At 41.6% G+C, this 113,933-nt stretch overlaps 4 protein-coding genes across 6 annotated transcripts; 2 read left to right on the top strand and 2 right to left on the bottom strand.

The window, feature by feature from the left end:
- Nucleotides 1-2,935: 2,935 nt before the first annotated feature.
- LOC104933366 (type-4 ice-structuring protein LS-12) lies at nucleotides 2,936-4,784 on the top strand. Its single transcript, XM_010748791.3, has 4 exons — nucleotides 2,936-3,039; nucleotides 3,238-3,312; nucleotides 3,718-3,856; nucleotides 4,277-4,784. Exons 2-4 carry the CDS (start codon nucleotides 3,261-3,263, stop codon nucleotides 4,635-4,637), a joined length of 552 nt encoding a protein of 183 aa, XP_010747093.1. The 5' UTR covers nucleotides 2,936-3,039; nucleotides 3,238-3,260; the 3' UTR covers nucleotides 4,638-4,784.
- A 32,950-nt stretch (nucleotides 4,785-37,734) lies between these two features.
- On the top strand, nucleotides 37,735-70,530 carry ntrk1 (neurotrophic tyrosine kinase, receptor, type 1). The gene is made up of 17 exons (XM_019279086.2): nucleotides 37,735-38,109; nucleotides 43,517-43,591; nucleotides 44,879-44,950; nucleotides 47,788-47,856; nucleotides 49,363-49,517; nucleotides 50,238-50,380; nucleotides 51,374-51,512; nucleotides 53,882-54,214; nucleotides 55,538-55,555; nucleotides 55,641-55,699; nucleotides 55,796-55,898; nucleotides 58,145-58,300; nucleotides 58,506-58,636; nucleotides 59,671-59,843; nucleotides 63,727-63,967; nucleotides 65,186-65,344; nucleotides 68,729-70,530. The coding sequence occupies exons 1-17, from the start codon at nucleotides 37,913-37,915 to the stop codon at nucleotides 68,912-68,914; spliced, it is 2,409 nt and encodes an 802-aa protein (XP_019134631.2). The 5' UTR covers nucleotides 37,735-37,912; the 3' UTR covers nucleotides 68,915-70,530.
- Nucleotides 70,531-74,502: 3,972 nt separating this feature from the next.
- On the bottom strand, nucleotides 74,503-95,206 carry paqr6 (progestin and adipoQ receptor family member VI). 3 transcript variants are annotated; one of them, XM_019279124.2, is made up of 8 exons: nucleotides 95,053-95,206; nucleotides 82,713-82,984; nucleotides 80,709-80,836; nucleotides 80,034-80,239; nucleotides 78,300-78,426; nucleotides 77,252-77,348; nucleotides 76,726-76,870; nucleotides 74,503-75,628 (listed from the first exon to the last, which is right to left on the bottom strand). In XM_019279124.2, exons 1-8 carry the CDS (start codon nucleotides 95,111-95,113, stop codon nucleotides 75,363-75,365), a joined length of 1,302 nt encoding a protein of 433 aa, XP_019134669.1. In that variant the 5' UTR covers nucleotides 95,114-95,206; the 3' UTR covers nucleotides 74,503-75,362. The 3 variants fall into 3 exon arrangements, with proteins under 3 accessions (XP_019134669.1, XP_019134671.1, XP_019134670.1); XM_019279126.2 differs by lacking the exon at nucleotides 95,053-95,206 and adding an exon at nucleotides 94,582-94,984; XM_019279125.2 differs by lacking the exon at nucleotides 95,053-95,206 and adding an exon at nucleotides 90,575-90,720.
- An 829-nt stretch (nucleotides 95,207-96,035) lies between these two features.
- Nucleotides 96,036-113,043, bottom strand: smg5 (SMG5 nonsense mediated mRNA decay factor). Its single transcript, XM_019279132.2, has 22 exons — nucleotides 112,567-113,043; nucleotides 112,123-112,221; nucleotides 109,983-110,106; nucleotides 108,645-108,801; nucleotides 107,720-107,809; nucleotides 107,265-107,354; nucleotides 106,195-106,273; nucleotides 105,980-106,105; nucleotides 105,244-105,312; nucleotides 104,908-105,140; nucleotides 104,090-104,227; nucleotides 103,004-103,927; nucleotides 102,733-102,902; nucleotides 102,563-102,638; nucleotides 101,191-101,366; nucleotides 99,902-100,060; nucleotides 99,606-99,665; nucleotides 99,115-99,274; nucleotides 98,844-98,934; nucleotides 98,680-98,754; nucleotides 98,456-98,594; nucleotides 96,036-97,534 (listed from the first exon to the last, which is right to left on the bottom strand). Exons 1-22 carry the CDS (start codon nucleotides 112,629-112,631, stop codon nucleotides 97,451-97,453), a joined length of 3,384 nt encoding a protein of 1,127 aa, XP_019134677.1. The 5' UTR covers nucleotides 112,632-113,043; the 3' UTR covers nucleotides 96,036-97,450.
- Between the last annotated feature and the right edge of the window lie 890 nt (nucleotides 113,044-113,933).

Raw genomic sequence — 113,933 nt, forward strand, 5'->3', positions numbered from 1 at the left:
ACTGTAGCAGGCTTCATTTCTCAGTGACTATAACACAGGAAAGCAGAATAATGCTTTCTAGGCTAAAATTTGGTGATGTAAAAGTTGGCAGGGCCATTTAACCTCTCACTTTAACGTCTGAATGAAAATGGATTCTCTCCTTTACATATATGCTGACTTTATGTTAATCCCATGCAAAAAACAAGCAGTTATTTGCATGCAGTAGAAATGTTTGTCTGGTATATTTAAATATTTCTGCATACTGGCGTGTCTAAACAGCATTTGAATTGCAGAAATTGGGATTCAGTGAGCCCATTTGTATTCATTTATGTGATGATATAAGTCCCTAAAGTAGCCATTTCCATGTAGTGAGACGATTTTTTTTTTTTTTTGTGCATAAAATGATGTGTTGTGACCTCTAACATAATCACAGCCTCATGAAACTTCAGAACCATAAACTAGAGACCTGGAGTATTCAGAGGTTTTGTGGCTTTTCAGGGTATTTTGATAACAAGTGAGCAATTTTTAGAAGAGAAGTACTCAAAGAATTTAGTTTTTGCAGAAATGTCCAGTTTTTTAATACAAATCACAACAGGAATTTTTATTTCTAAGGTCTTGGTGTCTTCATGTGGTATTTTGGAGGGACAATCTTTTATCAATTTTCAAGTTGTCAAATATGATTTCATATTGCACAAAATCTGTATAACAAATGGCATCAACCGAGAAACTGCAACAACAACTTATGAGACACAATAGAGCACAGGAACGGCAATCATATACTTTAATCATAGCGCACTAAGCCCTAATACACTCTTTCTATATTTGAACCAAAAGTATTCTTTATTCCATATTCATGACTAGAAAAACACACAAGAGTGCTGCGCTGCATCTCAATTAAATCTAAAGCTTTAAGTTTTCAAGTGTACCACTTCTGTGGAGTGGAAGAGGTTAGGCAGAACAAACACAGATAGGCACTTTCAGACTGCTCTTACAATCCCTGACAATGTTTCCACCTTGTGGCCAATGTCAGAGACTGACTGCATCTCAAAGAAGGAGATCCACAGAGCTTATGGAGGGGAAAAAAAGGACCAGCTTTGACCTGTTGCCATTGCAGTCTAAAAGCACAATATAATGGACTGATAGATGAATAAAATGAATGTGTGTCTGTGGTCAGAGAGAGAGAGAGAGACAGTGGTTTATGTTTATGATAATTTATTACTGTGTCAAACTTACAGTAGACTCAGGAGAGGTCGGTAAGACATGCTGCGTGATGAGTTCAATTAAGTTCAACTGAAGAGAAGCGTGTGCAGATAACCACAAGTTAAAGATAATCCGACATTGACGATAGCCATAAAGAAAGAAGAGAGCTGCGATTTGATAGAACATGTAAATATCTCGAGTAATTTGTTTGCATATGTACATATGTGTTGCCTACAATAATATCTGTCTGTCATGCCAAGGACAAACCAGAGCTTTTTTTAAATCATGTGGATGTTGAACTAGTGTGTAAGCATAAAAATGTAGTGTTCAGTTGTGTTTATCCAGTTTAAAATCACAATCATCTATCATTCAGTTATTTTGACCTCAGTGCTCCTGTGAAAACAGAGCGCTGCTTCGAAGCAGTTTCATTTCTCCTGTTCGAATTGCTCTGAAAGACAGACTCCAAGATGGCACACAAAGCATCCGTGAGCACTAAAAAAGTGACGAGCACAGCGGGCGCGTAAACGCCGCAAAGTTAACGCAAGCAATGCATTTTCTAAAAAGGCAGACAAGGCTTCACAAAGCTCGAGACCGCTCTCACGTGCACAGACAGACTTTCTTTATAATCGCTTTATTATGCCCATTGTTCCCCAAAGAAGGAGTGCGGTACAATATCAAGAGGCACAAAAACAGATGGATAAGTAGGTTGCCATAGTGACACTGCAGACACACAATGTCCAACCTTATACAGCTGTAAAAAATGTAAAAAAGAGAGACGAGCACAATATGTTTAAACACAAAGAATATACAAAGAACGTTTTAATCATTTATAGGAACATCCAATCAGTAACATACTGTAAGTGTTTCAAGGACGTGAAGTAACAGACAGAAGGCCCTAGTATGACGACACACATGGGAACTGTAGTATCTTCTATCCGTGATGAGTTTATCAGCCTGCTCTAGATTTCACATACAGTATGGGGTAACTGCTGATAGGGCAACTGACAACTCATCAACTGACCCTCTGTTAAGTAGACCACCACTATACGAATCAAAAAATAAAGCTCATCATTTACATACTGTGCAATGTGTATTATCAAAAAGGAAAGAATATGCACACAACCCTGAATTATTAGTTATTGTTATTTATGAAGCTGCTTGTCCAGTTTGTGCCGCATGGTTCATTTTCACCTCAGCACGACACCTTTTTGTGTTTCTCTTTCTTCCAGTTGATATAAATTTTAGTCGGTCACTCAAAGTGTTAACTGTACAGTGGTGGAAGATCTTTTAACTTAAGTAAAAAATGGCAATATGTCAAAGCACTGGACTGCTACTGCTGGTGCATTGATAATATATGTAGCATTTTTGTTGTAGCTGGTTGAAGTAAGGCAAATTTTTGCTATTTTCCTGTAAATATTGTGCAGTATACATTATGTTTTAAAAGACGATCATCTCTTTTGCATGTAAAACTTTGATCCAGTAACCTTTGTCAGATAAATGCAGTGGAGTAAAAAGTACTGTGTTTCCCTCTGAAATGTAGTGAAATAGACCTATTAATTTTTTTTTATTAAAACACAGTAGTACACGTATTTTAAAAATATACTTAGCTCTTGAGTAAATGTACTTAACCAGTAGTCCTGTTACCAATGCCAATAGTTCACTGAGTGGACTTTGAGTCTTTCTCAGAACGCTATCAAGGTTCAGCCAACACACAGTCTGTACTTATCTTGTCGCGTCACTTCTTCACGTTGGAGGTGATTAAATTCTGATTAGCCATGATCCACTCATCCTCTGGAGCTATAAAAGCCTCCGACACCCTGACAGAAGGCACCGTTAGGTCCAAGAACCCCAGGAGTTAAGGTAAGTCTCTGGCTTCTTTTGCTTTCTTATTCTTTGTGAGGCTCAAGACAAAAATGTATTGTTCATATATTTGTGGAAAGCAGATTTATTATTACTTGAATTTCTTACAGAGTCGGAAATGTCTGAGCTTGGCTGTAATTTTTATTGTAATTTCCGCAACTTTCAGTGTCGTCTGACTAATGCTTTAACTTTCTCCAGGTTGGTCTTGCTCATCTGCAGCCATGAAATTCTCCCTTGTCGCCGCTCTTGTTGTCGTGCTGGCTGTTTCCCATGGTAAGACATATTTCCACTGATTGAAAAAGAACGTATTTAATATATGTAATGTATTTTTAAGATTACATATAGACTATAAAACATGTAAAAGCAATTTCTGACCATCTGTATATTATTTTCTGGCATCAAAACAGCTTCATCAGCTGAACACTGCCTTCATTTTAGCAGTCATAATGCACTGAATGGCATTTTAGACTAAGTGTAATACATTTTTAAAATTCAAAGGCTTTTAATGCGACAGCTGACAACTAGTTCTTATCAAATAGTCGTATTGTGTGTGCATGTCTACTGTCAGTCTGATGAATTGAAGGGATTACTGTACAAACTGTCTTCGAGTCCTGCCGTGTGCAAGTTTGAATGAAATGTAGTGGATTTAGATAAAGGACAGTAAATGTGTGTCCGCAGGCACTGAGGCCGTGTCACTGGTGAAACGTGACGTCCAGTCTGAGGTGGACAGAATCGCCAAGATTCTCAACGACATGTCCGCCGCAACTCAGGAGATGGTGGAGAAGGTGAAGGCTCTTGAGGTGACCAACACTGCCCAGTAAGTAACAGAAAATCTACAGCTCTATGGTGCAAGGAAGCTCCAGTCCTGACTTGGTTTTATACACCGATACATTTCAGTACAAGTTCATTTATTTGGATTTTAACGTGTAGAAAAGTGTAAAAAAATGACTTTTCAGCCAATTATCATGATGAAATGTCATATTTATAATGGCACGTTACATAGAAAATACAAGGCTGAAGGCAAATCACCTCTTTGGATAGTGAATGGGTTGTTTCCTAGATGAATCTCACATTATTGTGACCTATAACCTGGACTGAATACGTGCATTAATACACTGTAGTAAGGAGATTTTCCTTGAGAGTCACACTAATAAATTATCAGGCAGTTTTACTTCATTCTTCTTTATTAAAATACAGTCAGGAGCAGTGATTAACTTCCTCTACCTTCCACTTACAGGACTTACTTGGAGGACAGCAAGGCCAAGATCCTGCCTCTGGTTGAGAAGGTCCAGGCCGAGGCCACCAAGCTGCAGGAACAGGTCAAGCCCTTCATTGCCAACATTGAGGGTCAGATCAGGCCTCTTACCGACAACTTCAACGCTCAGGTCAAGCCTCTGACTGACAAAATCCACGCCCAGGTCAAGCCTCTGGCCGACAACTTCCAGGCACAGGTCCAGCCTCTGGCTGAAAACTTCCAGGCACAGGTCCAGCCTCTGGCTGAAAACCTCCAGGCCCAGGTCAAGCCTCTGACTGACATGATGGAGAAGTTCTTCCAGCAGGTGATGGACCAGACCAAGGCCCTGCTGCCCCCCCAGTAAAGCTGCTTACTGCTGGTTCCTTCCAGCTGCAGTAACATCCAAGCCCGGCTAGTGTTCATGTTTAAATCTGCCCAGAATGCTTCACTGGTGTTTGCCATCTGAGATGTGATGCATGTGAACTGTCATCATTAAAGGGGTTGAAAGTCATCATTTTGATCTGACTCATTCTTTATTTCGGCTTATATGAGTAAAGCTGTGTGTGATTAATTAGATTCATTTATAAAAAGCTAAAGGCAAAGTAATAAAGTGAAGCGGGATCTGATGAAACTTACTGGAAGTCGATAACAACATTACCTCTGACCCTTTAGGTCATCTGTGTTTTCCATAAATTATGGTTCAATATTCTGAAGTAGGCTGTCAAATAGGTTGGAGTCCAGCTTAGTGCGTGAATAACATCAGGCTGATGAAATCAACCCAAATCCATGGATGTACTGAGTCTGGGCCAATAATTAACATAATACACATTCACAGTGATAACCAGAACTAATCTGACTGTTGCTTTATCTACTCTAGTCACCACAACCTTTAAGCTTTAAGGGAAAGAAAAGAAAATCACCTCCACACGTGTGTAAAAAACAAACAAACAACATATGCATTTGTGTGTTTAATTTAACATTCGGGCACAGCTTAGTCAGTATGAATACCTGAAATACAGAACAACAGTGTTCCTAACAAACTTCGACATGATCATTATTATTTCTGAAACACAGTTTAAATGTTAAATGTGTTAAAATCATAATAAGGTAACTGTGAGATTGAATTTTGACAAATTACCTCACAGCAAATGAGTGTTTCTTACCACCTCTTACTGCATGCTGCCATCTCATCCAGACAAGAAAGAAAAATTTAAAATAAAACATCACTTACCACAAATCTGCAGAGCCAGTTTAATTTAAAACAATATGATTAGATGACAATTTAATAAGACGTTAAAGCTCTGTAATGATTTTTAAACACACAGTTTTAAAAAAAAGCCTTATCAGGTAATAACTCCAGCCAGAATTTAGTAACAATATGGATTGGTAAAAGTATTTTCTATCAGTTCTATCTGACCCTGTGAAATATAGTCAAAAGGATTAATATTCTTCAAAAGATCACCATTTAAAACCTATTCCTTTAAACATGCCATGTAGGTTTTTCAACCCAAATTCTGCAGCCTCTCCACAGTGATAAAAAAAAATCTTGATTTGACCCAGTTTAGTCTGTTGTGCACAATAGTGAGACATCAGGCTGTAATTACGGCTCATCTTTCTTGGAAAGCAACTGGAGCACTTGGTGGGTTTTTTTTTTTTTAGGGCTCTTTTATTACCCGAAGGGAATTAGTGCTCAGTGTCAGATTTTTTTTTTTGCAAGACATTTTACAGACTTGGCTTAAATTCAAGCTTGTGTCTCAAAGCAGTGAGGGAGACAGTGACTTGTTGTCAGTTTAACCACAAAACAACAAAATCACTAGTCTTCCATGCTGCTATGGACTCCTTCATGCAGACACAGCGAAGGCCTCGAGAAATTTTTTTGTTTTGTCACATAACTGAGCAGCATATTTCTAAAAATGATTCAAATCTTGTAAAGCATTTTTTCATGCCAGCTACAGATGAATCAATTAATTAGAACAATGCCTACAAGTATAGCTCTCTCAATAAAACACATAGTAATTAAACAGCATTATTCTCCTTCCACTTCTGTTGCCAAGCTACGAGCCGTACTCAAGGTGGCCTCCTTGAGCTAATGTATGATCCAAATCCTCCTGTGGAGAACGAGGGATGGCTGGAAGGAGACTTCACGGCCCTCCCTCAAATCAAACTTTTCTTCAGGACTCTCAGGTTGAAGGCCGGAGCCTGTTTGTCACACAGCAGAACTGGCAGTCCTGTGCGGCCTTCTCCTTGTGCTTGCAGAAGATTAAATGAAATGGTTGGCAGCCTGTCAAGAAACCATCGGTAAAAGTGCTCGAACTCACGCTCCAAAGAAACGCACTTAAAGAATAGATGCACACATTCCCCTGCGCGGGGCTATTATTTCAATTATTGCAATTATCTCTGTGTGACTACTGCATTATCTACCATTTTTCATATTTGAAAACAAGAATCATTAAGTCATCATCTTGCTTCTGTATTTACTGGCCCCGAATATTTTCTTCCCTTTTCCCTTTTGTATTCATAATCATCAGGTATATATATATATATATACTTTTAACAATGTACCGCGGCACCAAAAACTCACAGTTTCTCTACCTTGGAACAGTTTTGGATGAACCTGTGGAACGCTCAGTGTTTGAGATCCCGATGTTCTGGAGGAAGGACGAGGCCGAGGGAATGGATGAAGGTAGAGAGGCTTGGAGCGGGTCCAGAGTGGTTGGTGGTGTCAGGGTTATCTGTTAGGACAAACTGTTCGATCCAGCTGGTGACAACCCTGCACGCTGGAACAGAAAGAGAAAACACCAGCTGACAAGCTGTCGTTCAGTCACCGTGGTGTGTTTTTATGTACTGACGTCGAGTGTTGATCAGTTTGATTCAGCTGTCAGTCGGAGTAGGTGAATGCTGAAACAATATGAATGTGCTCTTTGAGCTTTGCAAAGCCAGCTGTTTGTCTCATTAATAAGGTTTACACTGATCAAAGCTTTTAGTCTGACAAAGTGTAATTCTGTTTCACAACAGAACGACGTGAAACGTTGCAGTTAAGTAGAGCTGAAATGATTAATTTAGCAAAATAAAATTAATCTTAACTATTTTGATATTTCTTGTTTCAGTCTTTTTTTCTTTTCAAGCCAAACTGACAAATCCCAAATTTTCATATCTGAGAATTTGCTACATGATAGTAAAATCTAATATTTTGTGGTTTTGCACTGTTGGTTTGACGAATAAAACATCTGGAGATGTCACCTTGTGCTTGTGATAAGCAGTTCTCACTATTGTAGACGATGATTAATGATAAATTAATGATCAGATGAATCGATAATGGAAGTAAATGTTAGTTGCTGCAGTATATAAGAGACTGGTAGGAATATACATCAACATATTCAAGCTGTGAAACGATGAATGGCCTTTTTCTTTGCATTTCCCACCAGATTCAATTGATCACCTATAGAGAGAAGCTGTAGGAGACTGACTACTTTACATGTGAAAGAAAAACATTTTGCATTTCCTTCCAATGAATCCCATAAACCAGCTCTCCGAACCCTCCCAGCTGAAAAGTACTGCATTAATTTAAGGTAAAGGTCTTTTGCATCGTCAATAATGATCAATAATTTAACATTAATAATAGTGTTTTGGACGTCTGAAGTCAGCTTCTGAGGAGGATGTACAGTCAGTTGTTTTTTTTTTTGACTGGCACTTTGCCATTTTGTTAATGCTTCAGCCGGACACAGAGAATAAATTATACTGACGTTAGATGCTTGGTTTATATCGGAAAAGACGCTTTAGTTGTAGGTGTTTGAATTTTCACATACTTATGTCATAAAATCATATTCTACAGGTTCAAAGGAGGAAAAGGCAGCTTCCAGTATGATTTTCTTGTCGTCTTCATATATGAGAGTTACCTGCACATGCTCCTCTTTTTCAGTCCTTGCAGATAAAAGCTACTCTTCACTATTTTCTCCCGCTGCCTAAAGAAAAAGTGACAAATCACCGCTGCGTTCTCAGCTCCGCACTTAGGATTTTTTTTTACGCAAAACACCATTGTGTGAAAGTGATTCCTGCTGATTGTAAATCCTAGCCAGGGATGCAGAGGATGATGTGAGTATTTACTGAAACTTGATAGCCTGTCGGCCAACAGTGCTGCCATCTCACCGGACCCTCTACACAGACAACCCTGTGTGTGTGTGTGTGTGTGGATTGCACAGGCACAATGAAACCTGATCTGCATGTGTGTGTGTGTGTGTGTGCTTTTGCTTGTATTTGTGTGTGCCTACATCTACAGTATGTCAGTGTAGTGTGTGTGTGTGCCAATTTGAGGTGTTATTTTTTTTTAATGGCAACGTTTGTATTTTAAATGATTTTCATGAAAAAGATTTTTCAGGATGTCACATCTATGTGCAGTTTAATGTTAAATGCACAGATGCAGAGACAGAATGGACCAGTGGCATTGACACACAATGACAAGACAATCATGAAATATACATTTTTTTTTACGTTTCTTTGGGTTAGCAGAGCAAAATTGTTGCAGTAATCAGTGAATATTCAAAATGCGATATCCTCAGCCAGTCAAAACAATACGGTTAGGGTTAGATATACAACATAATGAGAGACACGCCGATTTATCTGATGGTAAAATTGTTGGCACTTACCATTTCTGAATTAGGCACCTGGGGTCATCCACAAGGGCGTTGATTGCAGGCGCACACACACACAAAAAAAGAGCAATTTTCACTGCACAAAGAGAAAGCGGAGTCTTTGTCGGAAAAAAAAAATTGAACTCACTTGAATTCACAAAAAGGATGTTTTAAAAAAAAAAGGAAAAAGAAATATACTCACAGCAAAGATGCTAAAACGATTTGGGGTTGAGGGGATCTAACACCTAGCGTTAAAGACAACAGTCGATGTTGGCCTCTGAGGAAAAAGAAAAGGACACAGTCTGTCTCCTTTGGGCAGTGGAGAACACTGATAGATATGTTTTTGCTGGCATGGGTTATGTTTTTACTCAGAACTGACAGACAGACAGCCCCCATGCACACAGGTGCTATTCAAGGAAACTGTGTAAAAGTGACGTCACTGAGAAAAATCTAGCCCACAAACCTTTTCAACGCTCAAGTCCCGCCCACTACATGTTGCTCTTTTTATATTTTTTCCCATTTTCTCCTTTTTCTCTCTCTCTCTCTCTCTGTATATCTTCACTTCTCCCTCTCTCTTTCTCTCTTCACTCTGTCCACCTGTCTTTGTGGATTTCTATCTCTCTTTATCAGTTTCCCAGTCCATAAAGTACATTTCAACAAACTACAAAGTCCTAAACACACATCTGCTGCAAACTCAAAACCTCCGCAGGCATCTCTCTCCAGCTCTTTATCTCTGTTTCAGTTCCTGTCTTCATCTCTCTCTGTTTCTCTCACACACACACACACACACACACACACACACACACACACACACACACACGGTATAGGACTGAACCGGCTACACTATATGAATCGTTCAGTGTTTGTTTTCATTTCGCTGTCGCCGGCTGAACGCAAAATATGCTCTGAACGTCTTCGCTTCTCCACTGTTTGTGTGTGGCTTTTGTAAATGTGCACATCTCCTGATGTGAAACCACCAAATGAAGCTTCCCCCAATTTTCATAGCCCTCCAATTTGGAGCACGGCCGTCTCCCTCTCTCTCCCTCTCTCTCTCTCTAATGCTGAAACACCACTTTGTGAAATTACAGTACAATTTTGAAAAGTAGAAACAGGCAGCAGGCAATTCAGGTGCTCAGCCTCCGCAACAATGGAGTGCTGGCCTTGGTGATGGTTGCTAGGCGATGGAGGAAATACAATGGCCTCCTCTGAAACCAAAGGCCCTTAAGTGGACTGACAGGAGTGAAAGCACACACACACATACACACACACACACACACACACACACACACACACACACACACACTCACAAAATAGAGCGATGCAAGAAAAAGGAGAGTGTAAGTGAAGCTGTGCACCTCTGTGTGTAGACGCTCGACCGAAATATTGCAGTTGCTGTTTGGAACACGAGGAGGGATTGGACTGAATAGGACTGAACCAGGTTTTTTTTTTTTTCTTCTTTGGACACACACAAGCAAGTAGCAAAAAATAGACAGGCTAGTCCTGGATACATGAAAAGCTACATGCAGCACATGTATCGACTATAGACGTTGTTGGTACGGGCGTGTATTGGATAAATAAGTTGTGGGGCCTTTTTTGTTTTTGTAGACGGCTCGGGACAACCTGATAGTGGTAGATAATGTTTCAGACGGAGCAATGTATTGACCAATCACATGGTCAATAGAACAACAATCAGTGGCTGCTCACGTCTGGCAGCCTGTCTGCCTCTCCATCTGTCTATTAATTTCTCCATCCATCCCTCCATCCTTTACAACCGTCTATCTGCTGCCGTGTGTCCCCCAAAAATCCAGCCCTCCCTCCCCCTCCCTCACCGCTCCATGTCCATGTCTGTGGCTTTAACTAAGACATGTGCTCAGACAATTAAGAGTGGATATGCAGCAAACATAACAAGATTCGGAATAGGAATCGATATTCTGCACTCAACTGAACCTCCAATCCTTGTCATAATGCTAAAAAAATATATTAAGCTGGCTTCACAATCCAACTGAAATCACATCTAGTCATCCTTTTTTCACTTAATATTCTTTTTTATATAGGTATTATATATCCCATATATCAGAAATGCCCACTCGAGGGGGCGTGTCTGTATTTAATTGACAGCAGCTTGCAGGCTGAGCCCCAGCAGGGGAGTCAGAGAAAATAGACAAACTTGGCTCTAGCTTAGAAGTCATGTTTTTTTTTTTTTTCTTGAACAGTAAGGACCACGCCACCATCTAAACTGACCAAAGTGACATTTACAGTTGTGTTTTCATGCTGTTTAAATGTCCCGCAGCTGAGCAGCTTAATTAGCAATCTAGTCTGACGTTAGCAGTACGCTTTTAGCCGGAGAGAGTTTGTTTGGTCGCTCGTTGAACAAGCTATGACGCGAGACAAGACGTGTATTCATGTTCATGAGTTAGACGAGAAGCTCTGACACTGCCACCATTTTTATTAAATATGCATGTCTAAACTAAAATTTACTATGGTGAACGACGTGGCTCGTCAACATCACTGCTTTGACTAAGTATAGTTTAAAATGAAGCCATTTTATTGGCTGCATGGAAACTACGTGACCATGACTTGTGACAAAAATAAGTGGCCCCATCACGACCTTCAAACCGAAGAAAATAAACTAAACACATCTCAGTTTTCGGCGCCTGATTTAACACGTGATTTACAGATCACATACGTCTGATTTTCCTCAGCGACATTTCAGCAGCACAATGAAGCCAAATTTAAAAAAAACGGTCTTGAAAACAGACCTCCGGGGTTGACAATTGCCTCTTTACTGTACTTTTGTGCTGCTCTATTGTAGCAGCTAAATCAGATGTGCACTCTATCAGGAGGTGTTGACTGACTGAGAATAATCATGTAACACACATAATGTAAAGAATTCATTTTGGTATATGTTTTTTTTTTTTTCCCTCTTGACAGTCTGAGGCATTATTCTGTAGGATAAACTTGAGTGCGTCAAATAACCTCATTAAATATCTATAGTGTCGGGGTCCAGCAAATATATTTCAGTGAAATTAGCTTTATTACTGCAACAAAGGGTGTATTCAAAGACGCAACAGGACAAATGGTAATGTCTTTATTTCTTTAACAATAGCCATCATAATTTAGAGGTGCAGCTTGGATAATTACAGCGTAGCGCTTTAGGCTTCCTGGCCACGCCATAAACACTGTGCAATAAAATGAGTAGCCAGGCACATGCTGACCTTTTGAGACATTTCTAACAACCCTGATAATACTAAGAAGGCCAGTATCTCTCTGAAGTACTACCCTTCCCCTTCAATCTCATTTCCCCCCTACACATCTCCCTCGTCTGCTGGAGAGAAACTGAAGCACCACTTCAGACCAGCGCTATTATTTGCTCCTTTTGGGGCCCGGCCCCTGAAGTACTGCACTCAGTTAGGACCTGTAATGTAGATTCCATTTCAGCTGCTATTAGGCCTCGTCCGTTACAGCAGAGCAGCCTGTTCGTTATTCCTCCACTGCTCTCTCTCTCTCTCTCCATCCTCCATACTTCACCTCCACACGTGGCCATGCAGCCCCCCTCCTCCCCACCCCTTCTGTTTTTGTTTCTGCCATCCCTCCACTCATCCTCTCATTCCTCCTCGCTCATCCACCCATCTGTCCCCCTATCCCATCCTGCTATCTCTCCACTCCAGCACTCATCCGACCGCCCCGGTTTCTTCCTCCCTCCCTCCATCCACTTCACTCCACTCCACTCCCATCCCCAGCCTTGCCCCCAGGGGAGCCCTGCAAACTGCTTATTCAACAATCGGCCGCCATAAAGATATGTAATGACATTTTCGAAGGCAAAGAGGCCTGTGTGGTTTTTAATTCATATTTAATGGCTGTCAGGCTAAATAGCCCACTATCCTAAATGGGAGACAGGCTGCTGCTCTTCCACTTAAGACTGAGAGCCGTCTGCGTGTGGATATCTGCTGGCTGTCCAGAGCTGCTGCTGCCGCCTCTTTCTGTTTGTTCTGCTTTTGGAAAATTATTCACAATTCAAGACACAAGCTGTAGAGTGAAGCTTAGATTATCTCACAGCAGTGGTGGGAGAAGTATGCAGATCTTTTACTTAAGTAAAAGTATCAATACCTTATTTCAAGTAAAAGTACAAACTATAGTAATACCAGCAAAATGTACTAAAGTATTAAAAGTACTTGTCTATTACTGGATTATTATCACAGTTGCAGCATTTGAATCATGTAGCTGCTGCAGGTGAAGCTCATTTTAACTGCTACATGTTGGGTGGTGATTAAAAAATATATAATAACATATTTTATAAACTGATAAATGTAATGAAGTGTACTTCACCCTGGAATGTAGTGTGGATGTATAAAGTAGCATCAAATAGAAATACTCAAGTAAAGTACCTCAAAATTGTACTTAAGTACTTGAGTAAATGTTCTACTCCGATGTATCAGGAGGTAATAAATCTACTTTCACTTCCACTCTGTCATTGTTTGTTTGCACTTATCAAAAATTGAATGCGATTACCATGTGGCATAAAATGAACTCCTAATAATCAAAGTCATTATGCTGGCTTTAGTTGATACTTTTACTGACAAAGAGTAAATAAGCATGAGGTTGTTTGGTATCAAAAGTCAGCAGGATGTCCGGCTGTCTCGACTTGTGCCTCTTATTTCCTGTCGTGCTCCACCTTCATGTACCTTTTCTCTAACGTTTAAGTGCACATTTCTCTGATTAGGTTGCGTACAGCGATCTAATGTTCATTTTTAAACCTGTTGCAAAATTACAGTTAAAAAAAATGAAAACAGTTTCATTCATGAGGTATTTTTCAGCCACAGGTCTGTCGGTTGGTCCACCACTGTGGTCTAGACCACGGGCTGACATCCTGCGGCTCTTTAGCCTCTCTCCTGTGGCTCCCTGTGGCCTTGACAAAAGATCATATGGAAATTCATTTTCATTTATCATTGTTGAAGACCTGGAGTGATTCTTACATTATCCAAACAGTGCAAAAAATAAGAAATCTAACATTTAATTAACTAAAATATTTGCATCATACGTTGAATCTAGACTCTCTGCCTTTTCCTCTAGATTTTGCCGAGCCTCAACAGCAGGAGGTTGCCTGCGAGTCTTGAGTCTCCCTCGTTGTACTAGATTCCAAATCTAACAGAAGAAATGTCTCAGAGGAAAATAGAAAATTTAGTAGTAGGACAGATTTGTTTGCTTTTACTATCAGCTCTGCTGTCTAACCCGTATGCTCGATCTGAAGCAACAAATATAGCATCTAAGGCTTTTTTTTTCTTTTGGTAGAAAGGGTTTCTAACCAGAGCTCTATATTAAAATTACTCAACAACTATTGAATGTATTGGCATGAAATTGACAGACAATCATGGTTCCCAGTCAGTTTATCCCACTGATTTCTTGAAGTCCCACCATGAGGTTTTGTCTATTGGATTGATTTGTAACTTTGTGTTTGTGCTCAAGACACTGAGACTCTGAGGGCAGCTTCACAGAGCTGCTATCATGGTGACTCGTCGAATTCTTTGAAACAAGAGGCAAATGCTAATGTGTATTTTCCTTTTGCTGCGAGCTCAGTCGATGCCCGCCGCTAACCTGACCAGAGGTTTTAGAGGTTGGACTGTGTGTGGAGTGTTTCCCCTGACCGGCTGGAAAATGTGAGTGAGTAAGTGCGAATTGATCTTTTGCCACTTAAGAGTTACTGTAGGTGCTCTTAAAGGTCCTGTGTGTAACATTTAAGGTGTCCTGTTTACAGATTTAGCAGAAATTAAATTGAATATTCAGAGTTATGTTTTATAACCACCTAAAAATAAGAATTGTTGTGTTATGTAATCTGAGATATCAAGCCGTGGGTTGTCTTTCACAGAGTCCAACATGTTGAACCCAAGCGAGAACCTCCGTGTATGTGAAATTAATTAAACTGCAGTTCCTCAAACGGCCACTTGAGGCTGGCTACGAAATTGCTCCAATCTCCATAAGCCCCCATGTTCAAATGTCCAACTTCACAGCAGAAATAAACATGTTTACAGCCTGGTACAAAAAACAGTTTTGGTCTCTGTAGAGAATTTCCCCGTTCATGACAACTGTACTGAGGGTGAATTTATATACAACTCACCTATTCAGGTTATATTAAGGCTTAAAGTTATGAAGAATTAACAGCACAGCCAATTTGATTGGCAACTAGGTACCATCACAGGTGTCTCGTCTGAGCAACCAGGCTTCATTCAGCCCACCTCAGCTCCACCAATGCATCTTTACCCTTTTCTGGATTGGTGAGGCTCACTTACTGAGCTTATGTCTCTGTTTTATACAGTCTATGGTAGCCCAGCAGTGACAAACACTGGCTCTAGATGGGAGCCTTTCTGGGGTTTTTTTTTCATGGCCACCACAGTTTCAGTTTCATGTTTTCAGAAGAAGAGGGTGAGGTAAAGGGATTGCAATGTAGCAACTACACCACTAGACGACACTATATCTTACATTGATCCAGAGGATACTTAAAACGTGTTTTATCATTAAACCTCAGGATGAACAAATAAAAGAAGCGTTAACACTATACAGAGATGCAGTCTGAAGGCTGAGGCTGAGAGAAAATGTGGCATTCACCGGCTGATTTGTAGTAATTACATAGTAGGCAGAAATTAAAACCTTGAGGGCCATTTATAATTTTAGATTGCACATTTGGTCTAATATTTGGCACGACGGGGGTTTCTGCACAACTGTCTTCAAGCTTTTCAAAATGAAGTGACAGCCTGGCCATTTGGAATGACTTGTAAAGTAATCATAGTGGTACAACAACTGAGAAGTGCTGTATTGTGCTCAATCAGATGTGATAATGCAATCATGTTCATGAAATAGCCATTGATTAAGTGTTACTTAAAGTTAATTACAGACAAAAAGACTCTTAGACTCCCGGTGAAATTTGCTCAGCCATAAAAAAAAAACCCATCTCCAGAGGCATTGTTCTATATCAGGTATCTAAATGTAGATTATGGATATAATGGCCACTTGTGTCCATTCTAGCCAATGAGTGACCAATAAGCGTAACACGCAGCATCATGAGCAGTATTAAGTCATCATCGTGAAACAAAAGAGCCGGGGGCTGGGCAAAGCGGGATCATCACTACTACAAAATATTGATGCACCGGCTGCCTCGTATCATTTTTTTCTGAGTAGGGCCCAGGCGCTGAAATGTAAATAAATCTATCAGGGCAAGGAGCTGGGGGCTCCAGTTACCACTCCTAACAATCAAGAGGCTTTTCATGCTGCCCTGGAGGGCCATTCCTGTAACGCTAGCACACTGGAGAGAGCCACAAATCATCCTCTCTCCTCCGCTCTCCCCCTCCTTCTCTTGGACTCTTGGGTTTTTCTTTCTTTTTCTGCTCCCTCCTCTTCTTCTTCTTCTTCTTCTTCATCTGTTTTGTCTTATTCACTCACACAAACCACTGTCCTCCATTCCTCCGTTCCTTCTTCAGCCTTCCCTTCCATCAAGCACCTTCTGTTTTTTAAAAAAAATATATTTCTAATGGTCTTCATCACAATCCCTTCATGCTTTCTGCTCTCCCACAGCTTCTGTCTTTATATTCTCACTCCTACTCCTGGTTCTTCACAGCTCCCTAATGCTCTTTAGTGAATAAAATGAAAGACTTTTACTACCACATTCATCCAGATCTCAAACATCACGTCATTTTAAGAATATTTCTGTGTCGGAGCGGGAAAAAACCCCCCACCTATCAACATGTCAGAGAACAGAAGGTGAGGAAGAGCTCAAAATGTGTTGCCTTCGCCTTTTTGTATTGTATCCACTTGCATTCATTGCTTGCTCTCAGCATTTGGTGATTTCTGCACATCCAGAACTGATTTGAACTACTGATGCCGAGAATATCCAAACACATTTTCTGATATGATGTCCACGTCAGCAGGACAAAGTCATGTGTGTGTGTGTGGCTTTCAAAACAGTTACAAATCATCTCTGCCACCGTTTTATGATCTCTCTTTGTTCCCACCTTCTTAATCATGGTTAAAGTCTGTCCGTGTTTCTTTCAGAATACATTAAATATGTTGGAAAATAGTTAATGTGAAAAGACTTTTTGTGGGCGGTCCTTAAAGGGTGGCTCGATGACACGCTGAGGCCACCCTGAGCAAACTCCCGCACCCCTAGCAGAGATTAAATGATCTCGCTCGAGTGTTTCAAAGTTAGCCATGTCGTGTTTCAGTTCATTTTTACCCCGATTTTGACACCTAATGTCGACATGTATAAACATGTCGATGTTTTTAATCATTCAGATTTGGCTGGGTGGTTAACAACACTCTCTTCTTTGATCTGACAAACCCAGAACACATATTTATTCTTACTTTACACAGAAAAGAAACCAACATTAACGAGGAGGAAACAGCAGTCAAAGTCTAATATATTATTGACCATCATACTATTTCCTTCTTTTTCTCCTGACGGACAAGAGTAATAATTACTCCAGCCCGAAAGGCGGCTTTGACTTGAATGCAGTTTTTTTCTCAGCGACAGATGCTGTTGTTTTTTCTTGGGAGGACAGCCTCAAAATATCAGCTGTTAATAACACGTTGCACCAAACAAACATTACATTATTATCGTGTGGTTTTATTACAGGAGAAGTTAAAAAGGACATCAGTTTAACTGTGAATATTTCAGTATGACTGTCCTTTTTTATACCAGCGGTTTGGCATATTTTAGTCTTACATCAAAACTAAACTAGTTTACATTCATTCACATCACTTTTACATAACTGAACACAGACTTGATGTCCAGTATGTTACAACAAATCGCAGCTAACTGATTGTCATGCTGTTCTGAAGGCGACAGGTGCACGCCGGTGTGCTGAAAACAACGGGGGGAGTTGTTGATTGTAGTTTGACCCACTGATTGGTCCCGCTTGTCTATGTGGTCAGCAGTCGGAATAAGCAGCAGTGACTGTGACACACAGCTCATGCAGGCAATTAAGGTACTTGAAATAGAAAAATGAAACAGATTTTCGATACACTGAGCATCGCAGCCCCCCGAAACAGGAGCCGAACCAAAATGGAGGAAATATGATGAAGAGTTTATTGTGACTCACCGCAGCCCTCTGCGTGTGTGTTTTGTAAAGAAAGGCTGGCTAATGACAGCACGCTTATGTTGAGTTATCATATAAACCCTCCTGATTTTTTCAAAGGGATGCCGGAGGCTCTTATGGTGAGATATAGAAAGATGGTGACAGTATAGTAGTTTTGGAAAGGAGGTTGCATCGTTTCCCGTGCTGCAGAGCATTCATATGAAAATGTAACGATATGCAATGGTGCTTTTGAAGCATTTTCTGTATTTATTTAATGCATTAATCACTTTTTGTTGTAAATATGTTGGAAAATTAGACCTTCCACGACTTTCTTGGCCGCCTGTGGACTGACTTCTGTGTAGAGAGATCCCTTTTTTCCAGGACTGACATGCAACAGATGCACAGACTAAACTAGAAATAGTGAAATTAGAATATGTAAAGTCAAAGAAGTCAGACAAGTTGACAGCATGAACCAGGAGGAACAACTTCCAACTGCTACCAAAGATGACGTCCAAACGTGAGGTTTCAAAATAAAGCTAATAAAGAGATCAAATGTAAGAGTTCATCAATAAAGCCATGCTTTTCAGTCTGTAGATATGAGGACAAAAAAAAAAAAAGATTATTTGTCAACAGCAGATGTTTGTTAGTTTAAATAAGAAATATAGAAAACTTCTAATCGAGTTGCTAATAATAATAACTAAAGGGCAGGTTCAGTTCATCATCCATCAGCTCAGCCATCACACCACGATACTTTAGTGTCAGCTGTTTGTGCTGTGCTGTTTACCCCACACTACTCTTTTGTGGTGGAGAAATGGATTTGCTTTTAAAGACAGCGTGCTCTTTTGAGAAGAATTCAGGGGACCGGGCTGAAATAGTACATGTACGTGACGGTGAGGAGGATTTTGTTCAGAGGACAGAAAGGAGGTTTTCGCAGCCACTGAGTCACTGGTATTGATCGACAACCTTACAAACGTCCCTCCACACATCTTGTCATCAATTAGCGCATTCAAAGTCTTACTTGCTGCACATTTAAGCATCGTGAAGACATACAGGTGTTGGATGTGGATGCCATCTTATTTCCAGCCTTCCCACAAATCATGTAGGAGCTCCTCCGCTGAGCGATGATGCTATCTTCTTCCACTGATCAATGGCGGCTTGAGCTTGTCATTGATCTGTCTGGCTGAGGCTCTGGGACTCTACCCTGAATGCGTTCTGACCCGTGGAGGCCCGACCGGGTCACACAGGTCGCGACCACAGTTTGGACTGATACCGCCAGAGGTTAATACGCAGCGGGTAAACATGAAAACGTGACACCGGGAGAGATAAGGCATGCTGCCTGCTTGATGGTTTTACCGGGTTAGATGATATTTGTTCTGCCGCTTGAATGAACAGTGAATCAAGTGCAACGTATGATTTTTATTACAATTTCAATGTCAGTGATTTTGTCTTCTTGATCAATAAGTCGGGGGATATGTTTTCAGTAGTGAGCCCGTGCCCTGGGTAATTATTTCATCCTCGTGCTGATCGTAATTCCTCCTTCATCCACTTCCTGCACGAGTAATTAAATCCCCTTTAAGACATGCATTACCTTTACGTTCATATGAAGGCAATGCAACATGTCAGTCTCATGTTTTGATGAGCACTTTGGTCATCTTCACATGAAAAATCACAGTTCGTTCATACCATGTCAGACTGAATAAGATTCACTTCGACTACAAAGGTCTGAACTGAATACCGGTGGATTCACGTAACAGCTGCAGCAACACAAGGTAAAGCATGCAGAGAGAGAGAGAAAGAGAGAGAGAGAGAGGAATCCACATCTTGTAATTAATGCATCATCGCAATCAATCCTCATCTTTTATGCCCAAAATCCTGTTAATGAACAAGGAAACGCTGTGAAAAAAACCCTCTTTAGTGGTGTTGAGGTGATTGATCTTCTCATATGAGGTTTGTCTACCACCACAACAAGTTAAAAGACCCTCATATAATAATAATGTATGTAATAATGTAATGTATTTTCAATTTTCATTCACGCCAAATGGGTGAGTATGTGAATATTTAGCACAATGCTTTACATACACGGCATGTGAGCAAATAGGAGTTAAATTTAATGCCTGTCATTTAGTGCTTGTGCTGTGCCGGATATGAAACAGGCAGCAGATTTCCCGATTAAATAACGGGAGAACATTCCTTATTAAAGCTTCAATAGCAAAACAGGTTTAAATCCAACAGCGATGCAGCATTTGACAGCGTCGCTATCGTAAGTTTTTCATCCCTGCTCCCTCTCATGGACCGGATACCAAATGTTGTACGAGCACACAACTCGTTAAAGTAAAAGATACCGATGTTTGAATGATCATAACTTTAACAGCAGTGTTATGTATTCTGTGTTTGTAATTTACGTAACCAGTTCTGAATATTTATCTAATGATCCAATCCAGTTATTTTCTAGGATGTTCCAACATTTTATACATCACACAAAATGCGTTAAAGGAAGCTGGACGGGTTGACTCCTCAGGGTGATCTCTGGTAAATGGACTGTACTTATATAGCACCTTTCTAGTCTTCCGAACACTCAAAGCACTTTACAGGACATATCTCATTCACCCCATTCATACACCGATGGCACAGCCTTCGGGAGCAATTTGGGGTTCAGTATCTTGCCCAAGGACACTTCAACATGCAGACTGGAGGGGATCGAACCACCGATCTTCTGATTAGTGGATGACCCGCTCTGCCTCTGAGCCACAGCCGCCCTCTAGTGAGCTCATATCTCTTATAATTCTTGTCTCGTGACACAACTTGACGTCCCCCGAGCCTTTACGTGTGTGTTTGTGTTTAAATATGTTTTTTCCTGTGCCCATGTTTCAAGGCCAAGGTGGAACTTTGACACAGAAACCATTCGCCATCAATTTACTGTAATTACTGGCAGGCCTCTGGTGGGTCACCTCTCCCAGCCTGGTGCCCGATCCACATCCATCCTGCCAAAATGGCAGCTTTATAGCCTCCATGCGAGACCGTCCCCCGGTCTGCCAATGGGATGGGGGGTAAGTCTGTGCCTGAACAGGGGGGCCCAAACAAAAGGATACATCTGGTTGATAAATTAAGATGTTGCCCAAGGGTTGTTGGTTGTGTTCTTGCTCAGTACACTCGCTAATTAAATCATTATCCAGCAGTCATTCATGCTGCTCAGGGTCTGTCTCTCTCCACTTACCCTAGTCAGGATATTGCTAATTATCGTGCTGATAAGGGCGTTCAAAAGCTGGTTTTGTGAGTTTTAAATAGATTTGTTCATGCTTAATAATTACAGAATTACAAAATAATACACTCACTCGCGGCAGAGTGCAGTATTTCTCTGATTTCAGTCACTTTTAGCAATGCTGGATGGCTGTCTGGTCAGTCAGTCCAATGTTTAGGCTCAGACTGAAATATCTCAACTATTAGCAACTATTGGATGGATTGTTTTGTACAGGCTTTCAGGGTCTGTGTACTTCTTGCACTAATTTCGGCAGAGTAGTGTTGTCTCAGTCCAAGTACTCCCAGTGTGCACTTACCAGAAATTACGACTGCAACATTTTTCTTCTTGCAACCCGGGTGGAGTATTAGCGGCGACATTTGATTGCCAAAAAGTAAATGCAACTCGCATTTGTATCTTGCAGAATTCACCGCAACTGTTTCAGCTGCAGATATGTATGAGTGCACCATCCAGGTATTCACAGTGCTTTTGATTGGATTCCTGTCACGAGATCAAGCATGTTTAAAATAATCATAATTGGCCCAAGTCAACTTTAATTGGTCCAAATCCATTCAGCCACTTACCGTGAACAGAAAAATCCACCCTGCTTGGTGCATTCTGAGTCTTGAAATTCTCAGCTATGATGTTAGCTGTCTTGTCTTTATGTGGATCCGTGAACACTTCTAATGGCTTGGGAGGAACAATGCCTTCCTCCCAGACAGAAAATGTTTTGATGGTGCTCTGATTGAGATTACTGCCTCAGGAAAAGCAACTGTCTGGTCTTGTTGATGCTCAGACTTTCCTTCCTGATAATCATGTCTTTTTTCAAAGTCTGTTAGTTTCCACTGTGAGTCCGTACTCCATGATCCTTTCACATGCAAAGCAAATGCTGACTTTCTGTTGCCTTGCGCATGTTAATGGCCCCACTTCTTCTGCGAGGGTCAGAATGACTGACACAAATGCTATAAAATTGCAGGTGGATTTTATTCACTGAATAAAATGCGGTTGTGACACTCATTCTCTTCTTCATTATCGCATCACAACATCCTCTTCTCCCTCCATCATACGCACGCACTCACATGCACTCTATCGCTGGTGAGAGTGCAAGTGGAGCTGCACGCACAGGTTGCCGGTCCCTGGTGCTTTGCTCTGCGGGGTTCTGCGTGATTTGAAAAGAGCTGCACTGACTCCTTCTGGTGCTGCTAACAGCTGATCTGACATTCTGATCACAGAGTGGCGGCCGGTCCTGCCAAGCCGACACTCAGGCGGTCTCCCAACAGCTTCTTGTTCAGATGACAGCTCGAACAACAAGCGACAGAATGAAATACAGGGAATCTGCCCAGACACATTTGTTGTTTTAATACAGTACAAATGGAGAAGTTGTGTACTGCTTTATACAAACTCTTGATGTTGTTAAAATGATGAATCGCACAAAAACAAACTTGAATGAATGATTCGTTTAACGGGAATTTGAAGCACACAAACAAAACTGTATATTTATGTCCCCATATTTTAGAGCTATTAAATTATGGCAACATAATTCCCCCTTCAACTCTGAGTGATTTACAGAGTGTGCAAACTGACATTAAAGTAAACTGCTACAAACTGTAGCTGCTGTTAGCTTATGTTAGTTACCTCGGTTAGCCGTTACGCTATCAAGTTCTTCTTCTACAGACAACGAGCTAATGGCAGAGGTGAAGACGCCCAAGGGGTCAATGGAGGAAGCTAGGAAGAGAAAACGATTCATTTATTTATTATTTCTTGTGGTAATACATATCAGTCCCTCCAATTTTTCGCGTTTTTGCGATTGCGCGGATTACCGCGTAATCAGTAAATATGCCGCATATTTTCACGAGGCCGCATATTTCCTACTATGTCGCACAATTATTGCAAAATAACCAAACATGCCGCCCCTTCCCCACGACACATATGTTTTCCACCATAGATCAAATAAACGGCTCTGCCATAGATGTGTCTTCCACACCACCTGTTTGACACACACACACACCACACACGCGCAGCCAAAAGTAAAGAAAACAACAAAAAAAGGGGCGCAAAGTTCTTCTTCAAAAAATTTGAAAATCATTTTGATCGCAAAAATCACGTGAAATCCTGGTGGGACTGACATATGTAGTGCCTAAATCAGTTGTTTGAAACACACAAGACCCAAATTTATGAATGTTTTATACCATTTTTTTTGTCTCTTTGTTGTCATTTTTCAATTTTAATTTCAAAACCACCGTTGGTGCCAAGTGATCACTGTTGCTTATCCTAATATCAAGTATCTCCTGATGTCCTGATGTCTTCTCTGGCACATGGAGTTTGGTCACGTCTCCAGAAAAAAAATTGCATTTTTCTTTTATTGATAAACTTTTTCCACCGCCTCCAAACTTAAACACTTTTTTTTTTTTGCAATACCTCTATTCTTCCTTCTTTCTGTTATTTCAAGTCTTTCTTTGAGAGTTTCTCCATGCTCCAACAACACGCTAACCTAGAACTTCACGTACGTGACTAAAAACCAAAATGAAAGAATCATTTATGGTCAAAGATTTACAAATGTTGTGTTTTTATTTGAATATAATGTCTCATAAAACAAGCCATTAAAATAATGCAATAATCTGCATTTCTTCAGCATGAACGAAAAACTTAATTTTCAATGCAGTTTCTCAACTAACAGGAAGCAAAACGCACTAAACAAATGTTGTTAAAATAGATGCAAAAAAGACTGTATTTCTTCTTTTATAACCAAACGCAGCTCTTGTTGCTTTCACGACGACGCACGCTGGCATACCATTACCTGAAACTAACAGACAAAAGACTGGAAAAGGACTCCATGCGGGATGTCATGTAAAAGAGAGAGATTGCAGCGAGGAGCTCTGCGGGTTGAAAGCTATATAATTCCCTGAATACATATGGAAACTGGAGGCACGACAGGATGCCATTCAGTGTGAACCGAACCTCAAACATAATGGCGCCAAACGCTAGGACTGAAAAACTCAAAAGGCGGAAAGCTGAACAATATGCGGAGTATGCAAATGTCTGTTTTCAACATTGTGTTTTCGCAGGGTGAAGTTTGACTGGAGCTCATTTAATTATATCATCTTGTTGGCTCTTTGTTCTGTACTAGTTTCATGGCAGAATTATTAATTTTAAGAGTATGAAAAGTCATTCCTAATCTTTACACCTCGAATGTGCTTTTTGTACCACACCCTGCTGTGATGTAGTGTTACTCTGAGTTTATAAGCTTTTCTTGTGTCTGCAGCCACTACCGAAGAATATATGTACTGAACACAGACACAAATCCTCATAACACTGCACAACTGACATATCTATAGTCCGACCTTGAAATGACATGATCAGCTTTTCAGCTGCAGGAGTTTCTTTCAGTTACTTTTCATGATTAAAAAAAGACAGTTTACAGTCCAGCCGCGTGTGGCAAACATGATGTAGACTCCATCCCTGAATCACAGTACAGAGCGGAGTGCACAGGATTAATGTTACAGCTCCACGTCCAAGGACAAACACTACAAGTGTAAACCTCCTGTGACGTCGCCCCCTTTGTTTTGCAGACATTTTGAAGCCTCAGATTTAGTATTTTGAACGTTGCCATCTTGGTTTTGTATTTGGATGAGAGAGCGTCCAATTTGTTAGTAATGTACTGTGAGTTGGGCTGAAGCAGGAGAAAATGGACATCCATACTTGTCTTACAGCTCAACAATGACTAAAATATGTTGCAGTAACGATTTGACAGTTTGATCTGAATTTCATGAGCTTCGTGTATTGACCTGGACAGACTCACTGAGAATGACTTGTTGCCACGCCCTAAAGCATACCCTGCTTTATCATCTATTTTACCCTTTAACGGTACCGTAATTTACACTGTATGGAAGAAATCTTGAAACTAGCGATTGAGACCATAAATCCATTAGGAAACTGTTTACTATAAGTAATAAAACAAGCGAGAAGTAGGGTCAGCCGGTGTCCTCCTGCTCTCTGTGGGCACCTATACTGTGTTTTAAAGGATCGGTGTGTAGGACACACTGGAATCTAGCGGTATAGTTACAGATTGCAACCCCCTCCAATCGACCCATTACACATGCAAAAGATAAACTACGGTAGCTACACATGAAAAAGGCTGAAATGAAAGTGTTTGATTTGTTCTTCCTCGGCTACTGTAGAAACATGGTAGTTAAACAATGGTGGAAGACAACCTGTGACGTCTATAGACACAAAAGGCTCATTATATATATTTATATATATAGATATATAATATATATATATATATTCACGTGATTATACACTAACAAACATAGTTATTTATATTATATAACACTTCTTCCATATCCTGTAACTGTAAAATAGAGCCCCATAAATCTGACACACTGGACCTTTAATATAACCAAAGTAACAATATATAAAATCCTCATTCACATACTTATTATTTAATCGTACCCCATAAATATCGCCCTGTAATGCTGCCGTGCTGCAGTGATAAAAGAAATACTTTGTGACATTGTCTGTCAGAATCAAAATAAATCCAGGTTAAGGACAGCGGCTCTGTCGTGTTTTCAGCTACTTTTAAAGTGTAAACCATCACAAGGAAAGTTACAAATCGAACTAAAGATTGTCTGGCACGCAGCCCCACAGCTGGTCTGGCTAATGTCGTCCTTTTGGAAAAGCTCAAGTCAGCTTACAAACTAGTATTAAGATGAAAATGTTACAGGTTCTCAGAAAAACAGTAACATCACATGTTATAATGTGAATGTTTCGAGAATAAATCCTGTTTTTCTGCATCGGTTGGATCCTCTGTGTGCTCGATGTTATGCTGTATTTCCACTAATAACTCGTGGCATCACAGAATGAGAACGGTACACGATTATAATGTTCCCACTGTGCGTCTCACTGGATTATTGACTTTTCGCAGAGCTGCACAGAGCGTATTCCATAAAGCTCTTTATCATGAGTGGACAGAGATTGTAGAATGAGTCACAAAAATGCCTCCAATGTTAATAGTACAAACAATTCTGGCAGTTCTGAGAAGTTTGTGTTTGTGTGTGTGTGTCGAGAGGGAGGTCATAAAGCTGATTATAACCAGATGAATCATCTGGACATCACTTTGTGCATGTGTGTGTGTTTGTTTTTGCAGTTCTGAATATGTAAGATAGACACAAACCTAGGAGGTAAACAGTCCTCCTCAGTTTACTTTGTCATCTCTTCGCAGTAATACTGAAGCGTTGTCTTTGCTCCGTCAGGGTGGACTGCAGTGTATGCAATGAATGGACGGGGTTCTGGCCATGTTTTGTGAATAAAGTGGCACTTTACTCTCATTTCAATTAGGATAATGGAGAGCGGCTCTTTATAAACATGGATATGAGCTGGAGATGTGGCTGCCGGGAGGGAGGAGGGGACACGAAGGGAGAAGAAAAAGAAATAGTACAGTTTGTTATCCTTTGTTACTGAATTCTTCGTTTTTATTCATGTATTTAACCCTTGTGAAATCAGCCTGATCTTCTTAAATGGCAAGGTCGCGTAGCAACAAGAAAAAATGCCCCATCTGTACTACTTTGAAAAAAAATAGCTGTCTGGGTTGTCTGATCTGATCACTAATGGTAAACTTTATTTGACAGATAGGCTGACAAAGAGAAAGAACGTCGGACTGAGAGACTTCGTCCAAGGCAAGCTTTCAACAAGTTAAACAACAAAAGAAGTCGGTGCACGACGCACCTATCAGCATCTAAGTCTGATCTATTGAGAAATCACGGTGGCTCTTGTAAGAAAGGGAAAGCAAACAAGTGGCCTCTCATGGTAAAGTTCACTGTTTTGTTGAACTCTTCCCTCTGCAGACTTTTGTGCTTTTATAATATTTCCTCACAACTTTGGCTGCCGTGAGGAAAAGGGAAACAAACGAGCGGTCATCCGTGTCAAAGTCTGACGTTTCGTTGACCTGTCCTGACTTCGTCCCTCTGTGTATTTATTTAGTATTTCCTTCCGACGGACAACAGTATCGGGCATTTGTTAACATGACTGATGCTTTTGTTTTTCTTGGGAGGAAGAGTCTCTTAACATTTCTTAATACCAAATCGCAATAAATTCTGTTGCAATATACAAACGTGTGCAGCTTTTAAATGTTGTGTGAGGTGCTTTTCAACAAGGCAAAACAACCATTTCGATCTTTTTATTTTTTCACCACTGTCATCAAGCGGCAACCTCCGGTGTTGGGAAATACGGAAATGCTAAAAACTGTAAATTCCCCGAGCGGCTCTTAGGGACCGGCTGCAGAAGCGACTCAATCTCCATAAGTGCCTTTATTAAAATGCCCAATTTCGCAGTTTGAGTTAAACATGTTTGCAGCCTGGTTCCGGCAACAGTTTTGGTCTCTATAGCTAATTTCCCCCGTCTATGACAACTGATAGTAACCGCTTGATTGACAGGTACGTTCGGTTACAGATGACTTATCAGAGCACGGGCATCATTCATTATTTCTGGCTTAGAAAAAGCGCTCCGGAAACCTACGGCGACGTCACTCAGGCTCTGTCCATTCTTTATACTCAGAGTCATTGGTTGTTTTTTTTAAAGCCAACAGAAATTCCAAAAACAGCTAGAAATTGGAAGGCACTGCAATGAATTAGTTATCTTCCACAGCTCTGATTCTGGCATAACACCCGCCCGCACCCCGAGGGTGAAAACCTCCTGCGTACGGGACGCAGAGTAGGAATGAAAGAGACACTATTCACCTGATATTGGGCAGCAGTACCTCAGTCCATAGGGACTTGGCTTGGGAACCGGAGGGGTGTTGGTTCAAGTCCAACATGGACCAAAAATATGGAAGGTGGACTGGTAGCTGGAGAGGTGCCAGTTCACCTCCTGGGCACTGCTGAGGTGCCCTTGAGCAAGGCCCCCACAACCGCTCGCTGGGCGCTTCTCAGGGGGGCTGCCCATCACTCCACCATCTCTCTCCATTTGCATGTCTATGAGCCCTTGTACCTTGTACTGCATGTGTGTGTCTGGGTTAAAATGCATGTCAAAATAAAATATAGAGTGAAAAAAGAATTTCCCCATTGAGGGATTAATAAAGTATATCTTCTTCTTCTTCTTCTTCTTACAAGTCAGTGTAGGATCAAGATTATTTCAAATCTGCGTATGTAGAAACTGGGGACACATTGAAGAGGGCGAGGCTTTTCGAAAGGCTCGACAGAGTTTGTCCTGCGGTAGAGCAAAAAAAGGGAAGAAAGCAGGAGGAAGACAAAGAAAAGATGAACAGCATCAACACGGCACAGACAAAAAAAAATAAATAAATAAAGAGAGAGAGAGGAGATGTTGTTGTCGTTCATTAGCTCCTGAGCTAACTGCTGCTGTCTCGCCTCCCCACCCCCAGCTCCCACCACAGCTCCTCGGGTTTCTGCTCATCTGCATGAGCCTCTCGGAGGCCTCTGGTGTCCACAGCTCGGCTATAAGGGGCTGAGACGCGCCTATCTGGTTACACACACACACACATAAAACTTCTACCCTAGCCTACTCCAGCCCATTGATTCTGGGTTTACCCCTGTGATCTGCACACGCACACACACACACACTCACATACACATTTACACGCAAAGACTGACATGGCATGCACACATATACACCTGACTATAAGGGCAGGAAATAAGCTCCATAGATGAAAACAGTGCATGCACATAAACATTCATTGACAAACACACACACACATCTAGCGACCACACACACTGGTCCAGGCCTTACTGGCTGGGTGTTGATGATCCGGCCACAGATGCAAATGGAAAATAAGACGGGGAAGGGTTGGGTGATGTAAAAAAGACGAGGGGAGAAGTGATGAAGAATTTGAGACGGCTACACCCAACACTGTTGTTTTGCTTGGTGGTGTATCGATCAGGGAGGAGAGGATTTTGTCTGACGAGGGGGTTTGGGGGCCTGCGATGTCCAGATCTGTAGATAAAGACACTGTAGCATGTTCGGGCTTACACAGAGTCCCCTCTCTGTATCTTGTTCCATCAGCTTGTACTGAACGGCACCTCATCTGATATGAGACAAGAGGACATGTTCTCACGTTGATCTCCTTGTATTACCTATGGCCTTAATATGACCAGGACTAAGTCTCTGATTTCAGTTTTCCTCAGATCTGGTCTGATTTTTTTAAGAGACGCAACTCAAGACTAAATAAACGAGCTATTTTATAGAAGATAATGATGTATTTTTTCACTGCTTTGGTACGTCTAAGATTTGAAGTTAACGTCACGGTTGCTAGAGAACGACTAATAAACAATACACAGGTTTGTTGATGCTCATCCGTGTGGTGGAAAATCTGGATATTTGTGATCAACTTGAATGTGAAAACATTAACGAAACGACTTGAAATGACTTTGAAAAACTTTCTCCGCCGCCAACTTTGCTTGGCTCTTGAACTTGTCGAGTGTCCACACATCATTGGCAGTTTTCTCCTGGTTGCTAAGCTCTTGAGGAGATAAGTGGCTTGTTTATTGCACGAAGATGCTCGTGTACCATTACTCACCTCCATACTTTTCCTGTATTTGTGGAACATTTAGAATAAAAGAAAGAAAGCCCTTGTGGGTTTTTAAAGAGCGTGGATGCTAAAAAATCTTAACAGGAAATGTTTGTTCTTTGGCAGCCACTGGTCGGGTCGCTGTGCGGCTGCTGCTGACAGTAACAACCTTATACATGACTAATCTACAAGTGAGTCACTTATTTACCAGAATTGTCTTTTTAGTAACATAATTAGGAAATGTCATTAATCCATCATGTTAAATGTATCTGCCAAACATTCACTAACAACATATTTAATCAGTTTTCCTACATTATCTTCTCATAATATAATTTCCACAAGTAAAGAGTATTTTTTATGGTTTTCATGGCAACTCTAAGCACTTTATGAATTTATATTTAGTGCTACTCACCAACACATTCTTGAACATTTTCGAAACCTTTACATGTTAACTTGATAGCAGACTTCTTCTCAGCTGTTGCATTTCTGCAGTCCTTGTTTGGTTGCCGCCACCACCTGTAGGTCAAACATCCATGTTTTAAATCCATCCATATTCTGTAACCGCTTACCCTCATCATGGTCACGGTAGGGCCTGGAGCCTATCCCAGCTGAGGCCATTCACCAGTTCATCACAGGGCACATAGAGACAAACAACCGTTCACACTCACACCTACGGGGAAATTTAGAGTCACCAATTAACCTGCACGTCTTTGGACTGTGGGAGGAAGCCGGAGTACCCACACAGACACATGCAAACTCCACACAGAAAGTTGAGGTCCAAATCATGAACTTTCTTGCTGTGAAGGGACAGTGCAAACCACTGCAAACCACCGCACCACTGACTAGAATTCGTTGCCTTGCCTGTTTCATGGACGGCATGGACTGGCCTGCTGATTTATAGATATGTTTACTTGTTTGGACTGCCTTCCTCGACCTTTGTACGTTCACTTTGCGATCATAAACTATTGAGCTTCATTAGTTCAGCCTTTGATTCTACATTTGGATCCTATTCCTGGTTACCCTACTTGAATCGTGGCAATATCAGCATATGAATAAATGTAGAATCTGTAGGCAAGGGTTTGTAGTATTGATCAATTATGCTCTGGTTGTAACTGATAGGCCGATGGGTTCTGCATATGCAGATATCTGGATTGGCATAAACTTAACCACATTCAAGACTCATGATGAGCAGCCCAGTCCTTCTTCCAGCCCAAATAGCTACCTTCAGTTTTTGTACAATAACGTAGGACTTGTTTTGTTTCCACTTATTATAGCCTAAAATTATTTTTTGTGTTGTGTTTAAGAGATTGGGATGCCACTATTGACCTCATCAGGTGCAACAAAAATTGAAATGAACCTCCGGTTTAAAGCATTTTAACCTTTAAAGGCCAGAATCTTGTCACGGATGGTATTAACATGCAGGACATACATCTACTTCTATTCTGCGAAAAAGTAATCACAAAAAGAGGAGGAGTATATTTTATGTGAAACAGGTTCGAGTTTCACAAAGAACTTCATTTTGTTACATTTGCTTTTATTCAGAAAAAGTATTCAGTTGCTGAAAGCACGAAAAAAAAAGTGGAAGGCCTCGTGGTGTCATGGAAATGTATGAAATGCTTATGTCTCTATATAAAAGTAAAAAGGAAAACATACATTTTAAGCAAACAAAAGACTGGAAGCAGAAAATACAGGATTTAATCTTTATTCCCGTTTTCATCAGATGAAGTTTGAAGATTTTCGTATCTCGCTGAAGTAAATGACATTCATTTGCAATGAGACAGACCTTATCGCTGGTGCAATTACTGAGCTGAGTGGGTCATAGACCTACAGTATGATAGCGGAATTCAAAATCAAATTTAAGTACGCTGAGTGATGATACAATTTTGCAACATAGAGGACAAATGATCATATTCAAGAAATAAAGAAACAGTATTTAGCAGGGTCAATGGCCTTTTCAACAAACTGCAATTAAAAAAAAACAAAACTCAAGACCAACTAACAGGGTCATTACTTTCATTTTACTTTTTTTGAGATATAAAATTTAATATCCTGTTGATCCGATCAATGCCAGGACAGAGGCAGCAGAGGTAAAGATTGAAGAAAAGAGAATTATAAAAATTCTGAAAGAGTAGCAGAGGTTGAAATTTTCCGACTTTCAGTCACAAGTTTGTGTTCAGCTCCAAAAACCTTGGCGGCCTTTATAGGGTCGTTTCCGGAGCCACAGAAGATATTACGCAACTGTCTGAGTTGCAAATGTGCAAAATCTTCACACTTAAGGTGCTTGAACTCCTTGTGAGGCATTTACTGTCTCGCTGGCTAAAAGATCCGTGGCCTCATCTATATTTTTAGTGTCAGGACCGACTTGAAAGAACTGCACTTTTTGTTTCCATGTGGTCAGGATGTAGGTATTGACCGGTATTTTCATAGGATTTGTAGACAATAAGAAAAGTCTAGAATTAAACAGAACAAGGCATTATTACACATAATAACAAAAAGTAAAATAGAAAAGCATCATCATGACCTGAATAAATGACGTAAATCCCTTTTAAATATTTTTTTTTTAAATAAAAAATGAACAATAAATAATAATACTCCTACAAGAATAAAAAGGGGAAGGTTCAAAATGTATTCTTGATCTTAAAAACAGCGGAAAAAAGTCTTACCCCTTTAATAAGATCCCTTTATTAGGTTTTTCTGGAGATTTTGATCTTATTAAATAACCTTCATCAGCAGATTAAATGTGCCTAATTGTCACAGAATTGTAGATATTCAGGTTTGTGTGCTTTATTCACAAGAGTATACATTTAAACACCTACGATTCTCCATCTGTGAAGATCGTGTGCTGTAATCGAAAGCTGCTAAATGGACCTGGAGATGAGATGAGGAAATGTGTATGAAAGTTTACGCTGTGAACAGAATGTCATCGTCTACGTAAAATGAAACATTTATTATGCAATCTCTTTTATTTTTCTTATTTTATGGTTGACGCTTGGATAAATCCACGCTGTTGAATGATTAATTGAATTTCCCACGAAGCTGAAAAATAACAAAACATCATATCAGTGTTCTTGAGTCAATGTAAAGCAAGTGAATGGCAGTCAGAAGCAACACAGTCGACATACAAACATGGCAGCTACGTGCATTTACCACTTAAAGTGTAAGAGCCTTTCCTTGTACTTGGTCCAAAAGAGCTTTTACTCACCCACTCATTCTCCTGCTACGCTCCCTCTCTCTCTATCTCTTCTCTGTCCCCCACTCCTTCTCTCTCTCTTCCCGATGCTGAGCTTAAATATGAAATTGATTGATTATTGTTTAAGGGTCTGATAGAAGTGCAGCCTCTCTCAGACTCTTCTCTTTCTCTGCATGTGTTTAAACCCCCCCACGCGGCTCTGATGTGCTGTACGTAATATTCAATACAAACCAACAGAAATGCAGCGCACAGTGTTTTTATCATGACATGGTGAAAGGGAATTTGCTGGTAACTTTCTCCAGATTTCCTGGAGGCGTTCCCAACAATAAGATATAATCGATCTTTTCTGTTATAGCTAAGGTATTTTTTATAGTTTGTTATAAATTTCATTTGAATACCTTGTACAAAACTTTCTCACCTTCAACACGTTACACAGTATATTTTCCTTTAGACTAAGGAAAATAGAAGAAAGCAAAAGCTCAAGGTTAACTTCTGCTGTTTGTTGAAAATTGGTTTAATACAGAGTCCAGCTACTCTAGTGACTCTGTGAGGCTGTACTTGTAGACACAGTGGTGCACTGAGCTAAAATGCTACCATGCTTGTGTTTAACTGTTTAAATGTACCGTCTTGTTTTGTCATAAACCAACGGAAAAAGTTCACACAATTCATTTATCAGATTTCACTCGTCAGTCAGTCCAATAGTGGTAGGACTACAGGGAAAAAACTCAAGCAGAAGGACTCTCAAAAACTTGAAAGATCACACGAGAATACGTCTTCTCACAGTTCAAGTTTTGCATTTGAGCACAGTATATACTGACCAACCACCAACTACTGGCTGCTACAGCATGCTGTTGGCAAAGAGCAAAGAACAACACTAAAGGCTTTGGTAAGAGTTTGACTTTGCCACGTTATTTGTTTAATCTGATTGGTTGCATGTCAACTGTGATAGACAGTGATAGACTGGATGGTTCAGCTAATTAACTGGCCTGTACAAGCGATGACTTCCCAGATGGTCGCACACAAGTTAGGGGAAATCAGGGGAATCCATCAAAGTCATTGGGATACATCATCTGGGGATCATGATTGTCCGTGCAAACTGTTTTCCTAATCCATGAAGTGGATGTTGAGATATTTCACGTAAGAAGTGAAAACCTTTATCTGCTGGTGGTGCTTGAGAAAAAGTCAGGGGATCAGCAAGGTCAGTGGGATTTATCCTCTGTGTATCAGGAATATTTCATTAGAGCCACACATCTAGCATGGGTAATTAGAAAAAAACATTTTCTATAATCAATATTTTTCTCAAACAGATGGGCTCTGTTGTTTTTTTTTTTTTAGCTAAATCAGCCAGACAGCATGTTTTCGGGGGACTATTTTCAGCGGAGGATTAATACACGTTTGGTGTCTTGTGAGTATTTACAGCAGGCTTTGTGGCCTTATCCTTTCATCTCATTAGGCTGATTTCATAAGGATATGCATTGTGCGCTTGCACGTATGTATGCGTGTGTGTGAGGGAGATACAGAGAGGAAGTTAGGTAACACATGGTGGAGATACGGCTGCTAACATGGTCAAGTCCGTAACACAGGATGCAACAGTGACCGCGTCTGTTCCCTGCGAGCGGGGCACTAACCAGCGTATTTGTCTTTGGCGTGACAAGGAGAGATTGATTCAAAAGCCAAGTGTCGCAATTAACCCCTTCTGCGAGCATCAATCACCATAACGCATAAAAACAGTAATCTAATTAAATACCCAGAGAGAAATTAGTCCATTATTATCTGCCAAATGTCCACTACTGCCAAATGATGTGAGGTTGAAATTATCATGTGGCTCATAGGAAATTAGGTTGTGTGTAAATTAATTGCGTGTATTGTAATCAGGAGAAGGACGGAGAGAAATTAGTAAGCTGGCACGTTTGAATAGGATCAGGAGACAAAGGACAGAACGCAGTCCATGCAGTAGTATTCACAGAAATACACGTGTATAACAAAAAACTGATATATATATTTATTTATCTATATATATATATATTTTAAATTTAGTGTTATTTATCAATCTTAGAGAATAGGTGACCGTTGGATATCTCATTGAATAAAACTCTTCATATCACGTCTCATATTCGTCTATTGTTTAGAACGGGCGCGTTTCAATGGATGTTTAATTCTAGTTGTCAACTTTATAGAGTTAACGTGGACCTCTGGAGGAAGCTGATGATGTGTGTGGGCGGCGCGTGTAAATTACTTGATTGGTCATTGTTTTATCAGGACTTATTTTGTGTTCCACCTAACCGCTGATTTACGACGCAGACTCCTTATAGCAAATGATTAACTGCAGTTTTCAAAGTTTTCCCAGAATGTGAATATAAATTAATTAGAGGGGAGCTACATTCTTTCTTCCTGTGCTTTATCTCGGATTCGATGTAAGGAAGGCGAGAAAAACTGGAGGAAAATATGTAATATATAGATGTTTACATTTTTTGTGGCACTAGAATATTACCAAACTAAATTTGCATTTTACCAGATATAGCACTGTATTTGCCGACTGCCAGCACACGCTGAGCTTCAAAGTGGTTCTTCAGATACCATTGGGTGAGGTCACGGACACAGTGTCTATTCTTTCTACTGTCAAAGGTGTAGCCATGACCGTAGAAAGGCATACACAATATCATCATATGTGCTATTATTACAGTACTTCATTTCTTTTTTCAACACCTCCAGTGCAGACTTTGAAATGAAACCTCTTCACATGTAAGAATATAGAGCAGACTTTGAAATGAAACCTCTTCACATGTAAGAATATAGAGCTGGACAATTACAGGACGTGGTTATGAGAACATAAATACGGTGTGCTCAGATAATAACCTGCTTACATGATCTCATTTGCATATGTTTGTTTTACATGTTGCTGTATGATAATTAAGTTAATTAGACCTCCCAGCTTCCCGTTGAGTTTTTCATCCTTGAACTGGTCTGCTTGAGCTCTGAAACAACTTTTTCCTTCCGATCCAGCTCCTTGTCCCTTCGCTCTATCTGCTGAGCTAAGGCCCGAGGAAGAAAGGGGCGTAAAAAAAAGGAAGAGTAATTAAGCCACCAGATAATCCTGACGACAGCAGCAAAAAATGGCTATTCAGCTCATGGCCAGTAATTGTGGTCGGGACACTATGACCTTACTCGTGTGCAAAGTGACTAAGAGGAATGGGGGTGGGGCACAGTATTTGTCCCAGGGGGGTAGAAACGGGCTCGGTTCATGTAAAGAACATATGTGCGGTGGACAGCCCCGGGTCTCTGCAGCAAGTTAATGTTAGTTAGAGGATTAGAGACACTGTCAGTGATGCTATGTGGAGTTTCACCTGCTGGCATGGTTTCACTAAAGCTCACATAGAAAGGTGGTCAGGATATATTGGGTCCAATCAATTGCCCTGTCAATTGCTTTTGCAAACGATCGATTATTTAAGGTCAAACTAAGTAATATATCAGGCAAAAATACTAAATATGTACTATTTTTAGCTTCTTAAATTTGCGTATTTGATGTTGTTCTCTTTGCCAGTTGAGTATGTGTTTAGTACTTTCTGTATCCTCAGATAAAACTCATTTTAAAGGCCCATTAGCGACTAAAAACCAGCCTACAGCCGACACCCTGGGCAGTCTGACCTTTGCCTTGCAGGTCCTCGCGGTCCCTCAAGGGTCAACATCCATGACATCTCCACCTCTTTCAACTTGAACCGAATCAACAACTTTTAAACCAAGTTGAACCATGAACTCCGTCTCATTAGACCCTCTAACTTTGTGCACAGTGCACCTCTTTAACGTCTCTGGACACTTTATGGACAGTTTTAAGTCTAAAAAAAACGGATGCAGCAGAACCAGGGATGGTGCCTTTTTGATTCTCCTTCATTACAAAAACCAGCCACCCACAGGATGACTCGACCACTTACAGTTCAGCCAGAAATATCGAACTAGTGCTGGCTAATGTAGCCTTGAGCTGCTAGCCTCAAACGAAATTGAGGAGTGGGTTACAGAGGTCTCGGATTCACTCAGAAAGAGTTTTCAGTTGAACATTCAGGCCTGATTTCATCCTTTTTTTGAAAGTCTGAGTTTTGACACCAGCACACATGTAACTTGAAAACGAGTGAAAGCGTATTGCCTATTGAGCTTTTCAAGATCGCACTGAGGGGAATGAAAAGGCCTTGCAAAGCTAAACAATAAGGTATGTTTGAAGGATGTAAAACAACAACCTCAGGGACAGATAGTCCTCTGCTTTCATTTCCTATTATCAAATCCTGCTGGGAGTTCACACTGTTGGAAAAACATCTTATTGCAAAAAGCATGTCTCACCAGCCCTCCCCACTCTTCCACTGCCATTATATTCATCACTGACCTCCTGAGTCTCAACAAGAATCAATTCCCCCAGAACAGAGAGCTCCATCCATCCACCCATACAGCAGCATGTTGCTACAGCGAGTGTTACTGCATGCGTCCATGCACCCAAGAGCCCTGACTTCTTGGCTCTGTTTGCGCCTCGAGCTGCTGGCGGGACAGCAGACCTTTTCACCCGAGGAGGGGGGGTGACAGATGAGATCTCCATCACCATATCCCATCTCCTCCTCTCATCATCATCACACACCCTTCACCCCAACCCCTCCTCCCTCTTTTCCCCTCTCGCTTTCCGAGGTGTCTGGTGACTCTGGCCCCTGTTATCTCGCCCCTCCCTTCGTCGTGGAGGAGAGGAAGAGAGAGGGAGAAAGAGAGAGGCTGCAGCCCACTACCACCATGTCCCCAGAGGCCCCTTGCCTGCTTGCCCCTCCTGCTGCTCAGTACAGCTGTGGCTCAGTACCAGACCCTGACCAGCTGGGATCTCAACCCTGCCAGAGAGCCACGAGAAGAGCAACTGTGTGTGAAAGCTCCTCGCCTCTCTCACTGACTCTTCATTAGGTGAACCACACCGACACTCACTCCAAATACAGCTGCCAAACCTCTCCGCGGAGTGCTGAGAAGATCCTCTTTTTTGGAGCATGGCTGTGGCACCCCGTGCCCTGGCACTTCCCGTGCCCCTGGTGCTCACCCTGCTCTGCCTGGCACCAGCGCCCATCTTGGGAGGCTGCCCGTCGGCTTGCAGGTGCTCTTTCGCCATGCTGCAGTGCCTGGAGCCCAATGGTATCGCCAGGATCCCGGCACTGGCACCGCAAGAGAGCGAGAACATGACGGAGATGTGAGTATGATGTGTCACCTGCTCCGCACGTGCCTCTAAATAAGCATGAGTGTATCAGATGCATGGACATGCTTTGATTTTGGCAAGCTTGATTCTGCCTGTTTGTGTTCGGATTATCTCTCTGGATTGGCGTTGAATAGGTGCTAGTGGCAAAGTTTTGGTTTTAATGGCTAAGAGAATATCTGTGTTGATCGTTTTTGAGACTTAATCTAATCCAGATGTTAAAATGTAATCATAGAAATGACTCTGCAATCGTTGGTAAAGTTATAGAGGTGTCAGTGTGGCGTGTTTTATGTGGCGGTATCGTTCAAGATTGGGTGAGAAAGTTTCTTTGACCAACAAATGCTTCTCTGCATGCATCTATTTTATGAGTTCTAGTGCAGATATTTCTTTGTTTATCTCTCCTTATTTGTTTATTTGCGACTCTGTTTGTCATTTGGCCTCTTCTCATACTATGAAGAGAGTTTGTTCTCAGCGGAGGTCTGATGCTAACGCATGTAAGCGTAAGAGATAATGATGACGTCTCACCGAAGTACTAAAACAAACTATTGGAAAGTATCTGCCTCAAGATCCCAATGGGCGAAATGCAAGTTGTCCGCTCTGGTCCTTATCTGGCTTGATGTAAAGTGAATCTACTGCTATTCGAGATGCATTAGCATGGCAGTAATTTAGTCATTTTGGTCACTGGAAATCAATTATTGATTTCTGCTGACAGTAACTGGCATAGAGCGACACATCCCAGGAACGGTCATCCAGTGTATCTCAAATTGTGGCCTCTGGGTCTTCGAAAAATCGCAGCACTCTATGACTATGATTAAAAAACTGTGGAAACTCTCACCAAGAAAACCTCACACTGTTCACATGTTGCTGATTCTTTGTTTAAAACTTGTTTAAAATACAGTTCATAATAAGTGTTGGTGTGAAAATGTATCCTTGAAACTGTGACTTTGGTTTGAAACTGCTGTCTGCTGTTTGTCTCAACGAAATGTACTTTAAAAGCAGTTTATCACCACCTGTGAAAAACTTAATTGACGATAGTTTTTGTTTAAAGCACTTGAGAACTTGGTGTCAGAACATTAATTCAGGTAAAAGCATCTCAATGTTTTAAGTTTTTGTGGGCGAAAAAAACGTTCAGCTTCATCAGGATTGTGTGGTTTGATGAGGTTCCACTCCTGAAAGTTACTCTGTGACTTCAAACTCACCTACAAACGGCTGTTGCAGCAAAGATGAACCCTTTTAGAGGCAGAGTCTGCATGTGTAAGATATCTGCTACAGGTAGAAGACCAAGATATGTGTGCACTATGTTCTTAAGCTTAACAAATCATTACTCCAGGTCCATGTAGTACCATGGACACACATGCTGTAATCTGAGATACACGCGTCTGGTGAAAGCATTCTTCAATTTTCGAGGCTCAAATGTAAATTCCATTTGTGATTAACGAACCGTTGATCTGCGTGTACCTCTGAGGTTGTTCTGACCTAATTCATGTTCCTCTGCTGTGGTTCAAGTGGTGCTCAGTAGAAGGAATAGAAAAGATGGCTGATGGTGTTCGCTTGATGCTTAATGGTTTTGAGGCTGGTTTGACGTAGGTAGTCCTTTACATCATGTCATCTCCCGGGGGAACCTTTTTATATAAATCCATGTACATTATCGCTCAGATGAACAGACTGAGCTACGGCACATCTGCAGCTCATGACTGTTATTTAACACTGGCTTTTTTGAAACTTTGGATGGAAAAAGAAGTAGAAACTGACCACCTGTGATTTAAAAAAGGGCTGCTGTATTATTATGCAACCCACCATCAGCTCCAACATGGAAAAGTAAATGTCACTCTCTGCACCACCACGCTGTTCTCTCTTTGTTCCTGTCCCCGGATCTGAGCAATTAGCACTTGTTAAGGAGGAACTACATTTGTGAAACGCTATTTCAGCGGAGCAAGTCAATTTACTGTCGCTTTCTGCCTCTATTCACCTATAGACCCCCTCTCTGTCTCTTTTCTCTTTCCCCCCCTCTGTCTCTCTCTCTCCCTCTCTCTCTCTTACCTCAGAGGTATTTCCTTGTACCTGCAGCTAAACATGTTTCACAGAGCTCAGGGTGAGGCTTGACATTCTCTCTCAACTGTTCAATCAATAAGTAAGCAGGCCTTTCTCTGCTTCTGTTTACCGCGGTGCTCTACATGCCAGCAAACAACAACACTTCGCTGTATTGGCAGTGTGTGCGAGGAAATACAGCCGATACGCGGAACAAACAAGGAGCCATTAACTGTGGAACAGGGGCCGAAATTCATCATACGCCGAGTTATAAATTCAATTTTGTGAATTGCCAGTCAATGCCCCCACCCGGGAACAATAGATGATATACAACCCACTTGGCTCAATCCAATAAGTAAAGGCGATGGGTGATCCTGGGCCCACCTGCCCTGTAATCACATTATTGCTGTGTGGGTCAATCAGACATGAATAAAAAGGTTTGTGTGCGCCAGCTGACAAACAGAGAACTGGAAGGCTGAAACAATGCCACATGCTGAGAGTGACTGTCATCAACTCGAAATTACTGCAGGTATTTTTGGTATATACTGTATGACACGCAGCGTACAGTATCTATTAAAACCTCTAATGAAAAGTAACAATCATTACCAGAAATAGCAGCATATCAGGACCTGCGGAAACCATTAAAAATGCTGCATCCTTAATGTGACGCACTGGAAACTAGAAGCTGATGTCTTTTCCTTGATTCTCAGTAGTTTAATTTTGCCTTATCTGTCCTCGATATGAGGTCTGTTTGTTATTATATATATATATATATATCTGGAAATGCACACACAAAAGTAATTCATCCATATTTCAGTGGTTAGCAGCAATCGGCTGCACCCACAAAGGTCAGCACAACTCGGGTTAAAGTCCACCACCAACACGCCACTTAGACAATCATGGAGGAGGGCTGTTTTTTTCTAGCGATGATGTGTATTTGCATCAGATTATGGTTCAAACGTCGGTGAATTACGATGGCACTTTCATTTGTGTGATGACTAGCATCTGCGTGGCTAGGTGCAACAGTTTGAGAACCAGCCTCTCTCTCCGTTAATGGAGTCAGTCATGATCTGCCGCGAGATGGAACAATGTGGCACGGTACGTGACATCACCTCTTCCACCTGAGCACACTTTAAACCACTGAGAAGAGCTCAGAGAAAAACACAAATACGGGAAATCTGTCATGTGAAATCGTAAATGGCGATGATTTAAAATGTGCATTAACAGCTTTGGTATCATGAATAACGTATGCTTGTAGTGGAAAATACTTCATATCGTCCCACTGAATCGCTGTTTCATATTGTGCTATGTTGTTGTACAATGAGCCTTGAGGTGAAGGAGTTGACCTATTTCACCACTGAATAAGAAATCTCCACTCATAACTGTGTTTTTCTTATTGTTAATTCACACGTTGGATGTTTTGACCTTCACTGTGCAGAATGATGTATGTGCTTGGCGATAGAAGACTGTGTATTGCAGAAGAACTAGCTTGGAAACTAATTGTGGTCCAAGATGCAACTTGCGTGACGTGGAAACATGCCACATTCAATGACGATGGACTTTTTCGGTGAAGTGTGTCGAGCAGGTAAACTTTTTAAATGAGGGGGATGGAGTAGATCTTTGTAGAAAAAACAGCAGAAACAGGTTATAATTCAAAGCAGAATCATTTTATATGTTAGGAAATATGTTTGGAAGGGGGGAACTATAAGTTATAGAAACAACAGAGAGAGAGAGAGCTGTGTGCAGTCTGATAAATTGCCTCAAGTGATGTCACTTGAGTCAGCATTGGGTAGCCTCCCTGCTAAAATAAAAATCTGATCTGAGGCATCGCCGAACGACGACTGGGTCGCTCAAACAAGCCACCTGTAACCACGGCGACAATGTCAATTAAAGCGACCACGCTGTTAATTGTGCATAACTTTTAAGACTTAATATAATATAAGCCTCAAGTGGCCGTTTGAGGAACTGCAGTTTTTGGCACTTCCACATTGGTTCTGCTACAAAAAAACTGTCTATTGTTGGTCTGACAGTGTTGAAGGAAGTGCAATAAAGAAGCAAAGACATGTTTCTATTTAAACTACACTTTCATTTTATTTATTTTCAAGTTTGCTATTGTTTAAAATATACATACATTATACATTTTATTTTTCCAATAATCTTCCATTGTGGTTTTCCTGATGATAAAGTTTTTCTTATCATTCCTTTTTTATTGTGGCTGTTTGGTTAATTTTAGCAGAGAATGAAGTTTCATTCCAAGGACGTTGATGATGCGTTCAAGAGAGGCCTGAAACATTCACAGTGATGAAACCCTTAATTGGTTGAATCGAGTCAAAGGACAGGCGTCCTCCTGAGCCAAATGGGCAACATTCATACGTAGCACAGGAGGGGGTGTAGTCAAGAGGCGGAGGAGGAGGGCAGAGAATGTGGTGGACAGTTTGCGCCGGCGAGATCCTTGGTAGGTCTGATCATCTATTCAGACATCTCATGAAAAGAGATGCCTGTCCTTGTTCGCTCACCGCTGTGAGTGCTGAATTGATCCGCAGCTCATGAGTAATTCTGAGGTAGGCCATGTCTAGAAAAGAATTTCCCATCAGCCTTGTCTATCTGGCGTCTCTTAAGGCATTTTCTTTTTCCACATGAGCAGTAGATTAAGCTCCGATATGAGCTTTGTGGTTTGTGGGCGTCTGGACGTCTCACCTGGTTTTGTTATCTGTTTATTCAGGGAGGTCAGACACAGGTCAGTGAGGTTACCTTTCTTCTTTATTTTCTTATTATCCCAATCAATTCACATGGTTTAAACTCCAATACAGTCCAATACATTACCCTTTTCTCCCCTGTTTCTCCCATCTCTGAATAATGATGCCTTTAAAAAGGGGTTAATGGTTTGAGTAATTAGCCGCTAGAGTATTGACACAAAGGTTACACAGGTGACTGTAATTCAATTCAACCTCTTCTGCTGCTTGTTGGATTTTCATCGTCGATATTCGGGCATTCCTCTGCTTTAGTTTGAGTACAAACTGAAGAATTGGTCTTATCTCTTATGTGAAATTGGCAAGTAAGTGTTTTGTTTTTTGTTTCCCGTCATCCATTTAGCTGAAATACTCTGGATAATAAACACAAATGATGATAAACTCCACTCTTTCATTATTTTCTATGTCCCTGCAGGAATTCATTCACATGTTTTTTTTGTATTTTTCAAGTGTTTTGTTTTCTTTTTTTGGGGGAGGTCTTTTATTTTCATACAGCATGGGCTATTGAATACCTACACAATAAAAGACTGAGGGTCACAACACCATGTATGCATTTGTATTGAAACTCTCTCTCTGTCTCTCTTTCTGTCTCTCTTTTTCTCTCTTTGTCCTTTTCTATTAACCAGTTACATAGAAAATCAAGCCGGGCTGGAGAATATTACAGAAATTGATCTCGTAAACTACAGAGAGCTCAAGAATCTGTAAGTAATACTTTCCTCACAACTTCCTGTAAGACAGACAAACAGTTCATGCTTCCAGACATACTGTTGTATTGCATTGTACTGAATACTCTTTGTTCTATCACAATTGACCATTCAATGAGTCCTCTGTTAACTGTTGCTACGCCTGTTAAGCTTCCCACCCTCACACATTGTAGTTCGCACTCAAAGCTTCCAATTATATTTGAAACAATGGGTCCTTTATTTCGTTAGCTCCATGAGTTGGTTGAAAAAGTGTCTCTGGCTGATGTATAGTGGCTAAAAGACTGAGGGTAAAGCTTTTATGTCCCCAAAATTATAATATTATAGTATTACAAGTATTAAAGTCAAGAAAAACGTAAGGTTCTAGCTCTGTTTGCCAGCTGAGCTTGTTTGTTTGCAGTTGGATGAGTACTAACTGAAGTGACTTTATGATGTTTTCATATTTCACAATTCTGAGAGTGGGTTTACATAAAAGATTTTCTGTTTACATCCAGGAGGTACATAGCCAAAAGTATGTAGACATCTTCATCATCTTCATCTGATTGGTAAACTGATCTCTTTCCAAAACCACAGTCATTAATCTGCTGCTATGACACGCGTTTTTGGAGGCTTTTAACAAGATTTTTTTTTTTTTAACCTGACTGCTGGGATTTGTTCCCATTGAGCCCCAAGAGCATTAATAAGATCCACCACTGATGTTTGGTGTTAAGCCCGGCTTGCAGTTTTTGTCCCGGTCCATCCCAAGGGGCTCTGTGCAAGCCAGTCAAACCTCTCCAAACAAAACTGGGAAAACTCTTTGGACCTGGCTTTGTGTACGGGGGCTTTGTCATGTTGAAGCATTAAAATGGGTTCTCCAACTTGTCAGAACAACAGAACTAAGGGGCCTTAACGAAAAGTCCCGAAAAGTCTCTTTTTAAGGTATCCACACGCTTTTAGGCCACTGTCTGTAAAAGTATCTGAAGCTAGTTGGATTCCTTCAAAGGAGAAATTGAATTCGTGTTAGATAGATAATAGTTTTTTTTAAGAAAAATGTCAAAAACTCTCCAGTTTTGACTTCTACAAAAGTGAACTGAAAATTGTTGAATTTTGAACTGTTGTGCGCACAAGACAAGCAATGTGCATAGACCTACATGAACATGAAAAAACTATTTATTCACTATTTGAAAAGATTATTGGCAGGTTAATCGATAATGACAATCCTGCAACCCCTGCTTTCATCTATCTCACACAAACTCTTAAAGTCTTCATTTCTATCAAAGTTAACCATGTTTTGTGCTTTCTCTCCAGCACGGTCACGTCATGTAAGCTGAGGCTGATCTCCGCCAATGCCTTCCAATACAACCTCAAGCTCCAGTATGTGTAAGTGTCCGTGTCGATACAAAGGGATCGTCTTGCCCCTCGTCATGTTTTGACCTGTGTGCGGGTCAGCCTATTTGTCGCTGTCAGTCATTGCTCAGACGGCCTTTTAATCTTGAACATGTCACATGAAGTGAGAGCTGCTTTTCTCAAAATCACAGTGACTAAGTCGAATAGGTGTATTAGATCTGGGAAGTTTGTGGGTTTATTTTAGATGCTGAAACCAGCAGGTTAATGTGGATTGACCGATTTGATTAACCCTAAAATCAATTAATTATGCCGTCAGTGACAAATTCCTGTTACATTAGTTACATCATTTCTGAACCCTTCAGCCTTACAATCCCAAGAATAACTAGTACTACAAAGACTTATTCACTGGAACCATCAAATCTGTCTATTCATCAGCAGCTGACCTTTATCGCCACCATCTTGTCCTCATCGTTTTGCCAAGCGCGTGCGACATGTCTGATGTTGTTTATCTAAAGGACAAGCGGGTTTTGAGGACCAGAGATAAGGAGTGGCGGTGGTGGTGTTGGTGGTGGTGGTGAGGTAGGCGGGGTGAGCTCGAGAAATTGGAGAAGACATCCACCAGTCACCTTTTACTCGCTCACTTTGGCGGATTATCGACAACTGATGCATAATAAATACACTCCACTAAGGGTCCATTATCACTTAATCAATATTTCACTGTGGAGGGAGTGGGTGGGCTGGGGTTGGGTGGAGTACAGGGGCCTCTGTGTGACAGATCTATTTCTAAGATTAAGACGGACAGACTATAACCAAACTAAGCAGGGAAGAGGGACAGTATGTCAGGTTGGACCACTTTCCTTTCTGCTCTCGTCTTCATCCACAATTGCAACTCAACGGTCTTTTATCAAATTGCATTCAGTTGTTAAAAATGACTAAAAGAAAATGAGCTGCTATTCCCGTCTCTGCTCTCCCCCAATGGGCCTGGCAGGAATCGAGCTGGTAATGGATAAGCCCCAATGGCTAACCCATCTGACATGAACTTTTGGAGCAAGGAAAACAAATAATTGAACCCTTGGCCCTGCCAGAGTGAATATGTATTGGCTTCCATGTATGTGCTCCCCAGTGTGGCTTTTTGTCATCTTCTGAGGGAGGTTTATTTACAGCCTGGTTCCTTTGCTGTCTGAGGATCATATGAGAGCCACTATGATGATATTTTAGTGTCCTGGGAGGATTGATGAAAAGATATGTAACCTTTATCTATCACAGGTTTATTGTGAAAACCTGACAGACACGATTTTAGACGTAAGATTATGTTATTTACAATGTTTGCGTTGAAAATGTCCATTCATTTGAGTGGTGGTAGTCTGTTTTGGCTGCAGCGGTGCTGCCAAGAAATGCAGCGACCTGCGGCTGAGAAGTTGGGTTGGATCCAATTTTTGGAAAAAACGCAGCCTGATGTCACGCTGCGGCCGCCAATAAGCCAATCAGAGCAGTCAAACTCTCCAAAGTCGGCCTGAAATGTCTGAGGCTACTATCCAGGTGGATTCATGGACTAAACTCTGATACTCTACCTGTTGTGTTCTGGCTTTGTTTATTTCATGAAGTGACACAAAGAAGTTTCCTATGGTTTGAGACAGAGACAGGGTCGAGCGACATAGACAGTGAATGAGAGTGAGGGAGTGCCAGAGTTGATAAAGCCGGTTATTCAGCAAAACAAAAAGTTATTTCCATGATTGTTTCACAGTTTCACCCCCACTCAGCGCCTAATTCAGTCCGGATGCTCCCTGAGGATGTACAGCACATAGGCACAGTGGTGCTTTTAGCTAAACACCACCAAAGTGATTACAGTTTATCCTGATGAAAGTTTGATGGCAATCCGTCCAATAGTTGTTGAGACTTTTCACCAACCTCATGTTGGTGGCAGAGATGTCAGCGGATAACCAAGCTGATTAGAAATTATCCTCAATGTTGATACAAAATTGAACTGAAAAAACTTATTCAATACATATTCGTGGTGCTCAAGGAAATGTTAGGAGATCATTCCCAGGTTATGGGAGTTTATCCTTTGGAAATTATGGATATCTGTACCAAATTGACTCAACCCTACCAAAAATGTCAATCTATTGGTGGTATTAATGGAAAGATAAGCAAAGTCAGTAAGATTCATCCTCTGGGGACCGTGAATGTCAAGACCAGTATTCCAATATTTGTGCAGACATGTAGGTAGCATGGTTAAAAAGTCTAGCAGAATACAATAAAAACACATTTCCCCAGATGCACTTCTTCCGAGTATTCCCGTCTGTGCAGCTGAGCAGCGTCCTTCCTCCCAGAATTGTTTGTGACTCTGGACTAATCACCTAATGTACTGAACGCAGAGCAAACACTGAGAGGCGTGCTGAAGGTGTTTGTGAATGTAGCTCCTGGCTGGTGTGAAATACTTGCCAGGGTAATTGATCAGAACCCATTTGGATGCATTAACGTTTTCCGCCGAGAGTAACTCAAAGCAGGTAAGCATTGCTCTGAAAGTGAGCAATCAAATCACAGCGTAACTCAACTGCAGAACAGAACTAGATTGCGACAATGAAAAGAACTTTTTTACTTTTTAATTATTTTTTTTTTATTTAGGCTGAGAATTTTTTAAAGATTTAAACCCTTTGTCAAAGCAATGTTTGAGGAAAAAATGCAAAACTCATTCAAAAGAACTACCAAGGTAAGGTTACCTCATTGAAAGGTTTATTTATTCCACAAGGAAAATGAAACAGGAGTACTTGAACTTGGCACGACCTGGGTTACATAAGCGTTACGTATCAATTAGCGATAAAACAGCAAAACAAATGTTGATAATATCATGTGTCTTCTCTGTTTCATAGGAACCTGGCATCGAACTTTCTGGAACACATCTCCTGGAGGGTGTTTCATTTTCTACCACTGCTCAACCTGTGAGTCCCTGCAGTATATTAATTGTTATATATGAAGGTTTGCCATAGATTTGTCATATTATGAAATAGACTGTTTTATTGAGGTCTTAAATGTTTAAATTGAGGTCTTAAATTCTTAATTTTTGGGAGTTAGTTTAATGTTAATATAAATATTTTGAGATAATCGGTGGCTGGTGTGGCAGATTTTTCAGGTAGAGGGAAAGTCTTTAAACATCGGTGTTACGGACCTCAAGGGCTCGCAAGGCCCGAAACATATTTAAAGAAAACATAACGACAAAAGTTGTCATTAAACCAATAAGAATTTTTTATTAATTCAAAAACAAACAAAATAATTCCCCAAGAAAACAACAAAACTAAAGGGTTGGAGGTTCCAAAACAAACAAAAGAGAGAGAGAGAGAGAACACTGAGCCAGCCAACGGCCGTCACACCCAGCATCCACTCCCAAACTAAGCCTGCCTAAAACCCACTACCTAAATGAAAAGAAAAGACCGAAAACAGGACTACCAAGGAACCCCCGAACCAAAACTAAAATAACAAAACCCAAACGGCTCCTGGCATCCAGAGCCTCACCTTCACACCGGATCACCTGCAGGGAAGATAGAGAGAGAGACAAGAGAGACACCTCTTTAAGTAAGCTCATGCTGATGAGACAATGAGTCTCACCTGGGGTCTCCTCTGTGCACAGAGAGAGAGAGAGAGAGAGAAAGAGAGGGAGAAAAAGGGGTGGGGAGAAACAAACACACAGTCCTACTTCCTTCAGTCCCTCCTCCTTACCCACACGATTTCCCGACAGTCCCTAAGACTAACTTGAACAAGTAGGTCTGCAGCCTGGTAGTTTGATGGCTCTTGACACAGTCTGATTTGTGGTGCGATTGCTGGCCAAACTTCAACCTGCCTGAACTTTGTGTGGAAGACTACTGGTATAAGTTTGGTTGACTAAATCACCAACCCTCCCGCTATCCGCATAATACCATTTTCAAAGTCCTAGTCACTGCATAAAACAACAACAACAACCACAGTGCTTACAACCAACACGCTGAAATCCTTAACCTGGTCGCTAATGGTGCTAATGTAATCAAGCTATCAGCTGTTAGTTTTTCTTTTGCAGGGATTTATCCATTTTAAGGTCAAGGCTCACCTCCCCAACATGCAAATGTAAAAGTTACCGTTGATGCATCCTGCCAGGCCTCGCGGCACCCAAAACAACTGGGATTGATTTTTTAAAAACCCAAAACAAACCAGAGCGTTTTATTCCCTCTATAGCAGAACGATAATGGGTTGAGTCAGTTTCTCCAGTGCTGGTACAGCACTAACAAACTGTGGAGGTATTTTTTAATTCTTTAGATTCAGGTTAGTGATTTTAAAAGGAAACTTAAACCACCAGTTTGTAATATTTGACGGTTGAAGCTCCTGTCTTTCTTTCTTGTGTTTTCTTGAGGCTTTAAAAACCTAATTTGTAGCAGGTAGATCTACAAACTTTGATTTTCCTGCTTTTGTCTCCTCAGGGTTTTGAGGGACAACCCTCTTATTTGCTCGTGCGACCTTCACTGGCTCCAGCAGTGGCAGCATAATGACCGCGGTGACCTGGACAACCAACTGCTGTCCTGTTTCGCCAATGATCAGGAAATGCCCCTTAACTCGTTGGTGATAGACAACTGCAGTGAGTTTGGCTTTAGTGTTTACATCTGAACTTCACTGTGTTGTGTTGTTATATGTTGATTCTAGTCTACAAATAATGTGTAAAATCATCAAAAAAAGAACAAAATCTCATGAGAATTGTTCTTTTAAAATACGTTTAAACTCAAAAATGTGTTTTACTCATTGTCACTTCATTGTTGGATGTTTGAGCGTCACCCTGCTGAACCACATTTTCTCTACGCTCACCTTAAATCTGAGACTAAACGCGTGAGTTTGTGACGTCATAACTCGTGGAAACTTTAATCCTCTGGTGCACGTACACTGAAAATAGACTTTTCAGTGAAGTCAGACATCTTGTAGGGTTTTCTTGTTTCTTTTATATCCTAGAGCACGTCTGAAGGGAATCTTTAAATTCTTATTGTAAAGCTTTTCTCCGTGTGGCGTATTTAATATTTGAAATGACACAGCTTCATCCAGTCGGATTGGAAAGGGAAATGTAATAACCATTTGTTGTACCTGTTAATGCCTTTCAACGAGCAGGTGCAGTGAAATGCAGGGGAAGAAATGGGCTCAGCATTGTTGCTTTAATCACATACAGTAGGAACATCTTGTTGCCAGGAAACATCTGAGAGAGTTTTTGGCCCTGTGCTTGTTTCTCTGTGCTGCGCTCGGTCGTATCATCACATTAGCGACCCGTGCTCGTCGCTCTGTGCTCATGCCGTCTCTCCTCTGCTGCTCTCAGGTCTGCCCGAGGTGACCATTATTTCCTCCAAATCCAAAACTCAAGAAGGAGGCAACCTGACATTTGCGTGTCACGTGACAGGAAGTCCAACTCCCAATGTGAGATGGCGAACTGAGAACCTCCAGTCTCCCTTCTTTCTCCAGGTAGTGAAGAATTTTCAGTATATGATAAAAATAAGATTTTCTGTTTGGGTAATGTTTGCTGAACAATACATGGAGTACATGAGGATATATATTTATGTCTTCAGCAGGAACAAATGCTGAAACACTAAGTTTACAGGCACGGTGTATTCTTATTATGATCATGTCATAATTACAGAAACCTGAATATGAAAGCTGCAGTACTTCTCTACTGATGTCAGAGAAATGAGTGGCTGATATGTTGGGGGATAAGACTCAACACTTATCTGCATTTAAGCGCTCTAATTGTTGGTTTGAGTCTTTTTATGGAGCTTGTTGGCAACCAGAAAAATCGAGATTATCACCAGCCTTATCCTTTGAGACTTCCTTTACCCATTTCTGGAGCGTTCTGTAGTCAAAAAATATAATGTATGAAGACTAATGAGATCAAAAAAAGGGACAATATTACTCAGGCTCTTACCTCTCTGCATTGAATTGAGGCCGTTTTGTCTATAAGCACTCCGCGCTTGCCACTGCATGTTTTTGTGAGCTCCTGTCTTGAGCTGAGATCTCTTGTCGGTCTCTGGATGTGGGATTTGTTCTGTAGCCTCCCCTTCAAAAAAAATCTGTAATTTCTTCCCCTCCTCTATTTGATCTCACTTTATTGATGCTTTCAAGTAACTATAAAAAAAAAGGCACTTTCTTTCACCGGCTTTTAACTGTGCCTGAGTGTCATTTTTCTGAGGCCACATCTCTGTAGGACCTGCTTGATCGATTTTATTTTATTTTATTATTTTTTCACTCTTCCTTTTATTTTTTTTTTGCTTTTCTCACTTGCACCACAAAGCTCATTCGGCTCAAACGCGCCGCGCTTTAAGCCGTATAAATAATGTTCGGTTGGGTTCTGTATCCTATTGATCTGCAGTATAGTAAATTGGATGCCATTTCATCGTTCTAACCTAAGAGATCCATACGTACTTGTGACCTGGGTGCATTAACCCCCTCTGCTCTTTGCAGGAGATAATCTGGGACTCCACATTAGAGCTGGTCCTTCAACTCACCAACGTTTCCTCCTATGACAACCTGCACAACCTAACTTGCGAGGCCGAGAACCAAGCTGGGCCCGGGGAGGAGATGGTGCAATTGGACATTGAGTGTAAGTGCCTGCAAAATAAAAACCACACTTTTGAAAGCTCGCAGGCTCAATACAAGTCGTCGGGCTTAATGGAGGTTAGGGCGAGAGCACACTGGGGCTATTTTTCTAGTGCAGGCAGGGTGGACAGCCAGAGAAAAGAAAAATGGACTGCACTGATTTCTTCTAAATACCTCCACTACAAATACGAGTAGGTACCCACCATACTTCTAATGGAGCCTCTTTGTCATCTGCCACTCAGTCTGGCGACTGGTGAGAAGTGTTAAAATAATACGAGTGAAGTGCTGCAGGTATGGCTTGCCATTTAATGCAGGGATACAATGAGAGGACAAAAGAGAGTGGACTTACCTCTCCTTGTGCTTAAAGAACCCCCTTTCACCTGATATACACTGTACTTCTAAATTACAGTTGCAGTTCGGCCCGAGAGGTTTCGTGTTGTTTTCTGTCTTTCAGATGCATTAGTGCATCTGGAAGTTGAAGAACACACGAGGAATGACAGCACCCAGCGGTCCCACAGAAAACAAGAGTCAGATGCATTAGTGATACATTACCGAAAAAATACTGCCCAAACAATATCATATATCACCAACTCAGTGACACTCATTAGAAAAATAAAGCCAAAAAGAGCGGGGGCGCCAATCAGCTGAAGCCAAATGCACAAGCATCAAGGGACAGATAATGAACGTCAGGAAAATGGGGCTGATAACCCGTGCTCAAGATCTGATTTGAGTCCGTGCTAATGGACTTTTCCCTCCTACTCCGGAAAACCGCTTCGTCCGCAGTGATTGGCAGTCTGTAAATGCGTTAGTGCAGCTAATCTATCAACATCAGCCCCCCTGGTGGACGGACACTCGTTAACCGCTAGCCCTTTAATTACTCTTAATTACCTCCCAGAACAGTGGGTGTTTACTGCTGAGTGGCTCTCTGTGCCATTGATTCATGGTACTCGTATGGCTTCCCCTTCATAAAAGAGCTTTTCTACATCGTGCTTTTTTTTTTTTGCAATGTCACTTCTTCTTCTTTTTTTTTTCCCCTTTAAAGTTAAAAAGAAAATCTATCATCACCAGACTTTATATTTTATACGCGCAAGTCCAGTTAACTTTAAATCTGCCTCCTGGGCTGATTTTCATTTGGTGTATTTGCTTCATTTTTTTTTTTTTCAAAATGTTCATTGTCTAACTCTGCGATGAGGTCTGAGAACTGGCAGGCTCATTAAACATAATTCTAGCCTTCCTTTTAACCCCTGCAGTGAAATAGCTTGTGTAAGGTTAGTAGAGGTCTCTAATGGATGATTAGTTAAATGTGATAAACAGCGCTAATTTTCACTCAGTGTAACAGACTTCAGCGAGCCCCGGGTAAAGAGACAAATGCCTCGGTATCTCCTTAGCGCAGCACTTTCTGAGTCCTGGGTCATGGGTTAAGAGCAGCAGAGTGGCCCGTTGCAGCATGCAGGGGGGTCTCTGCACTTGAGAGTTGTGTTCGATCTAAACGAGGCCATTTCCTGTAACTTCGTGTCCAGCTTCCAGGTAGCTTTTGTGGTCAGGGGGGGCGCAACGAGGACCAGGATTCATTATTCAAAGCGGGTCAGCGCAGGTTTACAGCACAGATGGAGAACATTGATTCATGGAAACTCTGAGAGAACCCATAGGCCACTTCATCACATGTTGACTCCATGTTAGACATGATCAAAGTGCACGTTCAGCATATAGGTGTAACATGTAGGCATTGTGCATTTGCATATAATCGTTATCTGACTCATTCATGTTTGACTTGTGTTCCATTATATACGAAATACATCATCCATTTATCAAAGATGGTCTGTTGTTTCGGATTAAACTGCCCAACAGGATATAATAAAGCCTATATAGTTCGAATAAGCTCCACCTTGACCGACTACGACTTTTAAATATCACTTAATGCTGGACTCACCGTTGCAGGTCCACCCGGGAGTTACATGAGAAGATAGATTAAGAAAAAGACTGCAAACGGCCAGCCTGGCTCTGTACAAAGATACTTTAGAGGAGCTGCTGGGTGGATTGTTCCCAGCCTTTATGCATACCATACAAACACAAGAGAGTGCAGACATGAAAAGTATTCTCTTTAATTTAAAAATACAAAGTCCAGCTTTGTTTGCAAGAATGAAGGTTACTGTATATTTCCAGTCTACTTCTTCTTATCCTTGGGGGCGACTGTGGCTCAGGTGGTAGAGTGGGTCGGTTTGATCGCCATCTCCCCTTGTCCTCGAAGACAGTGTACCAAGCCACAGGAAGAAATGAGGATAAAAAAGTATATATCGGATATACAGATCATCAGATTTCAAACAGAGCCTCCTAACCACCCCTAAATTCCCAAATCCTGTTATCTCCCAACAGTTCCAGTCAAAATCATCTTCCTGAGAGATGCTGAGCAGCAGCACCACTGGTGTTTCCCCTTTGCCGTGGATGGTAACCCTGAACCGACCATCAGCTGGCTGCACAACGGCAAGGAACTAAAAAAGTCCATGTACATGTACACCCAGCTCATCCCCGACTCAAACGACGGGTCGGTGAAACACGGCTGTCTCTTCCTCAACAAGCCCACCCACATCAACAACGGCCTTTACACTCTGGTTGTGCAGAACAAACTGGGAAGGGATGAGGCCACGGCCACCGGGATGTTTATGGATAACCCTTTTGGCACTGTCAATCCCGAGGGGGTGATTCCAGGTGAGTTCCTGAAACTGTTTTGAAGCTGCAGGATGTTTTCTTCCGAGCAGTAAAGCCATGGAAAGCCAACGGGGCCATTAGGGCAGCTAAGAGAGAGATCTATCTATATATCTTATGATTTAACACTGATTGTTCCAGCGTTGAAACAATTACATGATTAATCTGTTTACGATACAATAAGGCCCCACAAATGGAGTCCTGACAACGCAGTGAGTAAGTAAGAAAGGACTTGATGATGGATGAATCACTCATCCTGAATAACTCTGCATCGAGGATTATACAGTACATAATTACATGTTAATGAAACGTGTAATGAATAGTTCTTAAAGATCTGAGATTAACACACTGACCGCTTTCTCCGCAAGTCGTTTGTGCAACTCTAAATTAGCCGGTCAGCGGCAAAAACACGAATGACCACTTATTAATTGGTAATTACATAAACATTAGTTTCTATTTCGGTCCCACCTCAAGTGGAAAATTTCGTCTCTAAATGATAAACATAAATCATCATATTTAGAGCATGTAGACATTAATATTCACATCCAAATGTCATATTCTGCCTTAAAAATCAACTAAATAATGGAAGTGTATGGACTGGTGTTTTAGTTTAATAGGTTTTTACATACAGTCCAAACTGCTTTCACCATGTGTACTGAGTGTTTATATTTACAAAACAACATCAGCATCCGGCAAAATAATATCCATCCATCCATTATCTGTAACTGTATCAGGGATGCAGGACAGCTTGAGCTGGATTTCTCTGGATTGTGGGAGAGCAGCAAAATAATATTTTATAAGTAAATTGGGAATAATAAACTCTCAGTTCTAGCTGCAGACACATCCATCTAACTCTCTGCAAGGAAGCAAATAAGTATATTTTACCAAAATGTTGAACTATTCCTTTAATCTGGACTGAATCTTATAATATATCTCTTAAAATAATTTATGGGTTTACACAAAAATTAACCACTGTACCTTTGGAAATATAGTGTAAAAAAATCTCTGGGACGACAGAGTTAAAATGACTTCTTGAAAGAGACATTATGGTAGTATTTTTTAAAATAAACTTGGCCCTGGATGAAATGAATATAGGGCTACAAATAGAAGAAAATACATTTTTTAAATAAAATTGTGAATAGAGACTAAAAATAGGATATTAGATCTGCTCTGCAGAAGTGGCGAGTAGCATGTAATAATATAAATGGTACTTCAAAATGGAGTGTGTGTGAATGTGTGATAAGTCACCTCTGAATAGCACAGTTTGAATCTTCTCTGTAACGTGTGTCCATGAATGTGTTTGTGCTCTCTCCTCTCTCATGCCAGTCAGTGACGAGGGTCCGAGTAAGTAACTCTCCTAAAAATGCATTTTTTGGACTTGTGTCTCGAGTTTTTTCCGTTTAATAAAATCTCATTTCTGCCCTCTCAGTTCCTACAAATAAATCCGACATGGACGTCACGGAGAACCCGGAGAGTCGAGTGTTTGTGGTACGTCCGCGTGTCGTACATTCTCAATACAGATGTGATGCCTATCAATACTGTTAGTGAGTGTAACTGTGAATCTGCATGTCTTTGTTCGAACAGGTGTCTGTGGCTGTGGGTCTTGCTCTGTTTGCCTGTTCTTTCCTTCTTATCATGGTGTTGGTTATTAACAAGTGTGGCCAGCATTCCAAGTTTGGTATTCACCGTAAGTTATCACACATTATATACACATTATGTATAATATATCCAGTAGTTATTAAAGGAAAAGTTATTTTGGGAAATAGGCTTTAATACCAATATCTGGCACTTTTAAAGATCAAGCATGTTGTATCTTGTTTAATATGTACAAAAAAGTACAAAAAAAACGCAAGTTGTTTTTTTCTATTGATCATAATTTGTAGTTTTAATCCTAAACTAAGCAGCTGCTTGCTTTAACTTCATATTTAGTGCACAGACATGACAGTGGCGTCCATTTCTTCATCTCACACGTGGCGAGAAAGTAAATATTTCCCAAAATGTTGAACTATTCCTTTAAAGAAATCTTCCCTAAGTGAAGCAAGGACAGGGCGACTTTCACACACTGCGTCCTTGTAATGTTTGTGTAGTCTAAACAAGAAATACCCGTGAAACTCTCTGTCTTTTTTGTGTGTTCACCCTTTTTGTAACATCATTTTATCAACTATGGCGCTCACTAATGAACACGTTAATAACGCCAATAAGAAGAACAATGCAGGGAGCATTTGGTCATTTTGTTCCTACTTGCAGCCATAAAGACAAAAAGTATGTGTCGCTCCTACTGAGGTACAAAAAGGTCGAGAAGTAAGATTTCAGGTCTAGAATCTCCAGTCAATCCTGAGACCCAATGAAGCACTCCTTTCCCAAAAGCTTTAACAAAAGGGCATGACCACAAAACATGAGCATCGTGTTCCCAAACTGACCCACGCTCCCTCCAGCATGAGTGCTGAGACACACTAAATTTGGATTTCTGTTTTGTTTAGCAACCAGTTACTTAAAATTGTGTGGTCTTTGTGGTTAAAGGGGTTTCAGACACTGTCCATGTAAGAGTTTGAGCAACAGTTTGAGTTCAGGTCAGGACCTTTGTTGCTTGTCATCCCCTCTATCATCTCTGCTTGTTGGTTGTTGTGATTTTTTTCGGCGGTTACTTGCTGAACTTTTTTTGCTTTTCAACTTTACACAAAGCCAAACTATCTTTCCCCACTGCTTCCAGCCTTTCTCAGTAGTATTATATATTTAGAGACAGGAGTGCAATGCTAAATTAAGTTCTATTTTAATCAGCTTGGTCAATTAAAAAAAACTCCAGCAAGCATTATGAACCTGTGGAAAGTTTCACCTCTTGCCATCAACACTTCTTTGCAACAACAGGTTTCTGAGTTTCTGAGAGACGTGCGACGTAATTGCCGAGAATGACTGATGTGATGTGGCTTTCTGTGGCACTCGTATAATTCAACTTTCATATTTCTCTGTTATTATCGCCGTGCTGCACTAGTGTGATAAAAGGAGTCTAACCCGGTAGATGACACAGTCTCGGCCCAGAACCCTAATCTGAACCCGTATACGTGAACCAGAAGGAGCCATAATCAAACGTTCTGCCAAATTATTCTTTCAAATCGCATATGGTTCTGTCAGGCTCTCAGAAGGTAATGCACAAGAGAGACTGACTAATACAGGATTTCCACTGAGCAGCAACTTTGCACACAGGCAGCCGCTGTGTCGGCCGGGCTAAAGTGCCTTAATTACTACATGAGAATGGCGGCAGAAACCTCCCTTGGCCACCGCCACGTGGTGAGGGCCATTAAAGAAGATGGATGGATGGATAGCTGGATGGATGGATGGATGGATGGATGGATGGATGGATGGAGGAAGGAACAGCTAGACGTGATATAGCTCCGCTCGGACCCCACCCCCCCAACACACACACATGCATACACATCCACACACACACACATCTGCCCTTCTCACTCCCAAAGTGCCTAAGTGGGCCTGATTGCCTAAGTGGACCTTGCTCTCCCTTTCCTTCCCTCCATCGCTTCTGTACTCTCTCTTTGTTGTTCCATTTTCTACCGTGTTGGACTCTGGGGGTTCTGTGGTTTGCCTTGCTGAGTGGGGTTTTACAATTTGGGCTCCACTTGTTTGGCTTTTAATACGCACTATAGTCAGGGGTTGCTAAACCATTCAGGCTTTCTATATAGTCATTTTTTCAGTTCAGTGTGGCCTGATTGCTGCATGGTTGATGATGGTGATTATTAGAGCTTGTCATCATCTGTCACCATGGTACCAACAAATGTGCATCCGAGTTGGTAGCGGAGAACGTCGATTCCCTGAAAAGGAAAAAATGGTTTCTGAATTGCTTCTTTTGATGGCCACTGCAATCACAAATAGTTGGTTGCTGATTAGGTTTTGCTTGTTTGCATCGCTCCCCTGTTTCATTAGGTTCATCAGTTTTGGGCACTGAGGATGACCTGGCAGTGTCACTTCGTTTCATGAACTTCGGAACGAGTCCGCCCTCCTCAGATGAGGACTCTGGTTTATCCAGCTTTGTTGAGAATCCACAGTACTTCTGCGGCATCATCAAGGAGAAAGACATGTGTGAGTGTTAATGCAGAGCTTGTTTCTACTTGTTTCTATCACCCCAAATTTACTTGATTGTTGGTGCTATTAGTCACGTCAAGCACTTTTTTCATGTGGAGTGTTTTGGTCACTGTCGAACCTTTTCTGTAACATCTGAGTCATGGTTCTGACTTTTGTCTCCCAGCTTCAACAAGCTCAAAAAGTTTTTGTGTTTTCTGATCAGGTGTCCAACATATTAAACGTCAGGACATCGTGTTGAAGTGGGAGCTGGGTGAAGGAGCGTTTGGCAAAGTCTACCTGGCAGAATGCGCAAACCTCAGCCCGGACAGCGACAAGATGCTGGTCGCCATCAAGGTGAGCGTCACTCTCCACCGTCTCAGAGTTTTCAGCATCAATGTGGCTCCATTCACTTATAATGAAACCAAGTCAGCCGTCAGCGAGAGAGCTGAACACTGTGTTTGTAGACTTTTGCTGAAGTGCAGGTAAAAACAGTGTGAGATTGTACTGAGGGAAAATGAGGACAAGCTATCTTTAAAAAAAATCATATTTGATTCACAGTGCATTAAATAAAAAAAAGTACAAGTGAGATGGTGCAGATGTAGGTCATGGCCATGGAGGCTTAAATAGAAAATGTTCTAGATGGTTATAGCAATCCTATTTTTCTCAGTATTTACCCCGTTTCTACTTACTAAAAGTACATTTCTCTTAAATTCTGTGTAAGGGCAAATCTTTCAAAACATGTTGGAAAATAGTTGCTGAAAAAATGTGAAAAGACTTTGAACGATATATTACTGAAATGTGGAGTTTTTCACCAGTTTCCAGTCCAGGATTTTGTGGGCGGTCCTTAAAAAAGGGTGGCTCGATGACACGCTGAGGCCACCCTGAGCAGAGAGATAGAGATGAATTCATCTCAGTGTTTCAAAGTTAGTCGTGTTATTTTCTGAACTTGAACAAGAACAAGACGGACAATGGAAAGAGGGTGGCAGCCAGCTTTTTGTAATAGTTTTCTTACTTGCAAAAATGCCCAATAAATAAACATAAAAACAACATAAACAGCTTCTTTACTGCACCGACCAGAGTAAAAGTAAGTACTCTGCTCTTATACATAAATCTGCCATATACTGAAATAACATCCTGTGGTTTCAGAGTGAGATGTCTTTAGACATTTAGGACAGTCATGTGGTTTGATACACAGCTCATGTTACAACAAGTTAATGCAAACCACAGATACTCAGATTTATCATCCCATTAATCAGTTATATGCTTTTATTGCAACACATCATCACTCATACGCCGAGGCGTGGCAAGAAATACCTTTTATTACACTCCTCGCTGTTGTTGTTGATTTAAAATCTATTTTAAAGCTGCACCTCTTTGTGTGCTCACAGACTCTAAAGGACGCCAACGAGTCGACCCGGCAGGACTTCCAGAGGGAGGCGGAGCTACTGACGGTGCTTCAACATCAGCACATTGTGCGTTTCTATGGCGTCTGTACTGACGGAGAGCCGCTGGCTATGGTGTTCGAATACATGAGGCACGGAGACCTCAACCGGTTTCTCCGGTATGTAGCAGACCTGCTGTCCATCCCTCCTGAATATTATTCTTTGATCTTATACCATTTAAATATAATATGTCCCTCATCTCAACAACCCAGTTAGAAGCAATGACTGGAATCTGTAGAGGTTTCCTAAATGTGCATGAAGTAGAACATCCTCAATCATTGTTTTCAAACCCAACTATCACATCATCACAAACTGTTAGGCTGCAGTCAACTTGTCATATTTATCATTGATCTTTACACTACAGCTGGGATGATTAATCGATAACTCTTGACTAAAGTGGAAAGAGTTGACTTTTTTTGCTTTAACTGTACTATGAAGTAGATGATGATTGCACCGTGTAACGGCTATAGAATAATCACAGCATCCATGTTCGGATCGGTTCCCTATGAGCCTCATTTGTGTCTGTCACCAGGCATGATATTTCTCAAGAATATGCAAGCTTGATTTATGAAAGTTACAGACTTAAATATCGAATAAATGAGTCGACAAATTCTTTTCTCCGGATCCTATAGATTCTAATTCTAATTTTAGCATTACTCCTTCCTCCACCCTGACTCCAGCCTCTGCTGTAGTCACTTGTTTGTGCGAACGTCACTCAAACTGTGTCATTACTATGCAGCGCACATCATCACAACGGCATTCGCCTGTTCACAAATTCAATATAAAACGGTGACAGTTTCAGTTTGCCTCCAAAGTGATGTTGATCATTTTTCCACTTCCACACCAGGCTCCGAGGAAAACACAAAGTGATCTGTCTTTGTGACAGCGACACAAATAAACTTTGTCTGTTTACACCAAAGCAACAATGCAAAGGAATTCAAGTTTCTGGCTTTGCAAATGTAAATACCTTTTATGATATTAAAGTTAATATATATTTGGGTTTAGACTGTCGGTCAGACAACACGAGCAATTTAAATATCTTTGTCTTCAGAGTACTGTGGTGGACATTTGTCACTGTTTTCTATCTTCACAAGGCAAGTGCATTACTCAGGACATAAAGGCATTATGACAAGACAAGAAACACAAGGAGAGTCCTTAGGATGAAAAATACAGGTGCAGCTACGACGCAGTGAAAGTTTAAATGTGTGTTTTTTTGTGACATGTTCCCTCACGTCTCTTGTCTCTTGAAAAATTGTAAATCGGTTCAGTGCCGACACCGAGGCACCGGTTGTTCTGTCAGCTCCCGTGTGTGAATGTTTTTAATTACAGGTGCTTAAACAGATGTTGGGAAGTGCATAAAGTGACTTGTGGTTCTTTAAAGCCACTGTCAGCTGCCGTGTTACTACAGTATCAGACAGACCTGATGTGTGCTGAAAGGCTAAACCCACTCAGCTGACCTCGCTGGACTGTGTGGTTCAAGTGTGTTTAAGCACAAAAGGCATGAATAGACGTGTATGCATGAGGAACAGCAGTGGAAGTGTTTGTACTTGTACAACCTGTACAATTATTTTTGATATTTTCTGATGTTGCTTTCCCCCCCATCTCTGCTCTGTAAGGTCTCGTAGGTCTTATTTTCATGGTGCTTATTTATCTCGGGGGGACCCAGAGATAGTCAGTAATTATAATCTCTCTGTAAATTTGACATATCTTTGTTTTTGAGTCAAAATCAGAGGATAAATTGCCCAAAATTTTCCTCAAGTGACTCGAACTTAATATGGCTTTCGACTTGTTTTCACACCATAATTTATCCTCCTTTTCTCTCCATTCAGAACCTACCTTACCTTAATGTCACAGAAAATGGATGCGGCAGTGAATTGTATAGAAAACGCTAAATGAGAAATAAAATAAAAAAACATACCAGGCGGGGTTCAAATTCTGTATGAATGTGATTCACAGCATGTCAAGGTGCAGGGCAGATATAATATTTACAATATGTCCTCTCACAATAGCGGCAAATAGAGTGAAACGTGGCAGGATCCTGTTTGAATACTGACGACCCGCAGTAAATAAATACATTCAGCGAGTTTCCTTGAACCCGTACACTGAACTAATGTGATCTCTCGAGCAGATAGTTATGAAGAAAATTAGCTTTTGATAACACTTTCTTAATTTGATGTGAAACATGGTAATGGGAAAGCTTTATAATGTTTTTTTCAATCATTTAGATTTGTAATCTAAGTTTGGAAACCTCTGGAGGGAGCTAAAGGAGTCACTGAGGACTGAGACAGTGCGGACTTATTAGAGCTCACTTGGCACCTGGGAAACCATCTGACGAAGCTATTAGAGCAGACGCAGTTGATGCTGTCTGCCAGGTGTCCTGCACAGGAGACAGATTGGGAATGAAAAACACACAGACAAGCACACACACATGCATGCATACAGAATTTGCCTGAGATATATGTTTCACCAATGGATGGAAATCGCATTTCCAGCAGACAGAATGGGTGAAACGTCTGAGGGCCCCCACAATGCAGCTGCTTTCCCACCCTGCCACCTGCCCTTTAAACTAATAGTGATTGTATAGACAACTTCCTTTGTAAGGAGGGGACAAAGTGGAGAGGAGAGATATTAGGATGGATGGAGACACATCATCTGTGATTTGCTCATTTAGGCTGGAGTGAGACGTGAGAGTGGGTGTTTATGATCCACAAGAACAACTGAGAGTCAATGTGCTCTGCATCTCCGAATTGCATTATTGCAAATCAATTGTAGGCGTATTACAAGCCTTATGTTTTCTATTAAGCGCCTTTATTATGGCGTGGTCACGCCAACCATGTCTGTAATGCTCTCAAGAGCTCGCATATATGTCAGAGATGTTCAATCTGCAGATTGCACGCTGAGGTCATTGTCCTTCAGGTCAACGAAGGCTGATGCCATAGTTACCAACATACTGGGAGCCCAATCCCAGCGTCTGATTAATCCGAACAGCCAATAGGAATTGAGAAGAACAGCAGAGGCCAGCGTGTTCTGCTCTTTACAAATGGAAATATGTGTGTTCGTACACTTCACAGTGGTCAGGAGTTCAGCTCCAGAGCAGAAAAATAAAACCAATTCAGTGGATATGGTTATAATCCAACCGCACTGTAAAAAAAAGTCTATGATGGAGGAAAATATTCATATTCAGTCATCTACAAAATGAGACAAACTGGGGACATGTCTGACCTAAAAAGTTGTTTTAAAAAAAGCAATGAATTACATACAGTGAATTATATACAAGCTGAGGCGTCGTTAGAAAGAGATAACTCATTTATTTTAAGAATTTTGTGTAATTTTCTCTATTAAAGTCCAACTAGACTGTAACGCTTCCTTAGATTTATAATTCATGTAGTAATGACTGCGCCTCTAACCAATACAACCACACAAAAACTCACTATAAATACGGAAAATCCGAAAGCGTAACCTTGATGTTAGCCTCCTAATATAACGCAAACAGGGCTTGACAAGCTTATTTAACGTTGATGATAAAAGCGTACGGCTTTGACACCCAGAGTGCTGGAAATATTTACAGTACCTACTTTTACTCAAGTACTGTGCTCAAGTACAGTTCATAGTACTCTCTAAACTTCTTAGAAATAACCGTCCAAGGTTCAACAAGGTCAAATTATTTTATTCCACAAAAGATGAAGAGAGAAAAGTACAAATTCAAATTCTTTTCTTTCCTCTCTCATTAATCATCTCATGACCTCTCTCATTTAGCCTGCGACCTTTTGGAGCGGCTGAACTCAAGTGGTTTGTAATTACTGAACCAAACAATTGAACTATATATATATATAAAGAGGTTTAAACTAGTGATACATTAATGTACTCACGTTTGAATGCTTATTTCTTGATAATCTGTCCTTAATGAAGCAGAAACACCTTTATAATAATCAGGGAGAAAAACAAATGTAGAATCAAGCAGCCTTGAATCAAAAATAAATGTTTCTCGTGTGTCACCTGTAGGGCTCACGGCCCTGACGCTCGTATCCTGGAGGAGTCGAAGATGCCCCCGCTGGGTCAGCTCACTCTGCCTCAGATGCTGCACATCGCCGCTCAGATCGCCTCAGGCATGGTCTACCTGGCATCGCTGCACTTTGTCCACCGCGACCTGGCGACCCGTAACTGCCTGGTTGGGGAGGGCCTGGTGGTCAAAATCGGAGACTTTGGCATGTCCCGAGACATCTACAGCACAGATTACTATCGGGTGAGTGGCTGGAAAAAGATGAGACAAGACTGTTTTTGTTGTTTTGGTTTTGAGATGAGACTTGGCTACGATGTTCTCAAAGGAACGGTTCAGCCACAATGCAGAAATGACTTTGGAGATCTCTGTTCTCACAAACATCTTGCCTTTCCAGAAACAATGTGCTGGTTTCTCTGGATAACTCACAAACTGTAACGGGTTCTGGATTGAATAAATCACATAATTATGGTGAAATGGCCCATTAAGACCCTTTGCTGCGATCCAGTGATGGCCGACGTTAATCAGCTGGAATCACAGGTATCGTGTCAATCTGACGAACCCCATGGAGACGTTAGATTCTGGCACAGAGGAGGATGACATCAGTCAACATTGCAATAAAAACAGTCCAAAGTGCAGTTTTTTTACTGGTGAGCTTTCCAAAAATAAAGAGCTGCTGATTCACTCTAACACACAGCCAGTGTTTAACATTGTTTTCCCATTAAACGCTGTGTTTGGGATTCATATCCTGGCACTAAACAAACTTCTCAGCCACTCTTATAAGAGGTCTGTGTGGAAATACGATGCCAGCTTGATTTTATCATCCAGCATTAATGAAAATTAGAGGATCTAATCTCAGACAACAGATTATCTCTCTCGATGAAACATCTTATTACCTTTTCATGTATTAAACTGCAGGATGTAGATACCTTTCACATAATAAAGGACGGTGAGTGGTCACATTTTTCCGTTTTGAGAGTCCTCTTTGAGCGTTGAGGAGTTGAAAATTGCTTGATTGTGACTCGCAAAAGTCATTCTCTGTCGTGGCATGATTCTTTATTCTTTATGCATTCCAGTCACTCCACGAACAACTCTTCAAATGTAGCAAAATATTAGAGTTTTAGTAGATTAACTAAGCCGATTTTAGTGGCCGTGAGTCCTTTTTCTTTTTGACTTGATGCTATTTTGGATGTTAAACTCTTTTTTTGTCCGGATTGTCTGCCTCACGTTGATTTCAAGCTGCTCTTCATAGTTTGTTCAAGGATGAAGAGGAACATGAAAGTTTGACATTTGTATAAAAGTGTCTGTGTAACTAAAAGATGGTGTTTTCTTTCTTCCATCAAAATAGTTAAATGTTCACCTTGAGACTTCCATTATGCAATAGTTCTAAAATGTTTCAGATACCCTCCTGTATAAACTGGCACTGGGTTGGCATGCATTCATTGCGTTGTCTTCCTCTTTCAGGTGGGTGGACGTACGATGCTACCAATCCGCTGGATGCCGCCGGAGAGCATCATGTACAGGAAGTTCACCACGGAGAGCGACATCTGGAGCTTCGGCGTGGTCCTCTGGGAGATTTTCACCTACGGCAAACAGCCCTGGTACCAGCTGTCCAACAGTGAGGTGGGTTGGGAAGGTTTGACGGTCAATGATGACGAAGATTCTTTCTTCTCATTGCCAGGAAGGATTTTAGTATCAAAGGTTAATATCCCCAAAGAAAACATGACAATGTCTTTGTAGCCTCCAGCAACCATGTATTCTCTCCTGCAGATAGTTTTGTTTGTCCAGTTTAGGCTTAGATGACTTGAGGTCCAATGACTCACACGGTTTGGAACTGGACTGGTCCGGAGACGAGGCAGATAGGGTTAGTCAAACAGCCTGAGTGGTTCAGGTTAGGGTGAGGATCACCTTCTGTGGAGGCGTCACCATCCAGGATATCCGAAGTACAAAGGCCGTCACGTAGACGAGATGTTGAGATGGAGTAAGCCAGAGACTCGGAAGTTAGAAATCCACATCTACCATTTCTGACGCCGCCCCAAAATATGAAGGTTTAGAGGAACTCAACCTGAAACACTGAAAATGAGTTTCTCCAGATGATACACGCAACATGCCGTCAACAGTTTTGTTTTCTATTTCTTCGGTTAAAAACTATCCGCGTGGCTACATACGGGTTAACGGAGAAAATACCTTCTTGCCTCTATTCGACAGGGGGCTAAGATACATTAGAGAAATTTGCAGTGGCAGAAGAGTGTAGAACATTTCTTATTTGTGTTGTCAGTGGGAAGGATTGCGCCTCCAACCAGAGAAAGTTTCCTCGACAGAGTGCTTTAGAGTTTAGTGTTTCACTCTGAGTGTGTGCTCAGATTTTCTGTCAGATGTCAGAATTTATTTTGGCATGGCACATCAGAAATAAAGTTTAAAAAGGACAAAAAAATTAGAGTGGTGAACAGAGCTAAAAAGTGTTTTTTTGGTGTGTGTGTTCCCTTTAAACTGGAAACTACAGAGAAATATCTGGTGTGATTGTTCCTTTCTGGCACTTCCAAAACATCGATGTGTAGCTTAGCAGTGATTTACCTGCATTGTTTGTGTGAGACATGATCTGCGTAGTTGAAAACTATTACGTAACTCTCTGTAACATCACAACTTTTTGTTTTTTTATTCTTAAGTCTGTGCAGATTAAACAAATCGATACAACTTTTGCACAAGTGTAGATACAGCGGTTTCATGGAGCAAATTTAGAGCAACAGAATTGTTCATTTGAAGTCCAGTTATCACTCTCTTTTACCTCACAGTCTTTCAGTTAAATGCTGCACTACGTTCAACAGCTTGCACAATGACTCGAGCAGTAGGAGAGAGAGAACCAGAATTGCAAAGCTGCAGCCAGACAGCTTAACAATGAGCTGATACTCACTATAAAGATTCAGGTGATACATCTTTGTTGGTTGTTTTCACATTGTCACTTGATACATTGTTGGTAGTAAAGTATTGATTGTAAGCTCCTTTAAATCTTAAATTACAGAGATTTATTCCAGCCCACGCTCGTGTAAACACATTTGAAAAATTGGCCGGCTGAGATGTTTTTCACATAACTGAAATTCGCAGGACAAAAATCATTGCAGTCGTAGATACTTCAGAGCAAGTTTTTCACCTCCCTGCACTCTTAAACTAATCAATACATTCATAGTAATTAAGGGCAGGTCCAGTCTAGCCTTTTCAGCTCGAGCACCGAAGAAGTGGGACTCCATTGCGACCACAGCGGTGCTATTACAGGCCGAAACCCTCTCTCCTTTCAAGAGAAGGGTAGATCACTTTTCGCAGGCACTCAATTCTAATCTCATTGGCTCTCATTTTTGCCCAGGGCCAATGAGCTCTAACCTTGTTAAGCCTAATCTGTCTCGGGCCAATCAGGGGGACTGGTGAAATTATCATGTTGCCTAAAACACGCAGTGTCGGAGATAAATCATCCCAAAATACCGATTTGGCTTGCCGTGGCGACAGCGGCCATTTTGGGCGAGTCCTTTTTGTCGAGGCCGACTGACTGACGGGCCGAAGTCACTCTGCGCTGACAGGCCTCTTCTGTTCCCTGAATGAGGCGAAGGTTAACAATGGGAAGGGATTGAGTCGGTAACCCTTCAAATAGAGAGCGCAGTGAAATCCTCTCTCTCGTCCTCGACAGTGATTTATTCACTGAGCAGCCGGAGCGTGTGAACTCAATCAGTCATTGTGGCCATTAGTGTCTGAGGCTGGAGGTTATTCATATTTTGGATGTTCTCATTTGTCCCAGAGGTCTCCGCTAATGGACACGTCTCTGTCTCTCATCTATAAATCTGTAGCTGTATCAAAAAGTTTCTGTTGGGTCAAAAATATTTGTCTTTTTGGTAAAACATTCACTGATTCATAAAGCCTCTCTGAATGATTTTAAATGTCTGCTGCTAACACATTATAATGAATGATGTGTGTTTCTCCAGGCACTGACTGAACATATATATATATATATCTAATATAAACAAAAATCGGCATCTGTTTCTCAATCAGATTTGCTAATTCTGCACACATAGTAAATAAAAAAGATTGTGCACGAGCTGCAATTTTGATCTGGTAGAAATAAATATACAGCATGTGTATACTGAGTGTATCTATATAAAGAAAATCAAACAAATACAAGTTGTTGTGATGCTGATTTTCGTACATTTACTCTACACGATAACCAATAAACTACGACCCCACGACCCCTAGGAGGTCCGCAGAGGTTTTTCACGAATTTTCGCCGAAACAATGGTGAATGTGACGGTGCAGATGATTGAGAAACTACTTTTGCACTCAGACTGGATGAATCAGTGGAAGTGTCCAAAGACGCACATCTCTTGGCATTTGAATAACCGATAATTATTGTTATTAATAAACATAAACACATGCAGGCTAATAACCCAGTATATAAATAGGTTTATAAGGTGAAATAAAAGTCAAATAAAGTGAATATAAAAGTTTTTAGAGGCCAGGCTTACACATGGGGGTCTCTGTCTCTGTTTGTCTCTCATCCAAGGGGTCCTGAAAAAGGTTGAAGACCCCTTGAACTAAAGTATATCAGTTACAGAGAACACAACCTGAGTCAGCTGCTGCGATTGTGTGTGACAGAAAACTATTTACCAAGTAAGCAGGAATGTCAAAAAAGCATGACTAAGATCAATGAATAAACAGTTGAAATGTCCAGATTCAGACACTTAACAAATCTTTAAAAGGAGAGATTAAATCAAACCATAATTCCAGGAATACTATGTATCGTATGTATCGTATATGTAAGTCAATTAATTTAATTATTAATTAATATGACTGATCAGTGACATCCAGTTTCACAATAAATCAAATGAGTCTAATTCAGTCAGGGAACGAAATTAAAAGTACCGCCAGAGATACAGCAAGTGAGAGTGATGTATCTTGTTTGTCCTGGAATATTATAATATATCCTGTTAATATATTATTATTATTTTTAATTCCCCCCCACAACAGGCCATTGAATGCATCACGCAGGGCCGGGAACTGGAAAGACCACGAACCTGCCCCAAAGAGGTGTACCTGCTGATGCAGGGCTGCTGGCAGAGGGAGCCCCAGCAGAGGATGGTCATCAAGGACATCCACAGCCGCCTGCTGGCCCTGGTCAAGAACCCGCCGGTTTACCTGGACATCCTGGGCTAAAAACGGGGAGTGGGGTTCAGAGGCTGGAGAGGTGGAGGATTTGATCTGAGACCTAAAACTTGTTTATTTAAATTCAAATCTAATCAGGGGGTAAATACTTGAAACAGGCTCGTTTTGGTTTAAGTTCTAAAGTATGTAAAGCTCTCCCCGTCGCTGCTTTTTTCCAGCCTCGATGCTTGATGGACGAACAGTCTGCAGTTTTGCCTCATCCTGGCTTCGACCCCGACCCCTGTCATTCTCTGGAAACCTGTCAAATGTTTACCAAAGTGTTTAATGTTTATCTGAAGCAGGATCAGCCTGATGGAGAGACATGCATGGATATGTGTTGAAGTAACTGTGTATATATATATATATATATGTATGTATGTATGTCAGACGAAATCTGGCTCTGAAGTCCCTGCAAAAGGTTTGTGAGCTGAGCGGCACATTTTCATACGAATCTAACAGCCGACACTTGTGTCGGAAAAGGTAATTAGAAAATGAACCGGATGATTACAAGAGAGGGCACTTCACATCATGAGTCAAAAGTGAAAAAAAAAAAAAGATTTTTCAGATTTGGGTACAGCAGACAGTCATTTGTACATTGTAGCCACTGATTTTGGATAAGTTTTGATATGGGAGGTTATTAAAAAAAAAAAAAGGCTTCCAGTAAATGTATATAAGATATCGAAAGTTGTACAATTGAAAGCTTGTTTGTTTCTCATGCGTCAAATCCAGTGTATCATATGAGTATTTTTCAAAAAAAACAAAAACAAGAATGAAAATGTCATATATTAGCAGTGAAAGTGTGTGTTTACATTTAATGCTGTCTGTTTTGCTGTCGAATATGGACAACAACAACAAAAAAAAAGAGTTTGACCTGTGTGGCCTGCCTCGGCGTGGCCTTTGTACTAATTAGGGATGTTCAACGCGCTTTTCTGTGGCGACCTTCGAAAAAAATCAAAGTGCTCGCCAGTGAAATTCGGTAAGGGGGCAAGATGGTGGTGTTTTTTTTTTTTTTTTCGAGGTAACAGATGGATTAAAGTGAGTGAAACTCCAGGAGGAGAGGGACAGATGGCTCTGAAACAGACACTGGAGGTGAGGCCACCACCATGTAAGAACAACAACAACAAAAAATCAACCTAATGGGTCATTTAGAGGGTGAAAACCAGTGTAAATACTAAATGTACATACTCTGTATTAATGTCTAAATATATATATATATATATATCTTCATGTATTGTTACTCCAGCACTTTGTATATTGTCTGCCCTTAAAAATAAACAAACTTGATTTAAAAAAAAGAAAGAAATGTGTGCAGCCCGAGCAGGAACATCCCTCTGCATCAGTCAATCCATCATTATCGTATGCTTCAGAGCGAACAATGATTTGGGCTGCCGTCTGTACTTAAAGTTAGACATCTTAACAAGGCTATTCAAGAGCCTTCTATTATTTTGACGAACTAATCAGCAACCTGCGACGTCTCCACGGGATGCTCTGGAGACGGTTATTGAAAAGGAATAATCAAGTTTCATATTGCCTTACCCGCCGGCCCTCCAGCAAACAAACACCATCCAGAACCAAACCCCTCTCTCTCACTACCACCACCACCACCCCTCTTTTCCCTTTCCACCACCACCTCCACCACCCTTCCTCCATCACTCTGTATGCAGAGTGTCTCCAGGGAGTGGTAATGGATTGTGAGTAATGCTATCATCCCTTTCTCTGTCTCTTTCTTTCTCTTTCTACCTCCTCTGTTGAACCAGGGTGGGAGGGAGGAAAGAGGAGGAGGAGGCGGGGGTGGGATGAAAACACTTGGAGGACTCATGTCTGGCTTATTGTTTCTTCTAGTGTCTTACAAGCAGATTCCGGCTAGATAGGATTAGTACACTCTGTAGTGTTTGTCCCTGTTATCCTTAAGGGCTCCATTTGTGGTTTTAATAAGCACTCGAGTCTGCAGCCTTGTTAGATATGGAATATGACTATAATAAGAGCTGCAAATGAGGCCAGTTTTTAAAAATGGAATTCCTATTAGAGATTCGAAGGGCGGGAGGAGGGGGGGGAAACTTTCCCCTTTTTAATCTTCCACCTCATCGTATAATGCATGCATGCAGGTTATTGATTTCTTATGCTAATTATTTATTCTATGATAATGGAAGTGCCGATTCATTTTGGTCTGTGTGCACTGCTAATAATAAACCACTCCGTGTGCTTCACTGTCCATCCTGTTAAAGACTCAACTCCTGCACCAAAATGTGAGTCAAACTAAAGCGTACGGATCTATACATCCATCCAGAAACTTCTTCCATTGATGTTATTGAATATTGAATCTGAGTTCAGTATTAGTGTGTGTGTGTGTGTGCATCCAGTACAGCTGTAAAAATCCACGTTTACAAGTCATTTAATCTGCCACACTTCCTGCATACTCGTTCTTTTTTAACGAGGAGTAAAAGATTATTTCACATCAGCTTGTTTAAAACAAAGTTTTGCTGCAGCGATGCCTCATTTTTATGTTTTCTAACTCAGGATACTGCGCCTCGCTTCAAGGCTGCAAAGGAACCAGTCAAATAATCTCACATCAGGTCTGAAGGCTGCTTATCAGACTGCCTCACCTGATGTCTACCAAGAGTTTCGGGTTACCTGCAGATGAATCTTCAGGGATTCAAACACTGTTGCAGCACTGCAGCTGAAGCGTATCAGCAGATCTGTAAGGATGCGCTCTTACTGTACTGTTCTGTCCTCTGCTGGTCACTCACACACACTGCTCAGACTCAGTCGGGGTTAACTGCAAAGTGCCAACAACAAGAATTACAGATTTTTTTAGTCCAAATTGTAACAATTTTTCATTTTTTAAAGGCTAAATGTTCTGCTTTTTGTTACAAACAACAATAGTCACTAGTCAGAAAAAGAATTAGGAACTGTTTTCTCATTAATAATATCAAATATTAATTAGATTAATTGTTTTAACTTCTAGTTCATTTGATGCTTTTTTGCTATACATGATCATCTTTGGGTTTTGTTCCTGGTCAGACACTTGAAGACGTCACTTTTGGGAATCAAACACCTTCTCTGGGTGTTTAAAGACAAAACATTAATTGATTTTTTTGCTAATGGAATTAATTAATACTTGGAGCCCTGTATACAAGTACACAGTGTGCACACACTCTGATTCAGACTGTAGTATCAGTTAAAATTCGTCCGACCACAACCTTATTCTTAATAAATAAATAAACACATCACATAGTAAAATGTTATTATTCCAGTGACAATTAATCCATTTATAAAAGGCTTAATTTATTACACAGGTCTAGTACAAACAAGGTAGCAAATTACAAATTATACACAGCAAAGAACAAATAAGTATTTATACATTTTAAGAGTAGTTTGTTGTGGAACAAATGATGAATTATATCAAAAGAAAAGTTGTATAAAACATTTTTTTCTTTAAAAAAAAAAAGGCACCAATAACATGTTCAAACCATCTTTTTACTTCTTCTTCTTTTACTTTGACACTTAAAATTTGTTGTTGCATCAAATGATTCATCCCACCCTCGTCTTTGCTCTCGATTTCACATTATCGTACATCCTTCAGTACACTGTATTTAAGAGGAGAAAAGTGCCCAGTATTCCTGATAATTACAACCTGCATCAGTTTGTCCACTGAGGAGGAAACCAACAAGGTTTACACGAGAAACAGTGACCTGATGTGGAGAATTTCTGGACTTGGAATTGAGAATTTGGTAAAAAAAATTATGTAAAAAAAAAAATTCAGAGAGGAGATATCAGCTGCAGAAGCCTGGACGCACAGCGTCTCTGAGCTTCATAACCGTGAAACTGCCGAAAACGGCACAGAGGCACCGAGTGTGATGAGAACGAGTGAGATGACCAAAAAAAAACAACAACTGCAGCTCAGAAATAAATGAGTTCCAAACTAGTTTGGGTCGATGGCAAGGAACCACATCAGAAGCCAGTAATGATGCAATTCCAAGAATCAACAGGGTCAAACCGAGGAACGCTGTAAGATGATGACTGTAGAGAAAATAAAAAAGAAATGGATCAATGCTCGGCGGGGGTGAAGATAAAACAGAAACAGAGTCAGCCGCTGGAAACAACATCGAGGGCAAATGCTGCTCTGTTTTGTCCACGAGACTTTTATACTCTGCACACTAACCATGATCCTAAAACAACTCAGCTCTGTTACAGAAGTGTGTGTGCATACTTTGTGTATGTGTGTGTGTGTGTGCTCTAAACATTGACTCTGTCTGACTTCAGCGTCCATCATGGAGCTGTACCACACCTCATTCCCATAATATCACATACAAGTCCCCCTCTTATCTCTGCCAACACAGCTAAAGGACTTCTGTGTGAGTGTGAGTGTTAGCCGCGTGCTTCCCTGTGAGCTGTGTTCACAAACTACCGGTGTAAATGCGTGCCTCAAAACGTGCTTTAAAAAAAAAACTTATACAGACGAGCCTTCCGCGTGCTTGTCAAGTAAAATGAGCATTGTTGAAAATCTGTACCTGCAGTGTGTTAGTGCTGCGACAGAGATGTTTAGTAAAGTCTCCCACTAAAACCTATTAATCAATACTTCTTTGCCGGCCTCTGAACCAAAGGCTTTTATATTTTATTACAGTACTGCTATGCCTGCAGTTTTATTAATTAATTATCCAATTTATGCATCTTATCAAGTCATTTTTACTGTATTTCCTTAAACCAATTAATTATTTAATTGTTTGTCTATAAAATAAAAAAAAAGGGGGAAATGCCCATCATAGTTTCACAGAGACAAAACTCAAGACATTCAGTTTCATCATAGTTTCACAGAGACAAAACTCAAGACATTCAGTTTACAATGATGTAAAACAGAAAGATAAAGACACAAGACAAAGACGCACATTTAAAATGGCTGAAAATAGCAAATGTCTGGCCTGTAAAGTCACTCAAATGATGAACGGATTATCAAAGTAACTAATCGATTAATAAACGGATCATTTCAGCTCTAACACAGGCTTTTAGAAATAATCTTTGCACTTCTTTTAAAGAGGCTCTAATGACTTGATAAGAGGTCGTTTTTCATTAATTTAAGAAATCTAGTTACCTCACGAATAATTCTCTAGATCTCCTGCCAAAGAGCAAAAAACACTCTCCCTCATTCCTGTTCAAGCACCTAAAAAAAAGCAATAAATAGAATTCAGTTCTATAAATATTGTACAGTTATTATTTCAGTGGTAAATGTAGACAACAGTCTCAGGGACAACAAGATAACTACAGTATATATAGAGTGTTACTGGTGTGTTATACTAATACGACCCCAAACTAATGACTGAATTAACTTATTTTCCTCTAAATGTAACCCAACTTGTTACAAACCACACAAATTATAAAATAAAAAAAGGGAAATATGCAAATAATTATGAAGTTGAATTATTAATTCGTGCCAACGCACATGATAAATATGTTTAGGAAGAAAAAAAATCTCATGATACACGATGGAATAATAAAGAGAAAATGGAGCTGAACATAAAAAAAAATTGTTGAAGACCTTCAGGGGGCATGAGGCCATTTAATCGTTGCCATAGAAACGCACGGTTATGAAAATGGTACTTGTCTTTTAATCACTGCCGCTGTGCTGTAACTTTTTTTTTTTTCTCTTCTTCCCCTGTTGAGGGCAGATTGTGGGGTTCATAATAAGAGAGGCAATCAGAAAAAAAAAAAAGAAAAAAAAAGAACCACACTGGCCTGCAAATCAATGCCAGCCTGCGCAGAGTGGAATCAATAGGTGGATATATAAGAGCTGGCAACGCAATCTGCATTATATTATGTAGAGTCGAATGAGTGCCGTCTGCCCTAAAGACCGCCTCATACGCAGAACAACCATACTAACCAGAGCAGTCCAGTTACAAAGAAGATTTTCAATGACTCCTCACGTGAAGTGAAGGAGATTCTGGCCTTGTAACGCGCGCAAAGAAGCATCGTTAATTCACAATATGATCCCTGCAAACTGCCGCGTTAAATGTTTTCCAGTTTGAGATTCAGGCTTGTCCTCGTAGTGATCTACTGTAAACATCCATCAGTGTAGTATAGCTCTATAATAAGGCACTTGTGTGTTGTGTTACAGCAGCGTGCTTCCTTCAACCCAGAGCCTTTTTTTTTTCTTTTTTTTTTAAATGCACATTGAGCAACCTTCAAAATAAATTAAACAGACACACACACACACACCAAAAAAAAAAAAGGCTTCGATAAATGCGACTGGGTCCTCAGCTTCTGAGTAAACACATGGACAAATACTTCAGGTGTAAAAACGCAGGTTAGAAAAATGCTTCAGCACTGAACGTGATGTATGAAACTCTTTATCTCTGGATGATAAAACTATCGGTGTTAAACAAGTATTACTGTGAACTGTTAATAGTCATCTCGCACAGCCCAAACCTTTCCTCTGGAAAGTCAATGAGCCGTTTTGTGGCCCCCGTCACTGCTCCTTGCGCTCGCACGTTTGCGCGTGCGGCTGGTTGGAGCTGTGGCAGGGTTTCCACAGCAGCGGGGCGCTGAAAATGCCGATGATACCCAGGTTGAGGGCGAGGCTGGCGACCAACACCCCGATGGTCCCCAGGAAGGAGGGCATCGCTCCGTGGGCCAAGAGCAACGACTTCCGTGACGTCATGTCCGCTATCACGCCCTCCATCTGGAAGTGGGTCCCCACCACGGCGCTGACGTGGAAGAGCTGGTGGCTGTGACCTGCGTGAGACAGAAAAAAGGATTCATCAGCAACAATTTTGATAAACGATTAATGTTTTAAATAATTTATTCAGAAAGAAATATTGAAATATTCTCCGGTTCCAGTTCCACTAATGTGAAGATATGCTGTCTGTCTTGAAGACAAAAGCTGCAACAATTAGTTCTTTCAAATCTGTCAAATTTTGTCAATTTGTTTTGTCATTTATAATAATAAATTAAATCAAACCAAAAGCATTAAAACATGACTTAGAAAATCAAGTTTTGTAGTGTTTTTTAGCGCCCCTCCAAGTTGCCAATTTGAAAGTTTCAGGTACTTCAGTCGGCCAACAGTTGTTAATTTTGGTCTGTTTTCTATGCTGAGCCTCTTTTCAAGTTCGTTGGTCAATATTTCTAAAAATAATTAAGATATCAACAAGCTTCGTGAAACTTTTGATGAGGTTGGTCCAATGTGTTCTTTAATTGAGAGCACACTGAACTGACTCAGGTCAATCACAATCACAGTGTAGGAGTTTACCTTTAATTACAGCGCCCTCATCAGGTCATATTTCTACACTATTTGTACACAACTTCCAATGTCTTCATCATTTACCGTCACATGAAAAACACTTCTTAAAAACAGTTAGTTTAATCCGTTGGTGGAAGCATATTCAAAAACTTTCAGAGAATCTCAGACTATTAAACGGCATCAATTACAAAGCGTCTCCTCTTCCTCTTCTTCTGCACAACACAGCGGCGCTTTCTTTGTACAGTGCAAACCATTTTTAAAAATAAAAAACACAACACGTTTGAAACGTTACCAAGTTAAACAACCGTCTGTTCAGCAAATAAACCGGCATAAAAGTTTGTGTAAGTTTTCATGGCAGTATATCAAAAGCCTGTCTGATACGGAGCCATTGTGTTTTTATTAATTGTCCAGTAAGTCAGCAGGGAAACCATTCAAGAACAGGCAAAAACAAAAGGCAGCAAAGCCCTATGCGGAGATAAAACCTTGTTGGTTTTACTGTTCAAGGCTAATTTTAACAGCATGTGGTCACATCAGTACAGTTTGAACCTGCCCCCTGAAGCCAGTTATCTTCTAATATCCATGAAGGACGTACCAAAGTAGTCGAAGCGCCCTGGGGCCAACCTCTCCGGGAGGTGGGCGGTAAACAGGAAACAGGTGAGGAAGGCAAAGAGGAGGTGGTAACAGTGACTGGACAAGGCGTCGCTCGAGCTGCAGCTTCCCCCGCAGCACAGAAGGATCTACACACGGAACACAGCGACGCTTTTTTACATTTAATATATCCAGAAAACAATCAAACAAACAGAGTTATGTGTTATGTAATGCACACTACAGATACCAACCCTGATGATTGCAGCACTGTTAACAGGATGCTTGGCCTAGTTAAGGACAAAGCTAAACAAATACTTATGTGTTGCACAAACTAATCACCCGTGATTAGCAGAATTAACTGATGGCAGCGATACATTTGTATGAGACTGAGAAACTAAATCAGTTTATAGTGAGCCAGACAGAGTAATACATCCTGGCACTAATCAGCTCCAAACACTTACATAACAACACATTCTGTGCAAGTGTGCGTGCAGTACATCCATGCTGTTTTAATATGTAAAGCCACTCACCCTGTAAAACAGAGGAACAGTGTCAAATATAAAGGGAAGGACAAACGCTCCTGTCCTTAAAGCTTTACTCCTCTGTGGGAACTGCAGCTCCAGGAACCTGTGGAGACAAACGGAGGGTAGTAACTAACATTTCTATTCATTTTTTAAATCCATACACAGCGTACAGTGTATATACACAGACATAAAATGATGCACGACACCCATCCACACAGCAAAACCCAGCTGATTTAACATTACAGACACCCATCCACACAGCAAAACCCAGCTGATTTAACATTACAAGCCATTACAAACACTATAACAATTCCTCAACTTTAAATAAACTGAACAGAGTGGACAACAGCTCCACATTATTTGAAAAGGGTGGTCCACTGAGGTGTTAGTAATGGACTGTGTAACTTTACTTTGTCTTTTTACTGGAACCAGTATAAGCCCATGGACAATATTATCTTATTGGAGATTTATGTCTATACGCTGACAGATAAGTAACAGAAATTGCTGTAAAGAAATGGCAGACTAGGGTTTAAAATGTCCCAGTTACAGACTTAAACATGCTGTATCAGTCTGGGTAGAAATCCGTAGACCTCCTGCAGGGAGGTTGTTGGTGCCGTGTTCCTCATGAAGGACACACTGTCACTGACGATGCATTTCAATTTTCCATTAGTTTCATACTTTTAAATAAATATTGACTTAAGGGCAGAACATTTTTCCCACAGATAAATCTATTATAAGATGTTAGAAGTGCACCGACTGAGGTCAGACTGATGCATCAGTTTACCGCACACCAGTCGATAACGGCTTCATTTAAAGTCAGTAACACACTTGAGGAAGGAGTTTCAGTGGGTCAGCGTGTCTTTAAGAGCCGCTGAACCTAGAAGACTTTTATTTGTCTGGGTTTCAGTGAGTTAGAGTTTAAGTGTCACATGACGCCGTAAAGTTTCCATCCTGGCGAAGAACACCAGAAACAAGTCTGAGGGAAACATTAAAGCCTTGTGTTTCTCCAGAAGACGCATTAATACAAATCAATGGGTATGCAGCGGCCTCTTACCTGGAATAGCAGGACAGACTGGTGCAGAACAGTGTGTTTCCGATGGCGATGGGGACGAAATGCTGATGGAGCCAGCTGTTCACCCAGCTGTCTGGTATGACATAGTAGCCGTAGCTTATGGCACAACCTGAACACAAAATAGGATATTTTTAAAATAGTGTTAATTCATTTGACCTGAGAGGTTAATGAGGGTTTATTTTTTAAATGTCCTTTCTCTCCTGTACAAGTTTTTGTTTAGTTTAAACTCGTATATCTAAGTATCTGTAGGTAAAGGTGCCTTTTATCAATATATATGTGAATATTTCTGTAGATATAAAATCTTTGATCTGTTTTCTAAGAGTCTTTCCAACGGCAGCACAAGTGTCAAACAAACAAACACAGAGCAAACCCTGACGAGAGAAGAGTGAGGACAAAAAAAAATATTGTATCACATATGAATATAAATTTTGATGGGAAGGGGGGAAACAAACTGAAACTGAATTAAAGTGATGCATTAACATATTTACGGTCGCCCGTTTGAGTATTTAAAGCCACAACATGTAGATATTTCTTCTAGTGGCAGTGACACAACGGTGCACTCTGCGTCTGCAACATTGTCTTCTCTGATACGACCACTGGAGGTCGCCAAAGTAGGAACATTTGAAGTTCTACATGTTGAGGTTTTTCTTTTTTTTTTAATGTTTCAAATGATTTAACATGAGAAGAGTGACTGAAAAGCTTTCAGGTGGACGTGGATTTAAAAACAGTGTACTGAAAAACAACAAAGAAAAGTGTTGATCCTTGTTCCCTTGAGAGCATCCGCTGTACTGTTTCAACAGACTCTCCTCCATCAAAGCTCAGCCTCCGACTGTAAAGTTTGTCCTGTGATTGTTTGTCCTCGCTTTTATCCCCGATATGAACTCCTGAACATTTTAATCTCGGCACAAAGGAGCTTTGTGGCAGATTTAGAATCAGGATCCATCTAAGATGGGAACTGAAGAGGCCTCCGTTAATATTCTGTAAATGTTTGACTGCTGCTCTGTAGGTGGGATCGAATATATGGTGCAGGGATTGTAAACACGCCCATAAAGACAAAGACTATCACATCATCTGAAAAGCAACTGTGAACATACACACTGATACTGCATACAGTAGGCTCACGTTAAAATGCGTGTATGCACTCGCCTAAAAAACAGGCAGGAAGTGACACGGGATGCTGCAGGTAGGTATTTTTAAAACGAGCACTTGTGGAACAAGCTGTAAATTCCTGCAAGTCAGATTTATTATTTGTTGTAAATACCGATACACAGTTACAGGGAAACATTATTCATAGGAGAAACACACCCTGTCTGGACCGCAGACAAGCCGCGAAACAAATGATTCCTTAGAAAGGAGCGATGTTATTACATGCAGCCTGAGATGATATGGAAATCAGACGAGCTCTGATCATATCCACATGATAAAAGGCAAATAGATGCAACAATGTGTTGACTGTTCTGCCATGTCACCTGATAGGTAAACAGATAATCAGATTAGTAGAGAAAAATTTGTAGAAAATGCAATTTAGCTGTTAATTATGTACCAAACATCTTCATAATAAATAAGAAAGTATTAAACTTTTAAGTGTTTGCATTGCAAACATAGTTTTTTATCCTAATTTTATAAATATACACTAAGAAGTTTGAAGCGCGTGCTGTTCAGAGAGCATGCATTCCTTGCGTTTTTAGGATTCCACCAGCGTCTCCGAAGTCTTACCCAGACTGTAGAGGCTGAGCGCTCCGTAGTCAAAGAAGTAGCAGATGTGGCGGGACTCTGGGGACATGGTGCTGAAGGTGTGCGCACAGCTGGAGGTGAAGGGGTAAATGCAGATGAGCAGCATGTACACCAGAAGGGGCCAGGTGTAGCTGTCGGTCAGGAAGTTCAGGGTGGAGCAGAGGACACAGAAACGCCACAGGAAGTACCTGCAAGTACACATTCAAATATATGAACACAGAACCGTTCCTCTCTGACTTCTACTGTCCCACGCTTTTCAAGGTTGCTGTACTTGGACTTCTCTGACATCCTGGTCTCAGTTTCATGTTTATTTTCATTTGGGCTTATCGGATTTTTTGGGATCCAGCCTAAAACTTCTCTCCACTTTGCTAAAAACCTTTAGAGTCCACCTGTTTATTTTTCCTCGAGCACTACGAAGAATTTAACGGATTACATCTCCGGTACTTAACGTAGACTCACAGGCTTCGACTCTGTCATGTTTTGACAGCTGGAAAGTTACAATACAACCGGATTTGCTCGTCCTTTAAAAGTTTGTAACAAAGTTTCGACTGTCGATCTCGTTGCTGTTTTGGTGCAACTGATGCAATCCTAACGCATTACAAAAATGCACCGGACAAAACGAAGGATAATCAGTCACGTCCATGTTGTTCCACACACCATGTCGGCAGGAAGTGGGTCCAGATGTTAATCGTCTCGTTGTTCATCTGGAAGCTGCTGAGGACGCAGTCCAGCGCTGAGCTCCGCGGATGACGGTATCCAGAGATGATGCTGTCCTCCCTGAACACCTGTGGATGACAGCAATAACACTGTTAAAGGTCTGCTGATCCCGGTGGGGGGCAGATATGCACTTTTCACCTTCTCACATCTAAAAAGAGGTCAGAGGACAGCGGCAATGTGACACAATTGACTAAGGCCGACCCCCCAAAATCGATGGTTCAAGACAGATCAGTGTGGAAGACTCGTTGGACACACAGCCATGCAGGAACAAAAGCATGCCAGGCTGTAAACTTCACAAACCGAGTCTCAAAATAGTAGAGAAGGGTTAGAGAAGGAGAGGGCATCGTGACAGCGTGACACAGGGCAGCATGACTCCGGTCGGGTTGGCTGCCCGACACTCTGCTCTGTCAGTGAGGTCGGCTAAACCACTTTTAGCCTCTGCTGCCATCCACTGTGATTGACTCACTGTCAACAGCGCTGTCAGCACCCCGGCAGGAGGTATGCTCTGTGGTGTGCAGGGACTTCACACTAAAACTTTCACTTTTATCTGCTGTTTTAAAGAAAGGCATTAAAACTATAAATCAGATGAAGACTTAAATCAACCAAGGACAAAAAAAACAATTTATCTAAAGAAAATCAAATATTTTAACTCCAAGGTCACATATTTTAGTACTTGACACTGATACTGTTGAATGGATATTGTAGTACAACAATGACTGCTTATCACTCAAGATAAGGTCCCCGCAGTGGTGTGGACGTCTGCCAACACAGATGCTTGAAGTGCAGCGCTGTGCTCTGCCTCCTGTTGCAGGGACAGTCTCTCTGCCCCAATAGGACACATATCTTTCCTACTAAGGCATGAACGCTGAATCTCACCATACATTTGGGTTTGTTTACAGTGTGGAAATACTGGGAGGTTAGCAGATGAAGTGTGATAAGGATGCAGAGGTAGACCTGTACATACGTGCCAGACAAGACAAGATCTTGAGGCAGTTTCGTCTTTGTCAGTCAGGTAAAACACGTGCTCCCTGTCCAACTTTAACGTTACAGCTCAGTAACAACAAACTAGATGCTCTTGACTAGTTTAACTAGCTAATTTTATAAAAATTCTAATGTTTAGGGTCTTTGAAACATACAATATTTATCAGTAATGACTTTTAAACTTTAAAACCTGACTAAGCATACAGAGAGGCTGTCTTAAATTAAAACACCTATATTATTCTGTCTTTACGTTATCTTTAATTTGAGGCTAGTTTGATTGATTTTATGAAGCCAGAGCTTTGAAAACTTTACTTATATTTATGAAACACATGTCACTGACAGTAAAAAACAGACCTTTTATAAGTCTACTCCTAAAAGTCTAACGTTGTGTTACATAAGAGAGTCCTTCAAGGAATTCAAGAATTGTCAAACATGCGTTGCATAAACGACAGGAAATAAAAAAATACCTGCAAGTTCCTGACTTTGTACCACGATGCACAAACTGCCTGCACTGATTCAGTGCCCATGTAGACTCTTTTTAATTAAAGATTAATCTAATTATTATTTATACGGCAACCATGGAATGAATGGCAAGCATATGTGATGTAACTCTGCAGTTCCTCTTTTACTGTAGCTCATTGTTTTGCTTTTACAGCCTCTTACCGCTCACCAGACATCTGTTACCATTCTGATAAACCCAGTAAATGAAGGAAAATTGTCTCCGTCTGTAACATATACCCCTGAGTCCTAATTCAAAATGAAATCTAAGCACCACCTTGTGTGACCTGATGCCACACCACTTCCTCTATTTTATACAATGAGTGACTGTGGAGAACCTGTTCCAAAGTAATGACACTACCACGGGACATTTGGTTTTTACAGCAGGATACAACAAACCGTAAAACAGACCTACAAAGTACCTTGCAAACCTTGTAGTGAAGGTGTCCCTCCTTCCTTCCTTACCTTGGGGACCTGGTGGATGTCGAAGAGCTGGGGAAGCTTGATGCTGAGCATGTCTGTGGGCAGTCTGATGGCACCCCTCCCTCTCTGACAAACCTCAATGAGCCTGGCTCGTCCCCCACGACAGAGGACTAACCAGACCGGGTAGTCAAACACCGGGATCCGGGCCCTTTGTCCTGGACTGTCTGGCTCCCATCGCAAGCAACGTCCCCAGCCCTGGCTCCACCCGCCTCCAACACCACTATTGGCTCCGATCCCCCGCCACACTGGAAACACTGCAGACACACACACACACACACAACGAACACACAAACAATGAAGCACCGACTGGCTTACCATCCAATCCGATGGTAACACTTGTTAACACTTTGAGCTTTGCGTGGTCAGGCACCTGTCTACATTAGATATCTACAGCAGCTTTATATCAGCAGGTGGTCTCAGTTCTTCTGAAAGTTTGCTGACTGAAACTGAAAGAGGAGACTTTTGTGCTTTTAACCGACTCTTAAAACCTTTTCCCTTCGGACAGTGACAATGTATTTACAATTTCTTTACAAGTAAAAGTCCTGCATTCCTGTAAAATCCTGTAAAAGTACACAGGTACTCATATATATTTATATGCAGAGGCTGCATTAACAGATGAGGGCGATCTTGGTACATAGCAAAGCTATCGTAAAATGTCATCCCTGATGTCCAAAGTATTTTTTATAAAGCTCAATAATTGTGATGTTGATAAACGAGGTGAACCGATGCAGTGGAGGACAAAAGACAGGCTTGTAATACTGATAACATTCATCAGCCAGCAGCAGCGAATGTTACGGGGGAAGCAAGTATCAGCGAGGACGTAAAAATCTGTGCATCTCTTCTCTCCATACACTCACAAATGTATCATCTGGTTGTGATACTGTGTGTATGCAGGCAACTTAGATCAAGGACTGTGGAGGCACGGACACAGGTGCATGATGTTGGATTGTGTTTTATGTCGATCTTTGCAGTGATGTTCACAGAGCTAATATCAGCATTAAGGTTCCTATGACAGTGAGTCCTCAAGTGTGAGCTCTTTGTTGACTTCAGCCGACAGCTGAGAACAATCTCTTATTGTGTCTGCTCTTGAGACATGCCCGGACATCGGTTCGAAGAATGCCTGGTATTGTCACGTTGCAGTGGCCTGCGTGTAATAAGAACATGTTTGTGGGAGCCAATGGGACATTACATAGAACATTCCTGTTCTTTTCTGTCAACGGAGGCGGCAGGTCATCAGTGAACTGGTTTCTTACTCCACAACATGTTTTTAACTTTACAAGACCAGAGGAGCCACGACAACCTGGCTGGACAACACTCAACAATGACTTATTGTAATTGTTTCAAAATAATTTTGAATGAACTAAAATTGAGCAAAACAAACAAACAAAAAAAGTATCTATAACTATGAAACTGCACCCATCCTTTCATATTTTCACACTTGAAATCAAGTGCCATGCTGCAACCCAACTCATACAACATAATATGCAACATAAACCATTAATAAATTATATTCATATGCTCGTAAAAAACACATTTTTCTGTGTAAAAATGTCCCCTAAGGTCAGGCACTACACACACACACACTGCCCGCTCTGCCTTAATGTCACTAACCCACCATAGCTGCAGAGACATTTTTTGTTTTAATGTAATGACATGGTTGTAACAGAAACTAGCCCAAGTAAACACAGCGATTGAGAGAAAAATCAATATATAGGACATACCGGTGGTGAAAAAGACACATTTGAGGAGACATCACTTATAAAGTCATATTTTTTAGACAGTCACTTTCACTTCAGAAAGAGGATTTTGCAGTGTTATTGTCCGGAGTTTTTTTGGACACACACAGGTTAAAACATTTTCTGGCTGTCATTACAGCTCACGCCTCAAGGGACTCCTCTCTAGCAGTGTGGGAGTAACAAGAGGGGACCGCCGCTTACTGCAACCCAGCTGCAGGCCCCGTCCTGTTAACTGTGACAAAGTGAGCTTTGTCGAGGCTAAAGCCTTGAGAGTAACAGGGGCCAAAGGATGGCTGTTACACGCTGCACTGGATGGAAATGAGGCTTCTCGCACTCACAAACACACACACACACACACACACACACACATAGACACATAGACACAGACACACACAGGAGAACATGCACAAATACTCTGAGTGCTAACATGCATGCACACTGGTACAAATCCTGCATTCATCATGGCTGGAGAACAGTGGAGCGCACAAACAGGAACACACACACACACACACACACACACACACACACACACACACACACACACACACACACACACACAGCTTGTGCTGATGACAATAGCTACAAAAAGCCACTGGGTTCACTGCAGTGTGCAAAAAAATATGCTCAGTTGAATTCAGATCATCAGCATCATGTGATGCCGATGATTTGAATAGTCAGTTTTAGGTTTTGATGTGTCTGTCTGTTGTTGTGGTCTGGCTCATTTTAAAAGTAACATCTACATATGCAAAATGTATACAGATCAGATTATAACTGGCTCCGAGAGATGAAGATAAAATAGGGCTGCTTTATGTAGCTGGATGCAGCGTTCAAGGCGCCAAACAACTCAAGAATGTTAACGTCTCGGTGAATTTTGGACAGTTGATTCGATGTGAGTAGACACAGACGAGTGGAGGACATGGACTCTCCTGCTTCTCCTCAGAGCTCGATGACCCAGGAAGTATGTAAGTGTGTCCTGACATGCTGTCCGACAACAAGCAGAGCTGTGCGATATGAGCAGAATCTCATCACGACAAATTCAAAGAATACTTAAATGACCACATGTGGTAGCCTTATTTGTCACATTATAATAAAATACTCAACAAATTAAAAAGGTACATTTCATTTGATTACTTTTCTCTTTGTATTTCAAACATTTGTGCAAATTATTAATTAATCATGTAACAATTATCAAGTACAAGCACCTTGTCTCATCTCAGCTGGTCGGAGCCTTTTTTCTGTTCACAATCCTGTGTTACGTTCACTCTCCTCCATGTTTGTTTGTGTTGCCTCAATGCAAATTTCCTGCTAAGGGTACAGGATTAACCGGTTCAACTATTAACTGCAGTTTAGAAGTTCAATGCTCACTTAAATGGCATAATTTGAGGGCTTAACACAATGTTCGTAACGTCTTTCATTTCTATGAAAACGGCAAAAAAAATAAACTCATGTGACTTTATACATAAATGAATGCACCATAATTGTGAAAACAGGATTTTTCCCTAACAGAGAGTGCACAACATTGCACAACAACAACCCTAACAAGTGTAAAAAGTGTAAAAATCATGTAACAATGTGTGAGTATAGACGTTTATGCATGGAAGAAGATATACTGCAAACATAAAGTAGAACGCTTCAGACACAAAAGTCTTTCCTCCAGATTCACACTATAGACATTACATCCTTGTCTACTGGTCCATGCTGGACAGTCAGCATGTGACTCTCCTACACTCTTACTCTTTATTTTGAACAGAAGTCTGAAAGGATGAAACTGGTATGCAGAACTTTAAACACAAGATACAAGAGTCACATACAAGTCAAATCAGTTTCAAGTTCAGGACCGGAGCCACAACTTGAACACAACAACATTCATCCTTCAATAAAACAAGAAGAAGCTGAAGAACCAGAGAAAACACTCTGGTCTGACAACTTCACTTTCATTAAGAGCTCTCAACTTTGACTTCATGAAGTCGGTTCCCGAGAATTCACAAAAGGGAAGATCGTACGGACAGTGTTTACGTGAAGCATCGTACAAGCATGCACAGGCCAAAAACATACTCCTCTTCACCGCGCCCTTTACGGAATAACTGAGTCAGTCAGGAGGCCCTCTGCTCCACTTTCTCCTCTGAGACCAGGAGGAAGTATTCACATGGTATAAAAACACCGTGGATTTGTGCTGTGTTAGACAAGACACAGATTTAGTCTGGCCAAGACGTTGGGGGTTAAAGATCCAACGTTGAAAGTTTGCTTCCCCCTTTGTGGAGCCTCTCCGAAACTTGGCTTGGACGAAGGCTTTTTGCGTAAGTGGTTTATTAAATCTCACATGCAACCTCCCTCAAAAGATAACATCCACCACGAGAAGCTGACTGTGGCTTCCTGCAGATTTGGAGAAAAAGGTATTTGGCTCCTCCTGACCAGCCCTTCTGAGAAAGCCATGAAACAGACAGTGCCTTGTTTGAGGTAGTATTGTTTATAGAGACTATTACACGAGTGTTTGCTCCAGTCCTTTAGCCTGCTGTAGCTTCTTTACAAAGCACTCCTTTTAAAAACACAGTCAGACCACAGCGTGCGTTCATTAGGCATGATTTAAGATGTGTTTTGACACCACACAGACAGTGTTTACTCTTGAAATGAATCCAAACTCTATATGATCCGTGGCTTTCAAAAAGAGCTTCAAAAAGAGATAGAAGACACTGAAAGTGAAATGACCCATTCCCTTACACAGTATATGTTTATGTCTGTACACTAATATGAAATCGGCAAGTTGTCATTTTTACACTTTTAAACAAACAGATAAAAAAAGCATTTCCCAAACTAATCTTTTAAAGGATCACGGTGTAGGATTCAGTGGCATCTAGTGGTGTAGCTGCTGATTGCAACCCCGTTGCCTCACCCTCTTCTTCCTGGCCTGAGAGAAAAACACACAGAAATGCACGAAAAGGCCGAACTACAGCCAGTGTTTAGTTTCAGTGTTAGAAACAAGGCAGTTCAACACAGCGGAGGACCTACGACGTCTGTAGATATAAAATATTCATTCCAGAAAGGTAACAAAAACAACAATTTTCATTTTTAGGTGTTTGTACACTAATAAAAAGTGATTTATGTATAATATATTGTATTTCTCCTATATTTCAGACCTCTTAAGGTGGACTCACTGGACTTTTAAGCTGAAACTCAACACTTTAACCCTGGTCGTTTTATTTCAAATCGAATGTACTCGAGTCCGAACAATGAAAAAGACGTCCTTGTCTTAAAAGACACTCTACAGTCCTATGAAGTTAATGGATTTGTGACAGTCAAAGGATCAAATCTGATGCAGCAGAACCAGAGATGTCATGACATTTCGGCTGGAGATTCAGGTGTTAGCAGAGTACTGCGGTAACACGAGACCTACTTTGTTTTGTCTGTGCATGTGTGCAGGGTGGTACTCATGTGTTAAAGGGTGTTTACTCAGCAAACATGGGGAGGAATTCAAGTCTAATGACATGCAAGATAATTCCTCTGACTGCTCGTGACTGTGAAAACGTCTGTACGCCTGTTTCACCTCCAAATGTTGGCTGTTACCTGTAAGTCCTGTGGCAATTCTGAACCTCCCCAAACACAACTTCCTTCCTTTTTTTTGTCTGAAATTCTTTCCCACACACTTGTGATGTCGTCACGTGACCTCTCTCAATGGGCGTCTTTATTGGCCAGAGGCTGACAATAAGAAGACTATGCAGAGAAGCATATTGCCCACACAGATGTGCACACGTGCCCTGTGCTGCATGAACAACAGCCTCGGCACAGTCTGCAGCTCACGGTATAGATATGCTGTCCTGTTGGAACATGTCCAATCCAGCCCGCGAAAAAAACACTCCCGTGTAAGTAACTGATGGGCCGGTTTACTGACAGTGAATCATTCACTCACAGTTACATTTGTGGGAATTAAAAAGAAGTAATTGTGTGGCATGTTGCAATATTTGTCTCAGAATCATCCATCTAGACAACATGCCCAAACCAAGCGGCAACCTCCAGCCTGGTAGAAAAACCTGTTTTGGTCTCTATAGGGTGAATTTTATAGAACTCATCTGTTCAAATTATATTAAGGCTTAAAGTTATGCAGGATTAGCATATTGGCTTGACAGGTAGGCGTCATTACAGATGGCTTGGGGTTCATTTGACCCACCTCCGGTCCGCCGATGATCCGTTGCTTAGCCGCAATGTGGAAGGGGCAGGACTACCAACATGGTGGAGACCAGGGCTGCATATTTTGAGCTTCAGAAAGGCTATTCAGACACCTACGGGTGATGCTGTCCATTCTTTATACTGTCAGTGCTACATCCATCTGTTTGCCTTCGATGTTTGTTAAGAGATGATGAGGGGCAACGCAAGTCTTATTGGTAAGTATGGTCCACTGAGAAGATCCCGTTTCTCCAGTTGCTCTTTGAATTTGGGAAACAATGGAATGATTGAAAGGAAAAATCCTAGATTCAATCGTTGTTTTTTAATCAAACAACAGATTATCAACAGATTAATTTATAATGAAAACAATAAACAGCTGTAGTCATACTCTGCTCTATGTCTATGAAAATTAAAAAGCTTGTGGACAATCAAAACAATCCACATCTTTCAGATCTCCTCCTTCGCCACTAATGAACTACTCCCCTCGGACCAAGAGCTCGAGGATACTTTAGTATTTCACAGTTCATGGGGTAACCCTGCGCACAGGAACCATATGTCATGAGATGTGTTTTATAACTTCCCTTTTAAAGTCTGAAGTCGTGTTGTTTTCAAAAGGTGTTCCTCCTTGGGCACTCCCCTTTCTTGGTAAGTGTCTACATGTCACATTGAAATGACTGCTCGAGGTTATGTAACAGGTCTCCCATGTGTTCTCAGATCACAGTGGATAACTGTGAAAACAAAGGCGGTAACAGCCACTTCCACTGCGAGATCCAAAACAGTTCATTTTTATGGATAGGATCTGAAAAGAAACTCCAGAGCCACCAGTCCACCACCGTATCAATCTTGGACCCCCATCAGCAATCTTCTGACAAAGATTTAGCCTGTGAGGGCAACAACCAATGTTTCTGGATTTCGGCAATAGCCAGCAGATATTCGGAAAACAGATAACGCATATCTGGAAATCTGATTAACAACTTGATACACAAGGATAATGACACAGATACATTTCTGTTTACCAGCATGCAACCAAAGCCCGCTCAAACACGACTGGTCAGTAATACTTTGACTGCAAACATAAAGTAGAACGCTTCAGACACAAAAGTCTTGGTCAGTCTAGACATTACATCCTTGTCTACTGGTCCATGCTGGACTCCAGTCTACAAGTACTTCATCTTAAACCCGGACGAAACCCATGTCTCAACACTGACAGTCAGCATGTGACTCTCCTAGACTCTTACTCTTAGACAAATAACAGGAACCCAATGTCAAATAGAAACTCATTACTAATGGAGCATGAGGTGATAAATCAAAACATGAAACTCAGCTGGCCGGGTGTGTTATGTTCGAACTGGTAACAATAAATAATATAAATCTACAAAATGTGAGAAAAAAAACTGTCTTACAAAGTCCAAGGAGATTACTTTAGATGTCTTGTTTTGCCTGAACAACACTACAAAACTGAAGACTGGTCTCAGTTAACTGATTATTAAATGTTTTTTTTTTAATTTTTAAAAATAAACTACATGGATGCAAAACAAAAACAAAAAACAAACCCCTTATTAATGCACCATGTGAGCTGGGAAGGCGGTTTTAAAATCCATCCATGTGGCGACTGTCTTACAATATGGAAAGAAAAATCCAAAATATCTCCAAGTTGGAAAACTAAACAAAACAAAACCGTGTATTTCGGCTGAGACATCTCCAGAGCAACCAACCATTGTAGGAAAACACAGCAGCCAGTCAGTCACAGTCACATGCAGCTAATTCTCACCAACGACTCAAGGCCATGTGAGTCTTCATGAATTCCTTCAACATTATATCACCCAAAAAAAATAAAAAAAAATAAAATAAAAGTTTAAACAGCGAAATGAGACACATGAACAATGCAGGAGCGTCAAAACACGTATTATTATTATTATTATTATTATTATTATTATTATCACGACTTACCGCGACCCTCCGACATATGTGGCGGTTAACGGGGAGTCCTCCCGCCTTGTCTCCGTTAAAAAATAAAATAATAACGCCACAGCCGTTAACGTGTGTGTCTTCTCCTCTTTCTCGGTTGAAGTGTGTGTGACTCTCTTCTCCTCTCTCCACTACAGAAGCCTCCCTTTTTTTTTTTTTTTCTCCCTCTCCCTGCGCGAGCCAGTCAGAAACACAGCTCGGTGCTCACGTGGACCGCCGGAGCAACAACAACACGAGCCATGTGTGTTTAACGGGAGGGCGCGCGCTCACACTGATGATGACACGACGACGAGGAGATTGGAAAAAGGTGTGATGTTAAAATGTTAAAAACACACACTGTAACCACCGTGAATGTGATTTGGTTTTTATACACATAAAGTCCCCAGATATTCATGATAATGCTCCACCACTGAACATTTTATTGATATTTTAGCCTGCCTTGATTTATCAGCACGTTTGGCCACATTAGGGTGTTAAAAGAAAAGTACAGTTCCCTCCTAAATGTTGTGTAGAAGCATAAAACAGCCCAGATATTCATGATAATGCCCCACTGTTACATTAAAGTATTTTACTGATACTTTAGTGGTTACTAACCACTGGCCGTATAAAGAATGGACAACATATGCGTCTCTGTGTGGCTTCCTCTGCTTCCCAGTGAGTCTAAAAAATTGGCAAAGACTTGGATCATCAAATCAAATCAGATTTTATTTGTACAGCCCAAAGTCACAAAGTCACATTTGCCTCAGAGGGCTTTACAATCTGTACAGGGAGTGACACCCTCTGTCCTTAGACCCTCGGTTCGAGCGAGGAAAAACTTTAACAGGGAAAAAAGGTGGAAGAAACCTCAGGAAGAGCCACAGAGGAGAAAAAAACTCATCACACCAACAGCATTCATCTGGAAAACCTTTAACTAAATTACACAGAAAGGGAGTGTAAAAAATATAAAACAAAACTGTTACATAAGAAGTTAAACAAAAAGTTAAAGTATCATAGTTCATCAGTAGATCGTCAACACCCGGGTGCTGAAACAAGCCATCTGTAACAGCACCTACCTGTCAATCAAAGCAGCAAATCCTGATATTAAAGGTTTTGGCCACTTTTGCCACTTGGTGGACTCAGTGACTGTCTATGTTGAAGACATACATGGCACATTCTAAGGTAATGAAAACACAACAAGTCTTATTTAAAGGGTATTTAAAGGGTGATCATACGCTAATGGAAACATATTAATATTATATTCCGTTTCTGCCAATAAATGCTCCTAAATGTTACAATGGACCTTAAAGTACAGTAGCTACTTGAAGATGCGCTTCAACAGATCCGGGTAAAACCTACCCAAACCTGTTTTTAAGAAAAGGGGTAACACTATCCAAAGAGCACCTGAGGACAGTCAGAACTGACCCAAATAGATCCGGAGACAGTGAAACTAAATCCAAAACCCAAACAGAACAATAGTCCCCAGAGGATGAATCCTATTGACTTTGGTGATCTTGTGACTTTTCCTTTATAAGTGCTGATTATCACTGAACACAGACTGCATCATTAGTTTTGTGGGTAAAACCAAACTATTGGACTGAACTGAAAGTGATGATCCAAAGTCACAAGGATTTATCTTCTGAGTATCATGACAATCCCTGAAATAACTGAGAACTAACGGACATTGCTATATTTGGAGCCACAATGCAAGCACGGCTAAAAGTAAAAACTCGTGACCCACCCAGTGATGTCAGTCACCCACGATGGTTACAGACAGGAAGTTACTCAACACCACTCAGCAAAACTGATCTGTTCAATGATTAAATGTCCTCTAGGTTATGGGAAGTCCAGCTGCCTTTCACTTACTTTAACCGTATCATATGACTCCGATGAATGAGAGCATTCATGTGAACCTGTGGGGATACTCCTTTGTCCAAACTCTGACCAGGGAGGACATCCTGTTTTATTCTGCACAAGGCAAACATCCAGTTTGTGTCAACACAACTTTATATCTCGTCATATCTCTGAAAAAAAATCTTGTTTGAGTGAATCCAAACCCAGAGCAGTGTGACGTTTGACACTTGTGGGACACTTTCAGTTCTACACGTTCACTATAAGCCCTGACAACACCAAACTATTCAAACTATTCGCTTGTTTTCACTTGTGACCCCAGCCTCTCCTCACACTTCCATTGCTTGGAAATCATTAACTATAAATATCAAATTAAGAGATAAAAACAGGACTGACTGATGCAAGCCCTACACCTTTCCCTGCAGTTATTATCCATGAGTCAATGTTCTTGGCAAACTGAGTGATTTTAAGAGTCACGTGCAATGAAAACACTGCATCATATTGTTTCAGAAAATCTCCCATGAAGATGACACACCCAAATAACTTCCAGATCAAGTACATCTGGATCGCATATTACCCTGAATTCTTAAAATAGCAGGCTGTATTCACTATCTGAAACACAAAAACAAACCTTTATTGTCCCAGTGGGGACTATTCAGAGAATTGGTGTCGCCTCCTTTTGTATGACATCAGTAAAAACAAACCAAAAAAAAAAAAAAAAGCACAAGTTCCTAGAATAAGAAACAACAAGATATTTCACAGATTGTGGCATCTTTGTACTGGCTTCCCGTCAGTGTTCGGATTACAAAGTTAAAGTGTTTACTTTGGAGGATCCTTTGTTTAAAGTCCTCTGTGTGTGTCTACTGTGCATGGTCCTCATCTCTCCTCTTCTTATTGTCCTGAGATCAAGATTCAGACACAAACATGTCAGATAATTTACTTTTAGAGCTCCGGACTCTGGAATAACTCGTGGCTTCTCTAGTAACCTGATTTTAAAAGTTGCCTTTTTAGTAATTTGCTTTTAATTGCATTGTTTTTTTATGTATTCTTCTATTTTAAAGGACTCTGTAACTGTGTTTTGTTAAGTGCTACACGGGTAAGAGGCGGGGTACACCAAGTTGGACAAGTTGAAGTACCCAACATGCTTCACATAAATAAAAGTAGCAATAACACACTCCATTAGGAGTAAAAAAGCTGTGCATTCAAACCTTTACTGAAGCAGAAGTATTATCAGCAAAATGCACATAAAGTATAATTAAATTATAAATTAAAACATAGTTCAAACAAGTCTAGAATTTTGGATTATCATTATAAATTAATTGTAAAGTTATTGCAGGTCAATGTGGAGCTATAACTATCTACATTATACACCGCTGAATATTTCTGCTTATAGCAATGCATCATATTTTATAATATGTTTTGTGTTATTTGATATATTTTACCACATTTTACTCTCAATAGACCTTTTTCCACTGCAGCCATTCTGACATGAAATGGTCACAGGTGTTTCCAATGAAACCAGTTAAGGTTCAGCAGCACCCTCTGTTTGACCTGAATGGAACTGAGCCTTAATTAGTATTATTGGAAACACATATGTGTTTACTGTTTCACGTCATATTGGCAGCTGTGAAAAAAAGGTCTATTAAACACAGCGCATCAATATGTGTCTATATACTGCAGGACAAGTACCTCAACTTGTACTTTTGTAACTTTGGTTTGTTACTTTGCACGCCTGTCAATCACACATATAGAATAAGATGAACAGTGTATCATGATTCTTGAGTTCTCCTTATTATTTTACGCACGCATGGCTGGATATGCGTAAAAAGCTCGACCCGGGATGCAAACTGCGTCATAACACGTGAGAGGTTCTGCTGTAAAAAGGCGTGTTTGTTATTATGGAGTGAGAAATCATCGCAGTGATATCCCCAAAATGTTTCGGAAGCTCAGGATTTGGCAAAGGCGCGTTCAGTTCCTATAAATGGGAGTGACTTACGAGTATAAAAACACACCGGGGTCTCTTAAGGAGAGGAAGGGGAGTGAGTTCACTGAAACAGACAGTTTTCACAAGGAAGAACACGTTGGGTAACTGCGCAGTAACGACGGAAAAACCGGTGCCAAAAGCAAAAGCAACGCGGGGACGCACAGAAACCTGGTCTGACCTTTCAGCTCGATGTGTCCGATGGGATCATTGTAGGCTCTGATGAAGGGATTCCGGAGGGTGAGTGAAGAAATGCTTTTCTGGGAATAGAAAACTTATGAATCCATCATTGTACCCCCTCCCCACCCTCCTCCTCCTCCTCCTCCTCAACAGGGACCCGTCCCTATTGTACCAAACAGTCCCCGTCTCTTCCGCTGCGCATTCCTGTAGCAAACCGAATAAAAACACACTACAGCATCCACTAATGTGGAAATCCCACCCTCAGGGCAGAGACTGTTTTTCCATTGGATGTGGGCAAAGACAGGAACTCGTTTTTCACGATCAGGAGACACAAGAGGACAAGAGCTCCAGCATCATTTACATAACTAGCAAATGCATGTCCATTTCCAAAAAGGATTTTGCGCAAGAACATGATTAATAAGTTGCACATGTGAAGTCCAAACATACTCAAAGAGCAAATACTGTTACTTACGCATAAACTCCAGGCAGGCGAGGCATTTCCCCACAGCCAGCACAGACCCCTTCATGGACATTTCGCTTTAATAACTCAGCTATAAATCTACCTAATGTGTTTCTTGTATGTTTGAACCTCTCATCCTGTCCCAGCAACCCAATCCGTCCACTCTTAAGTCCCTGCTGCAACCACACAGCTTCATGGACAGAAAAGAGGATTGCCTTGAAGGGGGGGTCAGTGAGATTTCCCCCTTACCCAGCACCAGTGCTAGTCTTTCCTCTGTTAGGGTGGCACAGACCCTGCTGCCAGTGGATTGGTTATTCTGTATGGTCAGTCAGTGGTGGGACCAGGGCCCAGGACAGAGAGTAAGAACAAGAGATAGAGACAGAGACAGACAGATGAGGGGGGGAAAAAAGAGAAAGACTGGCACAGTGAGACCCAGTTTGAATGCAAGGACGTCACAGGAGGAGTTCAGAGGGTTCAGGTTACCTAAGTTTACTGTAAAGCTTTTCCATACTTTAGGTAAAGTACAGAGATTGCATATTACTGTATATTTCCATCACTGATTAAGTCATTATTTTCTGATTTTGCCCATCAGAAAATAGTAAAAAACAAAAGTCCTCTGAGCTCGAGCTGACGATGATTGCATGATTTGTCTTGTGGGCATCTTTGTTGTTGTTAAAAGGATGTATGCGTTGGTGCAGGACACCCGAATAAATCAATCAATCCGAAAGAACAGCTTAAGTCAAGAAGTTCTGACTTTTAGTCCCTGGCATGGGTCAAAAAAATGCTTGTTACTACATTTCCCATAAGTCAATGGCATTTATCGTCAGAGTACATCTTTCAAATTTCACACCCACATTCGTTAAAACAGATAAAAGTCGTCTCAGAGCGGAGAACGATCGTTTAATGGTCAATTTTCTGTCGATTAAATCGTTCCAGCGCTAATTTATTATCCACATAATGTGAGAGAGAGGGTTAGGAAGAAAGAAGTCATCATCTCATATGAGGTTCTTTTTATTGTTCAATGCATGGCCACACACATATACTGGATTTCTTTTGCACTGTGCATGATGGGACAATCACTATGGAAATGGTGATGTAGATGGGACACATTTTTAGGAGTTTACAGGGGTCCAAACACAACCCACGTTTCTCTGGGGAAAGTCAAACTTGGCCCACCCCACCACCCCCTCTCTCTCTTATCTGAGCCTCTAGCTACAACACGAGGCCAATCGTCTTCTACCTCCCTCTAACATGACACCTTGTTAAATAAATTCTGGATTACAGTTTTTTTATTTTTTTTATTTTTTTTCAGAACTGAAGGACTTGTTCAGTGGATCAACGCACGACAAACTAACCCTTTCCTTTCCCTTAAACATTCTTGCATATTTCATTCAGATTCAGCTTACAAAAAAGCAAAATAAACAATCATTTGGGTATAAAAATAAAATCCAAATTAAAACCTTTAACAGGGCAACACCTGTCGTGTTTTTTTTTTTTCCTTTCCTCTTCTCATACAGAGATAGCACAATACATAAGTCACTGGTCACAAAAGTACACCGCAAATAAAGAAAAAAAACAAAACCAAAATGTTTTTTTGTTTTTTTTGGAAAAAAAGCCAAAAAGAGGAAAGAAACCGATCCTGGAGAAGTGTACATTTGTCTTCCTCTACCCTTCCTAGAGGCCTATGAGCTATGAGACGCCTGCTTTTTGTTTCTTAAGGCTGGATGCCTCGGGTGTCAGGTGGACGGAGTGTGTTTTCTCCATCTCTTAAAAAGGTTGTCGTCATACACCCTCGACTTTTTTCCAAAAAAACGCAGCCCTAACACACTCGCACATTCTTAACCCTGTTTCTCAAATACAGACTGAAGGGAAAGGGGAAGGGGGGGAACGGAAATCCAAACCACTGCTCTAAATATCTATATGGATTCATCTGAGCATGAATGTGTCGATGTGTGTGTATGTGTGTGTGTGTGTGTGTGTGTGGTTTCTCTCTTGACACGTATGTACTCGTTTGCTAACATATACAGTGTATTTCCTGGTTAGGGTGTGAACCAGGGGCACTTAAAAGTTGTGTAGCGTTCCCCCACCGTTTCCGCACCCCCGACCACTGGGGGTCGCTCTTTATGTTTAGGAATGGGAGTGGGAGGTGGGAGATCTGCTGTTTCTTATAGCGCCGTTTCGCCCGCATTTCCTCTTTTTATTGATTTTTTTTTTACTCCACTGTTTTAACTTTTTCCACCCCTCTAAGCTTTTAACTCTTTCCTTCGATTCAGCTTTCGTTTGAGTTGTTTTTTTGCCTTTGGAGACGCAGATACACACAGAGCAAAAAGAGTGGGAGAGAGAGAGAGGGAGCGAGTGTTGTGATCGATCAGCTGTTCGCAGCGCCGACAGCTGCCCCCCGTTTGAGCTCTCAGCCGATCTCCTTCCACTGCCGGTAGAACTCCGTGATGTTCTTCAGCTCCATGCCCGCGGAGCCCGCCGCCTGAATCGCCGCCTGGGAGGGAAGGGAAAAAAAACACCGGACATGCAAATGAATGCAGACAAGAGAAATGAAACCTGCTTTTACATTTTGCTACATAGATTTTTGTCAGCACAGCCGATGCAAATGTTCAAACATGTCCGCTGACAAGAAAGAAAGATTAGAAAGGACGGTCACATCTGACAGCTACAGTCTACAAAGTCAGTGTGCTTCTCAACTGAAGTGCAAACAGCATTTTTACACCCCAATACAACTTTCTGAAACTGAACTGTCCCTTTAAGTGCGGCCAACCAGAACAGGTTTAAACACTTTATGCATTTAGATGTGTTCAGATGACACAAAATGGGTTGAAGGGATCTATTTATATGAGAGTACGGCTGATACTGAATGTTTAAAGACTGATCCTCATTAATATATGATGTTAAAATCAAGTACGATATAGGGCGATGTTATTTTCTTCAACGATAAATCAACAAAAATATGAATCATAAATCTTAAAATTGTGAGCATGACATGTACTGAGCAGGAACTTTTACACGTTAAAAAACTAAAACTCAAGGTTGAACAAACTGACCTTAAACATATCTTACTGTACTGGACTTATCGGCTGACAGAGCAGGATTTATATCAGTGTTGGCTGAGCCTGTTCAACTACAAACAATCATGTAGCAGGCAGGTTTATTCCAACTAAGATTATTTATTGGTGAATAGTGCTGAATCCAAGAACCAGAGCCAATGAAATTAGATATTAAGATATTAAGAACCCTTTATAAAAAGAACAAAAAAGATCTTGGATTACTATAGACCCTGTGGATTTTTACAGAAACACAGCAGAGTTTCTTCACTGGAAACAGTCCTGTGGTAAAAACAAACAGGCTTTACTGGTCTTGGTGTAAAATGTCGGCGTGTGAGTGTCTGTTCTTGTCTCTAACTGACCTTCATCGCTGATGACCGAGTGCAAAGCTCTTCCACCTGATGGCCGGTGAGAATGGTCACCATGCCGGCCGTGTCTTCATCTCCGTTGCTCTGGGAGACGGTTAGCTGACGACAACTGTCCACCATCTTGTATAAATGCCTAGAAAGAAGAACAGAACCGTTTCAAACCGAAGTCCGACTCATCCAGTGAGTGTGTATAACTGTAGAAGTGGAGCATGGTTTACCAGGCTTCGATGTCCTGACGTTTCAGCTTATCTCTTTCAAAACTTCGACCCGACTCTTTCTGGCAGCGGATGTACCTACAGCAGGACGTGATCACAGTGAGGTTCATGTTCAACAGAATGAAACTCTGAAAGTTAAAAAGTGCAGCAGGAAGCTCGGCGCTCACCTGTTGCCTTTGCGAAACTCAGACTCCAGGAAGCGAATGCCATCCCTCGCACCGGCAATTTCCTTCTTCAACCTGTCGAGTCCATCGATCACTACAACACGGAAGCAGTCCAGATTAAGTACATGAGCAAAAAGATATTATATTTTGGTTAAAATATCAAGATTTGACGTCGTTGCCACGGCTTAGCTGATCTATCATTGATGGGCAGCTTGAACACAACATAACACACTGCTCACAGACAGACAGACAGAGGATGTGGCAGCGCACTGACCTGTCCGTGGGATGATAATGATGAAGCAGCCGCTGCCGGCCAGCTGCCGGATGAGGTTCAGATGTTGGCAGAGAGCAGCTGTGTCTGGCACCAGGTAGGGAGACATGGATGACTGAGCCTTAGGCTGCTGAAGGCTGCCCTCTAGCTGCGACACCTCCAACTGCAGGGAACAGACAGAAAGAGAGAGTCAACAGATGTAATTATTATTACTGACGTATTTATGGTCGTGGAAATATAATATATGAGTATCTCAGGCTTCCTTTATCATCAAGTGTTTTGAGATTTAGACCTGCTTTGCTTCTGAGCAAACATTATTCTTCAAAACAGCAACTTAAGTCAATAAATTTATATTTTATTTAAGTAAAATAAATGATTTTCTATAAGACTGGGGACATTTGCCAATGATGACTGATCCACACACAGCTGTGTCCATGCTGAATCAGTGCTGGGGAAACACAGACATGGTAAACAAGAGTGATAATATTAAAAACCTGTAGTCGGAGCTGAGCCATATCCCTCATTAAGCGGTTTCGACGAGCTTCCTCTTCAGCCTGAACAAATAAAGATAAAAGCAGCAGAGTCAACATTAAAAAAAAGGGACAGCTGCTTCGCTCACAAGCAAAAAACAAAAAACAAAAAACATTTTGCTTCCAAGCCGGTAATTAAATTTTCTTCACATTTATTTAGGTCGACAGTTACAAAGCGAGCGTTCTCACAGTCTGAACGAGACCTGGCGGGCACGGCGGGCCCCGTGGTTCTTCTTGGTCATTGTTCAAATGTCACTCACCATTCGGAACTGGGCCTTGGCCTGCTGGACCAGATTGTCCTGCTCGGACTGGCTGATGCTGGTGAAGATTCCCGCCTCCGGGTTGAAGTGCAGCACGTTGCCCTGGAGATTTGTTAGGAAGTGGCCAAAACTGCGAATGCAGCAGACTCGCACGACGCACTGGAGAGAAGAATATGTTTTGTATATATTTTATGCATATTTGATTAGAAAATATTATGTAAAATAAAAAGACTTTCATCGTGACCACTAAACTTTTTGACGTGTTTCAGTGTCTAAACGTCCTGTTAAAGATGGGATGCTAAAAATAGAATAAATGCACATACCCCAATGGTTTAAAGCTGCTTTAAATCAATATTTCCACGTCAACACCGGGTCAAACGACTGTGTGTAATGAGAAAGGTGTCTCCCGTACTAATGACCCCACAGAGAGCCATCGTCCGACTCAGCAGTTCTCCACAGCTCTACAGAAACTTTTCTTTTTTGGTTGGTACATCTCACAACTTTACAGTTTTGGTTCAGTCCCAGCGCTCTCATCAGGGCTGTTTTTAGCTGCAGCGGGCAGCTGTTTTCAGCGAAAAAAAAATCTCTGATGAATCCGCTGCACTCTACCCGCACCGCCGTCAGACAGCAGACAGACAAAGTTAGCGACTGGTGAAGTGGAGCACAAAGCTCCTAAAGAGCCAGATAGATCCCTTAAGAGTTAGTAAAGAGTATATTAATATTGGAATTATGTTGAAAACATCGTCTGAAACAAAGACTGTGACGGACGCTTTATGTCTGCAGGATGTGCAAATAAGCAGCTGTTTGCAAACATAAACTAAAAACTGTGATGTCAATGACGTCGATGTAGTGTTTAAACTTTTTGTGATCTCCCTAAACGACGAACAACTCAAGACAGCTTCTGCCTTACCCACGCACTTGTGGACTGGATATGTGACATGCCACATTTAACACTGCAGATGGTGAAGGACATTTTGGTTCGTCAGCAAACATAAGAACAGGTTTTTTTTTCTCCCGGCACGAAGGACTAAAGATCATTTCCATTATGGATTCATCTGCAGATTGTTTTCTTAATTCAACAATGGGAACAATACAGGAGCAGCATGAACAAGCAGCGACTGAGTGAAGTTTTGTTTCTCGATAAAACAGGCTTGGATTCTGTGCACAGAAATTTCTGAAATTAAGATAATTCTGCTCTGGCAAAATTCACAAGGTAGACAGCTGACACCTTTTGGTTCCTTGTGTTCTAACCAAGATTAAACATCTGTGTGTATCTGTGTGTTTTATACCTCCTGTAGTGGACTGAGGGAAGGGTTGCGGCGAGTAAAATCAAGGCGTCGGTGAGCTACGTTGAGAGCGGGCAGGTGCCGCAGAGCCAAATCCTCAGGCAGCAGCAGACTCTGGACCAAACCGGGCTGCTCGCACTCATTTAACAGCTCCGTCACCTCCGCGTTCAGGCCGAGCTCTGTAATACAAACACATGGATAAATAAACACAGAGCTCGGCCACAGGGAGAGAAATATTCAGCGTGAGAGCCGAGTATCAGCACTGTTTGTTAAGTGAGTGCACACGGTGCAGGGATGAGATCAGAGATGTGGACAAAATTAACATAATGCATGAAAAAATACTCAGTTCTGACCACTGTATAGAGTTGTATGTGAAGATTTATACCACTCATGTGTCTGTGATAACACTCATATCAAAACATTTCACAGCTTGTTACACTAGAACTATTTCTTGGCCGGGCTGGTCACTTCATATCCGAGGGTCTAAGGACAGAGGCTGTCACTCCCTGGACAGATTGTAAAGCCCTCTGAGGTAAATGTACTTTGTGATTTTGGGCTTTGATTTGATTTTATATCCTCAACTAGGGCTGCCACGATTAGTCGCTTAGTCACGATTATGTCAACAAACAAAATCGTCGACAACAAATTTAGTAGTTTACGCATCGTTTTGTTTTGTTTTGTTTTTGGGCGCATGTCCTCCGCGGCGGTGTGCCACGACCAGTTCGGGGACGGCTTTGAAAGGCTCGAGGGCGAAGGTGGGGCCGCGAGCTTTACAGCGCCCGCCCGCCCGGACCTCGCCATTTCCCGGGGCCGTGGACTCTCATTAAAGGGTTAATGAGCTATCATCAATTGTTTTTATTTTCAGTTAGCTCATACTTCAAGCTGAAAGCTGATGACCTGATCAGCTGCATTCTGGTGCGATAAGCTGTATGTTTTACAGTCAATTTACGTATGATCAAATTAGTCGAAAAAATAATCTGTGATTAGTCGACTATCAAAATAATCGTTTGTGGCAACCCCCAGACTGCCAGGAAGTCACCAGCTTGGCCAAGAAGCAGTCCTCTTACTAACACCCTGAAAAACCACAAACTGTCTCTGTAACACTTCAGTTTTTATAAAACATGCAAATGAATGAGTTTCAGAGCCAGGAAGATGTTTTAACCTTCAGGCAGAGCTAAGCCAGCTGTTTCAGCGGTTAGCTCTGGCTGCAGACATAAAAGATCTTCTATCATAGCGGTTTAGGAAATGTCTTCACCCCGTGTCTCAAAGGACCTTTAGTGGACCCAGTGGGAATAAAAAAATAAATTAAAAAAAACCCAGACACTGCTGTGCCATCCTGTGTTTATCTGTGCTGTGCAGTTTATCTGTAACTCACCAGCCTCGAGCATCTTGCTACCGTCTGGTAGCAGGTTGAGCAGCACAGAGAGTCGGTTCCACAGGCTTTGAGAACTCTGCAGAGAGAAGCGCTTCGTTAAAAAAAAAAAAAACTTGCTCTGAAAATGTCACCGGATTTGTAGACAAAAGCGGTACATGCTGCCCTCTCACCTGTGCACACATGAGAATAATGTCGGTGTTTGTCCTTAGCCAGTCGATAAAGACCTTCACCACCTGGATCAACCCCTGATTGGTCAGGATCTCCAGCTTCTCTAAGAGGGTTTTCTCACTGTGTACTGATTGAGTACTGTGTTGGCTGCCTTCGGAATCGGAGTCCAAGTCTAGAAGAGCAAAGCAAAAAAAAGTCCGATGTCAGCAAAGTCACATTTTTACACATTTTACACAAAAAAGTCAGATTACTTTAAACATCGAGGCGCGTTACCGTTTTCGTTGGTTCCGTTGGCGGTGCCAGGGTTCATTTCACAGGGTGAATCCCCAGGAGGAGGGGGCGTCTCTTGGGAAGGAGGAGCAGAGGCGTCAGTAGGGGTGGGAATCCCCGAAGAAGATGAGGCCTGAGGCCTCAGTAACATGTTGCTGAAGGTCGGCGCGAGGCGGAAGCAGCGCTTTGCCTGGAAGAGTTGCGAGGACATCGCCTGGAGGTTGCTGCTGATGCTGGAGTCGCTGGGATTGAGAGGCCCGTTAGTGGTCGGAGGTGTGTCGCCGTCTCTGTCGCCTCCTTCTTCTTTAGGGTGGTCTTCGTCCTCTTCTTCGTCCTGGTGTTCCCGCGCCTGACCCTCCAAGTTGTCAGAGTTTTCCGTGTCCTCGATGTCTTCCAGGTCTGAGCGAGACTCCTGGCTGTTCATGTCCGAGTCGGTCTCTACGTCAAACGCCGTCCCTCCTTCTTCCTCCTCCTCCTCTTCCTCTGAGCCACTCCCCCAGCTGCCCTCCTCACCCAGGTGATCTCTCTTGGACTCCTTCCTGATAGGTGGAGGATTGGGCGGGGTACCCGCCGTGACGCCGCTTGTCGGATCAGCGTGACCCCTCCTCTCTTCGTCGTCGTCTTCGTCGTCCTCGCTCTCGAATCCTTCGCTCAGGTCGCTTTCGTCCTCCCCGCGGGTGTCCTTGCGGGCACAGCGGCGTCTGCGGAGTCTGGAGAGGCGGGTGTACTTCTTCTTCTGTCTCTGTTTCTCTTCTTCCAACTTGCGCTGTTCTTCCACGCTGCTTTGCTTTTTTGTGCCGACCCTTTCGCTGCCGTCTTCGTCCTTCTCCTCCTCCTCGTCTTCTTGCTCCAGGGAGCCATTCTGCAGAGGCTTCTCGTCGGGGCGGTCGGTCGGTGGAGCTGACAAATCTCTCATCTCTGGGTCATCTAGACAAGAGAAAATGTCAGACAGAGCGATTAACTCATGACTTTAAACAACTCTGGACTTGTAAAAACCTCACATGCTTCTGTAGCTCTCCCAAAAAATACATGTTAAACCACAAAGAGCAGCACTTTGACTTCTGAGGATCTAAATGAACTTGCAGTTACCTGGGGCGTCAGTGTGAAGTGGAGGCACCTGGGTCTCCGCTTCCTCCAGCTCAGCCTGCAGCCGGATGTTGACGTGGTTCACCAGATGGGAGAACAGCGCCAGAGTAAAAGCTATGGACGCGCTGTACTGCTTCGATCCTGAAGACACAACACGACATTTCAGTTTTATACCAGCAAAAGGTTCCTGTGATAAAAACTGCTGCCACAAAACAGCAGTTCTCAGCGTGGTATAAATAGAACGCAGCTAATAAATCAGCCTGGACAATATCAGCTCCATGCGCATCTACGGATATCTTTAGAGCTGACAGATGCCAAGAAATGGCAAAGATATGTTTTGAAACAGTGTCACCACATGACAGCAGTTTATTTTTCAACTGTAAAATGTCCTGCCCGCTATCTTTGGGCAGGCAGTAGCTCAGCCTGTCGGGATTTGGCTCGGGATCCAGAGGGTGGCAGGTACCAAAGTACCTCGAGCAGATATATCATACCATCATCCCATCCAATCACACTGCATGTCTATGAGCCCTTTAAAAGATTTAAGAGAAAACATAATTTCCTCTCGAGGGCTCAAATACAAAAACATCTTGTATCAGCCATCATAGTTCCAGAAGTCATAATGTATTTCTGTATTTATCTCTTCCAAATTTCAGTTTGGGAGACAATCCATCACAGATCCTCTGATGATGGCAGCAAACATGCACAACTTTAGTGGGTGTTTTGGCTCCAGAGCCTGGCTGGTGTCTTCTTCCTCTTCTACTAATTACTCCATCTGATCTAGATATAAGAGCACAACGATTGTGGTTTGTTCGTTCACTGACCTCCTCTCTTAAGGCTGTGCACCACCATCAGACAAGTGACCACCATCTTGAAGACGAGGGTGTCGGGCAGCACGGGGCACGAGCTGTCGGCATGCTGCTGCTGCTGCTCCTCTTCTTCCTCGCTGGGGGAGTGGTGAGCGCCGCCGTGCGTCGGCGGCGGGAGGTAAAACAGCACCAGGTTGAAGTCCTCGAGCACCGACTGACAGAGCGACGTCAGCTCCGTCTCCATTAGGCTACAGACAGAAAGAGGAGAGGAGGCGACACAATGATCTTTACATCTCGTGGCTTACGTCCACTGTTGGATGGTTGAATGGACAGCAGATGAGTGACGCTCACCTGTTCTTGGGCTGCAGCAGACTCTGAAGGTACATGAAGCTCACCAGGAGGCGCTTAATGTCTTTTGATCTGCAGAAAAAAGTCAAAGCAAAATCATCAAAATCATACATCACACGTCAAATTGAGCATTTTTCCTGACCGAAATGGAGAAATTCATTTCACATGTTCACGTTTTAGAGAAAAGTTTGTGTGTTGAATGCAACATGTTGCCATTGCATCACTCTCTTTTTACTGTTGCTAAGACTTTCTCCATCCTCTGAGAACGACACCACTCACGTCTGTTCGTTAGTATCTTTCATTCTTCGTTTGTGTGCATATTTGTCTCGTTCCCACCACTTTTGTTGCTCCAACAATCTAATTTCCCCCCGCAGGGATCATCACTTATTTAATCCCATCTCCAGAGAGAGATGCTGCGTTATCCCACCACTGGTTAAGAGTGCCACTGTGGCGGGTGAGCGAGTCGGTAATTATGTGATTAAAGATTAGATATAGATTTTAAAAATGACTCCACTTCAGCTGACATCCCTGATGACAGAACTAAGACGGATTTGTGCCAGATAAACCGGTGAAATCCACGGGTGATCAGCGAGGGCTCACGATCTGAGGAGGCCTCAGAGGAAACTTGAACACATTAGTCTGGAAATCTAATTAGACGTCCTCTGAGAATAAACTCCAGGGACTAACACAAGTTTTCATACGTTGTATCGACATCGATTTTCCTGTGAGTCCTCCTCACCTTTGTCGAGACGGAGACAGCTTCTTCATTTCCTGCTTCTTGACCTGGTGGTACATCTTGGCGGCTTTATCAAACAGGCGCTTCAGGTTGCCGTATGCGCCCTCGAAGGGGGCGTCCGATTGGATGCTGGCATGAAACAGATATCCGTTAAGACTCTTGACTCGTTGGGTTGTGGCTCGGAGGTTAACGTCACACATAACCACACATCAACTCACCAGCGTAGGTAGTAGTAGGTCGCTTCGACGTTGTAGAACTTGCTCCCAGCCAGTGTGCCCAGTTGGTTAAAAGGCATTCCTGCAGACAGGTGGGTGAACACGTTAAAGACGAAGCATGCCAAAGACAAATGACTTCAGTAAAGCTAAGACCTTATGTGTTCCTTCAAAATAATAGGAGGAACAATGTTAGGCTCAAAAATAAATCAGTAAACCAACTCGAGCCACAAATACAGTTCTGATCAATGTAAATGTACAAATTTAACACCGTGTCAGCACATTTGGAGCTCACTAATAAACTCATTATAACCCCAGACTCTGTTATGTACAAACACGTGCAGCAGGATTCATCTAAGTCTCTGAACGGAAGCCAATGAGCAGATTTATGAAGTTTTAACGGCTGAATACAAATCTGGTTTCTTGGGTTTATTCTGTGGTCAGTTCATGATTTGTATTATTTTACCCATTCTCTTTCAATCGATGTTGGTTTGTCATTTTTCCATACTATAAATAGTAGCAGAAGTCTTGTACCAATTTATTGTCTTGCAATTAGAAATATCTTGACTATATATCAATCATTTCCAGTGACCCAAAAAGGAGCACAGTTGGATTTTTTGCTCCCACATATCCGCCAACATGGCTGCTGTGAGCCACTTTGCTTACTCTTTGTTTTAGGTGTGACGAAGAAGAAGAAGAAGAAGAAGGTCAAATTTTTCTCCCTCCACATTTGTAAATTCTTCTGGGCTAATGTCAATGTTGAATTCCTCCTCCCGTTTAGCCTGTATACGGTCAAAGTGTCCTCACATTCTCGGAGGTTTTGGTAACCTTTAAATAGCGTTTGGATATATAATGATGTATTTACAGTCTAAACATCACTTTTTTTCCACATTAACGTTAGGAACAGTATTTATATTTGTCAGTAATACGATTTAACATTTTTGTTTTTGTCCTGACTGTTACTACAATCTTTTGCCGCCCCTCTTCCAGCACAGAAAACAAACTTTAACGGCTTCTCCTTCAACACGCGAACAGAGAAGCGCTGCGTTAAGAAACCTTACATTACATTTACTCACCTACGTGTGGCATGACAGACAAGGCCTGATGGTAAAACCTTTCTGCCAGCTGCTCGGCCTCCACCCCTGCAAGTTCGTTCTGATAACGGGCTGCAGAGGAAAAACATAAGAAATGCATAACGTCCTTATTTCTGACACACGAATTACTAAACAAAAATCATAAACGTTGGCTGAAATCTAATATGTTTACATTTTCTTTCACTAAATCTAAAATGCTACAGAGATCAGTTCTTTTTCTTCTGAGATTTCCAGTTTAATAAATTAAAAAATGAATCAAAATACAAATATCTCTGTATCACAAAAGTCTAAACCGACCGACCGACAGCTTCCTGCCAATTCTCCCCTGTAGCTAAGCCAAAATTTCCCACGCTGAATGACACACACATGCTGTCTCACACCTCTACAATCTGTGCAGAGAGATGTATTATTTGCATATTCTATTATCGTGTTATTACCTAGATCTCCAAGGTAGACCAGACAGCGATGACAGGCCATCTGTGCCCACTCCATCTCCTTGGGGGTGGCTGACACTGGTTTCTTTCGGCCTGCGCGGGGAACAAATTACACAAAGGTTGTTTTTTTTCTTCTTTTCAAGCGTTTAGCTGATGCACTGAGCGAAATGACTCGGAGTTATGTAACAGACGAACAAGCTTCAAGTCCAGCAAAGCAGCAAATGTCAGAGACAGCCTCATTACTCGAGACAGTGTCTGTCCCGAAGAGGTTATGGTCTACATGTTTTTTTGGTTTTAGGGAATCAAGAAGAAACTAAGATAAGACATTCTCACTTCATGCTGGGAAAAAAAGGGATTACAGGCTCTATTAACCTGCTTAATTACATCTATGTGCAGGAATTCTGTGTGCTGCATTTGTCAAAACTGAATGTATCAAACTACAGAGTGACAGATAAGGCCACCCGAGGCAAAGGACGACTACAGGCCGCAACCTGCACCTGTCTGTGCTCTCCTCGCTGACTGACTTGGCGCTTCTCCACCCGTTTGTCTGCTTTGCATAGTTCAAGGGAACACTGACATCTGATACAGGCCTCGAAAGACAATGGACACATAAACACCTGGTGTAAATGCGACGGTGCGGTCACGCCGCTCATTATCCGGAGAGTGAGCTGTAAATGAGGTCAGGCTTTCTAGAGGGACTCTCTTTCAGAGAGTTTGTGCCCGTTTAAATATTAAATCCACAAAATATTCATAATACCGGGTCGAATAGGATTTAGATTTCACAAGAAAAGAAAAAGCTACTGGTCTGTGAATTAGAACAGAGTACAATAAAAACTAAAAAAACAAACTGTGTGAATGTTGCACATCAGAGATTAGATGCTGCTTGTGTTGTTTGTTCGACATCTGTGTCTGTGTTTGCGCGTCTGACCGATCAGTGGGTCCGTGACGTGGGTCCAGTCGATGCAGTCCTGTAGCTCCAGCTGGTAGTGTGACTGGATGTAGAGCAGCAGGTGCTGGTAGAAGCCCACGCCTGCGATCAGATGTGTACGGTAGGCACACTCCAGCGCGCTGCGACTGTGGATGTGCTACAGTGAAAGGAGGAAAGAAAAGATGAGGCTCGGAGACATTAGAGAGAGAGATCACCAGAACAACACAAATAAACAGGATCTACGTAGCACGCTGAAACATACTGTACATTCGGCCTATTTAATTGGCTGCTCACGGGCCACAGCCGGCCCAGAAACAAACCCCCGAGTGGCCCAGCATACATAAACCTGATATATGACAATAAGTAGCTCCATATAACGTATGGAAGTAGCTCCCATCTCATGTCCCATGAGAGTTGCGCACGTATGTACTGATCAGGCAGGAGATTTACAGATGTAGCATATCTCACATGAGTTTCCAACCCTCTTAGTAGCTTTTTTTTCAAACATCTGGCTGTTGACAGAAGTAGGGAACTGCTGGCTGACAATACCAATACAAATCTACATTGTTGTTGGTTTTGAAGTCTTTTGAATGCAAAAGAAACCCACTAGAGGAGACGCCAGACGCTCCACAGAGTGCCTATATCACTGTCGATATAGTCGATGCAGCAGAACCAGAAATATTGGATTTTTAACAGCGCGCAGTGTTCTTCCTCTTCAAAACATCGCATCTTCATTAACACAACAACGCAACTCTAACAATCACGGTTTGTTTGGAGTGTGTTGCAGCAGCTCACATAGCCTTAGAGTCTCTAGCCTCAAGCAGAGATGCGGAGCGGGCCACAGGTCTGTTTGTCTCCAGATTGTGTTTGACGTACTCAAGTCACCTCACTCGAGGCTATTTAAATCAGATTTCGAGCAGCTCTCATCATCTCAGCAGCACGCAGTTAATGATTAAACCTCAGCTGCTGATGACATTCAAATGTTTTAGTATTTATTTATCTCAATGACAGGTACATTTTTTTTTTTTACTCGTCTGACTCAGGCTGGAAACATTTTTATGACAGAATTCAGCTCCGAATCGATCCAGCTACGCTTGATTGTGAGTGCTAGAGCAGAGCTCCGTGTCAAGAGTGACATTTTAGGGCACACTCGTGCATGACATGCACACGCTCTCGATACTCTGTGAAGTACGTCACACCCAGGCGACCACGAAATGGCAGATGTCGTAGAAGAGTTGACCTTTAAGTGTCAGCCAGGATGTCAACAACAGAAAAAAGTGGTTAGTTAACACATCCAGAGGATTTTATTTCCCCTTCGACAGCTGCAGAGGCAGGTACCTTCTTGTTGGTCTTGATAACCTGGATGACTTCGTAGTAGACCTTCCTCCAGAGCAGCTCCTCAGCCTTACGGCCGTAGTCGACAGGGTGGAGGAACATCAGCTTCACACAAAGCTCCCGCAGCCTGAAAACACAAGTGCACAGGTTTAGCAGGTAGTCGGGTCACCGGTTTGACAGGTGAACCTAGTTTCACGTGAACAGGTGGAACAGAACAGAAAAGCCTAGCTGTGTACAATGAATGGTGGGTGTTTATCATGATTAATAGAGTAAATAACCAGAAGACTAATCTATATGCAGGCTTACTGGACACTAACATCAACTCACTCACTGACAAAACTAAATATTTGTGTTATCACTAATCTGCCTTTCCCTTCTGTGACTCACGATTTCGCTGTGACCTGATTTAGATTCGGAGTCGTTCACCGGATTATTGTGAAATCTCAGTCTCCCCCTTTGTGTGTGGCCAATAACAAGATTACGTAAGCAGAAGCGGTATTTCTCATTATCTTTTCTTTGAAGAGACGCTTCTGCGCTTAGTCGACCCATTCTTCGAAGCCAGAGAGGATAATGCAACACTCGACAATAACACGAACCCCGCACCGAGGTGCCAAATCATCCCATTTGAGACTCGAGTACAATCTGTGACCACAGCACTTAAACTAAACGATGTCTTGGGGAACCGATGACTCTAAATACAGGTGTACAATCATCCTAAAATGTGTGCAATGTATCCAAGTTTAGAGGTAGTCAGGGATGCACACAGCCTTGTACTGAAGTGTCAATATAATTACTGATAAATCTGACAATTACTCTTTCGATTAACCGATTAATCGCTTTTTTAATGTCGTGTTTGTCTAAATCCTGACGATCTTCAACGTGTGATTGTATACGCCAAGGAAAAGTAGCAAATCTTCACAGTTCGAAGGTGGAACAAGCTGAATTTTAATTGAGAAACGACTGACACGATTAATCGGTTAATCAACGTAGCCGCCGATTCATTTTCTGTCTCATCAATTAATCAGCTCATCGCTCATGCAGCCCACGACCACAACCAACGGAACCAAGTTTAGAGGTAGTCAGCGATGCATACAACCTTGTACTGTGTCAAGTGTCAAAATAATTAGTGATAAATCTGATAATTACTCTTTTGATTAACCGATTAATCGCTTCGTTAAAATGTCAGGAATACTGAAAAAAGCCTAAAGTGACGTTTTTAAACGTCGTGTTTGTCTAAATCCCGATGATCTTCCACGTGTGATTGTATACGCCAAAGAAAAGTAGCAAATCTTCACGGTTAGAAGGTGGAACAAGCTGAATTTTAATTGAGAAACAACTGACACGATTAATCGGTTAATCAACGTAGGCGCCGATTCATTTTCTGTCTCATCAATTAATCAGCTCATCGCTTATGCAGCCCACGACCACAACCAACGTATCCAAGTTTAGAGGTAGTCAGGGATATACACAGTCTTGTGAATATAATTAGTGATAAATCTGACAATTACTCTTTTGATTAACCGATTAATCGCTTCGTTAAAATGTCAGGAATACTGAAAAAAAGCCTAAAGTGACGTTTTTAAATGTCGTGTTTTTCTAAATCCCGACGATCTATCCACGTATGAATGTATACGCCAAAGAAAAGTAGCAAATCTTCACGGTTAGAAGACTGACACGATTAATAGGCGCCGATTCATTTTCTGTCCCATCGCTTATGCAGCCCACGACCACAACCGAGACTCACCTAACGAGATCCCGTCACCTCTGTCTACGACATCGTCGTAAACACATTTACATTTACCCACTGCTTCCTCTTTCTCTTCACGAGCCTTCAGTATGAAAATAATCTTACTCACGGGCTGTGAGAGCGAACGCAAATCACAATGCGTTCGATTTGTTTGTTTAGTCTCGTAGACGTCACGTAGACACTTTTATCCAAGGTGAGGGAGCAATTTGGGGGTTCAGGGACACTTGGACATGCACGACTCGCTCGACCTCCTGAGCCACAGATAAAGACTGAACACCAGCTTTTGAATGAACTGGTTGATGCGTCTGACTTCATGATCACGGTCAGAGCAGCTGTCCAGATGTTGGTATGACACACACACACACACACACACACACACACAATGCTGCACATTACTTGTTGCGAAGGCTGATGTTCTCCGGCTTGAAGACCTCTCTGTAGGACGCTTTGCTGCCGATGATGGCATCCAGCTTGTGCACAGACTCCACCACAGCCCTGAGGGGAGACAAAAGCATGAGCACGGTGACAAGGAGTGATGAGGAGGAGGAGGAGGAGGAGGTGTCAGGAGACAAGCATCTTTAAATAATGCGGGGCTAACGTGCTTCCTGTTTCATTTCTCCTGGGCGGCTAAAAAAAAAAAACATGAGCCGACAAAGCGTGATGACAACCCGGCCACAGTGAGCTGAGGTCACACCGAGCAGCATGCAGGGCACGCTGGGTCACTTATTGTCGTGACAGGCTGAAGTTAGCCCCCCAGCACAACAACAACAACAACAACAACAACAACAACAACAACAAGGACCGTTGGTTAGCTTCACGGCCACAAACGGCCTCTTTCACCTGTAAAGCCGCTTGATGAGGAGCACCTTCGCCTCCGGCTCGCTGTCCTGCCCCGGTCCGCTCATGTTAGCGAGGAGCCCGGTTTGTCGGTGGTTCACACGCTCCGTGCCCGGACACACACGGTTGTTGTCGGGGGGCTGCTGTCGGGTTTGTTCCCCCCCGGCAGTGACAACCAGCGGCGGCTAAGCGCTAGCTCCGTACGGCGGTGTCCGCTCCGCTCCTCTTTCTCTCCGACGCTTTTTCTTCTCGTGTCCTTTTGGGAAGACCCCCTCTACCCATCCGTTCAGGGGAGCCGGGGTAGGAGGGGGTGCCCGGTGGGTGCCGCTCCTCTCGGTCAGCTGAAACGCTCCGAGATGCTTCTTGTGTTGTTCCCTGCTCCAGCCATTGCTACGAAGGCGGCCATTATTCCTCCCAGGCAGCGCCAGAGTATCGCGAGACTTCAGAGACATGCCCACCGCGAGACTTCAGAGACATGCCCACCGCGCCGAGTCACGGGTTGCCAGGTAGTTTACGACATCCCCCCATTTGAGAACCTCAAACAAACTGAATTTCGCTTTTATTACTGGAAACTAATTTATACACAAATGTTCTCAAAAAAACAAACAAACAACGTTTCACTTTACTTTGATTCTTCAAAACTTATGAAATCAAAGAAAGCCCTATTGCTGTATGATACGGAAGCCCTAAAAGGCCATACATTTTATTCCACCCGTTTTCCCGTGATAATGAGATAATTAATTCGAGATCTCGAGAAAACAAAACGATAGTCTAGTGTATTAAATCAAGTGCGCCCGTATTACAGAATGTATGGCAAATGCATGTAGTCCATGATACGGAGCGGGCAAACCTATTACTCCATAATTTCTGACAAAGGTTTGTACACTTGATCTCAGGACCATCCTGACTGTTCACTCACTCAGTATAAAGCATATTTACTGTATAGTTTTGGAGCAATTCAGCCTCAAAGTTCATTATTTTGAATTGAAAAGGGCATTATGTACAATATTTACTCTACTGTAAAATCCCTTTGTTCTATAATTTCTGACAAAGGTTGATACACTTTGGTTAATCCTCACTCCAGTCCTGAGATCAAGTGTACAAACCTTTGTCAGAAATTATGGATCAAAGGGATTTTACAGTGGTGTAATAAGTTTGCTCGCTCAGTATCATGGACTACATGCATTTGCCATACATTCTGTAATACGGGTGCACTTGAAATCAGGAAAAACCGAACGTCTGCTCACTTGACCGCAGTTGACATTGCTACACTAAATGATGTTTCCTGCAATGATTTAATACACTAGACTGTCGTTTTGTTTTCTCGAGATCTCAAATGAATTATCTCGTTATCACGGGAAAACGGGTGG

This window comes from Larimichthys crocea, chromosome XIII (assembly GCF_000972845.2).
Source record: "Larimichthys crocea isolate SSNF chromosome XIII, L_crocea_2.0, whole genome shotgun sequence".
In the NCBI taxonomy this organism is placed as follows: Eukaryota; Metazoa; Chordata; class Actinopteri; family Sciaenidae; genus Larimichthys; species Larimichthys crocea.

Bases quoted from the DNA above. Each gene is read 5' to 3' on its own strand.
- LOC104933366 (XM_010748791.3), top strand. From the start codon at position 3,261: ATGAAATTCTCCCTTGTCGCCGCTCTTGTTGTCGTGCTGGCTGTTTCC. The intron at 3,313-3,717 runs GTAAGACATATT...GTGTGTCCGCAG, and splicing joins CGTGCTGGCTGTTTCCCATG to GCACTGAGGCCGTGTCACTG. The intron at 3,857-4,276 runs GTAAGTAACAGA...TTCCACTTACAG, and splicing joins GAGGTGACCAACACTGCCCA to GACTTACTTGGAGGACAGCA.
- ntrk1 (XM_019279086.2), top strand. From the start codon at position 37,913: ATGGCTGTGGCACCCCGTGCCCTGGCACTTCCCGTGCCCCTGGTGCTC. The intron at 63,968-65,185 runs GTGAGTGGCTGG...TTCCTCTTTCAG, and splicing joins ACAGCACAGATTACTATCGG to GTGGGTGGACGTACGATGCT. The intron at 65,345-68,728 runs GTGGGTTGGGAA...CCCCCACAACAG, and splicing joins ACCAGCTGTCCAACAGTGAG to GCCATTGAATGCATCACGCA.
- paqr6 (XM_019279124.2), bottom strand. From the start codon at position 95,113: ATGTCCATGAAGGGGTCTGTGCTGGCTGTGGGGAAATGCCTCGCCTGC. The intron at 80,240-80,708 runs GTGTGTGGAACA...GTGTACTTGCAG, and splicing joins ACCCACTTCCTGCCGACATG to GTACTTCCTGTGGCGTTTCT. The intron at 77,349-78,299 runs GTAAGAGGCCGC...TTGTCTCCACAG, and splicing joins AGTCTGTCCTGCTATTCCAG to GTTCCTGGAGCTGCAGTTCC.
- smg5 (XM_019279132.2), bottom strand. From the start codon at position 112,631: ATGAGCGGACCGGGGCAGGACAGCGAGCCGGAGGCGAAGGTGCTCCTC. The intron at 106,106-106,194 runs GTGAGTTGATGT...GTTTCATGCCAG, and splicing joins ACCTACTACTACCTACGCTG to CATCCAATCGGACGCCCCCT. The intron at 101,367-102,562 runs GTGAGTTACAGA...TTTGTATTACAG, and splicing joins TAGCAAGATGCTCGAGGCTG to AGCTCGGCCTGAACGCGGAG.